This window comes from Balaenoptera borealis (assembly GCF_965194805.1).
Source record: "Balaenoptera borealis genome assembly, chromosome: 18".
Lineage (NCBI taxonomy): Eukaryota > Metazoa > Chordata > Mammalia > Artiodactyla > Balaenopteridae > Balaenoptera > Balaenoptera borealis.
In genome coordinates this window covers 23,903,008-24,011,947 of record NC_138877.1, presented here as the reverse complement: position 1 = coordinate 24,011,947, position 108,940 = coordinate 23,903,008, and the positions used below count along the sequence as shown (strand labels likewise).

Genomic DNA, 108,940 nt, shown 5'->3' with positions numbered 1-108,940 from the left:
GTTTCCAAGTTGGTTGTCTTGCTTCCGCTCTTGCCCTCTCCGATTCCTTCTCCAGAAACTTGCCAGAAAGATCTTCCACACTACAAATCACACCACATGACTCTCCCCGAAACCCTTCAATAACTGCTTAGCGGGTAGGGATTTCCATTCCTGGGGATGAAAATGTTTTAGAATAGACACAGGTGGCAACTGCACAACACTGTGAATATACTAAATGCCACTGAATTGTTCACTTCAAAATGGTTCATCTTGTGTTATATAAATTTCACCCCAATTAAAAAAAAAAGAAAAACAAAACAAAAACTTTTCAGTGGTGCCCCACTGCACTCAGGCTAAAATTCAAAGTCCTCAGCCTGGCCTGGTAGGTCTGGCACCATCAGGCCCTAACCTACATCTCGGAGCCTCATTCCAGCCGCCGTCACCCTCACTCTCTGCACTCCAGCCACACTGGCTATCTTCCAGTGACTCTTTCTCACATCTGGGCCTCATACATGGGACCCTCCCCACCGCCTCGCCGTGGGATAACCCCAATCAACCTTCAGGTCTTCATTTATACATTATTCTCCCTTCCCTGACCACCCTCATGGTATCCTTTCAGAGAAATCTGGTCTCTTCCAAGAACTTATCATGAGCTCCAATTACATAATGATTTTTGTTTCACTTGATATTCTTTCCAGTAAACTACGGACTCCCAGGAGGACAGGACCAGGGATTTTTGTTCGCTACTGCATTCCCAGCACCTAGTGGGAACCTGGAAACCATAAATACCTACTCATTTGGCACAAAGATTATGTAGCATGCTTTGCTCCAAAAGCATTAAATCTCTACTACAAAATTAGTATCGAGCTAGGTCAGAATATGATGGGAGATTTAAAATATATATGTCAAGGGCTTCCCTGGTGGCGCAGTGGTTGAGAATCTGCCCGCCAATGCAGGGCACACCGGTTCGAGCCCTGGTCTGGGAAGATCCCACATGCCGCGGAGCAACTAGGCCCGTGAGCCACAAATACTGAGCCTGCGCGTCTGGAGCCTGTGCTCCGCAACAAGAGAGGCCGCGATAGTGAGAGGCCCGCGCACCGCGATGAAGAGTGGCCCCCGCTTGCCACAACTAGAGAAAGCCCGCGCACAGAACCAAAGACCCAACACAGCCATAAATAAACAAATAAATAAATTAAAAAAAAAAAAAAAAGAAAAGAGCCTCTTATAAAAAATAAATAAATAAATTAAAAAAATAAAATATATATGTCGACATTAATAACTAGATGAGAAAAATCAGAAACTACTTAGGGCCAACTCAACACAGTATGGAGAACCCCCACCAGGCACAGAAAGCAACCTCTCTGCCTGCTACAGCACCTGCTTTGTGTTTCTGGACAGAATCAAGTCCCCGAAGCTCAAGAAAATGCCATTTAAAAACTCTCTCCTGGGGCTTCCCTGGTGGCGCAGTGGTTGGGAGTCTGCCTGCCAATGCAGGGGACACGGGTTCGAGCCCTGGTCTGGGAGGATCCCACATGCCGCGGAGCGGCTGGGCCCGTGAGCCACAATTACTGAGCCTGCGCGTCTGGCGCCTGTGCTCCGCAATAAGAGAGGCCGCGATAGTGAGAGGCCCGCGCACCGCGGTGAGGAGTGGCCCCCGCTTGCCGCAACTGGAGAAAGCCCTCGCACAGAAACGAAGACCCAACACAGCCACAAATAAATAAATAAAAATTAAAGAAAAAAACTCTCTCCTTGTGCCACTGCACATCGCTGAATAATAAGGAAAGAAACGGAGGCTGTACCTTTTCAGAAAGATGCAACTGAACTGGGTAAAAGACCAGGCTTCAGATGGATGTCAGGAGAAACCGCGGGCTGCCCTCACATGGGCACCACTTTCTTGAAGGAAAGTGCGTAGAGTCCAACCCAGGAAGAAAGGACCTTCAACTCAGTCTGTTCTGAGGGATTTTTTTTAAAGGGAAATAGAGGAGAAACTCACATAAGAGCAGGCGTAATTGGTATTTTGTTACTAAACAAACTGTTCTTCAATGATTATAGGTGTGCAAGTGATTTATTCTTTCCAATCTTGCATTTGTATTAACTAGAACCCTAATTTGTCCAAGAGGCTGAAGTGTGTCTTAATTACTCGCCTTCAAAGCTTATGCCCATTTAAAATAAGCTTATTTCTTTTCCATCGTCAGCTCACCCAGAGCCACCTAATCCACAGTCCTCCCGCCCGGCTCTCAACACTTGGGATCACCGTGCAGAGCAGAGGCCAGCGAGTGGCCCAGCTCCAAGGAGATCCATCTGTGCAAAATTCTGTGCACCAGCCCACAGGACATTCTCCAGCCCTGTTCCCCCTGCAAGGGCAGGAGAACGTCAGGACCTGAGCACATTTACTACCCATGCCATAGGCTATTTTTCAATACTTAAAACTCTTCTTTAGCCGAAGCTTTGTACTTTCCTAAGCCCCAGTCCTTAGACCTGGTGGTGAATTTAGAGTAACCCCATGTGCGCTGCAATGCCTGAAGGTACTGCTCCTGACATCTGAGGATGGGGCACCTACAACTGGGTTGTCTGTGCGACCTCTTGGCATCTTAGTAGGAGATAGCTCGAAAGCTTTCTCCTTGCTCCAACTCCCAGCTCTCTGTGCTTGGCTGGGGACCCCCCCAGAGAAGGGACAAAGCTGCCCAATGCGGCCAACTATGGGACCAATATGGGAGCAACCAACAAGACTGCTCTCCGACAGGGGAAGGAGCCCGAGCAGAGTCCTTAAGGTAGTGCGCGAGGCCACCATGCCAGCCGGCCACCAGCTTGGCTTCCTCTGACGTGGCTTCTAAATTTGCTTTAGCCTAGAAGATGCTACTTGAGTCCTATTCCCTTCTTCCCAAAGCATCCTTATTAACGTTCTTACCAATGATTTTGTTACAGAACCACATACATTTCTATAGGAGAGGAGGTGGAGGACCCTGAAAACACATTTAGAAAGCATACTTGTGGGGTTTCCCTCGTGGCGCAGTGGTTAAGAATCCGCCTACCAATGCAGGGGACACGGGTTCGATCCCTAGTCCAGGAAGATCCCACATGCCGCGGAGCAGCTAAGCCCGTGTGCCACAACTACTGAGCCTGCGCTCCAGAGCCAGCGAGCCACAACTCCTGAAGCCCGCACGCCTAGAGCCTGTGTTCTGCAACAAGAGAAGCCACCGCAACGAGAAGCCCACGCACGGCAATGAAGAGTAGCCCCCGCTCGCCGCAACTAGAGAAAGCCCACGTGCAGCAATGAAGTCCCAACGCAGCCAAAAATAAATAAATTAAATTAAATTAAAAAAAAAAAAAGAAAGCGTACTTGTGCAGGAAAGTGAAGTGCCAGCAAAACCAAATCCTTAGGTAGCAGAGGTATAACCCGTAAACCAGAGGACATTCAGGAGTGAGTCATGAGACCGACATGTTAATACGGGCATAAGGATATTACACACGGAGATGAGGTCAGTAAGAACCACCGGCAGAAAATAAGGTAGAGATGGTTAGTAAAAGAGGAGCTCAAGGACAAACTAACAAGGACACTAGGAGAGGTTGCCAAAATGCCAAATAAATTTGACAAAGGGAAATTAGTGCTTGGAAAACCAGAGACTAGGAGGGGATGAATAGTCAGTAAAAGGATGGAGGCTCCTGGTGGGAGGGGTGACATTCCAAACGCAGGTACTTTCTGCCAGGATTGGAGCTGGCCAGACTTTTGCAGCGGAAGAAGCCAGAATGTCAGAAAGAGGAAAACGTCATCAGAGTTACACCATGCCCACGCTTTCAGGACCTGCGGACTGTCTAACTAGGAAAATAGGAATCTCTTCAAGTATGTTTCACAGAGGAAATTTACGAGAGAGAATTGGTTACTCAGGTGATGGGGGAGCAGAGAGCCTACACATGACAGTGAGATAATCCAGAGATGAGCAACAGCAGGAAGCTGCCGCCTTGCCTAGGCTGACAACAGGCAACGGAAGGAGGGGGTGCTGCTGGAGTCCACGGGCCAAGGTCACTCGTGAGCAGCTAGAACCAGAGAAGGTCTGTCAAGCATGAGTGGCGCTACCAGGGAGGGATTCCCTCTGCCCGCCGCGCGAAGCTGGAGGAAAGCAAAAAATACCCTCCCTGGCCTTGCCCTTCTCCCTGCTGTCTCCCACGTGCCTTCCACGGGCTGAACACAGCAAGCCAGCTGACTCGGAAACCTGGGTGAACAGCCTGCAGGGGTGAGCCTCCGGCACACGGAGGGGAAGGGGGGGAAGGCCAGGAAGCCTGGGGCGAGGACCAGGAGTCACAGCGAGCTGTAATAAGCAAGCCTCTTTCCCAACAGATACACTCTTAAAAGGTTTGTTTACTGCCATATAACGGTCACACAGGAATAAATTAAGTGGAAGCCATACCTGCCGGACTGGCCTATTGACCTTCCTGCTGCGTGCCGGTGACCCTGATCTATTCTGCACAGTCCCCGAGTTGCACGGGTTGGGGGATCTATTCTATAGTAATACCGTTTCTTCAGTTAAAATTAATCCAGGACTAGTCTTAAAAAGTGCATTTTTTTCCCAAAATCCTAGGGGAAAAAAGGTTCTTTGAAAAAATTTTGAAATATAAGTATTTAATAGGAGAAAATATACGCATGCACGCCTGGGCCCACACACCCACCAATGAGTACAGGTGAAACTGGGGAAACCTGACCAAGACTGGCGGACCGCAGCGATCCATGTCCTGGTTGTGACGCTGCCCTATAGGTTTGCAAGACGTTACCACAGGGGGGAAATGGGTAAAGGGTACACAGGCTCTGACCATGTTATTTCTGACAACTGCACTTGAATCTGTAATGATCTCCAAATAAAAAATTTAATTAAAAAATATCATAAATATGTGCCTACTCTTCTAAATGAATAAGGCCTCTTCCTTTCCCCTGTGTTTCACCCATAGCGTCTCCGGTCTGTACACTCACAAGCGCAGTGTTTCTACCATCAGGACTCTGATCTCCCGGTGAAGCAAGGTCCAGTAAACCCTGTGCTGGCCCCCTCTACAACTTCTCAGAATTCCATCTTCTCTCTGTCATTGGCTCAATGCTACTTTTGCAGAAATATGATGGTGTTAGGTTGCTCTTGTTTGATTATTCAGCCTTTGCCTTTCTGACTGCAGACGGAGCCAGGACCTCAGTCTTCATGCACGGGACAATTAGGAGACTGCCTGATCTTATTTCAGATCAGCTAACAAGCCTTAACCTGCTCATTTCGTGATTAAGAATTCATTTCAAAACCGCTCTCTTTCTGGATGTATGCTTCCCTTCTCCCAGCCTCCACACCCTTTGATCTCCTTTGGGAGCTGGTGGCCTAAGAACCGGCAGGAGAAACTGCAGAAAAAAAGCCTGGCACTTTGACAGACCAAGAGGAAAGAGCCAGCCCACTCCCAGCTACCACTCATTCACTTAGCTAAAATATAGGCTACGGGAGAAGCGGGGAAAACAATAGATAGAAGTGCATGCTAGGTCTTCCAGAAACTGATGCTGGATGAAAATCCCTTCTTAGCCAAGAGTACGAGGGGAAGGAATCACTATTCTTCACAAAATGGACACGCGCCACAGACGTCCCTCCAACTCTCCTCTACCACTCCACGAAACCCGCCCGTAAAATATAACTTTCTTCCTTTAATGATCTGGTGGTAAATTATTTATATGCTTCAATTTATCTTTCTGACTTCTTTTATTTATGCCCAGAACTGTACTACTTAACTCTAGAGAGCCTGACCACGATTACAGGCAAGGCAGAGGCGTCTCAGCCCTTTAGGGGGTATCAAGCTGGAGGGACAGCAGGCCGAGCCGCGGGTGGAGGCCTGATGTCTCCGTCTTGGGATGAGCTAAGTGAGCACGCGTCTCCGGCCTCTTGGTCCTGCTGACTTTTCCAGCCAGCTTTCCACCCAAATCATTCTTGCATCGTTTCCCCATCTCCAGCCTCCCAGCCACTATCTTCTCTGTTTGTCTAGGCACCGCCACCTCCTAGCTGGTCTCCAGGCCCCCAACTCTTCCTCTATCAATCCATTCCCCACACACCTGCCGGCAAGGTCGTTCTCAGCTGCAAATCATGAGTAACGATGCCCTCACCTTGATTCTTCAGTAGCCCTCTATCACCTGAGGCCGGAGTGCCCAAATTTGCCTAATGAAGAAAACCAGTGGGGGCATTATTTGAAAAATAAATGAAGCAGATTCTTCAGTATCTTCCGTTGGGTTTCTCCAGAAACAGACCTTGAGACAGAATTTATTTACTTTTTGCCTTTTTTTTTTTTTTTCTTTTGGCCGTACTGCGTGGCATGCAGAACTTCCCTGATCAGGGATGGAATCCGCACCCCCTGCAGTGGAAGCGTGGAGTCTTAACTACTGGACCACCAGGGAAGTCCATGAAAGAATTTAAATGCAAGCTATTCTTGTGGGAGCGGGTCCTAGGAAGGACTAGTACAGGAAAGGAAGGCAGCCAACAAAGCCCAGATTATCGATCAGACAGCCACCATGGGCAATGCCATCAGTCTCACTAGGGGATCCTGGGACACAGCGTAGGACACACATCAGTCTCTGCACCTGATGGGCCAAGATGCTAGCGTATTGCCACCCAGCTCTCTTCAGTCATTGGATGAGGTCCACTCCTGGGGCCATCTAACTTCGCTGCCCTACAGCTGCCCCACCTGTGAGAGAGAAAGCCCTCAGGTGGAGAACAGTAGGTGCTTGCAGAAGAATTCTGCAGATGTGCATGGGAGCGGTGAGCATCCGGGCATATGAATGTGTCTACTTGACTTGGCGTGTCCCTGGAGAGTCTGATTCGGGGGGCCGGGGTTGGGACCCAGGAATCAGTACTGTGGCAAGAACGGGGAGACTGTGAAACACTGACCCATATCATAAAGTTCAGAATCTTTGATGGGTCTTACTAGTTCTTCCATGGTCTGCCCCCTGCCCTGCTCTCCAAACTTCCTCTCCCCTCGCCCCCCAGCACAGTCACTTGTAAACCACACTGAATTTGTGCACTTCCTGCAAGTCTTCCCTGCAGGCAGCATATTCTCTGCTACAAGCAGGAACTGTGCCTTAATAATCTCTATGATCCCCAAAGCCAGATACTATGCCAGTCATATAGTAAATGCTCAATAAATGTTTGTTAAAGAAATCATCCTAAAAGGAAACAGTATGGTATTACTTACATAGGTTCTGTGGACATAACTATCTTCCCTATCTCTCAGAATAGTAGTAAAATGAAACAAATATCTATTGAGCCCCTAATATACGGAAGACACTCAGGAATCCCTTCAGAAAAGCTCTATAACCTTTGATCAGCATACACCTTAACAGACACTTGCTGCTACAAAACTGTGAATTAAACCCTACAAGCGAGACAAACAACGGAGGTAGTTGTGGAAAGGTGAAGGATGCTTTACGGGGAATTGAAAGCCTGTCAGGCTTTACCCGACCTGGTGATTCTGCCAGGGCTGTCCCCAGAGACACAGTCGCCCTTCACATACTTCACAGAGATGGAGCAGGATGAAGAAGAAAGTCTTATTTCAATGCCACTGATCTCTCAGGATTAAGACTTCTTCCAATCACCAGAAATTTGGTACCTGGGACCTCGATGGTAACTCTGGGCTCTATCCCTTAAATGCACAACAGCTTCTGTGGTTTTCAAGCTACTCAAGCTGCTCTCTTACAAACCAAAGCAGAGGTCTGGACAGTCGGAGTCACTAAAGACCTCATCGGCGGCTTTTCTCCCCGTCTGGGTTATTAACCACAGCGCCCTGGCCACACTCCAGTCTGGATAATTACACTGGGGCGAACAGATTTCACCCTCCAGCTCCAGCTAAATAAAGTATTCCTTCGGCCCAGCTGCCGTTACCTTTGTTATGCTGCTGTGGGCTATTAAAGAGCTCTTCTGTACTTAGGATGGCTGTATTTGTGAAAAATCAATACCCTTGGTATAACTTTCTACACCGACAAGAAGTATATTCCAAAATATCACTGGCTAAGTTAGTTGTTTTGACATGTTTTTATACAGGGCCAGAAACAATTAGAAAAGTACAGTCATTTCTCCTCCATTTCCCCAACTTTTGCTATTCATGCAGATACAGACTGAAATATTTGCAGCATCACATAAAGGAGGTAGCAGGTGCGTACTCCACAAAATACACGCTGAGTGTCTACCACGTGGCAGGCTCTGTTCCGGGCACTGTTGTAAGGGTCATGGGTTATGTTCTCAGCATAAACTTGAACTTTTTCCAAAGGGAATAATTCAATTTAATGCTTCCTCTGCTGCTACATTTCTGAGAATCTGAATACATCATCTTTACTTAAAATCTATCATACACAGGTCTCCCAATCAAATACTATTTCCGTCCACTCTTTAAAAAAAAAAAAAAAATCTACAGGACCTTAAACTCAATGTGTATGTGGGTGGGTGTGGAAGTATATGTGTGTCTAAGAATGAGAAAATATGCTTTCTTGGCCAGCCTGGAAGGCAGCAAATGGGATGCTGCTTGGATAAATATTTATTTGTTTGCTTGTTTAGCAATCATCCTATTTGTGTGGGTGAGAGTTTACAGGTTATAATAGCAGAAGCTGACATAAGGGAATGGAAAACGCAAATATCTCTTGTTTAAAGCTTCTCTTTACTGTATGAAAAAAATACAAATCAGGCCCTTTGGTGCTCTATCATTAGGATGAAAACCATGAAAAGGAAAAGAATGCAAACACATATGCATACACACATTCTCGTGAACATGAAGATAGGAGAGGGAAGTTAATTAAATTTCAAGATTCCAGTGGAATAAATTAAATGTATGAACTACAGGATATTTAACATCATGCCACGCAAAGAGAAATGGTTCTGAATTTTTTTAAATAATAATAACCTTAAAATTCAGATTAATCCTAGAGGATCCAAAGCAAGCACTTGTCCTGAACAAACTACAACCAGACTGTGAAAAATGATCTTAAAAATCAGTGACGTTCACTTGAAATCTGCGAAATTATTATTCTGCTTGGAAATCCTTCTAGCTAGAACAAGTTATAGCAGACTTCTAAAACTAGGTTAAACATGCTGTAAATCAATTTATTCCCCCCTACAAATCTGCTACAGTGCATGCTTTTCTGGTGAAAATGGCTCTGCAATGGTACTTAATACTGTCACTACATTGTTTCTCCAACCAGTCCAATCCAAGTTTTTCTTCCAGTTAAGGTGTATTAAAGTTAAATGACTACCTTTGTCATAAATAATAAATAACAGAATACAGATTCTTTAAAATAGCATAAGGAACCTCAAAATGTATCACACATGCAATACATTGCCTAAGTTTAGAAAAAAGCCTTAATAATGCACATGTGATCCAAGTTCGCCATCCAGTACTCCATTCATTATCATTTCAGAGTTCAGAAGCAATCTGCACTATTGCCATCTCTCACAGATAGATGACTTGTCCTCCACAAGCAGGCTTCAGGTAATACATTTGGCAAGACAGCTTTGATAAAAGACTGAAATGAAGATTATGCAGCTACACAAGTCTGTCCCATGTAGTCTATTTTTTTTTAATTTTTATTTTATATTGGAGCATAGGTGATTAACGATGTGTTAGTTTCAGGTGTACAGCAAAGTGATTCAGTTATACATATACATGTATCTATTCTTTTTCAAATTCTTTTCCTATTTAGGTTATTACAAAATAATGAGCAGCGTTCCCTGTGCTATACAGTAAGTCCTTGTTGGTTATCTGTTTTAAATATAGCAGTGTGTACATGTCAATCCCAAACTCCCAATCTATCCACCCCGCCACCCTTCACCCCTGGTAACCATAAATTCGCTCTCTGTGAGTCTGTTTCTGTTTTGTAAATAAGTTCGTTTGTATCTTTTTTTTTTTTTGAGCCCAGATCACTAGATCAACAGTACGTCTCTCACGTTGCAGACAGACCACAACACGTGATTAATTAGCTGTAATGGTTAAACTCTTGCAGGTGTACAAGCTGACCAACACAATCCTCAATCTCATCCCCGTATAAAATTCATTTACAGAATAATAGATCATTAAAGGTTGTGCAAAGATGTAAACAATTACCAAAGCAAGGGACTGGGCTTCCCCAGTTTGAGGAAAGATGTGGAAAGTCACAGGACTTTGCGCGTCTGAGGGCTGAATACACAATGCATCTAAAACCATAATGTAGCCTGGTGTCAACACTGAATTTTGACTCCCAAATATTACTGTATTTTCTAAGTATCTTTATTAGGATAAAAATCTTGGTTACAAATTCTGTGTAAAGAACAAAGAAAGAATAATTTGAGGGAGGAAACAGGAGAAATTTTTTCAAGTGTGACCTAAGACATCCTGGAGATGACTCTGTAACCAGGCTCGAGTTACAACACCTAACCGTGCCTCAGTGTCCCTTAAAACTAAAGGGTTAGGTGAAAGCATCAGTCTCTAACTCCCTCCTGGCAGTAAAATCCAGTCACCTATTTAGGTATCACAGAGAACTCAAGTTTTTGTAAAATCCTAAGAGCATCTGACAGCAGCAGAAAATGTGCTTACGGTGCTTAATGACTATGAAGGGAAGAATGAGAAGGGTCTAAAGAATCCTCCCAGTCTTGCATTTTTCAGTTTATACTAGGCTTAGGAGGGCAATTGAAATTAGATGCTTCATTTCATCCCACAATAACAATATAATTCTTATTATAATAAAAATTTTAAATGTACATTTTAAAAACATCCCCAAAAGGAAACAGCTTCACCTTCCTCAAATGAAAGTTGTTAGTAGATCTGTCTCATTTGGAGGGTTGCGATGCTTGAGCTACAGTTATGAGTGTAAGGATGTGGAAGCAGCTGTCACTGCTTTGTTTTTCATTCACAGTAGGTGGTTGCCGAGCAACAAAATACTATTGTCTGTTTCCATGATCTATTGGCCAGTTTTACTGGTGATAATGCTTTCCATAGTTTAAAACAGGGCCACCGTTTGCACAAGAAGAAATGAGAAAAAATTCTAAGGATGACAATAACATATATACAACTAAACACACTGAATGTACCCCCAAATTATGTGTATAAATATATAGCTGTGTGCTGATATACATACATATATTTTGCGTGTGTGTGTGTGTGTGTGTGTGTGTGTGTGTGTGTGTGCGTGACATATACATTTTTGTTCTACCTACCTCCAACCCATCTCAATTTGATAGGCCAAAAACTAGAATCTAAATCCCTGAGGGCAAATCAAAGCATGACCTGGAGATATGAAAACATAGTAAGAATTATTTTCTCAACAATAGCAATAATTTCCAATTTTGCCAGATGTATCAAATTCTGTCCCTTGAATACAAAGTTCTTCAGTCAGAAAAGTAATTCTACCTATATAAAAATTATAAATGGAAAGCCTTTACTATCTACTTTGGAATCATCAAACATATTTAATATGTTGTTTTACTTCAAATCATCTGCTACCACTGTGTACAAAGATAATAATTCAAATGGGAATATTCTGCTTTTCTTTACACCCAAGAATCTTAACATATATTCACTTTTTAAATAATTGAATTGTGCTCCCTGGAATAGCCTCATGTGATTCCCCACTTTGTTTTGATATTGGTTCCTAGGGAATAACAGTCATGCTATGTTACTCTTGCATATTTCACTAGCTTACAAATAAAATAATGCACAGCGTACTCACTATAAAGTTGTCAACATTAGCTTGCATCAGTTGCTGTTTGTTTTCCACTGACAAGGTTTCTAAAGATAACAATTACAATATTCTTAGATGTAGAGACACAACATCAAAACAGCCTGAAGGAATTAAAGCTGGAAGGTGCCAGAGGCAATCATGCTTTGAAATGAGGAGAAATCAGTGTCACGCACACACATATATTTCTGCAAAGACCCTAAATAATGCCAGAACAGTCTTTGGATTTTATGCAATGCTCATCCGTCTCCCTTCACAATATACCAAAGCACTTTAACTATTTAGTGCATCCCTCTAAAGGAGCCTTTGAAATTCACTTTTTGAAATTTATTACCACTTGCAAATCGATATATTGCAAGAACTGGAATAAGCAAAACCCATTACGTGGATTGACATTATTACTATAAAATCTATCAAAAGGGCAACGTTAGCAAAACAGAAACAAAGTGTGTTAAATAATGAACTGAATACTAGTCAAAATTACTTTTCCGGACAGAGCCATATTCAGCAAAACGCTCCCGGGAGCGCCCATCCGGGTTTCTCCTTCACGTCTCACCCTACACACGACCCACTTCCTTCTCCCTCAGCTTCTCAAGGTTGCTCACCTGTGTCTGGCCCTCACCAAGAAACAATTTCCTTCTCACTTTCTCCACCCTCTTCATAACCCTTAGGCACCCATTACTTTCTCCAAACTACCAGACTCAAATCTGCAGCCCAGTTTGCCACGAACCTCCCCATAAGCACTTGTTTCCCTCATTCTTCTAGATCTGCTTTAAAAATCTCCACCACAGAGCAAATACAATACTAATAAAAAGAAGGTTACAAGCCAGTTTTTTCTTTTAATATCACAGCAGCAAAATGTTGAGAAAAAAACAGAAAAGGAGAAAAGCAGGAGCGCATTTGGAGGAAGGCGGATGAGAGTGTAGCTATATACACAATGGGACGCGAGGATCCAACCGGGCCCGGCTTCCCCACCTGTCGACCCCACCTCCCCCATGTGCGCGCCGCGGGATGACAACCACAACACTCCAAACCACCCCCCCTCCCCGGAAAGGAGGCGGGGTTACGCCTTCAGCCAATCAGAACCCGCAAGCCCCAGGTGTCCAACCTATGGGGTGGCCGTGGCAGTGCAGGGGGAGGACGTGGGGTGGTCGGGGAGGGGCGGCGTCCGTGGGAGGCGCGCACGTGTGGAGTCCGGAGAAGAGGGGAGGCGGCAGGTGTCCGGCTACCGAGGCGTAGGCTCTGCACCCTGGCAGCCGCCGAGTCCTGCTGCCCAATGCCTCTTTTGCCTTGGGCTGGACCGGGCCTCCCGCCGAGGAAGACCGGTCCACTGTGTCTGAGTTCCCCGAGTAAGGGGACAGTCACAAATAACAACAATAGTACCTAGTTCAGACAAGGCGGGGAGGAAAGTTTCCGGCCCGCACCCAGAGGAGTCCGCCAGGGCTGGGAGGAGAAGGGATGCAGGGCGGGAGGGTGACAACCGGGAAAGAAGAGAGCAGCGGGAGGGCTGCGCGAGCAGGACGCGGACCCGGGTGCGGTTCAGGGGGCGGCGGGCAGCGGGGTGCGCTGTCCAAGGTGCACAGAAGGTGGGAGGCGCGCGGCGGGCGCGGAGCCCGCAGCCAACACTGGCTGGCGGCGCGGGGGAGAGCTGAGAATAGCTGTCTGGGGCGCCAGGCGCCCCCAGGCTCGTAAAAGTCACCCGGCTGGAGCTGAGGTAGGGAGGGGAAGGGCGCGGGGGGCTGCGGTGAAGCCCCCACGCTCCCCTGTCCCCCTCCCTACCGGCCTCACCTCTAGCTCCATTCCCCTCCCCCCGAGCCCACTCCCCTCCCAGCCTCCGTCCTGGTGCCGCGGCGGAGGCGGAGGCGGCGGCGGCGGCGGCGGCGGCGGGACCGCGGAACCCCCGCTCCGAGCCCGGACGCCCCGGGGATGCTGCGGGCCCCGGAGCAGCTTACCTGGGGCCGCGGTACCGGTAGCGGAGGCAGCCAGCCGCGCGGACCCGGGCGCGGCGCGGCTCCTCCTCGCCTCTGCGTCCTCCTTCTCCGCTTCTCCCCGGACTCGGTCCAGGGCACGGAGCTCTGAGACCGCGCCGGGCTGCAGCTACCTTTCCCACCGCCGCCTCGGCTGCGCTACCGCAGACAGAGGACGCCCAGTGGCGGCTGGAAGCCTGTGTGAGTAGCGGCGCCGGAGAGAGTGGGATCTGCTGAGCGGCGCTGGAGACTCCGCGGCTCAGGGCGCGCGGCCGTGCGCACGCGCGCCGGCGAGTGTGTGTGTGTGTGTGTGTGTGTGTGAGCGTGCGCGCGCGCGCCCACGGGAAGGGGGAGTCGCGAGGGGAGAGGGAGAGAGGCCGAGAGACACTCGCAGGGACCGAGGCGAAATTCTTCGCCCTCGGAAATCCGTAAACCAGGGAAAGGAGGATCGAACGTGCGTGTGGCCCGGGGGAGCTGCCCGCGGGGCGGTGGCAGAGGAGGAGGGGAAGGCAGCGCGGCGCGCGCGGGCTCCAGATCCGAGCTGGGCTGGGCCGAGCGGAACGCGCAGCCACCGATGCAGCAGAGGCGGCGCCCGCAGCCCACTGTCGCGCTGCTCCCTCTAGGGAGGGGCCGGGCCGCTCGCTCCCGCCACCGCTGCTGTCCGGACTTCTCGCCTGGGCGCGCGGGAACGGGGATCGAGCCCCCACCGTGGCCACCGCAACCTTGGAGGCGCTCGGCCCGCTGAGGGGCCGAGCGGGGAACCCGGCGCACGTGGCCGATTACCGGCTGGAGCCGGCGCGTGCAAGAGCTGCGGGCGTGGAGTGGGCGGTGGAACCCGGCCGAGCGCGGCCTGCCGCCTAGACTGGGTAGAGGAAGCCGGGCGGGGGAGCGAGGGTGAGGTCGGTCAAGGGTGCGGTCAGCAAGCACAGTCGAGGGTTGTGAGGGCTTCCACTCCAGGCGGAATGTTGCCTTTTTTTCTTCTCGGAGGCCACTTTTCCTCGAAGTTATCCACTTCCCAGGTAAAAGTGCCGGCTTCCTCTTTGTTCGGATTCAGCTAACTGTGCAGGCATCCGGCTTCTTTGAAGTCCGGCTTCTCCAAGAACCGGCCAGCCTGGCGCCGCTCTTGGCCCTTTAAACCTCTACTCTCTCATTCATCCGAGCTACATTGTATACCGTAGAAATAAAATTTTCAGGCACATTTACATGCCCTTTCTCCTAAAAGACTTCTTGTCCTAGCGGTATTCTTTTCCATGCTTGTTTTAAATTCTGAATGCACTTTTATTCCCTCAGGAATTTCTTAAAGGGTCATAAGGTCTGGTTGATACTTGAAATACCCTTCCTGGCAAGAATTCTCGGGCCGGGGCGGGGGCAGGGTTTGTGTTTCGTACACTTTTTCATGCCCTCCAGTACTGAGCCCAGTACCGTGTACTTTGTGTGTTCTCTATAAATGCTGAATGAATGACATTGTCTTCTAGCTTCACATGTCCTGAAGGCGAAGACTTGGATGCTGGGAAAGTCATTACCACCCCACCAGACTTGCTTGATTTTAACTTATACCATTTCCCTGTGTGTGACTATTTTCCCCTCTGGCGGCCAGAGCCCCAGTGCAAAGAATGACAGCAGAGAGTACTGACCCATTGTGCAGTCTCACCAAGGTGCTGGCAGAGATCACTCTGCAGGGAACCCGATGGGGCACCTGGGTGTGAGAAGGCTAAAGCGTGCTTCATTTCGGTCCTGGGGGAATCCAGTCTCTCAACATGAAAGTCACATTTCGTTAGCAGTTTATAATGTCTCTTCTAGAGCAGAAGGACAGGAAAAGAGGTGTAAGAGAAATGCACGTTTCTGATAGCTTGTCGGGTACAAGATTTTCTCTTGTAAAGAGCATTACTTAATGGCTACTTGCCAATACATGCAGGGTCACCCCAGACTACTAATTCTGCTGTAGCACCAAGCCCACATCCTTCAACCTTGGTATTTCTACAGTCATTCTCTTAGAAGCAAAAGTCCTCGATTTTACATTCCATGCTAAATTTCAGTTCCTTTGAATTCAGGCTCTTCTATGAGCTGCTTCTCTCTCCACTCATGATATCACAGCTTTGAAATAGAACTGAAATTAAGTGAAAATTAAAATGGATTTAGTTGGGTGCTGCCGTCTGTTCTCTAGTGGGAGTCCCTTTAAATGATTCCTCTTCTGTCACTCAATTTACAATCTTCTTAGAAGCCACTTGTTGTGATATGGAATTCTTGTGCTTTTTTGTTAGGTTGAAAGCTTAGGTATTTTAAATTTTTACTTGAAAGGAAGCTCTAGAACTTGCAGGAGGAGCAGAAAAACTCTGACACCCAAAATGGACTCTTGACAGCCAACCTTTAAAATGGCTATGAGTCAGAGTCTTCCAAAATAATTTTAAATAATTTTGTTTTGCTTAAAAAGTTGCCTTTATGGTTTCATTCAACAGCTTCCCAAGTGCTTGCTTACTTGGTGGGATGGAAGAATGGAACAAAGCCATAACTTCTCTGATGAGCACCAAAGGGATTAGACTTGTGTTTGTAAAAACAAATACATTTACAGGAAGCCAACATTTAAAAATAAGAATGTAGGCTTGGAGCAATCTTAATGTATGTTAATTTAAAAGATAAACCATAGAAAGAAAGACTAACAACATAAGAGATAAAGTGTTTCTGACCCGCTTAAAAGTTTAGAGGACTAGCTAGGATTAAAATGCTATAAACCATAGCTCTTCATGCTAGCTAAACACTAAATAATAATAAAATGTTCTACCGAGAAATTCATTTTCATGTTATTATCAGTTGAACTGAGAATTAATAGCATAATTATAAAGGTTCGATTTTTCTTCCTAAAAAGGGAATGCTCCTTAACGTAACTGCTTTTTTCAATTTGCAGCAGTGCAATGAACTAGTCAAACATTAACTTCCTTAAAAATACTGGATTGGGAAAGGGTGGGGTGTGTAGAGAAACCCTTTAAACTGATTTGACTACAATTAACTAATCTGCCCATCTAAAGTTATAACAAAAGCTTTCTACCTCTGAAGACTGGTAAATTTAGGCTGTGAGATGTACCCTGAATTCCAAAATCAACTCCTCATGCTGGGAGCAGATTGCTCCAAATTCCCTCAAGTGAGAAGGCAGGGACCGTTAGCTGAAATGCTGCTGTTGAGTTTAGTGGTTGTGAGCACGCATAAGGATACAGGTAATTTCCCCCATAATTAGGTCACAGATCACTTAGTGCATTAGAGTTTTAAATGATAAAAAAACACCTTGACTTGCACCTGGACCCAAATGCCAGCTCAGTACAGAGTGTAGCATGGGGACAAGAAGAAGTTTCAAGTTATCCTGTTTCTCTTCATGCTCTTATACATTGTTTTATTCCAGATATTACTTAGGGCAATTTAATTCTAACTGGAGATCAGGCATATTTAGGGAAGTCAAAAATCAGAGGAAAAAGGTCATAGTGTATTCCAAGCAAATGTAGGTGGGCTTCCAGAGTTATCAGTGCTGACATTCCGGAGACAGGCGAAAATATTAAAGACCACAGGTTCTTAATAGTTTATGGAATAATGGATTTCCTGGAAGCTGAAGAAAGCTCTAGATCCTCTCCTCTGGAAAGTGAGCATATGAACACAAAAAAAATTTGAATAAAATTTCAGGAACTTAAGGGAACACCCTCTGAAGCTCAGGTTAAGAACCCCTGTCTAACATAGATCCTTTGCACATTGATACGTATGGCTAAAGGGAAATGAATTGGTAGATATACTACTATCCTTACTTCTGTTTTTAATCCAATAAGTTATTTGGTTGTCAATACCAGGAAGATGCATAAGCAAATCAGTAAACCCCACAAGTATTTATTGAGTACCTACTTCATAATCAGTACTATCCCTAATGCCATGATTGCTACAAATAAAGTATAAAATGCAATCTCTGCCTTTAAGGAGCCTACAATCTAGCTATCATTATTCTTGGGAACAAAAAAGTGAACATAAGCATGATTTATCACTTGACCAGGTACAAGAAACTTCAACTTGAATTACCAATGTGACTGAATGAGCCATTTGTTAAGTAAATAAACCATTCCATTGAAAATTGATTAGTGGCCAAGGTATATATGCATATTTTCATATTCATATTCCCTAGTAGTAATAACAAATTACCACATGATGTATAAGGTAAAAAGCTAGTCTGTTGCTGAATTCTGAATTTTAGACTGGGGATAAGAAGAAAATTACTGACAAGAAAGAAATCAGCCATATTGGCAATGGCAGCTGTGGATTAAGTATCCCTGGAGATCCCTGGGCAGAGTGGAGTTGATTAGAATATGCTAATCAATTTTATATAGTTTATATTTCAACTGATCCACAAATTAGTAGGACCACCCATGTATTTTGAAATTTCTGTATCTACAAAGACCCTTCCGTCTATTCTTGGATAATTTTAGTGTAATATTTTATTATGACTCTCCTTAACATTTCTTAATTTTCGCCCTCTGTTCTTTTCACTTATTAACATTATTTATTTTTGGTTAATAGAACTTTTGAAACTACAGCTCCTTCACTCAATTCATGACAAACTTATAAAGAGGAAAAGCAATAATCCAAGGAAACAAGAGGTTTTCAGTTAAAGGAAGTGTTACCATGAACTCCTCTCCCACTTAAGGGTGGCACGAACATAAAGCCAGTCACGTAATTAGAGCTGTGGAAAGCTCAACCATCCATGTATTGACCACTTACATAGCCTGCCTCTCCAAGGGCCCCAGAGGCTTCATGTGGGGATACCAGGACTACCAGTCACATCTTTTCACTTCTCCAGAGGCAGTCTTAGTGTCATATAAAAATGGCACTGGACATCAAGTTGTAAGATCTGAGTTCAATCCCAGCCTGGCAAACAAGTTGCTATGAGACCTTTGGCAAGTCACTTTCTGAGCTTCAGTTGACCCTCCTGTGTAATGTGGACAATAATAACTACCTCATTGGTTAAGAAAATTACAATGTGAGAAAGGGTTTCAAATGTTGTAGGAGCTAAGTAAGTCTGCGCAATCTTGGATTTAAATCAAGTGTGTGGCAGAAAATTAGAACACGTACGCGAATGGGAAGCTCCTGTAGAAACGCTGGAGCCTTTGTTAGACTATAACTTAAAGAACATTGAACTGATTTGATGATTTCTTGGAGTCCCTTCCAAGAATATTTTAAGAAAGCCACAGACAACCAGAAGTTGGCAGAAACCGACACATGCAGGAAATTGTGGGTTCCATAATTCTAGAGGTGTTGTAATTCTGTAAATTCTGCTGCTGTCGCAAAACCCAAGCTTTTGTGTTCATTTGTTTTTAATTAGTCTCTGTTTTTCCTGTCACACAGATCCTGCTTCCCCAATGGTGTTTTGAGCTGCTAACTTAGCTATAGGAACATTTATTTTACAGATTAAGACCAACTGTAAAATTTATTTTTTTTAAACAAAAATATTCACTGTTTATTCCTCCTTAATTGTGAAAGCAGTGTGTGTACTCATTGGGGGAAAACAAGCAATACAGAAATGTATAAAGAAGAAAAAAAATGCTGTAACATCACCTCTCAGGGACCAACCAACATTCCTACTTTTGTGTATACCTTTCCAGACATTTTCTTTGCATCAGTTTATTGTTTTAAAATGTCATTCAAGTCAACGTATCAGCCATTTAAATACATGCTAGCATTTTAGCAAAAACAGTTAAACTCTTTCACAAAAAGATTCAAAAGTGGTTTTGGGGTTTTTTTTTTTCCTTTCATACTCTTCCTTTTCAGGATGGATTCTTTGCTCAGCAAGTCCTTTAAACAGGATTTTACCAAGTCATCCTTGAAACCTTCCCTTTTTACTTCCCCATTTTCACCGCTTCTAACAGTGAGTACTTCTTAATGACCCTTTAAAAACTTAATCTCACCTTGAGCTGCCATGTTCTGGAGTCACAAGCCCTGCTCCTTGGCCTCTAGCCATTCTGTGGATGCTTTGCATTACTTAACCTCCACCCCCAAGATGAGGTCCGGCTCTGACCTTGGATCTGGTACTGAATTCCCTGATGGAGCAGGAAAGATTCTTGATTTCAATAAGTAACCAGAATGTTCACTGGAGTGACCATCTACTGGTTATACAGAAGGTTGGCCTGGAGGTGGATTATTTGCATTCATGTTTTGTGTCAATTGCTGCAGGCAAAATTTGGGAAGTATGTTTTATTTTGTTTTAAGAGGCTATAAACAGTCCTTCAAGACGAAAATGCTGACTATAATTCCAAAAGAATCTCCTGCTTTTGCAGCTGAGCATGCTCACTATTTCACCCAGGAAGCTATAATTATTAATGAAACATAATAACAATGTTTATAATTTTGTTGATTTGTTAGTTGTACAGAGCACAAGCTCCCAGAGTAAAACAACCCCAATCCAGGCTATCCCATTCTGCAAATCCAGGCGACCAGGACCTCTGGCATCACTCTTAAAATGAAAGCCAAAGAATTGACAGTAGGAAGGAAGGAAACAAAGAAAACAAGGTGAGATTAATTATCTGTAGGAGTTCTCTGAAGAATATACACCCTACCTTGTGAATTATGAAAGTTTTAAGGAAATAAGTTACCACCTTGTATGTGCAACTCATCTAAGAAAAGAATGAGATAATAAAATGCAACATATGAGACAAGCTATAATCTTGGAAATTGTATACATGGCATAGCAATATGCATTAAAAAGTTTTAGAGAATTGATAGCATGTCTCTAGCATTCATCAAAGAGAGCCATCATGTTTAGCAAGTCAGAGAATTTCAGCAACTAGAAAGGTGTACTTTTGTTGCACAGGATCATTTATCTTGATTCTTTCCTGTCCTAGATGCTGCAAGTTTATGTCTGTAGGTCCACCTTGGGCTAAGAAGTGGCCTTGGGCAGGAAGAGGTACCAAGTTTATAGCATGGAATCTGAAAGGTGAGGTGAAAGAAGAAAGTCTGAAACTGGGAGACAGGACGAGGCCACTGCTCCAGAACCAAGTCCATGAGAGTTGAGTAGCCATGGAATGCCCCTCATATGTGGTACTTGGCTTGGCTGAAGCTCAAAGAGATGGATGTGTTCCACTTTTATTTCTTTTGACCCCATTATCAGAAGTCAGCCTTTATTTCAATTAATATAATAAGGCCATATTTGACCAGAATAATTAAGAAAAATTAAAATAAGTACCAAAATATTTTTAAATTTTAATTACTTTGTGGCAGTTCTGCTAAAATATAGTATGTTGTATATCCTTTAATCTTCACAAACTAAAATCACTGGAATGAATATAATATTTAATAATAAATAGAGAGCATAGAAAAGTAAAAATATTATGGGATTTAAGATCAAATTGAGCTAAATTTAAATCATGGGTCTGTCACTCTCTGGATGAACATGAGTAAGTTTCTCTTTTTTGTTTTAGAGATCAATAAAATTAACTTTTTAAAAAATTGAAGTATAGTTGATTTACAATGTTGTGTTACTTTCAAGTGTACAGCAAAGTGATTCAGATATATATACACACATATATATACATATACACACATATATATATACATATATGTCTATGTGTGTGTGTGTGTATATATATATATTCTGCCTCTCTGGAGAACCTGGACTAATACACCATCCTCCACCAACAAATGGACCTTTGAGTGTACATGTCTGCTTTCTCTGTATTCCTTCAAGGTGTCAGCCATCTCTTCTTGTTTCTTCAGTGTGACTGATTGTAGATTCTTCTCTGCTCAAAACAGAACTCCATTGCATAGACTTGGGGACACCTATTTTTCACTACAAACGGTCTCTTTTTACTTATTTCCCATGTCTAGGCTATGTTCTGAATACGTAAAGTATTGATATCTTAAAAAAAAATGCCCAGCAGAAAAGGCATGCATCTGCCTACCCTCCTTCATGTTCAACTCCCCACCCCTCATATCATACCACATGTTCACCGTTGTAAACCAGTTTCTTGTGATTTCAGCTAGCATGAATCATTTGCTCAGGACCAGACCACTCACCAATTTTTTGAAACTGCAAAACTGGGGACCAAGCCTCACACCATGAAGATTTCATTAAGGGTTACATCCTGTGTGACCCAGCCTGAACATTCAGTGATCTTCATATCATAACAATCACAAGTTTTTGGAAATAAATGAACTCAAGTTCTTTTCCATATTTAAGACAGTCCAAGGGTCAAGTTTTCAAATGCAAAGATCCGGTCTGTATATTTATATTTATATTTCTTAATCTGTGTTGTATAAGGGATTTAATCAAAGTATAAAGAAGAGTTTCCAGACAAAGAAAGTGATTGCATCCAAACTGAGTTAAGAAAGATGATGGGATTGTCCTCTCTGAAGATCTTTATAAATAGGTCTAAATAAAAGTATTTATACATAGTATTTCCTAAAGGCAGACATTGATAATCAAGTACTCTTCTAGTCAGATGATTCTCCAATACTGTAATTTTCTATTCTCTGAATTGAAAATTCAGAGTAGGATAATATATTTTGATAGTTTTATTCCATGACAATTATAGAAGGGAAAATGAAAAGAAATGGAAGTTGGCCTTTAGCAGCTATTTTAGTGAGACAATCTTCATTTCAGGTTTCTGGAAGGGAGACAATAGTCTGGGAGAGAAAAACAAGATTTTGTTCTTATTGTGGTAAAAGATATTTTGCTAAAGATCTTGTTCTTATTGTGTGCATGTGTGTCTGCAAGAGACAGAGAGAGAGAGAGAGGGAGGGAGAGAGGGAGAGAGGGATAGAGATCTAAGCTACCTGCTATGGACTGAATATGTCCCCCCAAAATTTGTTATGTGGAAGACTGATCCCCAGTGATGGTATTGGTATTAGGCGGTGGGGCCTTTGGAGGTAATTAGGTCATGAGGATGGAGCCCTCATGAATGGGATTAGTGGCCTTACAAGCCTTACAAGAAGCGACATGAGAGCTTGCTCTCTACCATGTGAGGTAGCCCCCGCTCGCTGCAACTAAAGAAAGCCCGCGCGCAGCAACGAAGACCCAACACAGCCAAAAATAAAATAAATAAGTATTAAAAAAAACCCAACTTCACAGTGACATTCCTTAAGAAGGCAGTGTTTGCCCTGAACAACCATTTCACGAAATTCTTCTAATAACTGCATTACTGTGGAAACCAATGGAATTGACTTGTAAATTCTACAAATGGAATAAGATGAGAGTAAGGGCACAATGCATCCAAATTCAAGCTTCATAGTGCTTTATTTTAGACTGTTGACTTATGTGACGTGAAGATGGAAAACACATCTTAGAGTCAGAAAACCTGGGTTCAAGCCATGGGTCTCCCAATTGCTGTCTTACTTTCAGTAAGTTATTTTACCAACGCCTGCCCAACTTTTTCATCTGTAAATTAGAGATAATGGTGATGCCCATCTCACAAAATTATTATGAAGATTAAATTAGATTGTTCACATAAAAATTTTGTAAAATCTAAGGCATTATATAGATGCTAAAATATCTGGGGGGTATTACTACAATTGTTACTACTTAAAAATATTAATAACTTCAAAACTATAGGATCGCAGTCAACCATGAGTTGAACTACTTGGCATAGTTTCTAGAGCAAAATAAAGAACATGCTTGTTGCTCATCTCATGCCAACATCAATGTTTCCCCCATCAAGGACACAGCATAGTATAAAGCATATAGTAAGGTGTTCAGTACATCTTGTTGGACTCAATTGCCCCATGTTATGTATTCCCTTCTTTTTTTTTTTAATTGAAGTATAGTTGATGTACAAAGTTTCAGGTGTACAGCAAAGTGATTCAGTTATATGTACATATATATACATATGTATATTCTTTTTCAGATTCATTTCCATTTTAGGTTATTACAAGATATTGAAAATAGTTCCCTGTGCTCTACAGTAGATCCTTGTTGTTTATCTATTTTATATATTATAGTATGCATCTGTTGTTAATCCCAAGCTCTTAATTTATCCCTCCTCCTATCCTTTCCCCTTTGGTAACCATAAGTTTGTTTTTTATCTCTGTGAGTCTATTTCTGTCTTGTAAATAAGTTCATTTGTATCATATTTTTATTTTTTAATAAATTTATTTATTTTTATTTTATTTTATTATTTATTTATTCATTTATTTTTGGCTGCATTGGGTCTTCGTTGCTGCACGCAGGCTTTCTCTAGTTGTGGTGAGCGGGGGCTACTCTTTGTTGTGGTGCACGGGCTTCTCATTGTGGTGGCTTCTCTTGTTGCAGAGCACAGGCTCTAGGCACACAGGCTTCAGTAGTTGTGGTGTGCTGGCTCAGTAGTTGTGGCTCGTGGGCTCTAGAGTGCAGACTCAGTAGTTGTTGCTCCGCGGCATGTGGGATCTTCCCGGACCAGGGCTCGAACCCGTGACTTCTGCATTGGCAGGCGGATTCTTAACCACTGTGCCACCAGGGAAGTCCCTGTATCATATTTTTAGACTCCACATATAAGTGATATCATATGATATTTGTCTTTCTGTGTGACTTACTCCCTTCTTTTTACTCAACTTCTTTTCTTTTCAATCCTCCTGTAGCTTTCTTTTTATTTTACATTAGGTTAAAAAAAATATGTATTTTACATTATTTCACAAGAAGCAAACATCCTAAGGACTATGAAAAATGCCCATAGCACTTTCCATCTAAGAAATTCGTAGGCCGGGCTTCCCTGGTGGCGCAGTGGTTGAGAATCCGCCTGCCAATGCAGGGGACACGGGTTCGAGCCCTGGTCTGGGAAGATCCCACATGCCGCGGAGCAACTGGGCCCGTGAGCCACAACTACTGAGCCTGTGCGTCTGGAGCCTGTGCTCCGCAATGAGAGAGGCCGCGACAGTGAGAGGCCCGCGCACTGCGATGAAGAGTGGCCCCCACTCGCCACAACTAGAGAAAACCCTCGCACAGAAACGAAGACCCAACACAGCCAAAAATAAATAAATAAATTTATTAAAAAAAAATAAAAGAAAGAAATTCGTAGGCCTTTTATAAACACATTAATGTCTACCTTGAATGTTTTCTCATCGTTTTATCATGCATGTCTGCCTAGTTTAAAACCACAGGGCAGGAACTCTGTCTAATTCTGTTTGTAAATCAGGGAGTGAGCATTGTTGTTCAATACATGCCAAGAAGCAACAGCTTGCATGTGAGGTGAGTAGGTGGAAATTATTATTTCTGTCTATTGCAAGGTGAAAATAAAATGTGTACTTTACAGTTTTCAAAGCATTCTCATATCGATTATCCGGTTTGTCCATCACACCAACACTGCAAGGAAGCTAGACAGGGCAGTTTCACTAACTGCCCTGTCTAGGCCCTATCTAGGCTAACTGTTGTTAGCCCCCTTGTATGAAAGCAGAGAGTGAGACTGAAAGGTTAAATGCCCTCGCTAATATCCCTCAGCAAGTCAGCAGCACAGCTAGGGAGGAATCCAAGCCTGCAGAATCTCTGCCCATGCTCTTCTTAACTGATACCACAGGAACTTCATAGCCATAACCAGGACTGGTCTGTGAACATGTCAGGAAGCATATCTATTTTCTCTCCTTTGAATATGTGCACTTAACTCTGACTGGGGTCCACAGCAAGTGTTTAGTAAATAGTCGTTTAATTAATTAATTAATATTATGGATATCGTATTGGCAGGATTCAAGAAATAATTATTGAATTCATGGCAAGGCCTGACACCCCTGCCATCTAGGCTGCTGCTCAACCCACGGAAAACCGTTATATATTGCGAATTTTCTGTTTCATTTAGCGAAATTTGTGATGCCAGCTTTCAGTCCTGCTTTCCAATCATATCATTCTCCCAACAAGTTGCTATCCCTGATCAGTAGCTCAGGCACATAGCCATTTCTCTAATAGACTCAACTATAACTTGCAAAATATAGTAGAAGAGCCCTTAAAAGTTTAACTTTTCATTTCATTAAGAAAATGTGTGATGTGTTTATTGCCAGAATCTTCTGTGTTGTCCGGAAGTCAGGCCCTGATACCAGGACACACATGACTTGTGATTGAGAGACTGCTATTAAGGTCCCCTGTTTGTGCTAATGGCTTATAAGAGTTCTGAGACATTGGTGTGCTTACATTGAGCTTTGAAAATTGTTGGTCACACAAGCTGGATTGTGCAATAGGGGAGTTGGGAATTGTAGAGAGTAAGGAAGGGGAGGGTATGAGAATGGCTGTGCATTTCTCAGCGGCTGCTTTTCTTAGATGTGGCCGGAAATAGTAATCCTCTCACCAGACTAGACTGAGCCAAAGGAACTGCTCGCTCACATATTAGTTGCTAGAGTGATCTTCAACCCTTGATGGTGCCAGAATCAAATGACAATGCACGTGTTTGAATGTGCACTAGTTTAGGGACAAAATCGACATCCTCCACAGCCTTTATATATATATGCTTTCATTTTGCAGATGCATGTTAGTCTTTTAGTAGCATTTTGCCTAATTAGCTTTTCAAAATGGTTCATCAAGGAAGTCAGTGGTTGAACTTCCTGTCTTATTTCTCCAAATCATAATCAATTCTGATTATGAACCAAGAGACTACCAACCCTTTCTCAGCCATGCAGCCTCTGTTAGATGCACATATTGGTAAATTCAGCTAACTTTGTGTCCTCAGTTCAGTTTTTCAATTTCTAGTAAACTGACAAACAAAACATCCATCAAACTATTTCTCTTGGAAGAAAATCTTATGTAAAATGAAGACTGTATGATAGAATGTTGTAATAACATTTTGAGAAATTGTAGAATATACAACCCCGGATTCATGAGTGCATCCAATATCAACATGTGGTAGTTCAATGTTATTATCCCTTCAATAAAACCATCTGAGATTTTCAGTACTTTTCCAACTTTCATATCAAATGAGAGATCTGAGAGACATGCAGAGAAAAGGACAGAAGATAGTGGGTCCCAACTCCCTACACCATGACCCTTAATGTCTTCTTTATGTTTATTTTGCTTAACCTTTAATTTCCATATCCTGATCAGGCATATATTAACTAATATCTCTGAGCAGCACAAAATAATATATACACACATACATATTGACACTAGCTAAATTAACAAACCTAAACATCTAAATATCAACCAGTCCTATTTAAAGTAAAACATAGACAAATACTTGTTAGGTGTTACTCAAGTAGGGAAGTTAATTTTCATTAATAGGAGTCAACAAATGAATGGCTCAGAAACAACATAATGTCTTCCTTTTGGTGTTCTGTTAATTCTACAGTTTATTTCTACTGTACTTAATGTTTTATACAGTGTTATTCTTGTTAAACTTTAAATGCACTAATAGAGGCTTTTAAAAATGATTCTATTTTTATTTCTCTTAAAATTATGTTAAAAAAATTATCAACAACTAATTTTTTGTAGTTGTAAATCCATATTTTCATATATAAAGTTGTTTAAGGGCCCACCTATGTTCTGAGTTAATTTTTAAGCGAGTATTGAGCTATTCCTATTTTTCAGGCGCTGTGATAAAATACACCAGTCACTTCCTATAGGGCATGTATTATTATCCTCATTTTTTATAGATGACAAAGTTCTGCTTCAGAAAGTTTAGATAAGTTCCCAAGGTAAGAAAACAAATAAATGCTAGTATCTGAGAATCCAGATCTGTCTTTCTCCAAGGCCTATGCTCTTTTCAGTATATCATGTGGCCTCTCAAATTTTAGAACCATCAAGGTTTACATAGATACAGCACGCAAACATACACACAGCACTGTAGGATTCTTTCCTTTTTAAAAATAGTCTTGGCATCCAGAAAACAATTGCATTGGAAAGACATGAGTATCAGTAGTGAACTTCTGACAGTTTGGTATATACCTGCCTTGGCTTTAACCTTTACAAAATCTTAAATAGCATTGGACCAACCTTGAGGAATCAACCTTGCTCTTAGTAAATATGATTTGTGAAGGAGACAGTTTCTCATTTTCTGCACTTCTAAACAGTTGTGTCACCAGGTATAAAAACTAACAGTAGATTTAATAAGCTATTTATTTCAATAAAGAGAGAAACTCTTATTATTCACCAAGAATAGACTGCATTTGGGGATACTATAATAGATGGCGGAAATAACAATTGAAATTCTGAATACATTAGAACCCCAGCGTGCTGCAGACCAATTAAAATTGACAACCAAGTGGAGCAAATACACACAGATAAATATAGAAAATTCAAGTTGTTTTTAGGGTGATTTCCCCCCCTTTTCTCTTTACTAGTTGGTATTTTTCTTCCTTCTGAATATTCCAGTTCATTTTGTTAATCTTTTTCTGCTTGGCTTCTGAATTTTTATCAAATCGAATGCCGACAGACATCAAATTTTAATTCGTAGTAGAATACCTTGTCACTTTGATGTATTTAGTGCTCTGATGTTGGGAAACTATCACTAACTAGAAATACTAGCTTTTGTAGACAATATATAATTTTCATAATCTTAAACTGAGATGGGCAAAATAGACACTGCACTAAATGTTTCAGCCATGTGTTCACCTCTCTGTATTAAATTAGTATTGGCAGCTGAGTAGGAGATTACAGGGTATGACTGCTTTAACCTTCAATAGTAAATGATGCTTGCTGAATTGCCTCTGTGTGCCTCTAAAGCCCAAGAAGCTTAAAAATAGAGGTTTGATGCTAATGATGAGAAAACACAGTAAATTAGCATCCCATAGGTTGGGGGAGGGTTACGACTAAATTTATTGCTAATGGAGATTATGGAATTTATTTTTCTGAAGTTTTTAGAAAGTTTTGTGTCAGGCATGACTGACTCTAGGAGATTGTTTGATATAACACCATAAACAACAGATACCACTACTTGAGTACCTCTTACGGATCATGCACTGTACTGGATGCTTATACTATCGAGTTTCATTTTCATAATATTCGTATGGCACAGGCATTGTTATCACAATTATACACACGGTAAAAATGATGATCAGGGGGCTTCCCTGGTGGCGCAGTGGTTGAGAATCTGCCTGCCAATGCAGGGGACACGGGTTCGAGCCCTGGTCTGGGAAGATCCCACATGCCGCGGAGCAACTAGGCCCGTGAGCCACAACTACTGAGCCTGCGCATCTGGAGCCCGTGCTCCGCAACAAGAGAGGCCGCGATAGTGAGAGGCCCGCGCACTGCGATGAAGAGTGGCCCCCGCTTGCCGCAACTAGAGAAAAAGCCCTTGCACAGAAACGAAGACCCAACACAGCCAAAAATAAATAAATAAATAAACTCCAATCTCTTAAAAAAAAATCAGCACCAGTTAAATTAGTTCAGTTAACTGTTCTAACACTCAGCTTACATTTCAAAAAAAAAAAAAAAAAAAAAAATGATGATCAGACAAGTTAAATACTGGACCCAGGGTCCTATGATTAGACCTGGGACTGGAACCACAGAGCTCACACCAGTGCCCCTCTGATCTCAGTGACCTACACACATGGGTCACACATTCGTTCTTTCTCATGTCAAAAGACACAATGAAGGGTTTTTTCATATACGTATTATAGCGTTTGAAAAAAAATGATGTTAGAGAACAGCTATAGGTATAATCCCAATACAAACATAATTTCATTTAAACACAAGTGCAGTTCTGGCCTGAAATTGATTTTTAACCTACATCTTTTTTGAAGAGGGAGCATCTGTAGAGTGTACGGGGGTGGGTGGAGGAGGAGAAATACAGCTGTCTCAGCAGCACTGAAGGAAAAGGAGCAAGTTAAATGCATTCTACACTCAAGATTAATAATCCTCAAGTACTTTTCTATTTAATAAATTGTGACAGAGTTACTCAGTGTAGGTCCAGAAAAGGACAGAATGATTGGGCTTCTTGTAAGAAATCCTTTTTAAAAATGGAGGTTGGATTTATATTATTGTAAAAACAAATAGATTTGGGGGTGAGGGGAATGTTTCCTTGCTGAATTAACTTGTAAAAAAGTAGCAAACAGTGCCATCTACTGGGCTTTAATTTTCTCTTTGTTAGAAGTTTTGCAGACAGAACAGTTGTGTATATTCAATACATATACACAACATAAATAACAAAACACATTAAATAAGAAAAAAGTTTGCTACCCATCATGAAGATTCCAAAATATTTTAAAGTGGCTGTTTGTTTCTTTATGAATTCATTTAAAGTCACTTTACTCTTGGTATTAAAAGAAATAGTCAATAAAAACAAAATAATTGCCTTCACAATTATTAGATATTAAATATTAAAAAAAATCTTTCTCGGAAGAAAGTTAAATTACCCTACATGGAAGCATCATCAAGTAAAAACTAAGCGACATCTCCCCAGGTTTGCGAAATAACCCATCTCATCTGCTCAGCTGACAACTCTCTAACCTCAGTCCGATCCACCTCAGAGGCTAACACATTTCCTTCTTCACAAAGAAGAGGAGGAGAAAAGAAACACATAACCTAGGAAGGAGGCCAGGGCCTATGTAGTGTGAACAATGCTCATTCTATGAAGCCCACATGGTGGAAAAGAGCTGGGCTGGATGTGTTGTCCCCAACTCTTCCCAGGAGGACTCAAGGCGCTAGGTGTCACCTGGCTTCTCCACTGGTCAGTGTGCAAGGTGGTTCGTGATCCACGTCCTGGCAACACCCAGCACAGTGTTTCTCAAACTGAGGTCCTCGAACCACCTGCATCAGTATCATCTGGGGAGTTTGTAAAAGACTTATGTTCCTGGCCTGAGTCGTAAGATGTGTTGAATCGTAAACCTCTGGTCTGGCACCCAGACATCTTCATTTAACAGGCTATTCTTATGCACATTGGGGTTTGATATCCGTTGTCCAGCACCTTGGGGTTGTTTACTCTGTAGCCTCTCTGGTGCCTAAGATCACACTGCAGGTGGGTGAGCCTCCAGCGATCCATCCCAGGCCTTTCCTGCCAGGTCTGTTCTAGAACACTGTGTGCCTGCACACCAGCACCATCCGTGGCATTTTAAAAGTTGTACATTACTCAGCCATGAAAAAGAATGAAATAATGCCATTTGCAGCAACATGGATGGACCTAGAGTTTATCATACAAAGTGAAGTAAGTCAGACAAAGACAAATATTATATGATATCACTTACATGTGGACTCTAAAAAAATGATACAAATGAACTTACTTACAAAACAGAAATAGACTCACAGACATAGAAAACAAACTTATGGTTACCAAAGGGGGAAGGGGGGAGAGATAAATTGGGAATTTGGGATTAACAGATACTACTATATATAAAATAGATAAACAACAAAGACCTACTGTATAGCACAGGGAACTATATTCAATATCTTGTAACAACTTATAATGGAAAAGAATCTGAAAAAGTATATATATATGTACAAGTGAATCACTTTGCTGTACACCTGATATATTGTAAATCAACTATATTTCAATTTTAAAAAATTGCTGATGACATACCAAAAAAAAAAAAAGAAAGAATAAAGCTTTCCACAACATTGATTTACTTAAAATAAAAATAAAAAATAAAAATTGTCCATTCCTGGGTCCCATCTCAGTGATCTGATTCACTGGGTAGGTCCCCAGGCCACCCCAATGTACAGCCAGTCTTGGGAAGCTGCAGCTCTGGGGAAACTCCAGGACTACCCCGACAAAGACTGTCTTCAGGAAAACTATGGAGCAGACAGCGTTTGTTGGCTGTCTCCCACTGCCTTTTGAGTGTCCCCTCCTTCCTCTTGACACCCTACCTCTCCCTGTGGGCCGCTCCTCTCTCTTTACTCCCCATACTCGGATACCTTTCATTTATCCCATTCTTGATCAGTCTTGTTAATGGCAACTAACCTCTCCCAGAACTTTAGCTTTTAATGAACTTAAGTGACCACCAGATGGCCTATAAAGTCTAGAAACATAAAATATGATTTTGTCATATATTGTAATATAATATCAATAAATCATTTATTTATTCTTTTTCCAACTATGTTCTCAGATTTGGTGCTCCTTCTTTAGATAAAATGCCAATTGCTTTGGCCTGGTAAAGGCTCCCGGGTGTGGTGGTGATGCGTGTGTGTGGTTCACAGAGTGTGTGAATGTGTGGCAGTGTGGACAGAGGTTCAGTTACGCAGCCTTCTGTGGAAGCTGGCTCGTGTGTGGTGTCACCTCTCCTGGAGATGCTGGTGCAGTGAGGCCGCCTGACTGTCAGCAAACCAAACCTGTCTCTGACTCCCCCAAAGGACAATAGTGACAGCAGGGAAACGCATCCCCAAGACCAACAACACCCTCCTGTCACTTAACTACAGCCAGTTCAGCCTCAAACCCAGCTCGGGTATAAGCCCCCTGTGAAGTCTTCTCCTAGTTTAGCCCTGTCCACAGTGATCTCTTCTTGTTTAAAACCATAGCACGTACAATCTGACCCACTCCATGACAACTAGTCACTGACTGTTTTTAAACAGTTCTTAAGTTGTGTTGAAGAAGTAGGGCGTGAAGAAAGATGATTTGAAAGTGAACATTTGCAATAATATGGAACATGAGATCAGTGCTACAATTCTTTCCAACTCATTGGAAATATGCTCATAAGAGGCAGAGACCATGTATTTACATCTTCCATAGTGTCTCATGCAGAGCTAATGCCCAATACATAGTGGATCATTTAATGCAAATTTTTCTTTCCTAACTGTCTTCAGGGCTAAGACATGAATAGCAATTTTTGGATTGCTCAAAAGCTCCTTTAATGCAGGATTTGTTGACTATTCTGCAGATTGGTGATTACAGTCAACAGAATAGGATTATATCTGAGATTGAGACCCTCTGAACATCACTGTCATGAAATTTTGATTCAGCCTCTTCCCAGACCAAGTCCTTCTTCACGTGGTGATCTTAAAAGCCTACCTGCTGGGCTTCCCTGGTGGCGCAGTGGTTGAGAATCTGCCTGCCAATGCAGGGGACACGGGTTCGAGCCCTGGTCTGGGAAGATCCCACATGCCGCGGAGCAACTGGGCCCGTGAGCCACAACTACTGAGCCTGCGCGTCTGGAGCCTGTGCTCCGCAACAAGAGAGGCCATGATAGTGAGAGGCCCGCGCACTGTGATGAAGAGTGGCCCCCGCTTGCCGCAACTAGAGAAAGCCTTCGCACAGGAACGAAGACCCAACACAGCCAAAAATAAATTAAAAAAAAAAGCCTACCTGCTTTATTCCATCAAGCCCTAACTGGCTCTCCAGCTTCTTTCTTCATGCAGAACTGCTCCCAGGGCAATTCCATTATGCTCTAAGCACAGTTTTTGCCCTACTCCCCAGACTCCACCACAGCTGGAAGACACCTCCTCTTCTTACTGGTTGTCCGTTGACCTTTTCCAGTGGGTCTCAACTTCAGCTACATACCAGAAACATTTGAATAACTTTGTAAAATCCTGATGCCCAGGTCTCTTAAGCAAGTCTGATTTAATTGCTTTGGAGTGGATCCAAGGATTCAGTAGTTTAAAAAATCTCTCAGGTGATTTTAATATGAGAATTGAGAACACTTCGCTTTTCTTGTGCTCGAGCTAAGAAGTTCCTATTTTGCCTTTCTCCTCAAATTTAAGTCAGAATTCCTGACTTAAGATGTAACTATTAAAAATTAATATATGCAAATATTGACATTTACAAAAAGTAGGCAGACAGTGATATAGACTTATAAATCCAATTATAATTATATAAATACAATGTATTTGTATTTGGAGTGTTATACTCTACCTTACTTCCATCACCTTATGGAGGTAACTAAAATCCTCAGATATTTTAAAGGTTTTAAGGCTAGGGATTCCCCGAATGTGTTTAAGAACCACCTAGTTAATATATGAATTATAAATTGGTGTGAAATGGAAAGCTCTCATAAAACAAGACCTTGGGAATCTTCACCAATGTTCCCTCTTCCCAAGCATTTCTTCCAACCTTTAACGCTGGAGAAATTAAGGAGTTGAGAGATGTAATTTGCTTTCAGGAGAGGATGGCCTTGAATGGAATTTAGAAGCAATGTGCTGCCCAGTGGATGATGTTGCCAGCTGTCATATCTAAACCGGTTTACTGCCCACTCAGTGCACCGTTTCCAGGATTTAGATGTTAATTAACTTTGAGTACAATAGCATAGGATACTTCTCAGCCCATCACTATGTTTTGCATGGCTCATCAGTGCCTAGGAGATATGTGAATGGATATACGTGTGTAATAGGTTTCACTAAAATAAAATGATTCACATTAGGACAAAATGCCCTCCTCCATCCATTTGAAATTGTTGCATTTAATTGTATTCCACACTATTGGATCCCTACTGTCAGATTCTGTCAGTAATCAGTGGAGATGATGATGGGATAAAATCTGCATGTCTAACATGTATTTTATCAGCAAAAATTAGCTGGTCTGAAATACATAATTAGTTTATAAAATGTGTTTTTGAACACATTTAAAGAATGAGAGTTTTTAATCTGCCAATTTTGCTGAATAGGCATTTATGGGTATATAGGGAACTCTGAGGACAATTATAAAAGAACTCATAACCAATTAAGGGATGAGCCTTAGAAGAGTAATATGAACTATTGACCTGAAATTGTTATGAAACCACATCATCCTTCCAAAAATATATTCTGTTTTGTGAGCTGAAAACAGCCATTTCTGTTTCTGTTCCACCTTCCTTGCTTCTTGTTTCTTTTTTAAGAATTTTAACAGATTTTCTAGGCTTGGGTATTGTTACCTTTCTAAGGATTCAGAGATGTGTAATTGAAAAATCAAAAGATTTGACAAGTCAGAAAGCCAGAGTGAGAAGCAGCATACCTAGGTGTGTGATTCTTGAGAGACCCCCCATCCATGCTGCCTCCTTTTTTTAACTGCAGACCCATTATGTAGGTTTATTTTCTTTGTTCTCTTCTTCGCATTAACTAACCATGTCAAAGTTGACCCAGCAGCATCTGGGTCTTTAGAGATAAAGTGGAATCCAGTGACACAGTAACATCACATATTTCTAAGTATGGAATTTTGTCCTTTTAGAATGGTTATTAATATTGGATAAATGCCCAGGTAATGGATATTTTTGCTAACTATTTTGTAAATTAACAGAGAAGATCAATAGAATAGCAAATTATCAAAACATGATGGTCCCCTGCTGCCACAACAAGGACAAGCTAAAATCTAGAAAGTAGATGGTGAACAGAAGCCAACTTCGTGACAATTAGCAATTAGCAGTGACTTGTGGATGTTGAGCTACTATTGATCAACTGACAAAAGAAGAAAGAGGGAGGGTGAAGGGGAGGAGAGGAGGGGAAGGAAGCTCTTTCTTCACATTGTTCTATTAAAGAAGACTGTTGTTAAATCTTGAATGAGAAACCAGAAGGCACTCCTCATTGGATACCATGATTTACATGGTTACAAGCTGATTAGAGTAACTCATTCCTCCTGCCTCCTATAAGATAACGGCAATTGACAACTCCCTCTCTTCAACCATTCCAAGAAAGTCCAAGAAAATGTATTGCAATGCACGAAAACTTGGCCTACATTAATAGATGATTAGGGCCATGTGTTACACAATTCCAGGGACAACATTCTAGAAGAGACCTACTGTTTTAGCAGGTATGACTCTCAAACCACAAACGTAACTGTGCAAAAAAAAAAATATCCATTTACTTTCTAAAACTCACCTTAATTTCTGACTCCGGACTTCCCATCACTCCTGCTTGGAGGAAATTTTAACTTCTGCTTCTTTTGGAAACTTCCTCTATGCTCAAAATGTGTCATTTTTCCGGGATTTTGCACCTCACAGCAAGTGGACACCGAGAGGAGCCAGGTTTGAGCCGGTTCAGGAGGCTGCCGGTTGAAGTGAAAGGACCCCAGCAGAAGTAGACTGTGGGTGCACCCCTAGAGGGCAGGCACTGCAGGGGACAGTAAGAGGTCATTTGGAAGGTATCCTACTAGAGAACAGTGCAGACTAGAGTGCCCTGACTAGGAGATATTTAAATCACCTGCACATACAACTTGGGAGAGAAAGAGAGTCTACATTTGACAGACTACGAACAGCAAAGCTAAGTAAATAGGCCTTTGCTCTTTGCTCTCGGCCCTCCTCCTTCACCTTGCGGGTGGGGAGAGGAGGTCATGGTACTGGGAGTTGGAGTGTAGAAGAAGACAGCAGTAGAAGCAGCCTGCACTTCCTAATCCTGGTACCCAAACAAAGGCAGGAGTCAGACCTCAGCTGAGAGAACAGAAGTCTTATTGTAAGCAGGAAATGACAGTTACATTTATGCTTACCTAAAGATGAGACTGTAGACATGGTTTGAAAATGACCAGAAATGCTATGGGATTTCTTGGAGAGGTTGCCAAGTTGTAGAAAGGATACACAGACCAGGACATGGATGGAGACAGTGGTTTCCTGATGGTGTCCCACTGAATTCACACTCATTGTCTCTTTCCACGTTCTTTGTCCCTCCAGGCTGGCGGCACTCTGATGCTTCCATGTTGTCCTTCCTCCACAGTCACAGCCAGTGTTTGAAGCCGTTCTGCTCTGGGCTCTTCTGCCTCCCCAGATATTTCCTGAAAGCTGCATCTGACTCCTGCTCCAGGACCTCCCTCCCTGCGGAAAGCCTTTCTCTTCCTCCTCCTTTTTGCAAACTTGGTTTGCTCCTGCAAACATGTTCTCCCTTATGCGTCCTCCATAAGGAGTGTAAGTTCTTCTATGGGCTTAGTTTTATTTTTAGAAAGAAAAGCCAGAAAGGATAGGGGCTATTTTTACTTTCTACACCTGAAGTAGTAGAGCACAGAGCGCTATTGGCTTGAATATGGAAAAGAATAAAAGGAAACATTAGGTGAGAGAAAATACAAATTATATGTCAAAATATTACTCAGCTCCGCTTTGATTTCTGGTGGAATTTAGTAATCCTTGATCTGATTGAATTTTCTACTGGATGCAGAAGACATATGTACTTAAGCTAATCTCAGTATATTTTATACCTTGGTGCGCTTGCTTCTTCCCCTCTGCTACATGTGGGCTGAGAAGCAGCACAGTGTGGTGATTGAGATCACCAGGGTTCAAATCCCAGCTAAGCCATGATGTCACTATGGGACCAGGTACAACTTACTTCACCACTCTGTGTCTCAATTTCTCCATATGCAAAATGGGAATGATGGTCATAATAGCATCTACCTCCTGGGGAAATTATGAGGATAGAATTAATGTTTATAAAGTGCTTATGAGAAAATAAGAGACATAGCAATGCAAAAGAGGTGCTTGCTGATGATAATTTGCTTGTTCTCTTACATTCTAGAATCTCCATGGGGTGATAAATTTGCTACATGCATAGCATTCCTTAGCTAGATGGTCTTTCTTGAGACCACTCCCCAGACTGGGTCATTCTCTCAAGAGTTCCCTGTATTACATCTTCAGAGCACTTACTATCTCTGCAATTCAATAAATAACCTCGTAATAATTTAACATCTGTCTTCCCTGCTCAGTTATGAGCTCTATAACTAAGTTGACTCCTGAGATCCCTTATAATTCATGCAAATGTCCGGGGCTTTCTGATTCAGAGTCAGCCTGGTATTACGTCAGATCTGCTGTAAGTTTGGGGGTTATAGGATATATTCTAGCAGGTTTCGTTCAAGCATGTTTTTAAAAAATTTTTTACTTTCATTTTTTTAATCAAAGTATAGTTGATTTACAATACTGTGTTAGTTTCAAGTGTTAGATTCAGTTATACATAAATATGTATTTTTTCTGATTCTTTTCCATTATAGGTTATTATAAGATATTGAATATAGCTCCCTGTGCTATACAGTAAATCCTTGCTGTTTATCTCTTTTATATATAGTGGTGTGTAACTGTTAATCCCATACTCCTAATGTATCCCTCCCCTGCCTCTTTCCCCTTTGGTAACCATAAGTTTGTTTTCTATGTCTGTTAAGTCTTTTCCTGTTTTGTAAACATGTTCATTTGTATTATTTTTTAGATTCCACATATAAGTGATATATAAAAATTTTACTTTCCAGGGGAAGGATAAAATGGCATCAACCCATTAGCTGCTTTTAGAGCTATAACCAATAAAAACATCTGGACTTAGTTTTTGGCTTTAAGAGAGAAATTAAAAAATTTAAATTGCTACCTCTTCATATTTATTCCACATATTTTAAGACTTTAAAAAGAAAAAAGTATAGGTTCCTTAAAGGCCTTGTGGCATGCTCCAAAATTGTTAGTTCCCAGTTTAACTTAGACTAATGGGTTGGTTGGCTGAGGATTGCTTGCAGGAGAGGGACTGACTTAATGATTACAGAGAACACTGATACGTGTAGACTTCATGTTTTGAAAATCATTATGATGGAATTATTATAAACAATAATATTCATAGAACACCATGTGGAAAAGCACACCATAGTTATGACTTCATAGCCAAAACAACCTAGAAGAGTTAGATCCAGCAGATAAACCAATAATGTAGACACTCAGAGATGGGGTTCCCTTCTCTCCCTCCATGAAGCAGCCCTCCCAACCCCACCCGGCCTCAGTCTCAGTATATCTGATTCAAACATTCTCCTTTACTCTTTCCCAAGAGTAATTAGACCTGCATGCTGTGGGTATTCCAGCACATGATGGCTGTAGTTTGAAATATCCAATTTTTTCCTTTCCTTTTCATCCAAATCCTGTCCATCATCCCCAAAATAACTCATATTGTTCATTCCTCTGAAAATCTGTAAAATATGTTGGTACTTGATTATAATTGCTCTTTCAGTGTCCCTGAACTGATTCATCTGTTTCACGTCCTACTGGATGAACAACTGGGTATAAGATAAAGGAGAAAAAAGACTATATATTGTACTTTATATTATGTTGCCGAGAGATGCAGTTAGTAGATGTACAACTAATAAATGATCCAGAACCCTGGAATACTTAATTAAATCAAGTTACATATTTGTGTGGTGCCCTAGCAAATGTCTAGCATGGGCATTTAGGCTTCCATAAATATTAGCACTTGACTTGTAATCTGAGATGTTGAATTTAGTTTTAAAATAGACCAACAAGCCACACAAACTACTTCCCAGGTATGTTTTGAGTTCAACATTCTTTTTTACAACTTCTATATTTACCACTATACCACCAAATAGAGAGAACAGACACTTAAAATGATGACCCTATGGTAAAATTCCATAATTTTTTTTAAGAAAGAAAAGTTAAAAAGCGTTTGACCTACTGAGTTTATTTAATCCAATTTCCATCCCATCTTTTGCTGTGCCTCCTGATCCTGGACAACAGAACATTGCTGAATAAACACTGCAAAGCTGAACTTAGTAGGTTCACCATGGATTTACACTAACCGCAGATTTACTCTAATTGGTGTCATTTAGATCATTAAAGCGAATCCCTTTTATTATGGCTTTATGGCAGTTCACACCATTTTCATTTTCCTCAAATGACTAACTCTACACTACTAACGCTACACTGTCACCTTCAGCTGTTTTTTCTTACACTCTATCTAATCAAGAACTCCTTTGATTTCCCTTTTCTTTAAATTATCCTTTTCCTTTATTCAGTCTCTATTTTTTTCATCCTGACTCAGGAGGGCTCTTTCTTCTGAAGGCTACTCCCTTCCTCTCTGCCCTGAAGCCTGTCCCCTCCTGGGCTTCCAGGATGCACTCCACGAATAGCTCCCACTCTCTTGTATCTTCAGTGCTGCCTTTTTCATGAGCCCTGCAAGCATGGTCAGATTTCCCAGGCCCAAGGAAATCCTTCTCTTAACCCTTCTAGCTACCCTACAAGTTCTCTTGCATTTCTAGCCTTTCATTTACTATGTCATTTCTCAGAAGTGCAGTCAATATATGTTATCTCAGCTTATCCACTTTTTTGTTTGGATGTACTGCATCTCACCAGTCCTCATACTGAAGGCCACAAATTCCAGTCCTAAGGGGTAAGCTTGTGCTTAGATTCTAGGACAAAACTACTCACAAGGAAGCAACTATCACCCCTTAGATTCAGTTTTGAATCTCTGTAGCAAGTGCTCCCACTTGGAACTAGATTCTGCCTATGTCACTGCTACTAGAACTTACTGAAGCTAACCACCTAACCAGCTACATTTTCTGCCTACCGCTAACCCCCATTGCACTCCTTTTGTCTCCCTTTGCGTTTGGACAGATAGATATCAGAACATTAACTTTACTATTGATAAAGCTGATTGGTGAATGTTTCTTTACATGTTTGGCTGAATAGTTTTATTAAATTGAACTTTCTCCTATAACAGCAGCCCAGAATGTGCCCTCTCTGCACTTGATTTGCAGTCTGGCTTATAAGAAAAAGAGTCGGGGGCTAAGCCTTCTTCCAAATCAACAAAAGGTAAGTCACTCAACTATTGGGACAAGTGGAAGTTCGGAGATTAGCTGAAAACATTCCTACCATAATTTTCCATTCCTGAAGAGTAGATTGGACGTTCTCTTCCCTTTATGGAAATATGAGCCATGGGGAATAAATGATCTACACTATCCATCCTCTGCCTCCTTGCTAGGGCTTCTCCTAACTCCTGCGCCAGAAAGCCTATCTAGTCTTAGCCACCGTGCCAACCCTGCTGCTGCTGGAATACACTCACTCCTTAACCTTACACACTGGTTTCTGGCTCAAAAATCAACCATAAGATCTTAACTACTCAATCCAGTGACACCTTCCCAGTCCTAATCTTCTCTCACTTCTCAGCTGTAAAATTCCGATCATTTCCCATTTGACTGTGGAAAAAGAGGCAAAGATCATGGGGTCATGCATTACAGTTTTGTACGTTGTTTCTTATATGATTACCATTGTTTCCAATCAGAAGAGAGTTCTCTTAACAACCAGGTCCCTCTACTCTAGGCTTTTGTAAAATCAACATTCATGTTAAAATGACTTCCTACTGATGTAGTAGAAGAATAGGAGCTTTGGAGTAAAATCAGATCAGAGGTTAGGTTTGAGTCCAAATTCTGACACAAACTAGTTATATGACTTTAACTTTCCACTGCTTCAGTAATTTCAATTATAAATTGAGAATTTTGTGAACTAATTAATACTAATTGTATTAATAGTAGTTAATATGTATGGAATATTTAATTCTAATCACTAAGGACTTTATCTGCATTATCTTATTTAATCTACAACTCCATGAAGTAAATCATATGATTATTCCCATTGTACAGATTTTAAAATGGAGACTTAATGAATGTAAGAAACTTACCCCGAATCACACCACCAATGAGTGATAGTTTGGAATGAATCTAGTGAAACAGGTATTAGAACTCAAGTTTATATAACTCTAAAGTTAAGGCTCTTAACTGTGTTTTTCTTCTTTCCCTACACTTACTGTACGCAAAGACCTCCTACGGTGTATTGTACAGAAAATGAAGTCATTAGATAGCATTGTCACCATCATCATCATGATTGTCATCATTACTGTTACACAAAGGATTACATTCTAACTTGGCCAGCGGTCTTTGTGTAGTCTTTTCTCAATTTAGTTTATTATCATGTATTTGCTAAAAAGGGGTCTACTCTCTCTTTTTCTCTGAAAACCTTATTGTGTTATTCATGTACTAGAAGAAAACATGGGCATGTTCCTTTATGAGTTAGGTACAGGGAAAACTTTCCTGTGACACAAAATACAGAAGCAATAAAGGAAAACATTGATAAATTTAACTGCATAAAAATAAAACAACTTTGCATAGCAAAAGAAGTACTATAAACAAAGTAAAAAGACAAATGACAAACTGGAATAAATATGTGCTACTTGTATCACAAACAAAAGAGTATTCTGGCATCAAGATAGATGTATTGACCAATGAAATAGAATACAGAGCCCCAAAATAAACCATCCCATATATGGTCAAATGATTTTTGACAAGAGTGCCAAGACTATCCAATGGGGAGAGGACAGTCTTTTCAACAAATAGTGCTGGAAAACTGGATATCCACATGCAAAGGAATGAAGTTGGACTCTTACCTTATGTCATACACAAAATTAACACAAAATGGATTAAAGACCTAAATGTAAGGACCCAAACAATAAAACTCTTAGAAAAAAACATAGAGGAAAAGTTTCATGACATTGGATTTGGCAGGAATTTTTTGGATATGATACCAAAGCACAGTCAAAAAGAAAAAATAAATAAACTGGATTTCATCAAAATTAAAATTTTCTGCACATCAAAGGACGCAATCAACAGAGTGAAGAGGAAATCCATGGAGTGGGGAATATATCTGTAAATAACATATTTGATAAAGGATTAACATCTATAATATATCAAGAACTTCTACAACTCAACAACAACAAAAATTAAAACAACCTAATTAAAAAATGGAGAAAGGACTTGAGTAGACATTTCTCCAAAGAAGATATACAAATGGCCAATAAGCACATGAAATGATTCTCTACATCACTAAGGAAACATGGCCCAAAACCAAAGTGAGATATCACTTTATATCCATAAGGATGGTTATTATAAAAATAAAATAAGTGTTGGCGACGATGTTGAGAAATTGGAACGCTTGTACATTGCTAGTATGCTAACATAATCTCTCAGGTTTGGGGAGTGAGTTCAACATGAGTGATCAACATGATATGGCTACCATAAAAGCCTTTGTAAACTTAGGTTGCATTAATAGAAAACTGAGTCCCAAGTATGGAATGAAATAGGACTCTTCTACAGGTGGTTGATCAGACTAATACCTTAAGTGTTGTTTTCTGTTCTGCATCTTTCATAGGACAATACCAAGGCAGAACACATCCAGAGGGATGTGACTACGATGGTGGAGGAATATGAACTAAAGTCACATGAGTTGTTATAAACTGGGAATACTTAGCTCAGAGAAAACAGTTCTTGGGCTGGATATGGGCTATATATTTCCGGCGCTTTGAAACAGAGTTCATAGCCACTTTAAAAAATATATATAATTAAAATATACTGTTCCTAATGTTTTGCAATCTACTTTTCCTCTTAATTCATTCAACAAATTTATACTCTCAGTAATATGCATATAAATAAGCTCTTTCTCTCATTATTTTTAATAAGGTATATTTGGCTTTTCATTTTTTTATTCACTCCACTCCAGGGCCCACCATATTAAATAGTGCTGCAATTTTTATTCAGATTCAAAGAATGCTTACAATTTCAAGAACTTGGGTATTCTTTGAACTTATTTGCCTAAATTGTGATGCATTAGCAATTAGAATAGTTAATATCACAGAATACACGTTTTCCCTTTGGTATATGGGATGTTAAACTATGTTACAATGGTCATTTATTTATCAGCAACTCAGTGCTTTTTCTCAAATGGCCCTGGTTAAAGCAGCCATAATTATACTAAACTATATCTGAAATTAAAGCATTTGGGAAACATCCTAACGAAAGCTCAAAACTCCCTTTCTACCAGAAAATTAACACTCTCGAAGGCCTAATAAGCATGGTTAAGGATACTTCTGATGCCAAAACTCTGAAAAGCACTCAAAACCCCTGTGCCATCAGTTAATGGAATATTGCCATTCTAGGGGGAAAAAGTAAAGAATATTTGAAAATGATTAAAAGAGAGGGCATTTTTAGTGGTGTAAAGAATAATATAATAGACATAGGAAGTTGGTTTCCTGAAAATGATTTTGCTACAGATGTAATTAGGAAAGATATAAAGTGTGTCATTAGGAAAAATTATATTAGAATTATAGTTAAACTCCACAATTATGCATAAACCATATAGAAACAATAAAAACAAAGTGAAATTGCCCCAAATTATCCTGAATAGGCATTACATTTATGATTAATGTACAATATTCTATTCAGAGAAATGTTATGGTTTCCATTTTTAATAAAGATTTTCTTTCTATTTCCATACAGTCCTCCTTGTTTAGTTGTATTTTCATGAAGCTTTCACAGCTTTCTTCTTTAAAAGATGGAACAGTTTACATAATTTTTCAATATATAAAACTCTTTTAAAAGCATGGTTCAAACTGCTTATAATTGAAGAACACAAGAGCATATTTCTTGTGGCTTGTTAAACATGTTTACTTTCATTAGAGTTACATAAAAGTTTCATTTCATTTTCTAAAAAAGCATTTAAAGAAAAGTTCTGGTCTTTATAAATATTCACATATTTTGGTTTAAAATCATAAAAGTAAATTTTGGAAGTAATTTTCACGTTCTTTTATAAATAATAAATTAATTGTCTGTTATTTGGTATCATCCTATGTCAATCAAATGATCCCATGCCAGACTATCCATAATTAAGCCCAATATAAAAAAGCTTAAAGTTATTTTAACCTATTTTAAACAAGGAACTCTACATAAGTTCTCTAAATTATAAGCCAATATTTATTTTGATTCAGAAATCATGGTATAGATTTCTTAGTACTTCTAAGCTACAGCATTGCAGAGAAACTGAGGCATTTTAAATGTAGTTCAGCTTTATAGTAGCTGTAACTGTTGAACTTGGTTCTGAGGCTGTGTTAGAGTTGACTCCTGAATGTAGGAGAGAGAACTTGAAGCAAATTTGTGAAAATACATGCCTACAGAAGACCTAGAATTTTGTTTTGGCTGGTGGAAAGGGTTTATTGTTAAATAGAACGGGAAAAAAATGGGAAAAAAAGGCAGTGTTTACTGTTTAGTCCTGAAATGGATTTTGTGTCTTTGGAAAGTTTTTCTTTTTTCTTTTTTTTCCCAGAAGAGGCATTTCAGGCTCAGTTTTTACTCAAAGAAGATAACTCAAGAAATAGTATTAATAATAAGATTAGAGGTAGGAGAGACTGACGACAGGGATGTTGGGAGATATTGACAAGAAGAGCAATGGTTGATTATCTTATTCACTAATTCATTCAACATACACCAGAGCACCTATTATGTACGCCAGGTATCTGCTTGCTGATGGCAGTGCAAAAGGGAATAAAATAGAAACTTTCAGAGTCTGGTGAGTGAAGACAATCATGAGAAAATAATTGCTTTGCAGCCCACCTCAAATGTCACCTCTTCTTTTAAACTCTTCCACCCTCGTCTGGAATTAATTACACCTTATTTTGTGTTTCCACAGGGTTTGGTTTATGCTTCTATTACAGGATGTTTTATGTTGTATTTGAACCTATTATATACATGTCCCTCTTGCCAACTAAATTAATCTCCTGAATGGAAAGAACCATGACATATTTGTTTTTGCAATTACCTAACAAAGAAGGCAGAACGTGAGATTTGTTTCTTTGCCATCATCAGCTCACTGTGCTGGGCTTTCACGCATACTAGTCAGCTTCTTTTTTAGATTATGTTACAAAATGAAAGCGGATATTCAAACTTTGTTCCTATTGCTGGGCCCTACTTCCATAAGTGTAGGACATTTTGCAGAATTTTAGCTTATTTATATATCAGCTTGAAGTTTTGAGGACTTGTAATACTAATGTTTACAAGTGTTTGGAGGCCAAGAGCAAGAAGTCTTAATAACTTTAGCCTAGGTTAAAACCATTTTCACAACACTAATAATTTTTTTTATAACTGTTACCAATTTTATATTTTTTGATGTTGTTAATGTAAAAAATCACAAAGATATTATAAAATACCCTTAGCAATACTTTTAAAGTGACTGTAAATTTTCTGAAACCATGATGACAGATGCTATGATTTTGATTTTTTATGTTGAAATGTTCTGTCTTCTAGATCCACATTTCTTTGTAATATTCTGAGTTAATTACTCTTGATCTGCGACAGACTGTTATTCTAGGGTTTTGAGTTGTAGGTGGAATAATGAATGATTAAAAAGGAGAATTGCTAATTTAAAAAAATGGAAAAGATGGGAAAGGATGTTTTGAAAGAACCAGGATGATTATATGAGGCCATAGGATCTGGGGATGTGCACACATGATTTTTTCCTGTCCCTGTCTTTGTCATTTAGTTGGAATGAGAGCAACCAAAATGTTTTCCTTAAATATCACCCTTTTTGTCTGGTTGCATGAGTCTTTTAATAAGCCTGTCTAAAAATCACATGAGCTCAGCACAGTTGAAAAAATTTTAAATTAAAAAATTGTTAAATTCAAAATCAAGATTTATTTAATAAATTTATAGTATGTAGCAACATGGTAGTTCCTAAGAATACTAATATCAAAAAAGATTAATACAAAGTAGTGACTGATTTATTATACTTGAAGGCTCATAGTGTACTTTTATTGTTGTACTAAATAAATGGAATAAAGTTTGTGTCTTTTGGCTTGCCTTTTTAACTTAAAGCAAATAAAAATATCAAAATTATACTAAATGGGATAGTAATTAGATTTCAAAGGTGCTAAGTTTCTTGCTTTTTTTTTTTTTTTTTTCCTGTTGCTGCTGCTGCTGGAAGCAGAATTGATCTGGAATGAGGAACCGGAGTAGAGTAAGTCATATCTTGAAAATAGAGATTTCAATGTGTAATTATTTTTGCAAGGTGACTTGGTTTGGGATTCCCAGAAGCAGACTCCAAGCAAGTGATTTATTAGTGAAGTCCTCCCAGGAGAAATTGGTGAGGGAAGCAAGACTGGAAAGAAAAAAAAGCCAAGCAAGGCTGTAATAGCAGGTAAAGTCCTTTTGAGGGTGGCAGGACTCCCACAGACAGTGTTGGTGAGAGCTAGTGGAGGTAAAAGCATAGCTCACTTGGGAGAGGGGTGCTCCAAAAGGATAAAAAAGAGATCTGAGAGGGTCTGGGCAGAGCACTGACTGCGTCAGTGTTTCTGAGAAAGTTTATCTCTGGGATGCAGTTCAAAATAAAGATGGAGTCTCTTGCATAAGACAGTTATAAATGAAGAGATTGTTTTCAATGTTCAGGATCTAAATTTAGGCAAGTGAATTAAACTTTGGAGTTACACCAAAAATGAGAATTGGAGTCTGAAGATGATACAACTGGGGCTGTGCAGAGACTGAGAAAAGGAAAGCTCTGAAGAGGAAGTGGAATTTTTTGCTGGAAAGAAATGGAAGAAAAATGAGAGAATTCGACTAATTATTAGGAAACTGTGCCTGAGTAAATTACATTGACAGATTAATTGAGATTGAAAGGCTTAGAAGATGAATAATCTAAATTAGTGAAAGATTAGAAAAAGAATGGACTCTTCTGAGAATTGAGTGCTTTATACAAATTTGTATGAACCACAAATTAAAATAATATCAACATTATCTAACTTCCCAGCCAAGTCAATATTACATCCAAGGGACGGAGGTGTCCTCAGAACGGTCTCCCTCTAAGGAATGACAGACACTTGACAGTGGCTGTACACAGTCTCTGTGGGAAAGGTGGATGAGGAGAAAACTGTGTAATATTTTCAGCCAAGTATATGTGCTGACATCTGGCTGGCTAACTGGGCATGAATTAGTTAACACTAGTCATTGAAGACAAAACAACTCATTTTTGCAGGATTGTTATATTTTTCCCATATCACATACATAAAGAAGCACTATGAAATCAAGGAGAAATAGTCTTGAAACCACCTTGAGGAAGCTTCTCCAATACAAGCACGAGGATTACAAATTTCTAATCTATGTAAAATAATGTCATGGGGAGTAATAAGTAATACATAATAGATAAGGTGGACGATATGTCTTGACTCAAACGTTTTGGACAAAAAAGAAATTTGAAGGTGTATCTTAGACTGGCAGTGTATTATCATTGCCTCTAAATTACCTGTGCTATGTGACAGCAATACTGGCAAATATCTGTAATTTAAGTGTTTTATTCCAATTCTGACATGATTGTTATGCCAGAGAGCTTTTTGAGTAAGAAGCCTTTTAAAACTATTTATCACATGAACTCTGGTTTTGCTATTGGAATACACCATCTCATTAATTAAAAGAGTGAAGTTTCATTATTTCATGTCTGTCTTTACTGGGTTATGTAAACAGCAACTCTGCCATTACTAAATCATATGCTATTTTAATTTTTCTAAAAATGTAGACCTCATAGCCATCATTGAAATAGAACATTACAGGAGAGAAAAAGCAATTTGGAGCATCCCATTCTTAGATATGTATTGAATAAATCTATTCTGTTATTAGTATCTGTTTCAATTTATTTTTCCTGGTTTCATTCACAGTTCAGTAACATTCAGGAGAAAGTGCTATATGGTAGCTAATGTGATATAGAAGACCCATTACTTATACTGCCAAATTTATCAGGAAAGTAAAAGAACAAAAACCAAAAACCAAACCCTTCCCTTAGAAATACATTATAAATTCAAGTAAACAAATATAGCATAGGTTATTTATGACAGGCACACAACTTTTAGCTACTGATCATTAGCTTTACTAATCATTAGCTTAGTTAATGAAAAATAAAATATAATATTGAAAATATGAGCAACTAGTAAATCAAATAGTTTTTAGTTGAAAAACCGTAAGTTCTTAGTCTACTGACTCTCCCCACCAAAAAATAGTCCTAAATTTCCACAGTATTGATATAGGCCTTAATGATTTGTATGGATGAACAAGGGATTCCATGTTCAATGCAAGATGATATAGGAACTTCGATTATTAATTGTAATCACCTATGTGAAGTTTACAAGTTTCCAAAGCAATTTTTATAAGCAGAATTTCACTTTTCTTAGCCAAAATGTTTTACTAATACTGACTTTCATGTACTGATGTCACACAGAGTGAAGTAAGTCAGAAAGAGAAAAACAAATACCATATGCCAACACATATATATGGAATCTAAAAAAAAAAAAAAAAAAATGGTTCTGATGAACCTAGGGGCAGGACAGGAATAAAGACGCAGTTGTAGAGAATGGACTTGAGGACACAGGGAGGGGGAAGGGTAAGCTGGGACGAAGTGAGAGAGTAGCATTGACATATATACACTACCAAATGTAAAATAGATAGCTAGTGGGAAGCAGCCGCATAGCACAGGGAGATCAGGTGCTTTGTGACCACGTAGAGGGGTGGGATAGGGAAGGTGGGAGGGAGATGCAAGAGGGAGGGGATATGGGGATATATGTATACGTATAGCTGGTTCACTTTGTTATGCAGCAGAAACTAACATGATGTTGTAAAGCAATTATACTCCAATAAAGATGTTAAAAAAATAACAAATTTTTAAAGCAGTTGTAGGTTTATAACAAAATTGAGAGAAAGTCACAGAGGTTTCCCATGTACTCCCTGGTCCCACACATGTACAGCCTTCCCATTTATTAACGTTACTCACCAGAATAGTACATCTTTTTAAACCAAGGATGAACCTACACTGACACATCATAATCACCCGAAGTCCACAGTTTACCTTAGGATTCACCCTTGGTATTGTACATTCTATGCATTTGGACAAATGTATAATGACATATATCCATCATTACAGCATCATACAAAATATTTTCACCGCCCTAAAAAAATCCCCTGTGCTCCACCTATTCATCTCTCCTCCAACCCCCCACCCTCAGCAACCCTGGCAACCACTGATATTTTTACTGCCTCCATAGTTTTTCTTTTTCCAGAATGTCATATAGTTGGACTTATGTAACTTTTTCAGATTGGCTTCTCTCACTTAGTAATATACATTGAAGTTTCCTCATATCTTTTCATGGCTTGATAACATTTCTTTTTTAGCACTAAATAATATTCCACTGTCTGGATATACCACAGTTTATTTATCCATTTACCTACCAAAGGTCATCTTGGTTGCTTCCAAGTTTTGACAATTATGAAAAAAGCTGCTATAATCATCTGTGTTTTTGTGTGGACATCAGTTTTCTACTCCTTTGGATAAATACCAAGGAGTGTGACTGCAGGACCATATGTTAAGTGTACATTTAGTTTTGTAAGAAACTACCAAACTATCTTCTAAAATGGTTGTACCATTTTGCATTCCCAGCAGCAATGAATGGGAGGGTTTCTGTTGCTCCACATTCTCATCAGCATTTGGTGTTGTCAGTGTTACAGATTCTGGCCATTCTAATAGGTGTGTAGTGGTATCTCATTGTTTTAATTCTCATTTCCCTGATGACATACCATGTGGAGCATATTTTCATATGCTTATTTGCCATCTGTGTGTCTTCTTTGGTGAGGTGTCTGTTAGGTCTTTGGCCCATTTTTTAAACTGGTTATTTGTTTTCTTATTGTTGAGTTTTAAGAGTTTATTTTATATTTTGAATAACAGTTCTTTATCAGGTTTGCCTTTTGCAAATATTTTCTTTCAGTCTATAGCTTGTCTTATCATTCTCTTGACAGTGTCTATTACAGAGCAGACATTTTTAATTTTAATGAAGTCTAGCTTATCAATTATTTCTTTCATGGGTTGTGCCTTCGGTGTTGTATCTAAAAACGACATCACCATACTGATGGTTAGCTAGGCTTTCTCCTATGTTATCTTCTAGCAGTTTTATAATTTTGCATTTTACATTTATGTCTGTGATCTACTAACTCTAACCCTAACCCTAATCCTAAAAAAAAGCAGAAAGAAAGAAAATAACCTAGTTCTGAGTCATGGACCAATGCTGATTGTGTTACAGCATAAGCCACTTGAAGTGTTAGCCATAATAAGCCATGCAAATTCCTAATAGGACTACTAACATTAGGCAAACAAGATTATCAGGTTTTATGTCAGCTGTATTCTTTTTCTGGAAGGTTGCCTATCTCCACTTCATTTAGTTGTTTTTCTGGGGTTTTATCTTGTTCCTTCATCTGGTATATAGCCCTCTGCCTTTTCATCTTGTCTGTCTTTCTGTGAATGTGGTTTTTGTTCCACAGGCTGCAGGATTGTAGTTTTTCTTGCTTCTGCTGTCTGCCCTCTGGTGGTTGAGGCTCTGTCAGCTATACTCTTAACGAATCTTATGCACATAGAAAGGTGAGGAGAAAATGGACCTAAGATACCTTTTTGATGTTATTGCTTTGAACTCATTAAATCCTAAAACTGAATATTTAAAAACCATATCTTCAATAATTAATGTTTTATTTCTGCTTCTAAAAATTTGACGCAATGGAGCCACAAGAAGGAGTGCTTTTATTCTAAAAGGCACAAGTTTGTTGCTGTGGACATAGTATATGACTTTCAATGAGAAAAAATATATGTTAGTCTACATTGGTTAACATTAAGAGCTGGTATGTTTGCCTTACATGATGTTATAAATTCAATTTAGCTATAGAATAGTAAGAAAGAACATACAGACAGAAAAGTGAACAAAAAATTGTATACATTGCAACACTCTAAAAATATGTTATCCAACAGCAAAGAAAAATGATTGTTACCTTCTGGATAAAAGAGAAAAATTAAGTAAATATCTGAAGCCTTGAACACATAACAACCTTATTATAAATGTCAACATTTATGGACTGCTTTGAAGCCAGGGATAAAAAAGCAGGTAGTTTGAAACAGACAACCATTTAAAATATCTTAATAATTTAAATCATTGTAACTTCAAATGCTTCTTTTCTTCTAAATTTTTGCTTCATGTGCTAGTGAAGGCAACATGTTTATAAACAGGCATTCATGAGTACAATATATCTTATACACTCAAAATATTCATACAGAGTCTTTCACTATTCTTCTGTGAGCCTTCCTATTGTCTCTCTATTGCTATCAATTATCGGGTTGGAAGGCATTTCAGCAAACAGATGACTGATTCAAAGAAAAGAAAACATATCTGTCATTAAGAGAGCCCTCTGATAGTGGATGTCAGCTGTTAAGACCCAAAGGATTTTCTCACCTTTCTATCCTGTAATTTTTGTGGCATAGTCTGTGCTCAGCATTACCCTATACTACATTACCATATGGCCATGTTAATCTTTCGTTCCAATGCATTTTCTCAGTTCAGCTGCAGTTTTTTCCAGCTGTTGAATGTTCCATTGCCATTGTCTTCTCTTTGACTGAAGCTTGTTCACCTGACAGTGCAAACGCTTAAGAATTGCACCGTATCTCTTATGTTGTACCTATTAAAAGAAGAGCACACGTCAATGGGCCTTGAGAAGGAAAAATAGTAAACAGCCATAAAGGATATTTTGACTACTCTAAAGAGGAAAGCACTTGATTAAAAATTACTTACTGTAAATAATAATGATAATAAAAATAAACAGTAATTATAAGTATTCAACACATTACATGCTAGATACTGTGATGAGAGCTTTTTACATATAATTAAATTCTCATAACACCTTATGATGTAAATATTATTATCCCCACTTTTGTATAAACTGAAGATCAAAGAGTTTAAGTAATGCACTCAAGGTTTCACAGCTAGCAAGTGATGGTGTTTGGGATTTGAACACAAGGGAAGCATCTGTGATGGAGGGCCTTCTACTTATCAAAGCAGGTTCTGGTTAAGAGAAATAGTTTCATCTCCTGTATCTAGTGGTTCACTGAAACATAGACCCATTGATCTAAAAGATCCAGGAGATCATGTAGGCCATTTCCCTGCCATTAAGTAGATCAGTATTTATGCTGAGACAGACAAGGCTACAGCGGAAGGCAGTGAGGCACAGTGGAAAGTGCATGGGTTAAGGCTGAATAATATTTCATTGTGTGTATACACCACAGTTTGTTTATCCATTCATCCATTGATGGACACCTGGGTTGTTCCTATTTTTAGCTATTGTGACTAACACTGCTATGAATATGGATATAAATATATCTTTGAGACTCTGCTTTCACTTCTTTTAGGTATATACCCAGAAGCAGAATTGCTGCATCATACAGTAATTCTATTTTTAATTTTTCGCTGAACTGCCATGCCGTTTTCTACTCTGGCTGCACGAGTTTACATTCTCACCAGCATGTGGGATGGTTCCAGTTCTTCACACACTGAAAGTATTTGATATTACCTGTCTTTTTGATCGTAATCATAGCCATCTTAGTGGGTGTGAAGTGGTACTTCCAGTGAGTGTGACAGTGGTATTGTAGTAAAACACCCACTTTAAAATGAACTGATTGAATAATAGAATAGTGGGGCTGGGAAAGTTACTTCTTCATTCTCATGTCTATTTAAGAGAGCGCTCTAGTCAGTCAGGAAGGTGATTCTAGGTCAATACAAAGAAGAATCAATTTGTCAAAACACCAATTCACCAAATTTGTCAAAATAACCAATTTGCCAAAATAAGTTTATAGCTTAAGATGGCTGTAGGGAGACAAGACTCTGGGTTTCTGGGGCCTTAAGACTCTGTCCCCGACCTGTCTCCCCTTCTCTCTGTAACTCAGCTTTCCTTTTAACTGGGACCCTTTTTACTGGGACCCTCAGTACAGTTTCCCCTCTCTCTTTCCCAGCTCCTCCCTTAACTTGGAGCTTCTTCACCTTTATTATGCCATGGCTCATTTTGATAGTATATGAGGACTATGGACTTCTTCTTAGAGTGTTTTTAAATGCATAAAATAAAACATACATGATTACAAAAGAAACCAATTATATGGAAACACAGTTCTGCAGAGCATCAGGGGAACTAGGACAGAAACACTGTAAGCATTCCAAAATACTGATATAAAAACAAAGTTAAAACTTGTCAACTAACACTTCACATAAATTGCTATAAACTTTAAACATCCTTTTAAGTTTCCAGTTTTGTTAATTCTGCAAAGTCAGATAGTTCATTCAAATTGGTGAACTAGGCCTCCTGATATATTGGCAAAACAGAAAGTGACTTTAAAAGAATTATAAATAAATTAGTAAACAGAAACATCATATTAGATAATGAAACTATATTCAAAAGAATATTTTTAATATATCAAGTATATTCAAAGGGATATATATCAACTTATATGTATATATGTAATACATATCACTGCATATAATATTTATTAATATGTAATAAATATATCCATTGATATATCCAATAGCATACATTTATAGGGAGAATATAGTCACTGAATATGCTTATATACATGTTCATAGAATATACTAATAGAAATCAAATAACTAGAACAAAATTTTGGTTACTCCATAAATCTTATTAGCCTGCTTCTAAAATTATTCTTCAGCAGTGAAGCTGTGAAACTAATACACCATGGATCAGAGTAGAGACATGCAAAGTCCCCTCAGTGGGACTCTAGATCACCAGCCTCAGCTAGGTATCACAGGAGGTATTAATATAAACAGAAAGACTATATCATCAGAAGGGATTATGTGAAGAACGTAGCACAAAAATAGGCAAGTGAAGGAGGCATGTGTTGGTAGTTCCCATCCAGTGACTACCTGATAAGAATAACGCTGTTACGGAGATTGGCTCCTTGAGTGTCCAGAGCCAGAGGTCAAGAACACTCCAACTCAAATGACTGACTTGATTTCCATGCTCAGTAACCAGCTTTATGATAATTTGCCTTCCAGTGTAGTTTCCTTACAGGGAGAAGAAGCACTGATGACTGGTACGTTTTCTGACTTCCTTGAGAGTTTTGTTTATTATTGTAAATTAATAAACTGGCATTTGAGTTTTATACATCAGGTTCTTGTGAACTCTACTAGCACTTCTCCATGTCTACCCAACTCTGGGATACTTAAAATGTTAATTTTCTAAGCCCACAAGGCTAAAAGGAGGTTTTGGCCAAGAAGTGACTTCGTAAAGGTGAAGGTCACATTGTGAGCCTTCTTGAAGGCCAGCCAATTGTTCAGCCTCTATTGGTATAATTCTGCCTTTGGTATGTGTCAATATTCAAACTTGAATACCATTACACAGCTAAGGATGAAGTGGTTCTGGAGAGAATACAGCTTTTTTTGCCTCTAAGAAATGGAGGGGTTACTATTCTTATTTAGTTATTGTTACACTCAAGGCAGAAATAAGAATAATAATGAAGCAGGGGTGGTGCTCAGAAAACACAGTGGCAAAAAGAGTGGCCTCTTCATTCCCTTCACTCTAGACACACTTCACTTCTAGAATCTGAGTCCAAGTACGTTCTCATCCTAAGACTTTTGCACTTATTTTTTCCTTTGCCTGGAAAGCTATTCTTCAGATCTACATGACTAGCTCCTTCACTTCTTCACATTGTTTGTGTTTTGAAAGTGAAACCAACTCTGCATTCCTGAGATAAACTTTGCTTGGTCATGAGTTACTAACCTTTTTATACATACTAGAGAATGTCAATTTGAAAATATTTTGCATCAACGTTCATGAGGAACATTGGTCTGTAATTACTTTTCTGGTAATGTTCCTGTTCATTCTTTGTGTCAGGGTTATGCTGGCCTCCTAAAATAAGCTGGGAAGAGTTCCACCCTCCATTTTCTGAAAAAATTTGTATAGGCTGGGTATTATTTCTTCCTTAAATGTGTGATAGAATTTACCAGTGAAGCCATGTCAGTCTGAAGCTTTCCTTGTGGGGAGGGTTTTAATTATGAGTTCAATTTCATTGATTCCTACTTCACACCATTTATATAGCCTAATTTTAAATGGACCATAGGTCTAAACATAGAGGTAATTTCTTCCTGTGTTACTGATGGTATGTGCGCTTTTCAAGGAATTTGTCCATTTCATCTAAGTTGTTAAATTTATTGTTGTTTATAATAGGCCTTTATCATCCTTTTAAGTTTATAGGACCTAAGGTACTATCCCCACGATCCTCATGATTTTGATCAGTATTGTTATGGTTTATCAATTTTATTAGTCTTTTCAACTTTTGGCTTTGTTGATTTTCTCTGATTTTCCATTTTCTATTTCACTGATTTCTACTATTTATTATATCATTTCTTCCTATTTGCTATTGGCTGAATTTATTCTTATTTTTCTAGTCTCTTAAGATGGAAGCTTAGATAATTGCTTTTAAACCTTTTTTCTCTTCTAATATGCACATTTAAAGCTGTAAATTTTCCTCTAAATACTGCTCTAGCTATACCCTATGGTTTTTTATATGCTGTGTTTTCATTATCATTCAATTTCAAATATTTTCTAATAATTCTCATGATTTCTTCTTTTTTTGTGATTTCTTCTTTGACTCATGGATTATTTATAATTGTGATGCTCAATTTCAAAATGTTTATGTATTTTCTAGCTTTCTTATTGTTACTGATTTCTAATTAAATTCTGCTGTTATCAAAGAATACCAAATTCTTTGAAATTTATCATCCAGTGTATTGTCTATCTTGGTGAATGTTCCATGTGCATTTGAAAATAAAGTATAATCAACAGTTATTAAGTGGAGTATTTTATATATGGTAATTAGGTTTAGTTGGTAGATAAGTTGTTCAAATGTTCTATATGCTTGCTTACTGATTTTGCGTATTGTTCTATCAACTATTCAAAAAAGTTGTTAAGCTCTCCAATATGATTGTAGATTTGTGTCTTTTTCTTTATAATTTTGTCAGTTTTTGCTTATGTATTTTGAAGCTTTATGATTAGGTAAATACACATTTAGTATTATTATTTGTTTCTGGTGAATTGACTGGCCCTCTTCAACTTTGATGGTAGTCCATATCTTAAAATCTACTTGATATTAATACAGCCACGACCAGCTTTCTAAAGATTGATGTCTTCATAGTTTATCTTTTTCTATCTTTCAAACTGTCTGTGTCTTTATATTCAAAGTGCATCTCTTGTGAAAAAGTTATGTTCACAAATTGTTTTCTCAATCCAATCTGATCATTTTTATCTTTTAATTGGAGTGTTTAGTCCATTTACATTTGATGTAACCACTGATATGTTTGGGTTTAAGTCTACCATTTCAGTATTTTTGTTCTATTAGTCTCCTTTGCCTTTTTTATTTATTTCTTTTCTGTCTACACTCAGAGTGGATCACAGACCTAAATATAGAATGCAAAACTATAGAACTCCTAGAAGATAACACGGGAGAAAGCCTAGATGACCTTGGGTTTGGTGACGTCTTTTTACATACAACACTAAAGGCACAATCCATGAAAGAAATAATTGATAAGCTGGACCTCAAAAAAATTAAACCTTCTGCTCTGTAAAAGACACTGTCAAGAAAATAAGACAAGCCAGAGACTGGGAGAAAATATTTGCAAAAGACACATCTGATAAAGAACTGTTATTCAAAATATACAACAAACTCTTAAAATGCAACAATAAGAAAACAAATAACCAGATTAAAAAGTAGGTCAGAAACCTGAACAGACACCACACCAAAGAAGATATACAAATGGCAAATAAGCACATGAAAACATGTCCCACATGAAATGTCATCAGGGAAATGAGAATTAAAACAACAAGATACCACTACACACCTATTAGAATGACCAAAATCTGCAACACTGACGGCACCAAATGCTGGTGAGGATGTGGAGCAAGAGGAACTCTCTCATTCATTGCTGGTGGGAATGCAAAATGGTACAGCCACTTTGGAAGACAGTTTGGTGGTTTCTTACAAAACTAAACATACTCTACCACATGATCCAGCAATCACACCCTTTGGCATTTACCCAAAGGAGTTGAAAACTGATATCCACACAAAAATACAGATGTTTTTATAGCAGCTTTATTCATAATTGCCAAAACTTGGAAGCAATCAAGATGTCCCTCAGTAGGTGAAAGAATAAACTGTTGTACATCCAGACAACAGATATTATTTAGCACTAAAAAGATAAATAAATAAAACAAAAAATGAGCTATCAAGCCATGAAATGTCACAAGGAACCTTAAATGCATATTACTAAGTGGAAGAAGCCAATCTGAAAAGGCCACAAACTGTATGATTCTAACTATACAATATTCTGGAAAAGGTAAAACCATGGAGACAGTAAAAAGAACTGTGGCTGACAGAGGTTGGGGGAGGGAGGGATGAATACATAGAGCAAAGAGGATTTTTAGGACAGTGATACTTTTTTTTTTTAATTAGTTATCTATTTTATACATATTAGTGTATATATGTCAATCCCAATCTCCCAATTCATCCCACCACCACCACCCCCCTGAAACTCTTCCGTATGATATTATAATGGTGGATACATGTCATTATACATCTGTCAAAATTCATATAAGGTACAAAACCAAGAGTAAACCCTAATGTAAACTATGAACTCTGGGTGATAATGATGTGTCAACATAGGTTTATCAGTTGTAACAAATGTACCACCCTGGTGGGAGTTGTTGATAGCTTGGGAGGCTGCCAGGGGGCAGAGAGTATGAGGGAACACTGTACCTTCTGCTCAATTTTGCTGTGAACCTAAAACTGCTCTGAAAAAATAAAGTCTATTAAAAAAATCAATAACCATCACTGTTCTTGTATATTTAATGTGACTTTTTTTCTGGCTGCTTTTAAGATTTTTTTTCTTTGTACTTGGTTTTCAGTAGCTTGACTATAATTTCCTTAGATACAGTTTTCTTTGTATTTATCCTGCTTTGGGTTTGATAAATTTCTTGAATCTATGAGTTATTTTTTTAGTCAAGTTTGGAAAGTTGTTGGCCAGTATTTCTTAATATTTCTGTTCCTTTTTCTCTCTCTCTCCTCATCTCCTGGAACTCTAATTACCCATATGTCACATTGTTTAACATGGTCTCATAAGTCACTAAGGCTCTATGCATTTTGTTCAATTTTTTTTCTTTTTCTCTGTATGCTTGCTTTGATGACTTCTACTGATCTGTCTTCAAGTTTAAGAAAGATCTTGCTTCTGTTGTGTCTAACCTGCTATTAATTACACCCAATAAATTTTTTCAACTTTTTCTTCAGTTCTAAGATTTCCATTTGGTTCTTTTATATGATTAATATTCTTTCTCTTTACCCATTACTGTGTATCCATCTTTCATGTAGAGCAGGGGTCCCCAACCCCGGGGCCGTGGACCAGTACTGGTCTGAGGCCTGTTAGGAACCAGGCCGCACAGCAGGAGGTGAGTGGTAGGCGAGTGAGCAAAGCTTCATCTGCCGCTCCCCATCGCTCGTGTTACCGCCTGGACCATATACTCCCCCCATCCCTGTCCGTGGAAAAATAGTCTGCCACGAAACTGGTCCCTGGTGCCAAAAAGGTTGGGGACTGCTGCTGTAGAATATTTAACATATTTAATCATAATTTTCCGTCCTTGCCGAACAACTGCTGAGTCAACTGTGACTGTTTTTCTTGATTAATTATCCTCTTAATTATTGGTAATACTTCTCTATTTGTTTACATGTGTAAGAATGCTTTTTATTAACTGAACAGTGTACATATATTATAAACTCTGGATTATGTTACTTTCTTCTGAAAAGTTTTGAATTTTGTTCTAACAGTCAGTTAAGTTACTGGTGGATCATCTTGAACTTGTGAGACCTTATTTTATACTTTTGCTAGAGAGTGTCCATTTCAGTTTTGTTCTTAGATCTAGGCCTTGTCTTTAGTCTAGTTTTGCGTTAGTTCTTAGTTCTGAGTATGGTCTTTACTCCTAAAGTGTGGCAGTAGTAGCAGTGGGCAGATGCTAAAATCTCAGGTCAGTTCTTCAGCATTGTAGCTGTTTTTCCCCACTGTGATACTTGAAATTTTACCCCCGCCCCCAATGCAACTGCAGTTCAAGTTAAAGCCAAGGATTTGAAAGGAGATAATACAGAAGTTTGGGGCTCCAAATAAGGCCAAATTTAATATTTACTCAATCAACCTCATGATGAGGGGTAGGAATACCTAAAACAGTATAAAATGATTTCAAACATAAGTTATTATTATTATTTGTGGTGATAATTATTAAGAGAACATATTAAATATTAGTAAGATCATGGAACTTATCTTACGACCCAGTAATTCTACTTCTTGATACAAAGGGTGTGTGTACTATGTTCACTACAACGTTACTTTTAATAGTGAAACGCTGGAAATAATGTCTATCAGTTGTGGCATGTTTATATAAATTAAGGTATAGTCATACTGTGAGATATTTTGCAGCAGTTAAAAAGAATAATGTAGGCCCATAGGTACTAATATGAAAAAAAACTGTGATATAGGTTATTGAGTAAGTAAAGTAGTTGCAAAATTATATGTATGGTACTTTATGTAATCTTCCCCTATGCATAGATGTGTGTACATGCACATGTATATATATACATATATACATACATACTCATGCTTAACCAAGTGCACACACCAAACAGCGGTTGCCATTAGGAAGAGGTGAGTGTGATAAGAGAGCAGTGTAATGGCAGGCAGTGGTCAAAGGAACTTTAGCCTTCCCTCTAAAATTTTAATCTTTTCCACAGAGAATATATTTCCACAGAAGTGAAAACCATTTTTTAAAAAGATTGGGAGTAGAGTCCAAAAGACATGGACTCATATTCTATTCTGTCCCTTATCACTAGCTATATAACCTTGTACAAGTTATTTAAATTTTCTGAAATTCTGTAAAATATGTTACTGTGAGAATTTAAATGGGATAGCCTACACAAAGTGCTTGAAAAATACCAGGCACTCAATAAACAACAATAGATTTAATAATACTGAACATTTCTTCTTGTACCTTTTGTAAGATAGAATAATTTGTTACCATGTTATCTAGCTATCTGAATCATTCTTACCCTGCTTTTAGTTTACCTTTTTACCTTTGCTTCTTTGGGTTTTTCATGTAGGACCGGCTTTCTAGTTGTGTAATCATTTCTGTGGCTGACCTCAGTAAATGAATGGATTAGTTAATTGTGTAACCTGCATGTTGCATTGTAACAAGTGAAACATATTTTGTTCCTGACCCCTAGTAGCTCCGAAAGCACTCTAAATTTTTCCCTGTCCTTTAAATTTGGAGCTCAAATTGAACAAAATTTAGGCAAGAGCAACCGTTAATAAATCTTAAAATGCTTTACACAATACCTGTTATCACAAAATGTTACTTGCAGCACTCATCATTTGCTAAAAACTTCTTAACTGCTCTAGTTTCCCTTCCCTGAAAACTCTTGGATTTGGCAAATAACATGGTTTTAAAAATGACTGTTGCTTAATGCTTTGTATTTGAAGCTTTGTGCTTGTATGCTTTGTATTTTGCTTCCCCACTTTTTTTCGTCAGTGACTCATAACTTATCTTTATTTTCCTCTCTATAGTTCCTTTCTTCTAAAATATATATAAAGACAGACAAGAGACAGGGGAAAAAGGCATTTTGGGGTAATTATTTTGAAATACTTCTTTCATTCAGATATGGCCTAAAATTACCAAAAACATTCATTTGACTAAAAAAAAAAAAGCATGTAAAATTCAAAAACCATTTTCAGTTTTTCTTAATCAAAAAATGTAAAAAGCAATATTAATATCAAGATTAAACATGCAAAGCACAAAATATTGAAAGAATTAAACATTAGAACAAAAGAATACTATAATCCAGGCAAAAGATGACCATGAACTGTACCAAGGCCATGGCTAAAAACATCCAGAAGGAATAGAAAAAAAAAAACAAGACTCAAAAAAGAAATAAGTAATAAAAATCTTCTGGTATTTGAATTTATACTCTTAAAAAACTAGTTGTTTTGAGAAAGAAGTTACTTGTGTCAATGATAAATTCTCATCAAGCAATAAATGAAATTGTTGGGAAAAAAATGCAGTGTTCTCAAGACAATGCTGTGGCTGTGGTATTTGTCCTTCAGTTTTATAGTTTATTACAGATAATCTCTAATTTCTTAGATTTTCATTTTTTCAACCATAACATTGTGATAGAATTGAGGACTACTTTTTAATGCATTAGAGTTAATAAAACTAAAATTAAAAAGCCTAAAAGGATCTTTAGTAACCCTATTATGAAAGCTTAAAAAAGAGCTTATTAAATTTCACGATAAGAAATATAATGATGAAAACATTAAAAACTGAAGTCTCAAGCTCAATGACATCTAAATCTATCATTAGTAGACATTTACATCACCCTTTACCACTAAAAATACCTATGTACACTTCTGCTTCTGTCAAAATAAAGTAGATGCATTTCATATACCTATTCCTCATGCTAAGTACAACTAAAATCCCTGGACACTGCATATAATATTAGCATAAGAAGCTTCTGAAAGGTGGAGAGAAGAAGGCAGACTGGCTGGAGACCTTAGGACCCTAGGAATGACTTGGTAATGAGTTCCCTGGGTTTTCATTTTGCCTCATATATCCCAGACTGGATATGGGGAAGACAGCAAGCTGGAAATGCCAATAGGTGCAGACAAAAACAAAACAAAACAAAACAAAACAAAAAAACTCCAAGAAAAGCCTGCTATCTAGCCAAAGGACCAGGAAAAAGGCAGACTCTGCAAGACTGAACACTTTTAGGTAGTAACTACTAAAGTCAAACACCACAGAGAAAACTATGGCCCCCCCCACCACCCACACTAGCAAAGTCTACACTTTCACCATTGCTGGGCTATTACAAGGTGCCCCGGTCCTCCTGCTGGGGCGGTGTCAGAGAAGGCTGACTGGGGAGGCAGGACTTTTCATTCCCTCTGGAAAGTAACAAACCACATCCTCTGGTGTGAGTGGAGCCCATCTGGGGAGGCTGGACTTCTACTCCCATCTAGTGGTAACAAGGCATTCTTCCCCCTCCTCACTGGGAGAATGTCAGAGGAGGCCTAGTGGAGAGTCAGGGCTTTTACCACCGCTCAGTGGTAGCGAGGCCACATCTACACGGGAGCAGTAAAGAGGTGCTCCTGCCCTTCCCAGCCACGGGCTTATCAACAGAAGCCTAGTGGGCAGCCAGAACTCCCACTTTTGACTAGCAGTAACAAGAAGCCCTTCTTCCCACCATGAGTGTCCATGGAGACTCTGAACTTCCAGTACTACCTGGAAGCAACAATGACCCAGAGTCTTAAAACATAATACCCAACATGTCCAGATCTCAATAGAAAATCTCTCATCAAAGCAAGAACCAGGAAGACCTCACACTGAGTAAGAAATAACAATCAACATGTGCCAACACCAAGAAAATGCAGAAGTTAGCATTATCTGACAAGCATTTTAAAGCCGATCATCATAAAAATGCTTCAATGAGTAATTATGAATTTCCTGAAACAAATGAAAATATAAAAAGTCTCAGCAAAGGAATAAAGGATACAAAGAACCAAATGGAAAAAACACAGTAACTGAAATAAAAAATTTCATGGGATGGTTCAATAGCAGAATGGAGGGGATAAAGGAAAGAATCAGTGAATGGAAGATAGAACTCAAAGGATTACTCAATCTGAAAAACTGAGAGACAAAAGACTGAAAAAAAGAAACGAAGAGGGCCTCAGGGACCTGTAGGGCTATATCAAAAAAAGACCTATGATTTGTGTCATCAGAGTCCTGGAAGGATAGGAGAAAAGAGGGCAGAACTGCAAAAGTATTCAAATAAATCAGAGTTGAAAATTTCTCTGATTTGGCAAAAGACATAAGCCTACAGAATCAAGAAGCTGAGAATTTTCCAGATAGTATAAATCCAAAGAAATTAGTTCCAAAACATATAACAGTAAAACTTCTGAAAACTAAAGACAGGAAGGCTTGAAAGCAGCAAGAAACAAATACCTTATCTGCAGAGAGAAAAACAATTCAAATGACAGTGGATTATCTGTTAGAAATCATAGAGACCAGAAAGAAGTGGCACAGCATTTTTCAACTGAAAAGAACTGTCAACCCAGAATTCTATATCGACCAAAATATCTTTCAGAGATGAAAGGGAAATGAAGACATTCTCAGATGAAAAAAAAGAAAAAACCCAGAGACTGCCACCAGCCGACTTCTCCTAAAAGAATGAATTTAGAAATTTTCTAAAGAGAAAGGAAATGACAAAAGAGGAAATCTTAGAACATCAGGAAGGAAGAAGAATATGGTGGAGTAAAAATATGGGTAAATACAATAGACAAATGGAGAGGGCATAGCTAAAGGGTATGGGGTTTCTTTTGAGGTGATGAAAATTTCTAAAATTGACTATGGTAATGGTTACAAATTATCTGTATTCATACTAAAACCCATTGAATTATGCAGTTTAAATGGGTGAATTGTATAGTATGTGAACTATATCTCAATAAAGCTGTTTTCAAAATCAGCATAGTGGTAGCCTGAGGAAAAGGGACAAGATAACTTTCTGGGCATGATGCAAAAGTTTTATATCTTGATCTAGGTCATGGTAACCCAGGTGTATGTATAAATTGTCAAAATTAATCAAGCTAAACCCTTATAAATAGTGTACCTACTCTTATGACAATTATACCTTAATAAAAATTACTAAGAATCTCAAATTTCTCTCCAAAATGCTTTTACCAATTTATACTCATACCAATAGTATTTTAGAATTCAGGTGGTCCACATCTTACAAATTCTAATATTGATAATTGACAGGCTAAATTTGGGGCCTTACTGTGGCTTTAATTATTAACCCCTTATGGTTAGCGAGGTTGTTCATCATTTCCATTGGGGTTTTTTTTTGATATTCATGTTTTGAAAGGTAAGACTTTTCATACCATTTTACCAATGTTCTATGGCTTGTTTGAAATTTTCTTATCTCTTAGTCACTTATGTATGTTACAAATACCCTCTCTCAAAATGAGTCTTGTCTTCTTTATTGTTATGCTGCATCTCAATAATCTAGAAATTTATGATACAGTCAAAAGTAACATTTAATCATGCAGTTTGCATATATGTCTGTGTATCTTTTAAAATAAATACTTCTGTAACACAAATGGTTAAGTTTGTCTCCTATATTGTCTTCAGTCCTTGTGGAAGCATGTGCATGTATGTGTTAAGAGGTAGGAATCTAATTTTATTTCAAAATTGTCTTTATTTTTTCATATGGCTAACTTGTTTGTACCATTTATGATGGATTATTTCTGGATTCTTTTTTTCTGTTTCATTAATCATTTTTTCTATTTCTATGCCACTTATATACTGTCTTACTATTATAGTTTTATAATAATCTTGATATCTAGAAGGGTAAAAAAATACCCATTTATTTAGATTGCCAGTAAAATATAAGATAAAATCATGGTGTTTCTTGAAGAGAATGTTTTGTAAAGGTGAGGGTTTTTGTCTTCAAATTCCTCAGGTTTTTTTATTGTGTCAATTAGTCACAAACAAGTTGAAAATATACATCTTTTTATTTTCCAAAGTAATTTTTAAGGGTGAAAATTATTTTTTGCCCTTAACAACATACACTTTTCCATTTCTGTTCTGCCCTCATCTAAACAATAATGACTATAGAGGTCTGCCAGTGGCACCTCAAATTTAGTCTCACTTTTAATTTTACATATCAGTTTGTTGTTTTTAATTGGACAGTTGAAAATTACAAATAGGAAGTCAGAGGGGTTTAGAATACCAATACTTCCATTGTCTTTACTCTACTTTGAAGAGTCTTTAATTTCTTTCTAGGAGTGGTCATATTTTTGACTGGGTAGCTTCTGCTTCCTTTTTTTTTTTATGTTTATAGCAACTTTATTCATAATGGCCTAAACCTGGAAGCAAGAAAGATGTCCTCTAGCAGGTGAATGGATAAACAGTGGTACATCTAGAGAATGGAATTATCACTCAGCTCACTATCAAGACATGAAAACACATGGAAGGATTTTAAATGCATGTTGCTAGGTGAAAGAAGCCAATCTGAAAAGGCCACATACAATATTAGCCTCTGATTTCTAGCCATTAATTGGGTACAAAATTGGTGGAATGCGACCTGGAAGAATTCTAGGCCAGATTTAAATAAGAATGAGTACTTGCTTTCTTTGAATGTATTAATATATCTGAGTATTTTTGAATGAGGGAGTCTCTATACTTATCTATTAATGGTTTAGACTTATCAACTGCTTTTTGTAGTTCTTTTTTGTTCGCTAGCTGTTTTGGGAATTGAGAGTAAACTATGGAAATTATGACTATAGTAAAAGTTTAAAAAATGATCCCATAAAACATTGAAATCCAGATAATTAAGACTTACCTCTATTTCTTTTCTTAATTTTTCATGTGTCTTTTTTTCTTCCTCAAGAAAACAAGTTTTTTCAATGATGGATTCTTTTACAGTTATAATTTTGTCCTTTAGGTTTGTAATGTCTTCCTGTATGTTTATAGAATTTAAAATATACACATCAAACAATGAATGGTCAATATAAATCCAAGATTTTCAGTGTTTCTGTAAGTTAAGAAAACTAGCCATCACATTTAATTTTGATAAATAGGATTAGAATATTACTTCTATAGGTACGAGGAACAAAGAATGGTTATTCAAACAAGCAAACCTTAGATTTGAAAATATAGAAGTAAAAACCAAATGAAAATAAGACATAAAGGAAAGTGGTAGTCACAGGGGCAATTGCCCAGCTACGATATAAAGGATATTTTTTAATTCTTTAGCAAGAAATAATAGATATTTTAAGTTTTTATCTCCCAATGTCTTCAAAGAATATTAAGAAAAAGATGCTTAGGGTATAATTATTAATTCATATTGTTTGTGTAACAGCATTAAGCACACTAAATTGATTTTAATTGGTCTGGATCCATTAGCCTGGAAGCTAGAGTTTCAACATCTTTGTGAGTCACACCTTCTGTAACAAATGGATTAATTGTTTACTGTGATTTTGTTTGACTATATATTTTTATTAATCCACAAGGGATTTGGGGATGTTTCCTTTATGGATTTGCACATATGGCATAGTTGTTACATAACTCATGCACTTATACAAGTTTTCAAATTTCTGAATCGAGTTAGAGCACCCATGGGTATTTTATTAAGTTAATGATAAGTTTATCACTTAGTAAGTGTACTTGCAATAAAAGGAATAATAGAAAACATTTTAATAAGTGGTATTTCAAACCTGTACTTGTTTCATCAGGTTTCCTTCTGGATTTTGGAGATCCTGCATAAGTTCCTCTTTCATTGTCTTTAGTTTTTTAACAAGGTCTCGTTTCTCATCGAGTTCAGTCATGAATGACCATTTGCTCTCTACCTCTCTCAAACTATCTTTATGTGCTTTTATTTTTGCATAGTATTCATTATATCTTATCATTTGTTCCTCAAAATCTTCTTGTGCTGCCTCTATGTCAAATTTAAGCTTCACATTTTCTGTATGTAAGGATTTGATTTGATTTTCCAGGTTTCCACACTGAAGTCTGGTATTCTGTATGGCAGCATCTTGCTGATAAATTTGCCTTTCTGTTTCTTTAGTTTCTTCAGAGACAGATGCTATTTGTGTTTTAAGCTCATGAAGTTCATTCTGTAAGATATTTCAACATTATTATTATTAGTTCATGATATTCAACATGAAAGAAAAGTCATTGTTTTGATCCATAGTGTGTGTAGAAAAATCACTTAACATAAAAAATATATATTTATCAGATATAGAAAAATTGATGCATAACAGGAGACATGTAATAAAGTAACAAAATTATTTTATAATCAGAGGGAGCCCAGGGTTATATATTTCTTATTTTTTAATGTTCATCTAATTTTAAATATTAAAATTTTATCCTTTGTCTTAACATTTTATATGTAAAAGATACTTTACAATCATTTTAATAATATATTTGTGGGCATTCAGAAGTACAAACTAAAGAAAAACTATATGATAAAAATGATAAAACCCTGACTTGAAAACACAAAAGATCTAGGTTCTAGTTTCCTTACTACTATTTACTAGTTGGGGTGATCATACATAGCAAACTTAATTACCCTATTCAAACGTCACTGTCTTCATTTGTAAGATGAGTTTAAAGGTATATTTAGCTTTGCCTCTCTGAGGCATTTGGCATTTCTAACCAGCACCTCCTTTTTAAAACCTACCAGCACTCTTCTCTGCTTCTCCTCAGATATCTCTGAGCATTGCTTTTCAATCTCGATGGTTCCTTCAAATACAGGTTTTCCTCAGGGTGCAGTCATCATAATTTCCTCCTCTCATTCTGTATATACTCCTTGGGTAATCTTATCCATACTTAGATTTTGAGATACATATATGCTAATGATTCACAGAATATAAGTGGCTGTTAAGTCCTATACCCAGCTGCCACTGGCCATCTCAAATTCATCGTGTCCAAAAATCAGACTAATCCTCCCCTCCCCGATCCCATCTTGCTCTCCCTTGTATCAGTCACTTATTGTCAGAACCACAAAACCTCGGTGACATATAACTAGTGTTTATTGCTCATGTGACGAGAAGCAACTGGGCTTGGCTAGGTGGTTCTGTTGACTTTGGTTGGATTTCCTCAAATGTCTGGAGGTTGGCTGGCTGTAAGATGATTTAGGTTGGCTTCAACTGGGCCAACCGGGGTGTCTTGGCTTTGCTTCACATGTATCTTATCCTCTAGTGGGCCAGGCCAGGCATGTCCTTCTCATGATGATAGCAGATGCAGAAGAATGGAAGCCCAATTATGGAACAACTTTTTCAAACTTCTGTTTGAATAACATCCCAGCTGGTCACATGATCAAATCTCAGTGGAGGGGTAGAAAGTATGTCCACCCATTATGGGAGGGCATTATAATGATAAATGGCAAAGGGTGTGGATATACACGAGGATGAAGATTTGGGACTAAAAATACAAATTACCACGCCCCTATGTTCCCAAACTTAGTTAATGGTATTCCTTTGGGAGTCATATTTAATTCCTCCCTTCTCTTTATATTTAACTATTCATCAAATTCTGTAGATCCTCCCACCAATACAACTGTAGGCCTTTATCCTTTTTCTTCTATCCAGTATGGTTGTCCTCTTTAAATGAATCTATAATTTGGGGAGGGAAGCACTTCACTAAAAAGGCAGACCCAGCCTATCCTTTTCTTGGCAGAGACAAGAGAGGGAAGTACAGTGAAAAATACATCGTGCTGATGAACTTCAATCTTTATCTCCAGCTCTAATATTTAAAATGCCCACTCGACAGTTCTATTTGGATATCTAATAGATGTCTCAACTACACAGGTTCAGGAAACAACTTTTAATTTGCACACCCAACATGCTCCTCTTCCAGCTTTCCTGATTTCCATAAACTGTACCACTTTCTACCTGGACACTTAAAAACCTAGTAGTCGTTCTTGATTCTTCCCTTTACCTTAACCCCCACAACCTATTTACCAACAAATCTTGATGGTTGGGCCTCCAAAATATATAAAATCCCAGCTCACTTCTGACCAGTCTTTGTAGCATAGTCCAGCTTCCAACTGGTCTCCCTGTTTCCATGCTTCCTCCTCTCCCCCAACTAGACTCCATTTCTCAGGCAGAAGAATCCTTTAAAAACATAAATCATATCATGCTACTTCCCTGCTCAAGATCCTCCAGTGGTTTTCCATTGCACTAATAATAAAACTCAAATTCTGTAATATGGCTTTTAAGGCCATACATGCTCTAATCCCTATCCACTTTGCCATCCCTCTCGTGTACTACTCTCCCCACTTCCAGCTTCCTTTTGTTTATGAAATACGCCTAGTTCCTTCTCTCCTAAGGGCATTTGTAATTGTTCCCTGCACCTTAGAATTCTCTATCCCTAGCTATTACCTGCTGGGGTCTTTGTCTTTCACAGTTCAGCTTTATTATTACTCCTCAGAACAGTCTTCCCTGAATCAAAATATAAATTAACTACCCACCTTCCTCCCCGTTATTCTCTACACATAATCCTGTCGTATTCCCTTTGTAACACCTCAATCAATGGAATTACTTTATATCTTTATTGCTTGCCTGCCTTAACTAGAAAGTAAACTCCATGGGTGCAGTAAACTTGTCTAACTTCTTTACCACCATCTTCCCTGTAGTTAAAATAGTACCTGGCACAAAGTTGGTGCTCTATAAATATTTAATAAATGAGTGAATGAGTGATGTACATGGAATGGTCAGGAAAGGGACACATGACCTGTCCATTAGATCAGGCTGTTGACCCTATTGATCAATATGGGGAGATGACATTCACACTAATTTGGTCATCATCTCTTCTCTTTCTTGGACTGACATAACTAATAGACTGTTGACTTTTCTCCCTGGCTTTATTCAATTCCTCCTCCAATCCATTTCTACTCTTCCACTAGAATTATATGTCTTCTTGTTGTTGTTGCTGTCTCCCCCTCCTCCTGCTTCTCCTCCTCTTCCTCCTCCCCCCTCTCCTTCCTTCTTCCTTCTTTTCTTCCTCTTTCTCATCTCCCTCCCCCTCTTCTCTTTCCTTTCTTTGTTAATGGATTTATTGAAATATAATTGATATAAATAAACTGCACATATTTAAACTTTACAGTTTGACAAGTTTTGACTTACTTTTATGATCATGAGACTGTCACAATTAAGACAGTGAACCTATCCATTACCCACATGTCCAAAAATCAGACATGTCCCAAAAAGTTTCCTCCTGATCCCTTGTGATCTCTCCTTCCCTCCTCAGCCCTCTGTTTCCAGGCAAACATTCATCTGCTCTGTCACCAAAAATTAGTTTGCATTTTCAAGAATTTTATATGAAAAGAATCATACAATATATATAATTTTAGTCTCACTCCTTTCATTCAGCCTAATTAGAGACTCATCCATGTTGTTAGCTATATCAGTAGCTCTTTCTTTTTATTGCTGAGCAATATTTCTTGTATGAATATACCACACTTTGTTTACTCATTCATCTGGTAGACATTTGTGTTGTTCCTGGTTTTCCAGTGGGCATACACTTTTATTTCTCTTGGGTAAATGAATAGCTAGAAACTGAATGTATGGGTTATATGGTAGATATATTTTAAACTTTTAAGAAACTGTAAACTATTTTCTCAAATGGTACATCACTTACATTCCAAAATAATTGGGTCTGAGAATTCCAGTTCTTCCATATCTGCACCAGCACTTAGTATGGTCAGTCTTTTTAAATTTACCCATTCTAGTGGGTATAGAATGAGATCTCATTATGATTTCAATTTGCATTTCCTTAATAATTGATGATACTGAGTATCTTTTCATGTGCTTGTCTTTTGCAATATCTTTTTGCATGAAATGACCATTGAAATCTTTTGCCCATTTTTAAACTGGGTTGTTTGCCTTCTTGAATTGTAAGAGTTCTTTATATAGTATAAATAAACTCAAGTACATTGTCAGGTATGTTTTCAAGTATTTTCTCCCAGTCTATGACAACCCAAATGCCCACAGAGCCCCAGCAGGTATACCTCACATTCATTTTCATAACAGTGCCTTTTGAACAGAAATAAAAAGGCTTTTTTGTTTTTTTAAAGCTTGTGATACTAGTTATTTATTTATTTATTTATTTATTTATTTATTTATTTATGACTGTGTTGGGTCATCGTTTCTGTGCGAGGGCTTTCTCTAGTCGCGGCGAGTGGGGGCCACTCTTCATCGCGGTGCACGGGCCTCTCACTGTTGCGGCCTCTCTTGTTGCGGAGCACAGGCTCCAGACACGCAGGCTCAGTAGTTGTGGCACACGGGCCCAGTTGCTCCGCGGCATGTGGGATCTTCCCAGACCAGGGCTCGAACCCGTGTCCCCTGAATTGGCAGGCAGATTCTCAACCACTGCGCCACCAGGGAAGCCCCTAAAAACTTGTTTTAATGAAGTCCAATTTTTAAAATTTTGTGTACTATTTAAGAAACCTTTGCCAAACCCAGAATCACTAAGTTTTTCTCCTATATTTTCTTCTAGATACTTTGTAGTTTCAATTCTTGTATTTAGGCCTATGATCCATTTTGAGTTAATTTTCATATACAGTATGAGCTGAAAATTGAAGTTCACTTTTTTTGCATGTAGCTGTCCTCCACAACTTGTTGAAAGATTATCCTTTCTCTAATGAAGTGCCTTGGCACCCGTCTTAATGAGCTTGGGCTTCTATAAAAAATAACAAACAAAAAAAAAATGGAAAAACACCATAGACTGGGTGGCATAAACAACAGACTTGATTTCTAACAACTCTGGAGGCTAGGAAGTCCAAGATCGAGGTGCAGCAGATTTGGTTACTGGTGAGAGGGCTATTCCTGGCTTGCAGACAAACGCCTTTTTGCTGTGTCCTCATATGGCAGAGAGAGAGGGAGAAAAAAGCTCTGGGGTCTCTTTCTCTTCCTATAATCCCATCATAGGGCCCCCACCCTCACAACCTCATCTAAACCTATTTACCTCCTAAAAGCCGCACCTCCAAATATCATCACATTGGAAGGAACACAAACATTCTGTCCATGAGAGCACCTCTGAAATCAATTGTTATGTGTGGGGCTATTGCTGGATACTACTCTGTTCTGTTCCATGGATCTATATGTCTATCTCTATGCCATGTTACACTGTCCTGATTACTGTACTCTATAATAAATCTCAAAGTCAGGTAATATTATGGGAGTTCCCTGGTGGCCTAGTGGTTAGGATTCTGGGCTCTCACTGCTGAGGGCCCGGGTTCAATCCCTGGTCGGGGAACTGAGATCCTGCAAGCTGTGTGGCGCGGCCAAAAAGAAATAAAAAACAAAGTAATAGTAGAACTTCCAACATTGTTCTTCACAGTTGTTTTGGCTACCATAGGTTCTTTGCATTTCCATAGGACTTTTAGAATCAGCCTGTCAATTTCTCTAAAAAATGCCTGCTGGGATTTTGATTGGAGCTGCTTTTAAACAATAGATAAAAGAGAAAGAACTCACATGTTAACAATACTGAATCTTATGATTCATGAAAATGGTATATCTCTCTATTTTGGTCCTTAATTTCTCTCAGCAGTGTTTCACAGTTTTCAGTATACAGGTCTTACATATTGTCTTAGTCTGCTGGTGCTCCCATAACAAAATACCATAGACTTAGTGGCTAAAACAACAGAAATTTATTTCTCACAGTTCTGTAGGCTGGAAAGGGTGTCAGCATAGTCAGGTTCTGGTGAGAACTCTTCCTGGCTTGCAGAGGGCCACCTTCTCACTGTGTCCTCACATGGCAGAAAGCAAGCTCTCTGGCATCTCTTTTTATAAGGGCACTAATCCTACCACCAGGACCCCATTCTCATGACCTCATCTAAGCCTAATTACCTCCCAAAGACCTCATCTCCAAATACAATCACATTGGTGATTAAGGCTTCAACATATGAATTTTGAGGAGATACAAACATTCAGTCTATAACACAAAACTTTCATCAAATTTACCCCTAAGTATTTCATAGTTTTGATGTTACTGTAAATGATAATGCTTTAAAAATTTTAATTTCTGATAGTTTCTTTCAATATATATAAATACAACTGATTTTTATAATTAATCTTATCTTGCAACCTTTCTAAACTCCCTTATTAGCCCTAATAGCTTTTTAATAATAGATTCCTTAGGATTTTCCAAAAATAATCATGCTATCTGTGAATAAAAACAGTTTTACTCCCTCCTTTCCAATCTGGATGCCTTTTATTTCTTTTTCTTGCAAGGAGTGGCTTGAATTATCAGTACTATAGAATGAATAGAAGTGATGAGAAGACACATGCTTGCCTTATCCCTGATCTTAGGAGAGAAATATTCAGTCTCTCCCTATTAGGTATGCTGTTGGCTGTAGGATTTATGTAGATGCCCTTTTTTAGTTGGCTGGAGTTCTCTTCTATTCCTAATTTGCTGGAAGTTTTTATCTCAAATTGATGTTGGATTATAACAAGTATCTTTCATGCATCTAGAATTCTCTTTCTAAAACATAAACTTAATCATTCACTCTTTTGCTTGAAGTCCATCAAAACCCTCCCATCACCTCTAGAATAAAGTTCAAGTTTTTTATCATGCTATACATCTCTTGTTGCTTCTCAAAATACATTCTATGTTATTCCACTACCAAACTACTTATAGTTCTATGAATGTACCAATTTTATTTCAGGACTCTGTGAATTTTTTCAGGTTCTTTTTGTCTGGAATATCATCCTCCTCACCCCCTAACCCCCTCAAACCTATCCCAGACACCTAATCATTCAAGTGAACTCCAGATATTTTTAAAAACTCAACCGATCACTCCTCTTTCAGTGTTAAATCTGTGCTTACGCTTCTACTGTTGACACCACTTCCCTGCATGTAATTATTTGTTTACTTATTTGTCTCCCTCTTTAATAGATGGTGAGTAGTGTAAGAGTGAGGACAATATTCAGCAAAATGCTTAATAGAAATTAGGCCCTCAATATAAGTGAAATAACATCTGTAAAACTCTTTGAAGATTGAAAATTTTTATAGAAAATTTCTTTATAGAAATCTAAGACATTATTATCTTTGTATTATATCCTATTGTCAACATGTATCCTTTTCTGAAAGTGACTAATACAATGCAAATACTTATAAGAAATCTATATTACCACAAAGGTATAATTATTATCATCATATCTCTGTTGATGCATTAATACCTAAAGCCATTATCAAAATTTGGTCCCATACTGCCTACCAGGGCCCCAGCAAGGATATCTTACATAATGTTTACAAGTATTATTTCATTTAATTGTCATGAAAACCTTACAGGCAGGTCTTATTATTATCTCCATTTTACAAATGAGAAAACAGAAGCATGGAGAGATTAAACCATGGAACCGGAAGTAGCAAATCTCTTCTTTCAAACTAGGCAGTTCAGCTCTAGAGCAGCAGTCCCCAACCTTTTTGGTACCAGGGACAGGTTTCATGGAAGACAGTTTTTCCTTGGCCTAGGGTGGGGGACTGGGGTGAGATGGTTTTGGGATGATTCAAGCGCATTACATTTATTGTGCACTTCATTTCTATTATCATTACATTGTAATATATAATGAAATAATTATACAACTCACCATAATGCAGAATCAGTGGGAGCCCTGAGCTTGTTTTCACTTGCCACTCACTGATAGGGTTTTGATATGAATCTGCAAGCAACTGGTTTATTATGGTCTCTGTGCAGTCAAACCTCTCTGCTAATGATAATCTGTACTTGCAGCCGCTCCCCAGTGCTAGCATCACTGTCTCAGCTCCACCTCAGATCATCAGGCATTAGATTCTCCTAAGGAGTGCACAACCTAGATCCCTCGCATGCGCAGTTCACAGTAGGGTTCGTGCTCCTATGGGAATCTAATGCCACCACTGAGCTGACAGGAGGCAGAGCGGTAATGTGAGCGATGGGGAGCGGCTGTAAATACAGATGAAGCTTCACTCGTTCGTCTGCTGCTCACCTCCTGCTGTGTGGCCCAGTTCCTAACAGGCCACAGATCGGTACCTGTCCGTGGCCCGGGTGCTGGGGACCCCTGCTCTAGAGCATATTCTTTTCATTTCTATGTTACATTTAATAAAAAAAAACCTTTAAAAATTAAATATACTGTTTTTATTTTTGCTCCTTTAGCTATATTAACAGAGAACAGTTATGTCTAATTATGCTGAATACAAAAACAAGTATGGCTTCCAGATGCCTGTGGTGGAATTATGAACATATTTTGAAATTTAAGGAACACAGAAATGTTCCTTATCTACCTGAAATGTTCACTGGCAACTAGTAATTCATGAGCCATAGCTTTAAGAACACAGGCTTAAAAACTTAACCTTCCTTCAATTCAGAATTTTAGGAAAAACTATCAAATAGAGTGAGTTTAAAATAATTCTATGTGACATATTTTTTATGCTTATTTATAGTCACAGTGACATTGTTGAATGTTTGCACACTGGATGTGTAAAATGGTCCATGAAACTGGAATACTCATGTAGACTTTACTTAGGGATACCAGAATAATTTAGAAGGTGTAAATATGAAAAACAGACATTTTAAGTTGCCTCCTCAGAATTATTAAGTTATGCTTAATAACTTCCCTGTTACAAATTTAATATAGCTTTGGAGAACATAAAGACTCATTTAAAAGACTGTGTGAAATAGGTTACCTGCAAATGGAACAGAACTTTTTTGTTTTTTTCTATTTCTGATGTTTGTGATTGTTGTTGCTGTGCAACTTGCTCGACAGCATCAGTTAATGAAGATGTGTCTTGTTTAGCCAGAGCTAGACAAAATAAAGTACATAATAAAAATCGAAATGCAAACATTCTAAGAAACATGTTTCTTCACTCAAAGTCATGAAAATGGTTATGTTTTCTCAAAAATAAACTAAATTTAGGGTTGGTACTCTTCCTTTTTGACTATAAACAAAACCAAAATCAAAGGCCATAAAAACAGACAATTCAAAGTCACCTACTGCAATATTATACCTGTTACTTTATGGAACAGTATAAATATTTTGATTGTCCTAAAAATTATTATCTAGACCATTTGCACATATACTACAATTATAGTGGTACCATAACCATTTCTCAATTGCAGTTGATGAATTTTCATGATAGGCCTGCATTTTCGGGTTGTTATACTTTTTCTAAACATTCTATAAGTTTCCTCCTGGTAAACTTTAACAGCTTCCCTCTATTCTAATTTGCTACTAATTTTAACACAATTATCCTATCATACTACTTTTTTGTTACCGCTCATCTTTTAGTTATATATTTCTGAAGATAGCTTCATTACCTTCTTCAGGAGCTCCTTGACTCTTCCTTTCTTTGTTGCCTGACATTCTTGTGTCTCTTTTCCCCTTTTTAGTTCACCTTCTTTACTCCTACAAAATAATCAGTGTAGATAATCTTTCACTTTTCTTTTTTTTTCCGTCATGTATTAGTGATCCTGAAAGTAAATTAATTGTCACATATCTCACAAGGATGACAATGACACTCATCATCAGTTCCAAGAATTAAAATACAATGATTGAGTGAGTGAGTGATGACATTCGTCATCAGTTCCAAGAATTAAAATACAGTGATTGAGTGAGTGAGTGATGACATTCGTCATCAGTTCCAAGAATTAAAATACAATGATTGAGTGTTGTATTAAAATACAACAACAATGGTTGTCCTGCTTTTCAGCTCTTATGACCCTGAGAAGTTTCTTAATTTCTTTGCTCATCAGTGTCCTCATCTGTAAAACCTCATAGGGCTGTTGTAATAATTAATGTATGTAACATGCTTAGCACAGTAACTGACATAGAGTGAGTAACTAATTATTCTGGATTAGTAGCTAGTACCTCTAGAACTATTATGAAATGGATTCTAAAACTATAACCAGAATCTGTGAAAAACAGTGCCAAGATGAATTAGCAACTTCTGTCTTGGGTATCGGATGCAGGGAATATGGCACTCCTGTGTAAGGCCAGGGTAAGCCTTACGCAAGTTTAAAATCACCATTCAATCTCTTCTATATGTAGGAGAAACTGATGAGATGAAGGGGTAGATTTTTTTCTCCCCTGAAAGATGGAGAGAAAGAGTTCTTTCCTGTACCAGAGCAACAAATGAATGCTGAGTTGGCAGAGTTAAAGGCATTACCAGTCTTTGGAAAAAGAGTATCTGATTTTGCCTGTCCATTCCTATACAAAAGGAATCATACAATTTTGTATGATTAATAAAAGGAATGTAGTGTTCCTGCTTAACATTTGAACATATGCATTTTTCTTTTTAGATGACATCCTTTTAAAAACATCTTCTCCCTAAAACCACCTCGTTTCTCTGAAGTTCATGCCATCATGAGCTTCAGATGAGTAAAGTAAGAAAAAGTAAAAAGTAAAGTAAGCTTTACTCTTCCTTATTGTTATCAGTTGACTTCTAAATCTCTACCGTTCACTCCTAGATTATAGTATATGACTTACTGTGTCTCTATTACTACTTTTTAAAATATTTCTTTGGAATTTCAACATCCACACAGGTGGTACTTGTAATACCCTGACTTCTCAGTTCTTTGATGTTTTTCCTTATCCATCCTCCCCAGCCACCCACAGAGTATCACTACACCTCATCCATAATCTCAGATTCAAACACTTATTTTTCAGCTTATCCCTCCTAGTATTTTGACTGTAAGAGCTGTTCAACCACATTGACTCTTCTACCTTTTCATGGTCCCTTAGCCTTTCATGTACTCACGTCACTTACCCAGCTTAGATTCCTTTGCATTCAACCTCACTTTTCTTGTACTGCTCTCTCCCTGTCCTACCTTCCCTGGAAAACTTCCAACCAGTTGCTTTGCTTACATACTAGTAGCTGAATACACCTCAAGAAAAGCACACACCTGTGCTGTGGTCTCACTTTAAATTCAAGACACTTTATGTCAAGTGGGCCCTTGATGCTAGGCCCCTAGGATTCATCAAGTTTCATGGATGATTATTTCACTCCTTCTTCTCTGTCTTCAAACCTCCCACATCTCTTTCCCCCTCCTCTTTCAGTTGATAACCCATCTTCCTATTTAACTGAGATAGTAGGAAAATATCAGAGAGGGTGGTAAATCACCCCATCTACCAGTCTTCCTGGACCTATACCTATATACTAGTCTATTCTTTTCTTGCAGTGAATAACGTGTACTTGCTCTGACCTAAGGCCAATCCTCTACTTCTGTACCCCTTCCTCTCCTACTCAAGGACATTGTTCCTTCAAACGTCCCATCAAGAGAATTTCCTCCTTTATTTGGTCAAACATATTATCCTGGACAGTCTATCGTATAATCATCAACAACAATAACCACTTTTGCTTGACACTTTAATCTCTTTCAGCTATTGATCCTTTTCTTTGCTCTCTTTTATAGCCAAGATCCTTGCTGTCTACTTCCTCTCCACCTATTCTTCTTGAACCCACCAGAATTAATCATTTACAACTCTAAAGTTCTTATCAAGGTATCTATGACATCCACATTGCCACTTCAATGGCAAGTTTGGTCCTCATCTTCCTTAACGTATCCATATCATTTGACACATTTGATCATGCCCTCCTCTTTGAAACAATATACTTCTTGGTTTCCTTTGCTGGCTCCTCCTCACCTTTCTCATTTACATTAGAGTGCCCTAGCACTCAGTCCTCTTCTTTTCTCTAAACTTACTCTGCAGGTAATGCCATCCAGTTCTATAGCTTTAAACTCCCCTTATAGGCTCACAACTCCCAAATTCATATCCCTAACCTGACATCCCTCTTGAGCTCCAGACTCATACACAATTTCCTACCTGATATTTCCACTTGAATTTCTTATAGGCATTTCAGCTTACTATGTTCCAAGCCGAACTCTTTATGTCTCTGTCCACTCCATCACTACCCCTAAACCTGCTCCTTCATGGTCTTCTCCATGCCAGTAAATTATAAGTTCATTTTTCTTATTCACACTCAAAACTCTAGAACATTAGCAGGGAGGTATCTAGAAGGGTATAGAGCCCAAGGCAATTTAATCAGCCTTGCCCAAGATAATCATAAATGAGAGCTCATTGTTGATGTTTCATAGACCCTTTGGGAAATCATTTGAGATATTCCCCAAGTATGTGGCCCAAGACTGCTGCCCCAATTGTTTTACCTAATAGACAAATCAGAATCTTGACTCTTTTCTTTCTCTTATATGCTGCATGCAATTCTTTTGGCAAAACTCACTGGTTCCACCTTTAAATTATATTGGAATCCAACCACTCCTTCCTTACCTCTTCCAAATACTATCTTAGCTAAGAAGCCTTCCCTGATAATCCCTCTAAAACATGACCTTCATCCCCCATTTCCTTACCCTGCCTCATTTTTCTTAACAGCATTTATCACTTTTATCATTTTTCTTTTTTATTTCCTTTTACTAATGTAAGCTCCATGAGGGAAGAGAACTAGAACAGTGCCTGGAACATAACAGGTGTCTAACTATAGTCTATCTCCACTTCAATTGACCCTGTTCTACTGACAGAATAATGCTTCTGAAACACTGTTCTGATCACATCAAATAGCAACCAATCTTTCAACTCCACCTTAGATGCATCTTCTTTAAGAAGTTCTTCTTGATCTTTCTGGGTAGATATGATCTCTCGCTCTCTCTTTTTAGTACAATTGTTTGTATATCTCTATTATACCAAGATAGATAACAGTCTAGGTCTCAGGGTAAGATAGGGCTAATCTTGAATCTAGGTTGTGCCACTTACTAGTTTATTAGGTACATTCTTTCCAACCTGAGCCTCAGATTCCTTGTCAATAATAGTACCTTCCTCATTAGATTTTTGTGAGGATGAAGTGAAATAATGAATATAAAGCATTTAGCAAATTCCTGCCACTCAACAATTTCTATTCCTACTGTTTACATTATTTTATACTATATTTCCCTATTAGACTATAAGCTCCAGGAAGTCTTACTCATTTTTGTATTCTTTAAAGTATTTGATGAAGAAACCAAAAAAAAAAAAAATTAAGAAAATTAGATTTATACAATAAAAAGTAAAGTAACTGGTACTTCTTGATATCTATTTCTGAAGCAGCATAAATTGAAGAACTCTTGGGTGATATTTATTTAAACCAGCTATTCATGAAAGGATATCTGGTTTAAAATTGAGGAAGTTTTCATTTTTTCTGGATCTCTACTGTAGAATGGACAAAAAATAAAAATGAAAACAAACTACTGTCATCTACTGATAATTCATTACAATTGCATAAATCAATAAAAACAAGAGTTTAGAGACTAGACAGTATTAATTATTCTTTCACTCAAGCCACGTATGTCGGTACATATTATATACAAAGCATTGTGGGAAATATAAATATGAATTAAGTGACTGATTTAAAAAAAAACACCTTATAATACCTACAGTATTTGATAGTAAATATCCAAATATTACTTATAAAAAATCATTTAGGCAAAACACTCTCAACTAAAACAGTAGCTTTACAGAAAACAATGCAATGGAAATACTATAAACCACCATGTTCTATATTAACTATAGCCAACATTTACTAATTACCATAAGTACTTTCACATAGATTATCTGTTTTATCCTTCAGAGCAATCCTATAAGCTAGACATGATTTTTACCTGTATTTTGTAAATGAGGAAACTAAGACTTGGAGAAATAAGGAAATTCGCCAAAGGTCATACATCCAAGCAGGAAGGATGAAATTTGAAGCAATTAGGATGCAAATTAACATTTATTAGGTATTTAGTATGTACTAAAGCATTGTGATGAGCATGATTTTTGTGCACCATCTCATCTGAATTCAAGAGGCGAGTGCCTGTAATTGGCCCTTGGGAGGAGATTTTTAAAAGGCCATGGTTTGAGTCTTTGGAAACTCATCGTCTGGTACCTCCCTTCAAGTTAATGAGCAAAATAAAGCAAGGCTGTCAAACTCCCCTAGGGCTTTGAGAGCTTCCGGCTTAAAAGAATCAAGACGAGGCAACTGTCCATGTGTGCCCATGTCACGTAAGCACCATTTTTCATCCTGAATGGAAAAAGCTCCTATGTGGACCTGCCAGGCAGTTTAAGTAGTTAAGTTGATAATTACCTCCTACCCCCTTTAGAACATACATTTTATTAGAAAACAAGGAAAGAAAAATTACTTAGTTAATTTTCACATAAGTGTGAAATTGCTTTGGTTTTTGTTTTCCAAGTGGGAGGGGGAGTTTAATATCTGAAGCTGATGTTTAACTGGGGAAGCTAAAAAAAACTGACCTGGGGAAGAGAGAAAAGATTTCTTGGAATTGAGAGTTTAAAGTTATGTCTATATTTGTCATGAGCATGATGGAATCAGTTCTGGATGGTTCAATTCCAACAATAAATTAAAGAGGAATCATGGGGGAAATGTAAAAAACTGCACAAATGAGTAAGAATCAATAATACATACTTCAGGTAAAAAAGATGACAAGTCTTTTCAACCACATGTTTTCAAGAGAAGTTATATCATCAGAGTCATCCAAAAAGAATAAATTAATTGAATCATTAAAAGTGTATTGCAGGGCTTCCCTGGTGGCGCAGTGGTTGAGAATCTGCCTGCCAATGCAGGGGACACGGGTTCGAGCCCTGGTCTGGGAAGACCCCACATGCCGCGGAGCAACTAAGCCCGTGCGCCACTACTACTGAGCCTGCACTCTAGAGCCCACATGACACAACTACTGAGCCCGTGTGCCACAACTACTGAAGCCCGTGTGCCTAGAGCCCGTGCTCCGCAACAAGAGAAGTCACCACAATGAGAAGCCTGCGCACCGCAACGAAGAGTAGCCCCCGCTCACCGCAACTAGAGAAAGCTCTCGCGCAGAAACAAAGACCCAATGCAGCCAAAAATAAATTAAAAAAAAAAATGTATTGCATACCTATTATATACCAGAATCTTAGAATCTGCTGAAACTAGGGACTTTTCTCTTCCTTGGCTAGGTAATGAGATTCAAGTTTCAGGATGCTGAAAACAGAAAGAAACCAGAGGATTGGAACTGTTCCTTAACTTTCTTTCAAAGACAATTTAGAGAACATTCAGATATTACTCATTGATAGCTTTAAGCCAAAGGTGGGATTCCTCTGAATGCACAGATAGTACTGGACTACAAAAACATCTCGTTTTGGGGTGTAGACATACAAGGATTGGTCTGCAGCTGAAATCTAAGTTTTAAGGGATGCCCAGGCAACTGTTTGAAAAAGAAATTATAGGTCTTTGGTGAAATCCAGTCATAACCTCCCTGCTTGTCTCATTCAGGACAGTAAGGGGAAAAGTCTTTTATTTTTACTCTATAAACAAGTAAACATGATTTCTAAACCAAAAGGAGCTCGTAGCAGGTTGAATTGTGGTCCCCCAGACAGATGTCTGTGTCCTCACCCCCAGAAACTGTGAATATGAGCTTATTTGGAAAAAGGATGTTTGCAGGTGTAATTAAGTTAAAGACCTCGAGACGAGATCATCCTGGATTTAGGGTGGGCCCTAAATTCAGTGACAGGTGAGAGGCTGAGCATGCAAACAAACAGTGACTAGGCCATATATAAAAACAGGACTCTGACCCACAACCTGCAGCAACCAACCCAGGAAACCATCCATCATCTACAGTAACCAGCTAGCCTGCCATTCTATAAGTCAGACTCGTAGGAAGTCAGACCACTATCTCTGATAACAATTCAGGAGCCAAACATTAACCCCTGTAACAAATGGCCCCCAAATGGCCAGTGCTTGATTAATAAAGAACAGCTTCCCTAGTTTTTGTCCCTACTTCCAACTTAGGACTAACCAGAGAAAGCCAAATATGCACCCTTAACCAATCACATAGGATGTGCAACTTCTAGTGAGCCCACCTACAGCTTCCCCAGGCCAACAGCCTGCAATCAGGGCATACCTGAAGATTTCCCTTTTTTCCACTATAAGCTTTCCCACCCCTCTGCCTGCCTTTGAGTCTCTGCCAAAACACAAGTAATGTGGCTGACTCCCTTGTTCTAGCAAGCTCTGAATAAATAGCCTTTGCTTACTCTATGATTGGCCTTTTCTTTATTTCCATTCAGGTGTCTTTATGTGAGAAAGGTACAGGGAGATTTGAGACTCAAGACATACAGGAAAGTAGACCATGTGAGGATAGAGGCATAGAGCCCCAAGTCATGCACCCCAAGGCAAGGAACACCTGGAGCCAACAGAAGCTGGAAGAGGCAAGGAAAGCTTTGAAGGGAGCACGGTTCTGACACACCTTGATAATTCCCACATCACGCTGAATGCGCATGCTGAATGCTAAAGGGTTAGAAAGCTACTCTCCAGTGAGTCTGCCCACTTCCGCTCCCACCAGTGGAAGTGTACATCTGACAATGTCACTTGTGTTTGTTCCTGAACCTGTTTATGCCAGTTGTACTTGTCACTGTGCTTTCATAATTTAATTAAATATTATGTAAACCAATGAAATAGTGTGGAAATAAAGTTTGTTGTTTCTTTAAAAGCTATGTTTAATATTTTGGAAAGACCCAATTAAGGTGAGTTGTTTGCATGTGTGAGATAACTATAACTGATTATAAAGAAGAAACCTGCACTCAGCTTCACAAGTGCCTCTAGATTATTTTCCTCTTAAAGGAACCGAATCTTGGGAAAGCTTAGCTGATGGTTGAGAAGTGTAGTTTATGGAAGAGATATGATGCAGAACTCTAATCAGGAGGCCATGTGAAAAGAAAAGGCCTTGGACTTTCTCAACAGATTGGCAAACAAGCATATAGTTGTTTTAGGTTAAAAAATGTTTAAGGTATTGTGGTATACTTTTTCATAACTCTCTGGTTTAACTGACTTTCCTTTGAAACAGTTTTATTTAGATATAATTTATATACTACCATGTTCATCTTTATGAGGTACACAATTTAATGTTTAATTGACTTTTTCAATGTACTGCTTGGTTACGGATACAGATTGCATCTATGAGAGAGCTTCTCCTATACAAACAAAAAGCTAAAAGAAACAGTTAATTCTGCTTAGCGAGGGGATGGGGATTCAAGGTGATGTTTGAGCATGAAGGGTCTTGAACAAGTAACAGCTAAAAAAAAAGCATATAAAAAGAAGAGTGCTCTAAGCAGAAGGGATAGCTTATGCAAAGGATGAAATCATAAGGTGTTCCAAGGAACAGCCTTTAGTTTGAGTGGCTTGGGAATAGGGAAGTTGTTTTTTCAAATCTAATTATGCCTCTGAATCACCTGTAGAGATTAAAACGAAACAAAAAGCAAAGCAAAACAGGCCGAGACTTGACTCCCCGAGTTTCTGATTCATATGTATATCTGGAGGTGGTGGAGGCGGGAGCTCCCTGGATGTATATTTTTTAAAGTTCTGCGTGTAGTTCTGAGGTGTAGCCAGGATTGAGAGCCACTGGAGCGGGGGGAATGGGGGTGACGTAAGAGAGTGCTAGGAGATGAGGCCACAGCCCAGTACCAGACGGTGAAAGGAAACGGCATATAAATACAATATAACAGCGAACTTTCTCTTCCCTGACAGCTTCCCTATTCTGAAATATTTCTTTTTTAACTTTTTTTTACTGTTACCGCTGCATGACAGAAAATGAATTCCCCCCGTTGTCTATAAAAACAGAGAGAAATGTTTTTCACCCAGCTTTGTAACTAAAGACCTCTATTTTGCTCACAGTAATATTTCACATAAAGCAAGCTCAGGGCACAGGGGGTCAGGTGCACCACATAGCACTCAGTGCTCTTAATAAATGCCCAGCAAAAATGATGAAAGTACAATTTTTGACAGAAACCTCTGCCAGATGACTGAACAGTGGGTTCCTACTCTGGGTTGGTGACGCCATAGAATAGCAGCACCTGCCCACCTCAGGTGCTCCTCTAAACTCCCAGATGGCTGAGGTTCTTCCTCTCGGGGACAGGTTCTTCAGCACTTATCGTCGGAGCGACCGTCAGAAGAAAGGGACCCCCTCCTTCCGCCATAACCAGTTCCCCAGGAAGCATCCTTTCTCCTACTCTCTGAAGGTTGGAGATATTTCCCCTTGGCCAGAGCGTCTGCCTTCCATATACGTAGGAGCTGTTCAGTATTTTTAAATAAATGAACGTTATGCTCTTTCAGGGCAGAGAAAGGATGCTAATGTACATCTCTATCACAACTCTAAGGGTCAGCGCCTTCTAATTTTCTACTCCTGGCGCGTATTTTTCAAAGGGCACCTAGGACCTCCGTTTATCCACACACGTGCAGGAGCTGTAAAGTTTAGTCAGCAAGTTAGGCAGGATCAGCAAAAAGGCAAAGGCGGGGTTCAGCCAACTCGTTTCTGGAAACAAATAAAGCAGAACCGTTAAAAAAAAAAAAAAGTCTACCTCAGGAGGCACGTTACTTGAACTTGGATGGGACAGAGTGCCAAGTGCTAACGCAGTGAGGTTCTCAGGCCTGGGCTCTGGGGAGGAAACCGAGGGTCCCCCGCGCTGCCGGGCCGGCGACTCGTTGCGGCCCGGCTGGGAGCGCGGACGCCGGGAAAGGGCTTCATCGCCCTCGGGCAGGGGGGGGCGGTCTACGACCCGAGGCCGCTCGGCCGCGCGCCCCTTCGGGAGGTCCGCCCCGCTCCCTCGCGCCCCGCCCACCCCCGCCCAGCCACCGGCCCGCGGACCCGCCTGGCTCCGGTCACTCGGTCGGTCCGCCGCTCCGCTTCCCGTTCCTCCTCCTGGCGCCGGGCGGCGGGTGTGGGCTGGCGCCCTCCTGACCCGGAACTGCTGACGGTTCCCCACGGTCGAGCGCGTCCGACCCGAGGGTCGCTCCCCGGATCGCTCCCGCCTCCCCGCACCCAGCCCCCCGGCCCGGCCTCCGCGGCTGTCGCGGGGCTGCCGGGCGTGGGCTCCGTCCGTCCGCGGTCAGGCGGGTGAGGCGGGACGGGCGCCGCCCGCCCAGCGCCCGGGCACAGGCTCGTGGCCTCCCGGTCTCGTTCAGGCTGAGGACTGGGGGCGGCAGACGCCTCAGAGCTCAACGCCCACCGAGTGTGCAGCCGAAGGCGACGCGCGACGGGCGAGGACGGAGAACGGCCTCGGGTGTGCGTCCGGCCGTCGGAAAATCTCGAAGGGGCGGGAGGAGTCCGGCAGGTGAGGATCGGCGCCCCACGGGGCCGAGCGCGGACCGGACGGGTGGCAGAGGCGTCGTGGGGCTTTTCACGGTCCAGAGGGAGGGGGTTAGGAGTGGCGGCAGGAGAAAACCATCCGGGGCAAAGGGGGTCACCGAAGGGGTCACCGAAGAGAGACCGGCAGCCTGGGGTGGGGGAGGGCAGGGGCTGGGGTGAGAAGATCTGTGCGCGGGGAGTGAAGAGGAGGGCAGGTGGGACGCACACCTGATCCAAATTGCCGTTGCTTATGAGATAATTGCCATACCTGAGTCCTGCGTGAATCCTGGAGTCATCCCTGCTTTTATCTCCTTAAAAACGCATTTAAAAAAAATTGAAGTATAGTTGATTTACAATATTAGTTTCAGGTGTACAACATAGTGAGTCAATATTTTATAGATTATATGCCGTTTAAAGTTATTATCAAATATTGGCTATATTCTCTGTGCCGTACAATATATCCTTGTAGCTTCTTTTATACACAGTAGTTTGTACCTCTTAATCCCCGACCCCTATCTTGCCCCTCCCTCCTTCCCTCTCCCCGCTGGTAACCACTAGTTTGTCCTCTGTATCTGTGAGTCTGCTTCTGAAAAACAGCAATAACAAAATGCAATTTTTCTGAAGGAAAAAAAAAAGCAATTAAGAATTAAAAGATTTTTAATTTTTAGGTGCAGCTCCATTTAACCTATTGAACTCGAGACCCAGGTTTTCATATGAATGGATGTAAATTAGCAAACCAGTCATATCCGGATTAATGATGTATCAATAAGTGGACACCCTGTAATTAAAAAATGGGACTTTGTCTAAGTCAACAAGTAATTCCCTGCTTAAAATTTGCTACCTGCACCATTGTAAAGCAATTATACTCCAATAAAGATATTAAAAAATAAAAATTTGCTACCTGAAAACAAAACAAAACAAAACAAAAACTTGTTCTGCTGGAAAGATGTAAAGTACTTTCACAAAATGAATTAAGAGATGGCTTTGCTTTTCATTGTCCTGGTTCTGACAAATAGTGGACTAGCTTTTCTGGAAGGAGTCTAGATTCACTATTTTGGTTACATTTTTAAGTCAATGCAATTCTTTTTACCCATCCATAAGTTTCTGTTGTAACTATAAGGAGATTGATACAACTTTGTATTCTTACTTATGCTAATTTTTCGTTACAGGTGATTTTGGGGGGCACAGAAACCTTCTTTGAAGAACTTTGTACAGTGTTGAAGGATGGCAGAAGCAGTGTTGATAGATCTCTTTGGTTTGAAATTAAACTCTCAGAAAAACTGTCATCAGACATTACTAAAGACATTGAATGCTGTCCAATACCACCATGGTGCCAAGGCCAAGTTCCTTTGCATAATGTGTTGCAGTAACATCAGCTGTGACCATGATAATTGTGAATTAGAAACAAGCAATGGATTATCTGCTTTCCTGAGAGAATTTGAGACTGTTAGCAATCCCAGCATGGCTGCCTCATTGTATACCATTAAACAAAAAATTGATGAAAAAAATTTGAGCAGCATTAAGGTAATTGTGCCTGTGCACCGGAAGACATTAATGAAGGCTTTTATTGGTCAACTCTTCACTGATGTTTACAGTTTTGAGTTTGAAGATTTACAGATGACTTTGAAGGGAGGTCTTTTGAAACAGCCTACTGAAATAAACATAATCACAGCTCAAGAACTAGAAGCAATCCAGAATGAAATAGAAACATATTTGAGAAGTTTGCCAGCCCTGAAAGGAGAATTAACCATTATCACATCTCCTTTGATCCCAGGTATGTTAAACACTATCTGTTGTTTTCACTGGATGTGAAAAACCAGTCTTTCTTTACAGGTTGTTCACCTCTTTTTGCTTCTTTCTTTTGTAGACTGTTGTGAATTTATGTGTTCATTAGCATCAGTTACAACATGGGAGTGTCATGCATGGCCTTGTAGTGTCAGGGGTGTCAAGGGATAGCCACCCTAAATAAATAAATTCTCTTTATGCAAATTCAGCTTTAAGACAAATCCCCCAGCCTTCCTTTTAAATGAGATTTATGACCGTAAGCATTTCCTGCTTAGAAATTCTGAAACCTTAACTCATTGGTGCTTTCACAGAAGAATGAAGTTTACTGTGAGCTATGTGAGCTATATGCTATTGGGATAGCAAAGACAAATGGAACAAAAGATACCCTTTGAAGAGCAATAATCCCACAGAGAAGGTAAAACAAACTCAAAGCATTATGTCGTAAGAATAGATGGAGGTATAAAGAGCTGTAGAAATTAGAAGGCAGATAAACTAACGCAGGATGAGGTGATTAGGGAAAGTCTTAATGAGAGACTGGGTTTGTAATGCTTATGGTCTTTTGTATGTCATGTTTTTAATCTTCATTGTTTATCTTCAACAGATATTTTCATACATGGCTTTACTACAAGAACAGGTGGGATATCTTACATACCAACTCTTAGCTCATTCAATCTCTTCAGTAGTTCCAAACGGAGAGATCCCAAGGCTGTTGTTCAAGAAAATCTGCGTAGGCTGGGGAATGCAGCAGGATTTAATGTGAAGAAATTTTACCGAGTAAAGGTACAATTTTGTTTCTTATTTTGGAAGATGTAAAGTATATTCTTATTTATATGTATGTATGTATGTATGTATGTATGTATGTATGTATGTATGGCTCTGTTGGGTCTTCATTGCTGCACGCCGGCTTTCTGTAGTTGCGATGAGCAGGGGCTACTCTTCCTTGCGGTGCGCAGGCTTCTCATTGTGGTGGCTTCTCTTGTTGTGGAGCACGGGCTGTAGGCATGCAGGCTTCTGTAGTTGTGGTGCACAGGCTCAGTAGTTGTGGCTTGCAGGCTCTAGAACGCAGGCTCAGTAGTTGTGGTGCATGGGTTTAGTTGCTCCGTGGCATGTGGGATCTTCCCGGACCAGGGATCAAACCCGTGTCTCCTGCATTGGCAGGTGGATTCCTAACCACTGTGCCACCGGGAAAGTCCCTAAAGTATATTCTTGACTCTGCTAATGACTACATGGACTTTAAATAAGTTATTTAACTTTTGCATCTAGTGTTTTATCTAAAATTTAGTATAATGTTTGTGATTATTTTTCTTAGAGCTGTATACCATAACCTAAAGATCAATTCTATGTAGATATATATATATATTTCACCTGGAGCTCCTCATGTCTAAAAGTATAGTGAATTCTCAGAGTACAGTACCACTGCCCTTTTTGATTTAGAAGGAAGATTCCTGCATGGTGGGAGAGAAAAGCCATTATTAATCAACACTAGGAGGAACTAGGGTACAACTGATGAGATAATTGTTTCTTACAGAATTCTAGCATTACTTGACTCCAGGAAAAGTAAAAATATCATTGATTTGGAAATTTAATTTCTTTCAGTAAATTAGTACTTTGTGGAAAGTACTGCGATTAGAGATTTACCCATCTCTACTGGGAGGTATTCATGATGGATGGACTATTTTGAATTTTTTAAAATGTTTGTTAAATGTAAAAGTCTGCTTTCCTTTGAGGAAAATATACAGAGATTATCACATCATAAAGTTAAATAAGTAACTTTGTTATTTTATCATATATGGACCTGATATATTTAATGAATGCTTGTAACCTTAAACTGGTTATATAATTTTGTACAAGATGCATAGTTTCAGAAAAGCTTATGGTATGAGAAACTCTTCAGAACATTTTTTTCTCACATCTTTGGTTTTAGATTGATCATGCCAATGATGTCTGGATTATGGGAAGGAAGGAGCCTGAATCTTACGACGGAATCACCACAAATCAAAGAGGAGTCACAATAGCGGCTCTTGGTGCTGACTGTATACCGATAGTTTTTGCCGATCCTGTCAAAAAAGCATGTGGGGTTGCTCACTCTGGTAAGTGTACTTAATTAAGCATCTAGGATTTTACCAATTTTTTTGGTACAGGAAAAATTATAATTTCTTTCTGATGGACATTACAAATAGTTAATTACTACCCATGGTGGTAAGTGTAAAGATAGGGGAGAGCTAGCAGACTCTTAGGACAGGAGTAGATAAAAGGAGTCCCTAACTCAAATTATATGAATCAGAGTATAATTCCCAAAGAAAGCAGTACTTAGGCTGATTCTTGGGGTGATTTGTAGGATTTGGCTAGGTGCCAGTGTTTCTCAGCAGGGGTGCTATTAACATTTGGGGCAAGATAGTCTTACACTGCAGACCAAGTTTACTTGGCTTTTGAAATTCTTCATGACAGTAGCACTCGGAGTTGTAATAACCAAAAAAAAAAAAAAAAAAAAAAGCCTCCATGCTTTTCAAAACACTCCCAGGGAGTTGTACTGCCTGTAGTTGAGAACCCTTGAAGTCCAGGTAATAGGGAATAGGAAGTTGAGACATGTCGGGTCGCAGAAGGTGTTTATGAAAATGCAGAAGCATGTGTAAAGGTGTGGAGGTAAGAAAAAGCAAGATATGTTTGGAAAACCGCATTTAGTTTAATATGCTGTAGTCTAGTGGCTTTAACTATTCTCTAAAGATAAGAACAAAGAATTTTTAGGTGCTGTGTTGTGTTAAGGTTATGGAATTTTGTTTTCTGGTGATTTTTAAAAAAATTCTGTTTAGACTATCCAGTGGTTATGAGTCTATGTAAAATGAAGAATGATCTTTTAGATTTTCTTCTGCCTGTAAATCAGCAACTACTTTGCGTTTTAGACTATAGATAAATAAGAAAGTGGTGAATTTTTCTTTTGATCTAGCTAAAGTAATGAATGACTAGAAGTCAGTAACATTGTCAAAAGTTACTTAAAATTTGAGTCTTAGTTCCTAGATATAAAACGGGAATATTATTTGCTACTTCCTGGGTTTTGAAACATTAAATTCAAAAATATCAAAGATAAAAGAAACAGTCTTGAAAAGGAACAAAGTAAGATGTCTCACACGTCTCCATTTCAAAACTTGTTATAAGGCTACAGTAATCAAAACAGTATGTATGGTGCTGGTATAAAGACAGATGTATAGAGCAATGGAATAGAATAGACATCCCAGAAATAAACCCTTGCATATATGGTCAAATGATTTTTCACAAGATACCTAGACTGTACAATGGGGAAAGGACAGTTTCTTTAATAAATGGTACTGGGAAAACTGGATAGTCATATGCAAAAAAATAATGTTAGACCCTTATCTTATGTCATATATAAAAATTAACTCAAAATGGATCAAAGATCTACATGTAAGAGCTAAAACTCTAAAACTCATAGAAGAAAGTGTAATCGTAAATCCTTGTGATCTTGGATTAAGCAATGGTTTCTTAGATATGATGCCAAAAGCACAAGCAACAGAAGTAAAAATAGATAAATGGATTTTGTCAAAAGTAAAAACTTCTGTGTATAAAAGGACACAGTAAACAAAGTGAAAAGTCATTCCAACAGATTGAGAGTAAATATTTGCAATTCATATATCTACTAAGGAGTTAATATTCAGAATATATAAAGAACACCTACAGTTCATCAACAACAACAAAAACCAACTTGATTGAAAAATGGGTAAAGGACTTCAATAGAACATTCTCCAAAGATGATATGCAAATGCCCAACAAGCATGTGAAAAGATGCCCAACATCGCTAATAATTTGGGAAAAGCAAATCAAAACCACAGGATATCACCTCACACCCATTAGGATGGCTAATATTATAAAAAAAAGTGTTGGTGAAGAGAAATGGAAACCATAGTGCGCTGTTGGTGGCAGTATAAACTGGTGCAGCTCCTATGGAAAACAGTATGTTGGTTCCTCAAAATTTTAAAAATAGAATTATCATATTACCCAGCAATTCCATTTCTGAATATATATCCAAAAGAATTGAAAGCAGGATGTTGACAGGATATTTGCACACCCATGCTCATAGCAGAATTATTCACAATAGCTAAGAGGTGAAAGTAACCCAAGTGTCCATCCACGATTGAATGGACAAGCAAAATTCATACACTGGAATATTATTCAGCCTTAAAAAGGAAGGAAATCCTGACCCATGCTACAACACTGAATGAATCTTGAGGATATTATGCTAAGTGAAATAAGCCAGTCACAAAAAGACAAATACTATATGATTCCACTTATAGGAGGTACCTAGCGTAGTCAAATTCATACGAACAGAAAGAAGACGGGTGGTTGCCAGAGACTGGGGAAGGTGAAAAGGCCAAGTTCTTGTTTAATGGGCATAGAGTTTTAGTTTGCAAAATGAAAAAGTTCTGGAGATTGGTTGCACAGCAATGTGAATAGACTTAACGTTACTGAAGAGTACGCTTGTAAACAGTTAAAATGGTAAATTTTATGTTATGTGTTTTTTCCCATGATTTTTAAAAGTGTGCATAAAAAATGAAGGAGAGAGAGAAGACTAAGAAGATATAATTCCAGTGGAAACTGAAAGTACAGAACATTTTAAAAAGGAAGTGGAAGGGACGTCCCATTAAATGTCTCTTCTGTGTCAGGTGCTTTGTATAATATACCTCATTTAAAAACCAGTATTTTAATTAGTTAGTTGATTATTTGGCTTAATTAATTAATTTTGTGATTCATTTACTATTTCTGGACTTTGAAAAATACATAAACTGACTGCTAATTTTTAACTTAGATATAAATTATGATGAAATTTTCTTATGTTTTAACTTTGCTTATCTCTTTTTCTTCTTATTTACCAGGTTGGAGAGGTACTTTGTTAGGTGTTGCTATGGCTACAGTGAATGCTATGATAGCAGAATACGGCTGTAGTTTGGAAGACATTGTTGTTGTACTGGGGCCTTCAGTAGGACCTTGCTGTTTTACTCTTCCAAGGGAATCAGCAAAGGCATTTCATAATCTTGATCCCAGATGTGTACGGCTCTTTGGCTCACCAAATCCCTATGTTGACATCCGTAAAGCCACGAGGTATGTTTGATTTCAGTCCAGAACTGCAAGTTTGATGATTGCTTATTGCTTCTAAAATGAAGATAATTTTAGAAAACAATTAGTAACGCCAAGAAAAATTCAGGTGGCAGGTATTTAAGTAGCTGACAAATACACTTACACAAAAACTAATTTTAAATATGAAATCTTTTCTCATTTAAGTTTGAATAACAGCAGTCTTCTGATCTGGTATCTCTTATTGATTTAAAAGTGAAGGAAGAAACAGTTGGCATTTAGTTTTAAGAGATCTACTTAAACTTCATATAGAAAAGTTGGCACTTTTTATAGAAAAGCATGGCACTTCACAGACATTCCTCAGCTAAATTCTCCTAAATATAATAAACTATCAGGAAACTGATATTTTTAAATTATTCCTATTCTCTAACTGGAGGAATATATTTTTCAGCAAAAATACTAGATAATATAAATACATAGATACTTTCAAGTTTTTTATGGTCCCTTGCATTTTTGAATTTATGAAATTTTGCTATTAATAGATAATAAAAATTATTTGTCATTTCTACAAAGGAAAATTGAGGTCTGATTTGAATTGTGTTTCTTTTCCAGTCAGCAAAACCTTACCCAGATTCTGCCTCATTTAGTACATAAGTAGAAAGGATTGAAATTGATTCTTAAATGTGACCTGTGAAATAAGTGTCACTAATTTATAGTCATATTTCATACCATAAAGTGTTTGAGGAGAAGCAACTTTTCTGTGAAAAATCTGGTTAATAGAAGGAAAGGAGGCGGGAGAGTCAGATGACTACAAAGCACGCTCTGTCTGAATCAATTGAATCTTGTCTTCAAGATTCTTCTTAAATAAGTACTTGATTTTGCTTATAGAATCCTGTACCCAGATCATGTCTGCAGGACAATATGGAGGTTATACAGTTCACATATGAACTTAGGTGATTAATGGTGGTGAAATCTACCATTTCCTGACTTGTCCCTGTTCTGTAACTGAATAACAATTTGCATTGTTCCAAGCAGATCTTTCCCAGAATTCTTTTACACCAGTATCCATACTTTTTCCATATTGCTTTGGCTGTTGGTAAAATAAACCTTCTGTCTTTTGAAAAATCTTTATCCTAAGGATTCTTCTAGAACAGGGAGGAATTCTACCACAGAATATTCAGGACCAGAACCAAGATCTCAGCCTCTGTACCTCCTGTCATCCTGACAAGTTTTTCTCCCATGTCCGAGATGGCCTTAACTTTGGTACACAGATTGGCTTCATATCAATTAGAGAATGAGGTATAGTAGCTTCTCTCTCCCTGCTCCCCCTCCCTTCTCTTCCCTCTTTCCACCTTTCCCGCCCCGCATTTTAGAAAATAATTAATTATATTTAACTTTACTCCTTTATTCCTATAGGAAGAACTAATTCTCTACTTTTTAGTGAAGCAATAGTAGTAGAACAGTTAATTTTCTGTGACGTACTCTAATATAAAGAGCAGCTACTTCTTTTCCTAGTTAATGAAGAATATATTAATAAGTATATATAAAAGTATAAAAATAAAATAATTTTTTCATTAAAAAATCATGTATGTATGCCATTTAACTCTCCTATGTACTTGACACCTGTATATTTTCTTTTTTTTTGACATCCATATATTTTCTATCATAACATCTTTATATCTTTCTTTTTTAAATTCTTTTGATTTTTGAGAAGAAATCTTTACATAAAAGTTCTAAATTCTATAATAATAATACATACACAGACCAGACTGGTTTTACAACCAAATTTCCAGCTGATTATCTATAGTAGGAGTTGGTCAGTTTTCTTTAAAGGGCTAGATAGTACATATTTTAGGCTTTGTGCAACATGTAGTCTCTGCTCAGCTATTCAACTCTGCTTTTGTAGAGCAAAAGCAGACAGGAGCAGAAATGAATGAGTATGTCTTTGCTTCAGTAAAACTTTATTTACAAAATAAAGATTTGGTCCACAGGGTATGGTTTGCTGACACTTGAGCTACAATCATAGAGCAAGACTGAACGTAATTTCATTAAATTAGTATTTCTTAGAGATGGATTTTTTTTTTAGTTATACAAAAAATATTTTGTGACAGTGATTTGGCACTGACCCTTTAGCATATACCTGATTTTCTTTAAGGTTACTTTTAATTGAATTAATATTGTTTTTAGGCTTTACAATGTCTTTAACTCTTTAATATACAAAAGGCTTTGATAGATTTAGTGATTCTTACATTGATATTTTAATAGCACTACTAATGGCTTCCTCATATTTGATTTCTATGTATTTTTACAGATACTTGACTGGATTTTTGCATAACTATTTCCTGCTTCCTTCCAAACCAACTGTAAGAGAGAAATTTAGCTGTTTGATATACTTAAAACAAAAAGGATTATAATGAATAATTCATCTTTCAGATATATTTTCATTATTATCCAATGCCAAATGATTTCATTGATTCTAACAATAACTGACACAAAATCAAGATGATGTATTGGGTTGGCCAAAAGGTTTGCTCAGTTAATGAATACGTTGTTCAATAATGTTCTTGGTGAAAATGAAAAATGTGTCCTTTATTTTTACTTAAACCCAAATGAACTTTTTGGCCAACCCAATTGTTTATATGTTACACAGATAAGGATTATTCTTAAAGTTTGTACTCTGTATTTGTTACGTAAATCAGGAATAGGTCTATTCAGTTTAGTATTTATTGGGTAGCCTCTATTTGTCAAGTATTGTTTGAATCATAGGTGAAATCAAGATGAGTAATACTTTTTCCCTTTGAGTCTAATGCAGTGGAAGAGATAAACACTTCTAACACTTTAATTTTAATAGCCGAAGAGTACAGGAGAAGGGAGGATTAATTCTATGTGGAAGGCAGAATAGAGAAGGTATTACAGAGAAAATGACTTACCACATGCGCCCGAAAGATGTATAGGCTTTTGACAAATAAAGAACAACCATAACAGGTAGAGGGAATACCGTAAAGTAGGGCATGAAACTGTACATGTATAATATGTTCTGGAAAGAGAAGGGTGTGGGCAGGAGTTACTGGAAAAACAGGTTAGAAACAGATTAGTTTGGGTCTCGAATGCCATGTCAGAGAGTTTGGAGTTTATTTTCCAGGCAAAGAGTAGGCATAGAAAGCAGGAGAGTGTTTTTATGTCCTTGGCATTATATTTAACAGGATGGATTTAACTTGTGAGAGACTAAAGCAGAGAGATTAGTTAAGAGGCAGTCACGATACTTTTAAAAAGAAATAATGAAACCTGAATGCAGTGGAAATTAAAACAGAGGCAAGAGTAGATGAATTAGCGAGACATTTCAGAGATGGAATCTGCAGATCCTGTTCCTAGATCATGGAGGTAAGAGGTGAGGAAGAGTGGAGAAGTCCCTGATGCCTCCACAATCTCTGCTTGGCTGACTACCTAGAGTGGCAGCAAAGGTGGGGAGGAGGTTTGGGGCAAGGGGGAGGGATGATGAGATTGACACACAGACTGAAGTACATCCAGATGGAAATATGTGGTCAACAATTAGAAATAGAGACCAGGAACCTGGGAGGGAGTCGCAAAAAAGACAGCAATTTGGGAGTTGGCTATGCAGAGGCAATGCCCAAGTCTGCTGGAATAGGCTGTATCATCTCCGTAGAAACATAGAGTGAGAAAAAAGGAGGTCCAAGGATGAAACCTCATGCAACACTTGCATTTGGAGAGCCAGAAGCTGAACCAGTCAAAAAGATTAATCCTGGAAGAAAAAACATATATATAGTCATTTTGGAGAAAGAAGCCAGCATAGATATGAGAGGTACTCAAAAAGAAATCTTCAGGGAGTTCCCTGGTTGCCTAGTGGTTAGGATTTGGCGCTTTCACTATGGAGGCCCGGGTTTGATCCCTGGTCAGCATCCTGCTTGCTGTGCAGCATGGCCAAAATACAAAAATAAGTAAGTAAAGTAAGTAAGTAAAAAAAAAAAAAAAGAAAGAAATCTTCAGAGAGAAAATAAAATGAGAAGAAACCAATGGATTAACCATGTTGAGCTGTTCTATAGGTCATGGTGGTGGAGTCAGATTTCAGTTCTTTGAGGAAGAGGATGCACCAGTGTCAACCCTTCTTCGCTAGTATTTATTGGAGAAAATAAAGCACCGAGGGCTGTATTTTGAAGCATGGGGTGTGTGTGTGTATATATATATATATATTTGGGAGGGGGGATGAGTAGTCTTAAGTGTATTTGTAGGCTGAAGAAGGGAGTTAGGCTGTTTTCACTTGGGAAAAATGGTATGTATGGTACATATTTTTAATGTGAATTGTCACATTATACCTTAAAAAGATTTCTTATTTCATACATATATTTCTTACCTGAATATGCAGAAAATTACATTTGTTTGGTACTTATAAAGGACTTTCAAGTCCATTACCTCATTTTACCTTTACAGGTACCCTGAAGTACATGTCAGATGCCATTCCTTTTATTCAGATGAGAAAACTGAGCCTCGTTGAGGTAGAGGCTAAAATCACATAATTTGTGATAAAGTAAGATTTGAACCCACATCTTGTGACTCCAAATATCATTTCAGATTTTAGAGTTAATCAGAGCTATCTAAATTAAATGTTTACAACTTTTTGTTAATATCACGTATCCATCCACTCAGTCAAAATTTTGTTGAGGTGCTAGGGTAGGTTAAAAATTATAGTTATGGCCCTCAAGATATTTAATATCCAGTGAAAGGTGACATTCAATAAAGCAACAATTTTAATACTGTGATATGTGTTGTAAGGTTGTTTAATTCTTTTATGTAACTCATAGCTCAGTGTGAAATTTATATAAAATACCTCATTTCTTCCAATTTAGGGAAGGCATTAAATACAAATCATGGGACAAACTCATGCAATCAAACTCATGTAAAATACTCTTGTTTCATGATAACAATAAGATTAAGGAATAATTCCATTGAGAAAGATGGATAATTTTCCAGTTCTTCACTGTATATTATTTTGTTGAATGCAGAGTATTAGGCAGCCATGTTTTACTTTATGTACCAAAATACTCCAAAACCAAGTAAAAATTATGTTTGATTATCTATGATTTTGTATTATCTGTGTTAAAGCATAGAATGAAAAGTTGTCTCCTTGCTGTTTTACTGAGTGAAAAGTATTGATTCAGTAACTCAAAAACAGAATGTTTGTTGTTAAATAGTCATATCTTATTGCCTCTACAAGATCTCTCTCACTTTTAAGCATTTGTATATAGGTTTCTGGGACTTTCAGGGTGTAACTACAATGATGACTTTTAATAAGTTTTGTTCTGTTTTCAATCTAAGCACTACTACTAACTGCACTTAGAAGATATAAGTTGTCATTTTAGTAAGACGATAAATTAAGTTTGTAAATCAGAGTGCATGACATGATTTTTTAGAGGTACTAATTAGCAAACTAAAATTTATCTAATTGTAATTTTAAATTCTGAAGAGTAGCATAGTGATTAAATATGCTATACTCCATTGCTTTATAAAGCAAAGGAAAAAATGGTCTTTCCACTAGGAGGTAGTATTTCTACAAGTAGCTCTGCTCTGTTTCTTGGTATAAAGTTGAACCAATCTTAATCTCTGTATTTATTTGTACAAAACACATATATGGCTCTTACTTTAGATGCAACTTATTATAGTTCAAGTAGGTAAAAACATTTAGGAATCCTCACCTACCTGGGTCTCACTGCTACAGAATCTCCAGTAACTGCTTTTCTGTAAGTAGATTGGGGGGTGGGGGGGGGGATTCAAAGAAGCTTATTCTGTGTCACATGACAAAAACATAAATGATACCCATGGATTCAGAAGCTGGAAATAAGAGGACAGTGACATATGAACTCATTTTATATCTCAAAGTGGGATTTGATACTTGTTTTCACTCAGTTGTCCTAAAGTTGTACTTCCGATGTATCCATCTTTTTATGTGAACTCTTAGAGAGTGCCACCAATCTTAGACATGGATCTGTGTGTGTGTGCTAAATGGTAAACAAGAAATATGTGCCATGTATGGTACATAGCCTCTTTGCCCCAGCTAACGTAAAGTCACACAAAATACATTGGATGCAGTGGAATCATAGATTTCCCTCTATAAAGATTTTGTAAATCGGGCAGTAAAGAATGGAAGCGTGGTCCTTATGCTCACTGCATGTGTTTATGGGAACTCTGGTCTAGAGCACGTCCATTTCCATTGTAGGCAGTGTTTTCAAACTTGACTTGTGATTTCAAAGATGAGGCAGCTGCTGTAAGTAATGCATTGTTCTGTGCGAGGTCATTGCTTAATGAAGGAAAAAGAAATCTGCCAGTACTGCTTTTTCTGGATTAATGCATTTGGTTTGGACTCACAATGATCACATGTCAGTTGTGTGGAGACAAACTTCTCATACTCTCCGTAGATGCATTTTCTTTGTAGAGAAAGAAATGCTTACATCATGCTCCCTGTGTCTGTGCCAACTGCCTGAGGTGAGCTATGTCCTTTCTGTATCTGGAGCAGGCTTTTTGTTTTATGTAGTTCTCAAAAGGCTGGGGTGTCCAGTTACTGTATCTTATTAAACAATTAAAATTTCTAGCAGATTCAATAGCTCAAAATACCACATTCCTTTCTAACAACAACAAAAAGGGAACTCTCATTCCCTGAGAAACATCTGTAGAAAATAGACCTGTTCATGGTGACAACTGAGTTTTGAATTTTTATTATCCTTTATTTTCTTCTTATTTATTTTTGCATCACACATTGCTACAGTTTACATCTTACCAGTGCTTCCCTATTATTTCACTTTCCTTAAGTACTTGTTTTAGTCTGAATCTAATCAAACTCTAGAGCTAATTATCAATGTATAAGAAATATGGGGGAGGGAGGATTAAGTTAAAGGATACCACAAATTTGGGGCGGTAAAAAAGTGATCCACTTTTTGAAACTGGTCAAGAATTTTAAAAAGGATGGGAGATAACAGCCAAAACCAATATGTCAACTATACTTCAATAAAATTTTTTTAAATAAAAAAATAAAGTGGCTATATCATTTTACCAAAGAAAAGATAGGAGGGGGACTATTCTGGATTAAAATAGATTTATTAGACCTAACAGTCCCATGAAATGAGTGGGCCTAGTTTGGATTCCAATGAGAAGAAATAAACTATAGAACATATTTTTGAGACAATTGGGAAAAATTTGAATATGATCTAGGTATTAAATGATGCCAGGAATTATCAGTTTTTCTAGAGGTTAATGATATTGAAGTTCTGTAAAAAATATCTATGTTGATCTGTATTGAACTATGTAGGAGTAAACTGATGTGTTACATGCCAGTTGCTACCAAATGTTTCAATAATAATAATAATGATAGTAATAATAAGGATATGATGCAAACATGGCGAAATCTTGAATTGTTAAACCCGAGCGATGGTTATCTGGGGGTTCATTGTACTGTTTTCTCTACTTTGGTGAATGTTTGAAATTTAGCCATAATTTTTAAAAATTTAAACTTCTTGCACTGCTAGTAATATTTAAAGTAACATTTTTGTTTAGAAAAAGTATGTACACATTTCAGTTTTCTTTATTAAAGCAGAAGATGAACATTGTCAACTCATTCTTTTATATGCATGGTGTGGGGAGTGGAGAGGAGAAAGCAAACATATCTGACTGTTGGATTCTTGTTTAAATGAAGAATATGAGAATTATATGCCATTTATATTAACACAGGAGGTCTATAATTCACAAAATAGGAAACAATAAGGAGCCATACTTTTCTGCTAAATAACTATCCTAAAATAATAAGCTTACTTTTACATTTTCTATTATATTAAGTGGAATCTGGTTGGTGTGATGATTCCTTTAATGAAAAACTACATGGAACTTCCATCCTCTGGCATAAGAATAGTCTAGACTAGAATAAAAGTGTATGGCTTAATAGCAGTTTATGGTAAAAGTTAGTGTTTTTCAATGAGAATTAATGGGACTGCCAAAAAACCTCATGGGATCCCAGGTTGCCATATAGAAGTATACTTCTAGAATGAGCAAAGCAATGTTTCTATTCTGTTCTAAATTGATTAGACCATACTTGGGGTATTGTAGTACATTTTGGGAAGTACCCCTTAAACAAGGTCAGAGAAAAGCAATACTAATGGTGAGGGGGCCCAAAGCCAGATTATGGGAGGGATGGTCAAAGGGACTAGAAATGATTAGCTTGGAGAAAAGAAGTCACAGTGGAATTTAAACAACACACCATAGATATTTGAAGTACAGAATGCTGACGGAATAGAAAAAAATAGAACAAATTAGTGGAAATTATAGGAAGACTGATTCTGGATTAGTATGAATGTTGAGAAAGGCTATCTGCCATGGGCCTTAAGTACTCCAGGGAGGCCCTGTTTGCTCTTTTTTTTCCAGGACATTTATCAGGGTTGTGTTTGCAGCAAGCAATCTTGAGGGATAGGTTAAGATACCATTTTGGAGAAAAGGCAGACTTGCTTACCACTTATTATAAAAGTGAATTCCCCAAGCTCAGTGTTCTTAACCTAGGACAAAAACCTACCGTGTGCGTAGAATACACCTGAGCCCCTCTTTGGTGCCCCCATGGGACTTGGAGGGAAGGGAACTAACTCAAGATATGATGTTTATCCTACTTGTTAACTATGAATAATGAAATCTTTTGTCTCTAACTCAGTCATCTCACATCTTCTGCCAACACTGGTGAAACAGTGATAGATTAATTTATTAGCTCATAGGTAGGATTAGATCGATAAATCCCAGATCCAACAAAGGAGAAGCACACTAGTTCGTGGGTTCCCTATTGAGAGGTGTTCAAGTGAATGGATAAACCTCTATTTAGGATACTGCATAAACACAGCAAAAACCAAAGCCCCAGACTAGTTTTCCTTAGACATTCAATGTCATGCCAATTGCATAAATTTTATTTTTCTTTTTAGGAAAGACAGTATATAAGTTTAGACTTGTCTGTAGAATACCAGAAGATTCTTATTGAGTTACTCCAAGAGAATGTTGCTATGCCCCTCCAAGTTGAACCACTAGGAAATCCCTATATAAACATGGCCTCAATACATATTTAAATGACCCAACTTCACCCATTGTCTCTATGTATCCCTAATCTCATATTCTTTATTTGCCTTCAGATGAAGGGAGACTCAAAATTATTATGCCAAAGATGTAATGCATCTCTGATTTCACGTCAGAGCTTTTAGCACCCTGGGGAGTCAAGACTGGAATCTCGAATCTCTGCCTTGACAGCCCTCTTTCTGCCCTATGACAAGTTAAGTATCTCTGACTTGTCTTATTGGAAATTCATGAACATAAGTTTTATTAGCATTAATGAAACTTTAGTATCTAATGTGGTGGTAAGCACACTCAATATTTTTCTTTCATTGCTGAAAGCCTTTCATAATATTTACCAGAATACTTTGAAAAATGTGTATTAAAATCTAGTCTGGCTTTCTGAATGAGTGGTGTGATTCAGGTTTGGATCACATATGATATCACTGAACATAAAGTTTTAACACTAGCATCATGGTGATAACCTCTCACAGTCTTCCTTTGTCTTTTCCTTTGCATATGATTTGTGCATCATGCACATTCATCCACTGGGTGGCAATGTGTACTCAAGAATGTTTACTGTTTCTAGTTCCCTCAGTCTAACTGAAATTAAGCCATCAAACTTTTATTTGGAAAATTGTCATTGTATCAAATCTTAAGAAACAATATTGCCTGAATTCAAGCTTCTACCTACAGAGATTTTAATAATGTTAATACTTCCTACCATTTACTTTCAACCACATTCTTCTCCCAATATGTTCACAGGCCACACATTTGCAAAATAGATGATCCCTCATGCTCTTCTCAATCCACGCCATTTTATAATTATTCATACCTCACTCCTTAAATACACACATGCCCCTTCTATGTTCCCCTAAACTATATTCTGACCCCAACACTCTTAGTTCCCCACCTCTCATTTCTGTGGCTCTTGCCTGACAATGAATTTTCCCCTTTTCCATTTTGTTTCTTATACCACATCTCCTTCACAGTGAAATCAAGAGACACATCATTAAGCTCCTATATAACATAGTATACATGCTCTCTGGTTCTGTACTACATCCTAGATAAGGAGAGCAGATTCAGGAGATGCATTTATTCTTGGGAACTCCTGTAGTTCCCTTTCACTTGACTTAATTGTCCAAAATGCAGAATAATACTAATTAACTAGCTCTATGTAAGATTCATCTTCAAGTTAAGAGAGGGAAAAACTTCCAAGAAATTAAATTGTATATCAAGTGTGATTACAACATGAGAAAACCCACAAAACTTTATATATTTTTTTAAAATTGAAAATAAAAGGGCTTCCCTGGTGGCGCAGTGGTTGAGAATCTGCCTGCCAATGCGGGGGACACGGGTTCGAGCCCTGGTCTGGGAAGATCCCACATGCCGCGGAGCAGCTGGGCCCGTGAGCCACAATTGCTGAGCCTGCGCCTCTGGAGCCTGTGCTCCGCAACAAGAGAGGCCGCGATGGTGAGAGGCCCGCGCACCGCGATGAAAAGTGGCCCCCACTTGCCGCACTGGAGAGGGCCCTCGTGCGGAAGCGAAGACCCAACACAGCCATAGATAAATAAATAAATAAAATAATTAAAAAAAAAAATTGAAAATAAAATAGTAGTAATAGTAGTTGCATTAGATGGTGAGATTATGAAAACTTTTGTTTCCCCTTTCTGCTCTTCTGTATTTTTCTATATTTTCTATTTTTTCTATATATTTTAATGAACTATACTTTTTTGAAAAGAAAAAATAATATCTAACTGTGCCTAAACCATATTTTATCTTTCTCTTTCCTGGATTGAAAACCTCCTTTTTCTTTCACATATCCTTGGCTGTCTAATTTTCCAAAAGGTACTTAATAATATTTTGACGTTTCCTTGAATCTCCACATGGTGCTGAGTGTGATGGGAGGTTTGGCTCATGCTTTCTTTTTTTAAAAACAATCTTTATTTTAGCATAGTTTTTAGACTTACAGAAAATTGTAAAAACCCCCTGTACCCCACATCCACTTTTCCCTATTACTAACATCTTACATTAGTTTGGTACATTTGTTGCAATTAATGAACCAATATTGATACAATATTGTTAACTAAAGTTCATACCTTATTCAGATTTCCTTTGTTTTCATGTCCTTTTTTCTGTTCCAGGATCCTATCCAGGACACCACATTACATTTAGTCATCATATCTCCTTAGGCTCCTCTTGGGTGTGACAGTTTCTCAAGCTTTCCTTATTTTTTCATGACCTCAGCAGCTTTGAGGAATACTGGTTAGTTATTTTGTAGAATGCCCCTCAACTGGGATTTCTCTGATGTGTTTTTATTGAATAGACTTGGATTATGGACATTGGGGAAGAAGACCACAGAGGTGAAGTCATATCAAGGGTAAGTACTATCAGCATGACTTAGCACCATTGATCACCTTGCTGAGGTAGTGTTTGTCAGGTTTCTCTATGATAAAGTCACTCTTTCATTCCTCCTTTCCATGCTTTACTCTTTGGTGGTGTGTACACAGCTACATTTAGTAGGGAATTATGTTCCACCTCTGTGAAGGGAGAGTATCTACATAAATAATTTGAAAATTTTCTGCACAGATTTATCTACTCGCCTCCCTTTATTATTTATTCAATAATTTATTTATATCCAAAGGAAACAAAAACACTAATTTGAAAACATACATGCACCCCAATGTCCATAGCAGCGCTATTCACAATAGCCAAGATATGGAAGCAACCTAAGTGTCCATCCATGAATGGATAAAGAAGATGTGGTACGTATATACCGTGGAATACTACTCAGCCATAAAAAAGAATGAAATAATGTCATTAGCAGCAATATAGGTGGATTTAGAGATTATCATACTAAATGAAGACAAACACAAATATCATACGATATCATTCATATGTGGAATCTAAAAAATAAAGTGAACGAATGAATATAACAAACGGGACAGACTCACAGATAAAGAGAACAAACTAGTGGTTACTGGTGGGGAGAGGGAAGGGGGGAGGGGCAAGATAGGGGTAGGGGATTAAGAGGTACAAACTACTATGTATAAAATAAATAAGCTACAGGATATATTGTACAACACAGGGAATGTAGTCAATATTTTATAATAACTTTAAATGGAGTATAATCTGTAAAAATTTTGAATCACTATGTTGTACACTTGAAACTAAAATATTGTAAATCAACTAAATATTTCAATTAAAAACAAAATTCAGTCATCCCCAATGAATCTTTCTGTACTTTTAGTACTGATATGTAGCTTCTCTTCAGGCCCTACTTAGAGATTCTACATACACCAACACAGACCCAGAGATCTGGTGACTTTCTTAGGTCACCCCGCAGTTAATAGTATGGAACCGGATGCCTACTCACTTGACCTTTGACCTTCAGATCAGAGCTCTTTTCACCACAGAGCTTTGCCTCATTTAATAATTGATTTATACATTTAGCTCATTCATTTGTTCAACAAAAAATGCCTGAGTAGGGCTTCCCTGGTGGCGCAGTGGTTGAGAATCTGCCTGCCAATGCAGGGGACACGGGTTCGAGCCCTGGTCTGGGAAGATCCCACATGCCGCAGAGCGACTAGGTCTGTGAGCCACAATTACTGAGCCTGCGCGTCTGGAGCCTGTGCTCCGCAACAAGAGAGGCCGCGATAATGAGAGGCCCGCGCACCGCGATGAAGAGTGGCCTCCACTTGCCACAACTAGGGAAAGCCCTCGCACAGAAACTAAGACCCAACACAGCCATAAATAAATAAATAAATAAATAAATAAATAAATAAATAAAACTACAGATTCCTTGACCCTACCATCAGCTTGATTAAATCAAAATTAAAAAAAAAAAAAAAAGCCTGAGTAGCTGCTTCATACCTGACACTGTGCTAGGATTTGCAGGTACCTACAAATTTGGAGAGTTTATACCACTTTAAATAGAACCTAAAATTGGGTAAACTGCCACCAGGTGGCGTAAACCCTCAGACTGGCAAGGATATTTGTAAGTAATTTGTAGGTAACCATTCAGTTTTTTCTCTTAGACATTTTTTCAAATTCAGATGGTGAGAACTGGTCTAAATGTGTAATCCAGGTTTATCATGTTCTGCAAAGGTGCAGCCAATCTTCCAGCCTCCCAGGCAGAAATCTTTGAGTTATTTTTGTTTCATTTCATGTTTTACTTACTGGGTCACTGCTTGTTCAAACTGGCTTCTTCCCTTACCTATAGCCCCTTCATAAAAATCTCCAATTTAGAAGTGTCAGGGTAAAAACACCCTGGTCTGGTCTCAGCCTACTGCAATTTCACTGCTGCTTCTGAGCCTTTGCTCCTGATGTTCTCTTTCCCTGAAATTCCTCCTTTAAACTCTTTCATCACTGACTCACCCATGTTCAGCAAACATTTGAGTAGTCATGGTGATTGGTAATATATGAAGTCCCAAACTACATACTGTCTCCACATACTGCTGTGTTCCTCCCTACCGTTCTGAGGGTAGAGGATATCTAGTTGGTAAAATTGGTGTATGAACAAATATATTGAAAACATTTACCAGGCACAGTGGTGACAAAAGTATCAGCCTTGCAGAGATGGTCAAGAAAGAAATTGGCCCCTGGGTTAGGACTGAAGTTAACTCAAACAGTGTAAATGGATACAGAGTTAAAGATTGTTTTACATAGTGAGATGAAATGGCATGGTATTTCAAAGTCTGACAATTTTAGCATAGGTAGAAGGTATGATGTATGTAGGCAAATGCTCAAAGTTGGTATGAAAAAGAAAGGCAGGGGTCAGATTATGAGGCCCTTTGAATGACACGCAAAAACGTTAGGACTTTATGCTTTAGACATTAAGAGTCATTATAATATTTAGAAAGGAAGATGACACAAACATTTGCATTTTAGAAAGATCATCTGCAGCTGTATGTGGCATGGATTGGAGAGAGGTGAGACCAGATATAAGGTAACCAGTTAGGAAATGACCATAGAGCCTGGGTGGAGAAACTAAGGCCTGAACCAAGGAAGAAACTGTCTGAAGGAGATGCAGGGATGAATCTGAGATTCAACAGAATTTGATGAGGAATCAAATATGAGAGTAAGAAGAGTGCTGGGTAACCACCAGTATCCTGATTTAGGTCACTGGGTGAGTGGTGATGTCATTAAGCAGGATAGAGGATACACGAGGCTGAGCAGTTTTTAGGTGGTGGTGGTAATGAATGTCTTGAGTCTACTTTGGGACATATTATCTGATTATTTGCACTAATCAACTTCATACATTATTAACACACAGGTTAGAACAAAAAGTCTCTGTAAAGAAAAATCTCCTACTACCACTCATCAATCTAATCAATATGCAGTCAAAAATATTTTAGAAGGGCTTCCCTAGTGGCGCAGTGGTTGAGAATCTGCCTGCCAATGCAGGGGACACGGGTTCGAGCCCTGGTCTGGGAAGAGCCCACATGCTGCGGAGCAGCTGGGCCCGTGAGCCACAATTACTGAGCTTGCGCGTCTGTAGCCTGTGCTCTGCAACAGTGAGAGGCCCGTGCACGGCGATGAAGAGTGGCCCCCGCTTGCCACAACTAGAGAAAGCCCTCACACAGAAACGAAGACCCAACACAGCCATAAATAAATAAATTAATTAATTAATTAAAAAAAAAAAAAGAAAGCAACTATTCAAGCAGAGATGATCAAATGGACATTTTACAGGGGAGATGGTTTGAATGTGATCTTAAAAGTGGCTAAGCTTTGGGTGGATGAAGGTGTGAAGGAAGGCTACTCTGAAAGGCATGAGAACAGGGAAATGCAAAGGTTTCCTGTCTGAGAATACAAGGGTATAAGGGTATTGGGGCCAAGCTACTTATGTCAGAGCAATCAGTAGTCTTTAAAAAAAAAAAAAAAAAATCTTAGGAGTTAAGTGAATGGATCTTGTGGAACACATATTCCAAACTTTCCAAGACAGTTTCACTTCCTACAGTATTATTCTTTTTAATAAACACGAGTCATTAAATATATAAATTTAAGATGATTTAATTTTTTATCTCTTGTAAGACTTTTCTCATAAGTAAGTTCATAAATTATTAAAAGGTTTAAAGTATGAGTCCTGCTAGTTAGGAATCTGCAGACTAATCCAGACGAAGAACTCAACACCCAGTGAAGAACCGCTTAGTGGTAAACTGTGTTGGTGTAAGGGTTCGTGGTGCATCCAGAAAGTGGCTGTCATTTTGGACAGAGAGGGCTGTGCTGAGGAGAGGCTGGAACTGCAGCAAAGCTCTGAAGAATGAACAGTATCTGAAAGTTAGACATTGAGTGAGGAGAGCAGCCTTAGGAAAGGAATCAAATTGGAAATAACCTCAACGTGTCCACGGGAGATGGAGGACCATGGCCTATCTATCTTGATTAGTCTTTTGACTCAGCCACAGAGACAGGCTGCTAGGTGGTGTGACTCCTGTTTCTGCCTTCCTATATCCAGCTCCTCTTCACTTTGTGATCATTTTTCTAAGGTATAATGAAAATTTCTAGTTGTGTGGTTTCCAAGGTTTTTTTTTTCATTCCCTTCCTGACTTGTTCCCATTTCCATCTCTTTCTGAATTTCAGCTTTTCTTTTTAAAATTTTTTTTATTTTTATTATTATTTTTTAACCTCTTTATTGGAGTATAATTGCTCCACAATGGTGTGTTAGTTTCTGCTTCATAACAAAGTGAATCAGCTATACATATACATATATCCCCATATCTCCTCCCTCTTGCGTCTCCCTCCAACCTTCGCCATCCTACCCCTCTAGGTGGTCACAAAGCACAGAGCTGATCTCCCTGTGCTATGCGGCTGCTTCCCACTAGCTATTTTACATTTGGTAGTGTATATATGTCCATGCCGCTCTCTCACTTCGTCCCAGCTTTTCTGACCTTAGTCCTAAAAGCTTTTGCTAAGTTTTAGGATTCCCTAGTCACCTTACTTTCTATTTTGGGTAAGATTCCCATTTTCCTGTGAGGTATACATGCAGTCTTTTGAGACAATGTTATTGGAATTCCCATTAGAGGTAACTGTACAATAGTGAGCTATTCTTCTAGTATATTTTCAAGAACTGTGGATAGATAAACACACGGTACTGAAAAATCCATAACGTAAGGTGGATATATAATCATGCCTCCTGCATAGTAGCCATCTGATAAATCTTTATAAATGAATGAATTTTATGTAATAACCTATTAAAAAAAGAATACATCTTTTCTATTACACATTTTTCAGAAGGACTTTTTACTGCCAGAGCAAGAAATACAGTAGAGGCTCCAGGGATAAGTGGCGAGGTCACGTTTCTTTTGAGATAATTCCTTTGGCTTCTCCTTTAAGTCAAGTCAAGCTCTGACTCCTGATGCTGTGAGGTGAGGTGAGGGTCAGGGACCTTGTGTGTCAACCCCCTTCTCTCCAGGGGGCCCTAGTTCAGGGATCTGTAAGAAGT

At 38.6% G+C, this 108,940-nt stretch overlaps 2 protein-coding genes across 19 annotated transcripts; one reads left to right on the top strand and one right to left on the bottom strand.

The window, feature by feature from the left end:
• Positions 1-50,519: 50,519 nt before the first annotated feature.
• On the bottom strand, positions 50,520-85,372 carry CCDC122 (coiled-coil domain containing 122). Of its 16 annotated transcripts, none has more exons than XM_082365694.1 (7): positions 85,073-85,204; positions 81,328-81,413; positions 75,727-75,879; positions 75,096-75,211; positions 66,146-66,544; positions 65,272-65,388; positions 50,520-51,464 (listed from the first exon to the last, which is right to left on the bottom strand). In XM_082365694.1, the coding sequence occupies exons 3-7, from the start codon at positions 75,770-75,772 to the stop codon at positions 51,315-51,317; spliced, it is 828 nt and encodes a 275-aa protein (XP_082221820.1). In that variant the 5' UTR covers positions 75,773-75,879; positions 81,328-81,413; positions 85,073-85,204; the 3' UTR covers positions 50,520-51,314. The 16 variants fall into 16 exon arrangements, with proteins under 16 accessions (XP_082221820.1, XP_082221817.1, XP_082221818.1 ...); XM_082365691.1 differs by having other exon boundaries at positions 75,727-75,814; XM_082365692.1 differs by having other exon boundaries at positions 75,727-75,814; positions 85,069-85,172.
• Positions 85,373-85,395: 23 nt separating this feature from the next.
• LACC1 (laccase domain containing 1) lies at positions 85,396-104,978 on the top strand. 3 transcript variants are annotated; one of them, XM_082365578.1, is made up of 7 exons: positions 85,396-85,534; positions 86,718-87,322; positions 87,935-88,113; positions 89,258-89,423; positions 92,220-92,445; positions 93,557-93,717; positions 103,644-104,978. In XM_082365578.1, the coding sequence occupies exons 2-6, from the start codon at positions 86,773-86,775 to the stop codon at positions 93,714-93,716; spliced, it is 1,281 nt and encodes a 426-aa protein (XP_082221704.1). In that variant the 5' UTR covers positions 85,396-85,534; positions 86,718-86,772; the 3' UTR covers position 93,717; positions 103,644-104,978. The 3 variants fall into 3 exon arrangements, with proteins under 3 accessions (XP_082221704.1, XP_082221703.1, XP_082221705.1); XM_082365577.1 differs by lacking the exon at positions 103,644-104,978 and adding an exon at positions 94,730-100,035; XM_082365579.1 differs by lacking the exons at positions 93,557-93,717; positions 103,644-104,978 and adding an exon at positions 94,730-100,035.
• The last annotated feature ends 3,962 nt before the right edge of the window (positions 104,979-108,940 follow it).

Coding starts and splice junctions, on each gene's coding strand:
- CCDC122 (XM_082365694.1), bottom strand. CDS start 75,772: ATGTCAGGCAACAAAGAAAGGAAGAGTCAAGGAGCTCCTGAAGAAG. Junction 75,212..75,726: donor TCAAGGAGCTCCTGAAGAAG/GTAATGAAGCTA, acceptor TATTTTGTCTAG/CTCTGGCTAAACAAGACACA. Junction 65,389..66,145: donor ACCTGATGAAACAAGTACAG/GTTTGAAATACC, acceptor ATAAACATACAG/GAAGACATTACAAACCTAAA.
- LACC1 (XM_082365578.1), top strand. CDS start 86,773: ATGGCAGAAGCAGTGTTGATAGATCTCTTTGGTTTGAAATTAAACTCT. Junction 87,323..87,934: donor CACATCTCCTTTGATCCCAG/GTATGTTAAACA, acceptor TATCTTCAACAG/ATATTTTCATACATGGCTTT. Junction 92,446..93,556: donor GACATCCGTAAAGCCACGAG/GTATGTTTGATT, acceptor CTTTATCCTAAG/GATTCTTCTAGAACAGGGAG.